We start from the raw sequence: 142,760 nt of genomic DNA, 5'->3' as shown, positions 1-142,760 counted from the left end.
GTGGAATCCTTCAGTATTACGTCATGCTGTTATAACAGCGAGGAGCGAGGAGCGAGGAGGACCCACATTGTCTTTGTTGGGGAAATATGTCTCTTGATGAAAGGGATGTGGTGCGGTGCAGGGTAATACACGTGTAGAGCTCAGTTTGACATTCATGTAGGTAGGTAGGTAGGTAGGTATGTACATAGGTATGTAGGTAGATAGATATATAGATAGATAGATAGATAGATAGATAGATAGATAGGTAGATAGGTAGATAGGTAGTTGGGTGGATAGTTAGTTAATTAGTTCACCTCAGTAGAAATTTGTCTTTGGCTTCTCCAAATCCAGCAAAGGTACATATAATACACACTTCCTGCCACTGAGAAACATGGTCACACCAATGAAAGCAGAAAAAAAAGCTTGCATTGTCATTGAGAAGAAGTAATCAGAAGAGTTTCCAGTGTTGCTAATGATGTCAGCTACTGTGTTGTGTTTTTTATAGCAGCGACCGAGGGGGGAAATGACTGAAAGAGAATGGAAACTGATGAGAAGCCAAGCTGCTCCAAAAGTGGACCGCCTGAGCCAAAAGAGAGAAGGACGGTCGACTTCAAATACATGGTGAGTGATGGAACTTGCTTCATATGCTGTACCTTTGCTTCCACGCTGCTGCTTATCAGCATCATCTACTGGTTGGATAGAGCAACAGCAGCAATGTAGGCTGCTGTGAGATACAGGGTTTATTGTTTGGCATCAAATATACGCTCAAGGCATGGATGAAACATTTAACAAAATAAATCACCTGAGACTAAGAGAGCTAGAGAGCATCGAGAAGCTTTTACTGACGTGCCTCTAGAAATAGACAAAAAGCAGGTGATGTGCTGTGATGAATATGTGATCATATAAACACATGCATGCAAATCAATAATGTTCCTGATGTAAGCCAGTCCACTGTAACTTCACCCTCAGGTTGTGATCTGTCACAAGCTCTCCAACTCACTTCCCCACAGTTTATGGCTTATAGTTTATGAAAAGTGCAAAATCATGGTGTGTGTGTGTGTGCAGAAAGTAGGATTTTGCTATTACAGTAATAATAGATAAATAATAGAAATTAAAACCGCATATATTTTACCATATTTTGCATTCAAACTACAGGAATATAAGAAATATAAAAATTTAAATAAATTAAATAAAAGAAAAGAAAAAGTCATGCAGGCTTAAATTAAAGTTGCATACACACATTTAAATAACAAAAACAATACACATGCAGGCGCACACACACAGTGCAGAGTCAGCCAGCGTCCACGTTCTCATGACTCTGGTTTATAAGTAGCTGTGCCTTTGTATGTGTGTAAATATGTGTCTGTGTACCGGATATTCAGTCAGGTCTAACAAGCTGCACGGTGTTTATCCTAATTGGGGAAAATGTCAGTGTGACCTTTTTGGTTTACTCATCAATCCATGTGCTCAAACTAATAGAGTGAAACAAAAACACGTTGAAGAATAACAGAAGACTTTTTATTAGGAAGTGGTGATGAAGACTGCTTTTAGATTTCTTTATTGTTTATGATATGTGTCTGAAAAAAGTATGTCGGTTTACTTTAAAGCTCTATAACATCGTTTGCACTTAAAGCTGCAGTGGGTAGATATGGAGCAAATATGACTTTAAAAAGTTATTTTTATAAAACGGTCACTATATCCTGACAGTTGTGCATGAGACAGGTAATATGAAATCTCCGGTGCTCCTAACGGCATCTGTAAGATTTCACAGACCGGAGGAAAACAAGCAGTAAGAGCTGATCTGAGGTCTGCTGTCCAGTTTCCGTCTATGAGAGCCGGCTGTTCAAATATGAGTCAATATTATGTTACGTTAATGCCTATTTCTCGTCTCAAATGCTTTTAGAAACATCTTGTAGTGTACTGTTTAGCTGTAAAGTGAGAAAGTTAGTGAACCTTATTTTCATAATATTACGACTTTTTTCTCTTAAACTTATGACTTTATTCTCATAATATTACTTTTTTTTCTCTTAAACTTATGACCTATGACCTTGAACCTTAATATTTGTACATATTGTACAAAACAAGACACTCTATCAACTGTTAACTTGCATATCATCATCATCATCATCATCATCATCATCATTATCATCATCATCATCATCCTCATCATCATCATCATCATCATCATCATTATCATCATCATCATCATCCTCATCATCCTCCTGTAGAAGGTAACCCACGCGTTGGGAAACTCTCGCGAGAGGTTGAAGGTTAGGTACTTTTGCAAGATTCGCAATTTACGGGTTACCTTCTGGACACCACTCCCCCTCAGAGTGTGAGCATCGTGTTTTCCTGCAGTGGGAGGAGGCTCCAGCTCCTCTTCACAGAGGGACCTATTGGTTCTCCAATAACCAGTCCGACAGCCGAAACTTTCCACAGCAGACAAACTGGGAGAGACACGGAGGAGAACCACGCGCCCACCAGGTGAGTCTCACCTGAGATTAAATCCTATTAAACATCACCATAGACCTTCAAAAAGGGCGTCACGTGCTGTAATTGATTAATTGAATTTAAAGAGTTGTGTCTGTGCATGTTTGTGTAACTCTTGTCACTGCTAATGCCCACAGATATTAACATGTCATTTGAATATTGTGGTAACACAGAAAGGAACATGAATGTCACTGATAAAGGAATATTGTAAGAATATCATGAGGCTGGAAAAAATGCAATGAAAATGCATACACTGTATGATAGATAATTCCAAATTAGAGATAACAATGTAAAGCCAGCAAACACTTTTTAATATTATAGGAAACTGTTCATTATAATATCAATTAGTTCCAAAAAGGGTCCCTTATTACAGTAATTTTAGATAAATAATAATAATATAAATAATCATTAATACTTTCAGTACTGCAAAATGTCCCTTTTGAAGTATTACAATAATATTAGATAAATAATAGAAATTAAAACAGCATATATTTTACCATGTTTTGTATAAAAACTACAGGAATATAAGAAATATCGAACTTTTATTACTATTTATCTTTATTTATTATACTTTTAGTACCACAAAATTTCCCTTTTTGAAGTATTAAAGTAATATTAGATAAATAATAGAAATTAAAACTGCATATATTTGACCATATTTTGTATAGAAACTACAAGAATATAAGAAATATCAAACTTTTATTACTAGTTATTTTTATTTATTATACTTTCAGTACCACAAAATGTCCCTTTTGAAGTATTACAATAATAATAGATAAATAATAGAAATTAAAACAGCATATATTTTACCATATTTTGGATAAAAAATACAGGAATGTAAGAAATATCAAGCTTTTAAACCCTACGTGGTCCATCCACATATGTGTCTTCATTTATTTGCATATTTAGATGCCTTATCAGAAGTTCATCTTCATCATTTTTAGTTTGGTGACCTTGTGCCTTTCCAACGTATCTCCTCTGAACTCGAACCTGAGCAGAAGTCTAATTGGCAGGTGGAAAGGTGTTAGATTCCCTCAGAAGACAAAACGTGTACAAACGTGATAAAAATTTATGCAAATTTCATAGTTTGAATTGAAGCCATATTATTGAGAGAGCAGCAGTGAATCCCTTTGTTCAATGAAGTGAGGTGTCATGTAAAAAGCTGTAGGTTATGATTAAACGGCTATGAAAACTTCCTGCAGGTGCAAATCTTGTTTGACAGAGACTCTACGAGGGGGGAATGGCCTCAGTTGCCTTGTTGAAACTTGAAAGGACAAAACCACTATTTACCCATCATTCGCCTCCAGAAGTCTAACATAGAAATACACATTTTTTTAAATCAATATTGACTTTACTGCAAGTAGCATCAGGGTTAAAACCCTGCACATGGCAACCGTTTACACTAGTTCAACATTTTCATGCTGCCAGCGCAGAGCTAAAATAAAGCCTGTGTGGAGTGATTTTCCAAAGACTTGTACGCATTCATACAGTCAACCCCAGCTGTCCGAACACGAACACACAGCAAAAAGAGACAACTGGGGAAACTATGGGAAATATGAGCCGTCACTACAATAGTACAATCAGTAAGAAGCCTCGTTATGATCCACTTATATTACAATTATATTAATTATATTATAGTTATGAAGAAATCAGTCAGACTGTTAGATTAATGTGTTGTTTAACTCCCTGTTTACTGGATCTCGGCACCTGTCTGTGTGTGCATTTTGACCCTGGCACGAGCAAGACGCAGGGCCTGCCTGAGGACTTATGTCTGTAGCCTCCAGTACCTTCTCATTTCACTACTGAGGTGTTAAATCTGTAGCCTCCAGTACCTCCTCATTTCACTACTGAGGTGTTACATCTGTAGCCTCCAGTACCTCCTCATTTCACTACTGAGGTGTTACATCTGTAGCCTCCAGTACCTCCTCATTTCACTACTGAGGTGTTACATCTGTAGCCTCCAGTACCTCCTCATTTCACTACTGAGGAGTTAAATCTGTAGCCTCCAGTACCTCCTCATTTCACTACTGAGGAGTTAAATCTGTAGCCTCCAGTACCTCCTCATTTCACTACTGAGGTGTTACATCTGTAGCCTCCAGTACCTCCTCATTTCACTACTGAGGAGTTAAATCTGTAGCCTCCAGTACCTCCTCATTTCACTACTGAGGAGTTACATCTGTAGCCTCCAGTACCTCCTCATTTCACTACTGAGGTGTTACATCTGTAGCCTCCAGTACCTCCTCATTTCACTACTGAGGTGTTATATCTGTAGCCTCCAGTACCTCCTCATTTCACTACTGAGGTGTTACATCTGTAGCCTCCAGTACCTCCTCATTTCACTACTGAGGAGTTACATCTGTAGCCTCCAGTACCTCCTCATTTCACTACTGAGGAGTTACATCTGTAGCCTCCAGTACCTCCTCATTTCACTACTGAGGTGTTATATCTGTAGCCTCCAGTACCTCCTCATTTCACTACTGAGGAGTTATATCTGTAGCCTCCAGTACCTCCTCATTTCACTACTTAGGTGTTACATCTGTAGCCTCCAGTACCTCCTCATTTCACTACAGAAACCATAATAAGGTGGCAGCCGGCTGGAGAAGATCACTAGATAACAACCTACTTGCTGTTGGCTATATCGTACGTTATTTCCAGTAAATATCACAATATAAAACGTGTGTTTTCTGTTTAAAAAGTAGGTTTATAACCTGTTTTTGCGGACATAACAGCATGTGTATGCGTCCGTGCGAGCCTGTGTGCATCAGTGACAGTATGTATACACCTCTCTGTCAGTTTATTACTTTCATGAAACATGGTAATGTTAAATATACACTTCATAAAGCCCGGTTGCCCGTCCGCCCCTAACACTCTGGCGCCGACCCTGCCAGCAACAAACAGCCTGCAGCCTGCAGGGTTTACCAGCCCTGATGCAAGACCACCATACTACGGTACAGTTTCAAGGCGAGTGATAGCATTGCTAACAGAAAATACAGCCAGTTATTACTAGAGAGCAGCTGAGATGTGACTTTGACAAATACCAGTACACAAGCTTGTATTTTGAAAATTCGACTTCAGGTCGACGGCGGCAGCGAAGCCAGAGTCTGTCTGTGGTGGACCGCTTGCTGCCGGAGGCCCCGCTGGAGTCTGAGCTGAAGGAGTCTGAGCTGAACCTACGTGCCGTAAATTGTTTTGTCTGATTTTATGGGGAATCGGACCCGATTACAAGCATTCGTTTGGAAAATTCAGGTACTTCACTTGAAATTTGCTTATGAAGACTTGACTTGATTTGATACTAATCAGTGGTCAAACCAGCCCAGCCTGTACACTGGAGGAGTCAGTCTGAATGATACCATCGCACTGAGCTGTGGGGCTCTTATATTATCTGTTCCCCTTCGTGGTGACATCAAAGCTGCTCTGTCACTCTTAAAGGACAGCCTGGCAGAAAGGGTTAACCACTGACTGCTCCACTTCTCTTAGACTCCGCACAGACAGCTGTTTGTCATTCCCATATCTCCTCCACCCTCTGAAAAGGCCACGGAGAGATGAGGAAACATGGGATTTATGAAAGGCTCCTCTGTGCAGGTGCATCGGAAAAGACAAGACGGGAAAGAAAAGAAACATGTTTTCTGTGTTTACACAGCTTGCAGGGGTCTTGACATAACCAGGGGGTTGCATTAATCAAGACGTTTCCTCTGTGTACCTAACTGTATAAGCCTTAATGGATATTTGTTGAATATTTGAATAATTTTGTTTGTACATTTGTGTTTTTTGCAGGATCCAGATGACAATGCACCGCCATTCAGCAAGCTGCAACCTGCATTGATTCCCAAAGCTGAGGTTAACTACAGAGGAAAAAGGAACATTTATCTCAGATATATATGATGATTTTGTCGCCCAGCTGAATACCACACTCTAAAATCAGATTAAAACTGGACTTAAATTAGTAGTTTCAGTGTATCTGCACTTGTGTTTTATATCTAGGGTCATAACTAGATATAAAGTGCAAAGTTATCTCCAATAAACGCAGCACAAAAGTGCTCAAACATGACCGCCACTATGGAAGCGGCAGACATCTCCGTCGTAGCAGTCTACTTCATCCTGGTGTTGGCGATCGGTTTCTTTGCCATGAGGAAAGCCAATAAGAACACAGTGAGCGGCTACTTCCTCGCCGGTCGCTCCATGAATTGGGCGGCTGTGGGAGCGTCTTTATTCGTCAGCAACATAGGAAGCGAGCATTTCATTGGACTAGCTGGATCAGGTGCTGCTAGCGGGCTCAGCGTGGCCGCGTGGGAGTTAAACGCTCTCTTGTTGCTCCAGTTGTTGGGCTGGATATTCATCCCGGTGTATATCCACTCCGGAGTCTACACCATGCCGGAGTACCTGTCCAAGCGGTTCGGCGGGAACCGACTGAAAGTGTATTTTGCAGCGTTATCCCTCATCCTGTACATCTTCACCAAGCTGTCCGTTGATCTCTACTCCGGGGCTTTGTTCATTCAGGAGTCCTTAGGGTGGAATATGTATTTGTCAATCATCCTCCTCATCGCCATGACAGCTTTGCTGACAGTCACTGGAGGTCTGGTCACTGTCATCTACACGGATACGGTCCAGGCGTTCCTCATGATCGCCGGAGCACTCTGCCTCTCGGGCATCAGCATCTACAAAGTGGGAGGATTTGAAGGTCTTTATCGATCTCCTTTATGCATGAACCATTAATCAATTAAACCGCTATTTGATCTGCATACTGTGCTAAACCATGTCCTGCCATGTCATTTTAAGGGGTGTGGACCAAGTACATGCAGGCTTCTCCAAACATCACCGCCATCTTGCTGTCTTCACCCAACCTGACGTATTCTGAGTCCTGCCACCTCCACCTCCACCCGAAGCCAGATGCTCTGAAGATGCTCCGAGGCCCGAGGGATCCAGACCTGCCTTGGCCCGGTTTCTTACTGGGCCAGACTCCTGCCTCGATTTGGTACTTTGACTTCCTAACTGGTTCCATGTAGTGCTCATATACGTCTGTGTGTGTCCAAAAGAATCTGAACCCACCAGTGTCCTTGCTATAGACGAATCCAAGGAAGTACTGGGAGTAATGAAGTCGCAATTACTGCGGCGGCGGCGTCTCCCTACAATACCTGCATGTTAGAATGCAAGCTGCTAAGAAGTGTACAAATTTCTACTTTTACTTTCTATGTAATGTCACTTTTGACAACGATGTGTAGGAGTTCGGGAAGAACCTGAGCAGTTCTCAGCTGCCTAGCCTGAAGCGTGTTTTATGATTGCTGCATCTGCGAGGGTCGCAAGTAGCCAAAGTGATGTCACGCCATCAGACACAGCCCTTCGCCAGGGTTCCGTGCACCGGGTTTTCACTTCTCCGTGCACATCCAAATTTTTCTAACTACGCGGACGCGGATGAACGAAGAAAATGGAGAACCTTGAGGAGCTTTGAGGATGCTGGTTTGCTGCGAGGAGAAACCTGCACGGAGAATAAAAGATTCAAACGTTTCCTCATCGCGATGCCATGTCAGCTCATGTCTGTGCGACTAACCTTGTGGAAAGTATAACCAAGGCTTAAGATGCTGAAACAAGTAATACCAGTTAACACTGCTTAGGTAACAATAGCTAACAAAGTTAAGTCTCGCGGATACATTTAGTAAATTATGGTCCCATTTAGAGTCAAACAGACCATAAAGTAGGGAATGCTTTAGGGCGTGGCTACCTTGTGATTGACAGGTCGTAATCACGGCGTTGTCCGTGTTTTCGACTTAGATCTGAAACCCTTTCACAGTGTGTTTTCAGTTCATGAAAGTTAATTGCATTTTGGTTGCCTAATATTCAGCGTTCGGTTGTACTTAGCTCCACCCTCTCGTGTCACTTCTGGTTGCAAAAAAACAAAATTCCGAATTCGAGGCTTCAAAACGGCAGCCCACAAACCAATGGGTGACGTGACGGTGACTCCGTCCACTTCTTATATACAGTCAATGAGCGGAACATGTCAATGTCGCCACATTCGTCTATAACATTCGTCTTTGTAGAGAACTATTTGTTAACTCTACGGTTCCTCTCTGTGTGTTCCAGGTACTGGTGTGCAGATCAAGTGATTGTACAGCGGGTTCTGGCAGCGAAGAACATCGCCCACGCCAAAGGTTCTACTATCATGGCTGGCTCTCTGAAAATCCTCCCCATGTTTATCATCGTCATCCCAGGTAGAATCATTCATTGCTTTTTGAGTACACCCTAAAATCATGACTGTGAGCTCACTAAATAACTGATTTATTGATCGTCATGATTTCCAGGGATGATTTCCAGGATCTTCTTCGCTGATGAGTTGGCGTGCATCAGCCCGGAGCACTGCGTGGAAGTGTGCGGTTCCGCGTCCGGCTGTAGCAACGTGGCTTACCCGCGGCTCGTCATGGCGGTGATGCCCGTCGGTCTCCGCGGCCTAATGATGGCCGTCATGATCGCGGCTCTGATGAGCGACTTGGACTCCATCTTCAACTCCGCGAGCACCATATTCACGTTGGACATTTACAAGATGTTTCGGAAGCAGGTGTCGTCCAGGGAGCTGGTGATAGTCGGCAGGTTGTTTGTGGTCTTCATGGTGATCGTCAGCATCGCGTGGGTGCCGGTCATCATCGAGATGCAGGGCGGCCAGATGTTCTATTACATCCAAGAAGTAACAGATTACCTGACTCCACCCATAGCTGCTCTCTTCTTGCTCGGCGTCCTGTGGCGTCGCTGCAACGAGACGGGCGCCTTCTGGGGCGGGGTGGTGGGGTTCGTCCTCGGAGCGGCGCGTCTGATTTTGGCGCTCGTTTACCGCGAGCCCCGCTGCGACCAGCCTGACGAGCGGCCGTCTTTCATCAAAGATGTTCATTTCATGTATGTGGCGGCCGTCTTGTTTTGGGTGTCGGCTTTGGTGACTGTGGTCGTGAGTCTCTGCACTCCTCCGCCCACAAAAGAACAAATCAGAACCACGACCCTGTGGGGGTTAAACGAGAGAAAGAGACTAAAAGAGCAGGAAAAAGAGAAAGCTGGAGAGGAGATAAATGCTTTGAAGCCTCTAAACCACGCGATCCTGAATGGAAACAGTTTGCTCGGTAAAGAAAAGTGTCAAGAGCAGTCAGACAATGGTGGTGCTATCCCAACCAGTGACAAAGAATCACACCCGATTGCTGATCCTAAAATGGTAGAAGAGGAAGAGGAAGGCTTCCTTGGAGGAGGAGGAGTGGAGGGTGGGAGGTGTATGAAGGCTTTAGAGTGTTTCTGTGGCTTCCGGGGGAAGCCGTCCGAAGCTCAGGTCATCACAGTCCAGCAGCAGGAGAAGATCGTGGACGAGCTTCTCCACGAACCTCGACGAGCCAGAATCCTCCTGAATACAGCGCTTGTGACGATTTGCTCCGTTGGGATCTTTCTCTATATCTATTTCTCCGTATAGGCTCGTTTAATTCCAAGCAGTTGGACACGTCCGTCCACAAACTACAAGCAGGAATGGTCTGCAGGTAAGCTACTTTCTCTTAATTAAAAAAGAGCACGGTGAACAGGAAAACTGCGGAGGTTTGTTTTTCTAATAGAACGAATTGGTACTTTGTTGTATGATATAAAATGTATTTTCTACACTATAAATTTCTATATATGGTGATAACTGTTAGGGGTTCAGTATGCTTCAAACAAACTAATTCGTACGTGTGTCGACTTGTGATATTTGCACATCAGTTTATTAATACGGAAGCCCTAAACGGACATGATTCAAACTTTTTTTTTTTTCTTGTCTCGAGTAAACAAGCTTTTTTATCTTGACATAACAAGATAATGAACTCGTTATCATGAGAAAACCAAATGTTGTTTTCTCTTATTACTTATAATATTTGTGTCAAATCAGCCTATGGTGAAAGTATTCAAAGGGCTTTTATAAATTACAAAGGAAATACCACAAAATTGTGACCAAAAATTTTTGAATCATGTCTGTTTAGGGCTTCCTTGGATTAAAGCACATTAATTGGCATTTTCTTCAGCAAATTTTTCTTGAAAACTGCGCAACGTAAGGGATAATGTACAGCGAGACACACACTTTTTATGACGATGTCTTTTGATCAATTTCACTGTATCATAACTTCCACTGAAGGAAATAAAGTATCCCTCTTTTTATAGGGGACTATCGGGATTCCCCGATTTTTTTAATATTTTGTACTACACAACGTCACCTGTCGTATCTCCATTTGCTGTGTGGGATGTGTACATACACTAGGCGCTATATAACACCATTGTGTAACGCCTGTTTTAGAGTTTTCAGGAGAATGGGTCATTAATGGAAATGTATAAATGATCCCATTATGTTTTGCTTTTTCTTCTCAGTCTTTTATATTGAAAGGGTAGTAGAGTAAGGCCATGTTATTATAACATGATACATACTATATATACTCAATGTTTTTTTTATAAACGTAATTGGGAATTACGGTGTTATTGTGTTAATTTGTAAGAACTGATGTTGAGCCTGATTTCCAATGTGAAGGAGAGGGCTTGGGATGAGTTCCTCGCTCTCTCCTGGATGGATCCCGTGAATATATTGTTTAACACTGAATGAAGTTTATTCTATGAAAGACAAGCTGATTCAGTTCAGAGTGGTATTTCTCAATGTGGCTATTGTGAGGATTTTGATAAAGTTTCATTGGCTGTAACGTGCTTGTACAGGCGCATTGTGGGATAACTTGGCTACAAAAAGTCATTTTTGAGGAAATAAATAAAAAAATGCTCTTGCTAGCCTATTCTTGCATGGTACTGAACTTGATACCACTCATCGCTCGGCTATCTCTTAATCGAAAGAAAACATCAAACCGGTTGCTCTGATCTACAGACAATGGCTGTTCTCAGTTACACACTGTATAAACACACCCACCCTGTTCCGTAGGTTGATTCAGGCTGAAATTTCTCAACATCTATAAAATGGATCGGAACACATTTTGGCACAGACGTTGGCCCTTCCCAGCAGCCCGTTCTCATTCCCACCGACACTTTGTCACGGCCGTCGGCGTTCGATACCGCCACACAAGGCAGTCTTTAGTGCCGGTATTAAACGCAAGTGCTTGCATACTTACACGCTAAACTAAAATGGTGAATATGGTTAATTTTATACCTGCTAAACATCCACATGTTAGCATTATCATTGGGACCATTATGCCCTCAGTTTGTAATGCTGACTTTTCTTTTGTTAAACTTTTCCAAAATGCAAATGTCGGATCGTTATCGATGCCGTCTTATCTGTTTGTCTTTCAGGGAAGCGTCATGCCCTCTGGGGCTTCAGCTATTTACAAAAGGATGAGGCAGCATTGGGGGAACACGACTCATACATCAGAAAACATAAAAATGTCAGTCAGGTATTCTTTATTACCGTAGAGATTGCTTAATTCTGATAGGCCTTATTATTTATTTACTTATTATTTCCCATAGTATAGCTGCATGTATGTAGTTATTCCCTGGAAATGTACATATAAACTGTAAAACAATTAAATGTGAAAGTAGAACTTCTGCCTGAGGGCAGGGACGTATAATGACCCAGCAGGTTATACGTGGTATGTGGTATGTGAAGCACACGTCTTATCCTCCAGTAAAAAGACATAACAAGGAAACATGCCTCCAGTCAGAGAGTTAAGATGACATTAAAAACAGACTCTGCCGCAGTGGAAAGTTACAGACTGGAAGTGGAAAGTTACTGGGTAGACACACACCGCACTGTTTTTTTTTTCTTTTCTTTCTTTCTTCTGGTGTCTTCAAGTTCATAATCCTCAATACAGGCTGCTGAAGAAAGTGATAGGAAAAGTGAATACAGGTGCCAAAGTAATGGAAGCACTTTTTTACGATAAGTAATGAGAAAGTAAGTTAAAATATTTGGAAAATATGATGTGCAAAAGTATGTAAAATCAGAGCACAAAGTTTGTAGAAGCTGAAACAGTGTGCCAACATTTTGTTACTAACATCATTAACACTGGCACACATTCACAATATCAGGACCCTCATACTGACGTGGTGCTTTTGGATGTCAGCGAATAGACAGTCCTGAGGGAGTTCATTAATTTGAGAATTTTTTATGGAACTGTGTAAGCTGCATTGTGTCTCCAAACCCCCCAAAGACTGGCACCACATAAACAAGTTGCACAACCGCAGTTTGACAATGGGACATTCTGTCCCACCCATGAAATTTCAAATAATCCATGCACAAAATACTAAAACACGCACTTGTTTTGTACTTTTCCTGAGACAAAATGTATATGTAGTTTAGAAAAATTGGATCCAAAATATTATTTAAAACACCAAATAGCTCTCGAGAGCATTTTCCTCGTCCCACCTTCTTGATGACCAAATTGCATGTCAATTTGTACAGTTAAAATAAGTTTTAAATCTACTTTTTTGGTATGATTTTGTTGATATATGTCTCTTGTATTTGTTAAAACAATATGTTTAATCATTAACATGTTTTAAATAACAGTAATTATGCATTGAAGTTGTGTACTGAAACCTATTTAGGCTGGCACAGGAAGAGAAAAAACAGTGAGTCACATGACACACAGGAAATGACATCATCGAGCCATGTGCTAATACCATGGGTAAGTCCTCTCTTCTATTATTCAGATTTTTCCAATCTCTTCAGCCTTGATGATGTGTGTCACTCTAACCAACTCATATTATCAGAATAAGAAAAAAATATTCTTTCTTTATTTATATATCTGAGTTTGTCCATAACCTTGACAGTAACATTACGTTAAACTTTTGAATTATTCATAATTGAATTAAATGAGTATTCAATGTGAATGTGACTTTTTTTACTTGATTGTAAAGGATTTATTAAACAATATTAATCTAAAATATACTTTTCAGGTTCAGTAGAGTATTGGTAACAGGGTTGCACCAAGCATAGCACACAACAAATAAAACATCTCATGAAAAGTGCACCTTTGATGCCTGAGCTGCAGAAATCAAATTATTTGATGGTTTATTAGCTATTTTTCTTAAATACATAACAGAAAATGATAAATTAAATGCCTAAATTGTCCTCCAATTCTGGAGTGACCCCAATATTGTATTACAACATTGAATTTCCAAAGGCACGTCCCCGTACTGTGCTAAAATATCACACCAGCACAGGCAAGCAACCATACAGGATGTAGAGAATGATGAGCTGCATAAATACTAACCTGCTATTCAACAGCAGCTACAATTTGACCACTGAATTAACTTCCTGTGTGTGTGTGAGGGAGGGAGAGAGTATAAAATTAGCGACCCAATCGGAGCTGACAATAAACCACAGAAAACACATATATGTGTTTGTGGGTCGCAGTTTAAAACCTACGACATGCATTCATAGAATGTTTAATATTGGTGGACCACCGACCCCCAAACAATATGGTAAACCAGTCGTTGGCATCAAAAAACATCTTGGCAAACAGTGTGAGTTGTGGGAAGTGCATCAGAAAAAAACGCCAGCACAACTTCCACTGGTGGAGTTCCCCTTTAATATGCACTTCTTATGAATTCATGGGAAAATAATGATGTTAAGGAAATAATAGAAAGCGAAGAGGTGGTTTAGTTCGCAGTTCAGTTCCTGCTTGAAGCCTTTGTTGCATGACATCACCCCCTCTCTCCATGTGTTTACAGGCTGTCGATACTATCAAGTTGCATCTTCCATCTGCTGTGCATATTATTTACAGAGATGATACTGTTCAGCGGTGCAATGGCCCTATGCCAAACACATATGATTGCAAAAACAACACGTGTCACGTATTCTTTGAACTGGTTCTGAGAATATATCAAACACAACACTGAGGGCAAAGGAAAGCAACACTGTGGAAACTGTTGTTATTCATTTCCACCACAAGTGGGAAGCCTTTCTCCAAACCCACGCCGCAACCAGTTGACATGTGGAGAGAGATCCTGACATGAACAGGGAGTTCCCATTCATAAACTGCACTGTGCTGAGCTATAGATAGCTGTTTGCATGCTATAAAGGGCTGAGGAGTGTGAGGTTAGAAAGTTCCCCCACATGACACATTCAATATTTGTTAAAAATCTATGACGAGAGCAATGAGTTAAAAAAGAAACACACACTGACGTGGTTTACTTCAGGGCCAAGAATGGAGGATGCAACCGTCTTTCAGTGTCCTTTATGAAAAATCACGTAAAACTTTCAGAATAAAATGAGTCAAAATGCATGCAGTTTTTACAAATGACTGAGATAGCCAGCATGCACCAACCACAGAAACAACAATGGAATATAAGGGAACAAATAACAACAACTTAAAGGACCCATATCATGCTCCTTTTCAGGTTCACACTTGTGTTTTATGTTTCTACTAGAACATGTTAACATGCTGTAATGTTAAAAAAAACAGTATATTTTCTTCATACCGTCTGCCTGAATATGCCTGTATTTTCCCTCCGTCTGAAACGCTCGCATTTTAACAAAATTTCAAAGGAACTGCATTGCTAGGCAACAGTTTGGGTCCATGTTTACTTCCTGTCAGCTCATGTCATTCACACAGGCTTCGTCCGAAATCACATATGCACTACAATATGTGTACTATTGTTCAACATATACTTTTGTGTGAATAAAGAGTAGTTTTGTATATTTTCGGAGGCACTGAGCTTTATTTTACGTCGTCACTTCCTGAGAGCCTCCTTGTCGGTCGGAGACATGTAACTATGGTAACCCGTGCCAACCTCATGACCAAAACGATGATTTGTGAGAATCAAAGTCTGAGTTCATTTAAAAATATATTGTATATCACTGTACAAATATATATGACACAAAGATGTTCACTGTACAAAGATAGATGACACAAAGATATTCACTGTACAAAGATAGATGACACAAAGATATTCACTGTACAAAGATAGATGACACAAAGATACTCACTGTACAAAGATATCCCAGGTCGTATCTAGCCATGTATTGATTTTAAATTAAACTATTTATTAAATAAACTTATGGCAAAAAGAACTCTGAAATAACAAAACACGTCAATCACTTGACTCAAATCATGTGAATCTAGTTAATCAACTCAACTTCTGTCATCTTCACTATCATCATATTTTATCATATAGGGGCCTACTGCAGGAAGGTCCACTACATCATATTTATATTTATATTTATGATTTGGGACATCTGAATCCGTGTATGAGTCCGACCCTCTGGAGGTAACGTCATATCTCATCGCCACAGTTTCATAATGAACTGATAATATTTCGACATTTCTCCGGGTGGGGTCGGTCGGCAGCCGCCCAGTCTGTCCGGAAGATTCAACTCGGCGGGTGGAAGGATCCTCATTGGACCGCTCTTGCTGCATTTCCTCCGTGCGGTGCGCGGACCTCGCCACTTTCCAGAGGGGGTATGAGATGATAAGTTGAAAAGGTGTTTTAATGATACCAGTATATTTATTTATCATGTAAATATATTTAACTTGCACTGTCAGTGATATAGGTCAGTAAGTTAAGTGTTGTTCTTGATCCCATTTAAGGGTCAACCATAGACCTTTGCATGACCCAGGCTTTGGGCCCCCCTGGCCTTGGGCCCGGGGACAGCTGTACCCTTTGCCCCCGCCTGACGGTGGTCATGCCTGCACTGCCTGCAACCACCTCTCCTAACCACTGGTGAACTTTAAACTTTAAACTTACTTTACACTACATCCCATATACCATTTTATAGACTGCACATATTACATCTATTTATTGTGCACTACATTTTTTTATTGACGGACGATACACGCTATGTCAATTCACTATGTCCATTCACTATGTATATTCTGTATATCTATTTATTGTTTTATAATCTTTTTGTACACCTGTACCTCTGTATCTGTGCTTTGCTGCTTTGACACCTGAATTTCCCCCCGGTGATTAATAAAGGTTCATCTTATCTTATCTTATTTTATGAAATAGCTTGAATATAAAGTATTTTGAATGGAGTTTGGAGTACAATGTATAGTGTGCAGACTGATACAGGAATATCATATAAAATATTTATATTTATATGAAAAATTGATGAAACTTTCAAGAGGCAAGTGAAAATGGAAAAGAGACAACTGAGAATCTATACTCGTGGCGATATCGCGAGAAACTGCAAGTCTCGCGGTTTTTGGATTAATAACATTTGGTCAAGGTAGGCAGTGTTAGCCAGAGGCGAACCGGAAGTAAGGAAATTATTATTATTATTATTTATTTTTTTATTATTTTTATTGAAGATAATTAATTTACAAGCATTAAGGCATTATAATCTAAACACAATACTTCTAACATACAAGGCACAATTGGATAGGAAAGATAACTTAAATTATAAAAAATAATAATATAATAAAAATAAAAGAGGGGGTAGAAAATAATTAAAGGAACAAAGAAGAAATGCATAAATAAATAATATTAAGACTGCACTCTTCCATAGTAGGTCTAGGGGTCATCATCATATATGTTCAGTTCTTCATAAGCTCTGAGGAGACACTTTAAGTTGATATTGAAATATTTATTTTATTTTTATATAAAGGACTGTGAAATTTTAAGCATATGGTAAAAGACTACATGCACCAGATATCAGTTCAAATTGACTAGTCTTTGAGTTTTGAACGCTTGTGGAGTCACATTTGCACAGATGCAGAGAAGGCGATCGGCTGCAACCTTCCCTCCCTCCAGGAGCTGTACACTTCAAGGACCTTGAGGAGGGCAGGAGAGATTGTGGCTGACCCCTCCCATCCCGGACACCATCTCTTCCAGACTCTGCCATCTGGCAGGAGGATAAGGTCCATCAGGACCAAAACCTCACGCCATAGAGACAGTTTTTTCCCATGGCAGTGGGGCTCTCCAACAGCCCCTCCGCCCACATGTGACTGTCTCTCCCTCCCTCACTCACACACACACACACACACACTCTAAGCACTGGATCTGCTCCAAAGGACCTACGTTACTCTTACAACAAATGGCTCTAAAGAGGGCCTTTCACGTTTTCGCGTCGACCACAGTAGCTCTTCAACTAATTGGAGATGCTTCAGTTGGTTGCATACTCCTCACCTCACCGCTAGATACTGCCAGATCCTACACATTGGACCTTTTAAACGCCTATTTCGTCTATACACACACACACACACACACACACACACACACACACACACACACACACACACACACTACCATCCCCCTACGGTATCCCTCTCTCTCTCCCTCTGGTACCTGATTGTTTGCACTATCTGTTTATATCATGTTTATTTTTGTTTATAGCTTATTTTGTATATTGTATATTGGTATATTGTATACTTTTATTCTAACGTTTTTATCTATTCTTTTGTTATTACACTGCTTATTAGCATCAACAAAACCAAAACAAATTCCTAGTGTATACCTCTTACACCTGGCAATAAACACGACACTGATTCTGATTTAATTGCATTGTTTTGCACATATAGGAAACATAATATAGCATGAATTTATTGAATTAATCCAAATATTAATCATATCATACATATGTAATTATATGTGGCACACATACAGCAACATGTTACTCATGGTTGTTGACTTTTATTTTATTTTATTTTATTTTAAGAAGAGTATGTGTATTTCAGTTTGTGGGGTGGATTTGTGGAATGGGTTAGGTGATGGGTTGAAGGGGAGCACAAATATAAATCAATTTAAAAAGCTATACAAGAAAGATATTTTTGGGAGGTATATGGTTGAAGAAGAGTTGTGTTAAAGGTTGGTTATATACTTTTTAACTCCGGATGTATTTGTGTGTTGGATTAAATACGATTATACTTCTTCTCACTCCTTTTCAATTTTCAAGTGTTGACAATTTATTTTTCTTATGCTTTTCATTGTATGTAAATACTACTTGTTTCTGACTGTCCACTTGTTGGTATGATCATTCTTTGTCTTTATTTGTTTACTTATTTTTTATTTTATTTTATTTTTGTATCTTACATGTTCGAAATACATTTTGAAATGAAAAAAAAAATGTTATTCTCTCCATTGACTGTATGTAAATACTACTTGTTTCTGACTGTTCACTTGTTGGTATGATCATTCTCTTTTTCTTTATTTTTTATTTTCTTTATTTCTTTATTTTAAATTTTGAAATGAAAAAAACATTTTTTATTCTCTCCATTGACATACATTGTGCCATATTTTTTTTTTAATGTTTTAAAAGTTCTTAAATTATTTATGGACAATTTATGCTTTTCATTGTAAACTTGGGATGCTGTTCATATATTCAACTTGGGATGTAAATAAATCTGGGATAGTTTTTATATTATATTATATTATCTATGATATATGAGTTAATAGAGGAGAAGTGAGAAAGGGGTAGGGTAATATAAGTTTTTCTTCTACCTACTCCTTTTCGGACACTATAACTCTTGTTTTGTTTGTTATTATTTTGTATCTGTTTTTATTTATTATATGTTCGAAATAAAGTCATTCATTCATTTCGGACTTTTATTTTGGCGCTTACCGGATGTTGTTCTCGGCTGCATCCGGTCTGACTTAACTAAGTGCATGACGAGCTTCATCTCAGCTCCAGCTAAACCTCGACACACATCAGCTGAGTTTGCATCCTCGTAGCTAAAAATACAGGAATTTATCATCACGTAAAATTCAAGATTAGCATCTTACAAAGCTACATTTCGCTGTTAAAACCACTCAAACAGCTGTCATCTGAGCCGGTAACCACGGAAACGAGAGGAGAAGATAACACATCAGAAACCCGGCTAACAAAGAGGTCCTTCTTTCAACGACAACATTTTTCCTCCATATTCAATAGTTATGAGTCATGTGGCCGTCGAAAATGTCCACGGTCTAGAGCAGCAGGTAAGCGTGAAGCTTCACTTCCATGTGTCTAACAGCGTGTGTTGATGTAAAGTGTTATAATGGTGAGGATACGTGTTAGCTTGCCGGCTAGCCGCTAACGCTAACGAGATGCTATCGAGCTAGTAGCTAGCAGCGTTGGGTGCGCATCATTTATACACCCGCGTGTGAGCAGAGAGTGGCTGCGGAGGGCGGAGCGATGTGGACACAATATTGGTTCTTTAACTGGATTATAGCTATATGTGTGCTACATTATTAAAGAGATGTCCAAAAATGATTTGTTAAAACATTAAAAAATAGGGCACAATGTATGTCAATGGAGAGAATAACATTTTTATTATTTTATTATTTATAAAATAATATATTTTTAAATTTATATTTTGTTATTTTAATTTTGTTTTATTCAAAATGTATTTTGAACATGTAGAATACAAAAATAAAATAAAGAAAAAGAGAATGATCATACCAACAAGTGGACAGTCAGAAACAAGTAGTATTTACATACAATGAAAAGCATAAATTGTCCAAAAATGATTTAAGAACTGTTAAAACATAAATAAATAAAAAATATGACACAATGTATGTCAATGGAGAGAATAAAACATGTTTTTTTCATTTCAAAATTTAAAATAAAGAAATAAAGAAAATAAAGAAAAAGAGAAAGATCATACCAACAAGTGAACAGTCAGAAACAAGTAGTATTTACATACAGTCAATGGAGAGAATAACATTTTTTTTTTCATTTCAAAATGTATTTCGAACATGTAAGATACAAAAATAAAATAAAAAATAAGTAAACAAATAAAGAAAAAAATAAAGACAAAGAATGATCATACCAACAAGTGGACAGTCAGAAACAAGTAGTATTTACATACAATGAAAAGCATAAGAAAAATAAATTGTCAACACTTGAAAATTGAAAAGGAGTGAGAAGAAGTATAAACTTATTTAATCCCACCCCTTCTCCATAAGTTAATTATTAACCAGCTTCCTTATTGAGCCATAGATATACTCTAATTCAATTTTCCTAACAATAATTATTTATAATTATTCTAACTATAATTATTACCTTTAATCTGTGTCACACAGAAATATAAATAAATAACATATACCTTGCAAAACAAACTGGGTGTTTATGAGGAAATACGGAAATCATTTAATGATTTCATAAAAAAAGTAGTGATATTGGTGAGCTTCTACAGGAGGAATAATTAAGATAAAAATTCACAATAGTGGTATAAACCCTCAGAAGGGAATGGATTATTGTTTTCTGAAAATATTTTCTATTTAATTTATTATTTATTTTCTATATATTTATTTTCTGTTTATGTGGGTGTGTGGGGTATGTTATGTTTGTTAAAGTAAAATCCTGTATTGAATATATTGCATAATAATGCTGATGTTTGTAAAACAAAAAAAAACAATAAAGACATTGTTAAAAAAAGAAAGAAAAAAATGTTAAAACTAGTAGTTAGCTTAGAAAAGGGGTCGAGCTAAATGAGCAATTGGTGTCCGTCGGCTCCTCCGTGTGAACACATGCAACGCACCCATGAACTATTATCTTCACTGCGTTTGTCTTGCAGGCTTGATACAATAATAAAATGGAGGTATGCAGAGATGGTAGCTGACACACACAAACAATGCGGGTGTTTGACAGTTCACTGGCTTTCTCTCACATCATACGCAGCATTGCATAGTTTGCTTTAAAAAAAACAAAATGCTCATTTCTTCTGCGTCACTAGCAACGTAGTGTAGCTGTGTGTCTGACTGGTCAGACACTTTGGATGGCAACAGTAAAAGTACTGTATGTCCTCTGTTGTTGGTCTAATTTGCAAAATGTCTAATAGATCGTTGGATGCACATCATTTAAATTAATTATGTATCATTTTTTGTGCAGGAAGGATGCAAAAAAAAGCTGCACTGGGAAGGTTTTTTTATGGAGTAATCAATTAGTTCACTAAATGTTGCTGCAGAAGTGCATCAAGACAGAGATTCTGTTCCTAGATAGAAAACATCCAAAGCTGCACATCACATCTATTGCCTCTCATCACTTTGCTATCATTTGTTGTTGCAACCATTATTGTAACACCAACAAATTACAGACAAAACAACAGGTTGCAGATTACATATTGAACATTTTCACTCAGTTCTAAACCTTTATTCAACCAGGTTAATCCCATTGAGATTAAGAACCTTTTTTCCCAAGGGAGACCTGGCCAAGACGGTCAGCAGCAAGAACACAAAGTTGCAGACACAAATAGAGATAAAATACAATTCAAAAGCACTAAAATTTGCATTAAAAGACAACTATCTAAAGCCACAACAAGGGGGCTAAAAACATTGGCATGCCATAGTCTGCTTCTAAAGCCTTTATTTAAGATTTAAAAATATTGAATGATACTAGCTCCTTGATTTTTAGGTCATTTTGGAGCAAATTCCAGGCTGAGGGTGCAGAATATGCAAAAGCCCTTTCCCCATTGGTAGTTGTACCCCTGTTGGGGTACCAATAACATTCCCCCAAAAATCTAAACCTCCTGGACATTCCCATACAACGTGTAGAATTCGCTATCATTTGTTGTGATCTCAGACCAGCTGTGTGCAGACATCACCATTATAGTCAAATATTTTTTTTTAACTAGTGTGCAGAGTTGTCTAGTGCTGAAATGGAAAAAAAAGTTATAACCATTTCTGTGTCATCTTCCTTTGAATCTGAACAGTTCAGCATGTCTAGTGTGTGTAAAGCAAAGCTTTCACATCGCTTACTCTGATGGATGAACAAAAAATGCATTGCTTGCTTTAGTTTTCACGTAGACAGCAGGTTTTGGTGTTACCTGCTGCAAGAAGAAGTGTTTTCTGGACTCAAACATGTAGAACAAGGCTAGATAGTTTGTTCTGCTGAAAATGTTTTTCTGACTATTTGTGTCTGTTTCTCCAGCTCGCTGTCCTAGACTTGAGTGCAGCAGATGGACAAGGTGGAGGCCCTAACCGTAAGCAGCCGTTGCAACTTCTCATTTTCTTTTACTCATGTGCATAGACACTCACAAACCTGAACGTTTTTACCTCCAAACGTAGTAAACTATGGTAATAAGGGCGCAAACAAGGAGGTACTCCACAGAGAATAAATTGGGAAGGATAGGGAATATTCACTATGTGATAGAGATACTACAACATAAAACTCCTTTAAAAATTAAAACTAATCTGTTCACTGATAACAGCAATTTAGTACGGTTTAAAGGTGTCATAGAGGCACGAAAAACTGGAAATATATATTGGCTTTCCATAGTTTCTAGTTTCAGATATGCACCATAGTTCAGTGGATGTTGGGGGTGCTTCAAAAGGTTTTGATCATTTAAAATCAAGTCCTTAAAGTCTAATCATTCATTGAATGATGTTGGACACTTCTCTCTCTGTCTGCAGGGCGATACATTCCTCCACATTTACGGAACAAAGACGCTTCTAAAAATGGTGTGTAGCATCAAGTTAAAGCTGTCCTGTGGAGTTTTCTAGTAAACAAACCAAAGTTATGTTTACATTTAGTCTTACTCACCAAAAATACATTGTGTGAATCCTCGAGAGTATTTCCTTCCTCATAAAACAATTTATTTATTCTGAATATTTAGCGTTGTTAGATAGCTAGCTATCAGCCGCCTTCTTCCGTGCCTTTGCTGGTGCATCGCTACGTGTCTTTGCACAAATACATTACTGCTGTTGATCAGTGGATTAGTGTGAAACCGGCGCCCGCAAACTTGTGTGCTGAAGTATGCATGCACGATACGAACAAAATGGGGACCCACTTGGAAAAACATGGCTCCATAATGCTACAAGGGGTCAGAAACTCCACAGGGTACCTTTTATCAAGTGCATTTGGTACAGATAAAAACCACAACTGAAACACTGTCCTCCTGTCCAGCAGGAAATGCCTTTGCTGCTGGTCGACCGGGTGGCTACACCATAGCGCCCGCAGCCAACTGTAAGTTCCTCTCTGAACTTCTGCTAAACTCTATTTTTGCTCCCATCCACTGCTGTTCATTTTGTTGTTATTACATATTCCATAACATCACTCATCCGTATGTTACCAGTATGTCTCAGTAGCGCTTTCCCAGCAGTGATGAGTAATAATCCTGCACACATGGTGTTCTTGGATACTAATTGTTATTGTTTGATTATTGTCCTTCTCTCCCTCTGCAGATGGTTGGGACGGGGGGCGCAACAACTTTGTTAACGGCTACCATGACAACCGCATGGGCGGCGGCAACACTTTCAACCGCGGCCCGCCTCGCATGGAGAGGGGTCGAGGTGGCGTCGGAGGAGGTTACCGCGGCAACAGGGGCGGAGCTTTCAACCCCATCAACCCAGCACAGCCAATGGCCTTCGGTGGCTACGAAACTAAAGGTGAGATTTGATTTTACGGCACGAAACTTAAAGGACCGTTGTGTAACAATTAGGGGGATCTATTGGCAGAAATGGAATACGATATTTCTTTAGTGTATATTCACCTGATAATAAGAATCGTTGTGTTTTCATTAATTTAGAAATAGCCGTTTGTATCTACATAGGGAGTGTGTCCTCTCCACGGAGTACGCCATGTTGCACCGCCACGTTTCTACAGTAGACCAGAACAGGCAAACCAAACTCTGTTAACTTTTCCTGCTTGGGCCGGAGTCGATAACGTTACTCGCTCCCGACGCCACTGCTCTCTCTCTCTCTTGCTTCTCCACTTCACTTCCCTCGTACACACACACACACACTCTAAGCACTGGCTCTGCTCCAAAGGACCTACGTTACTCTTACAACAAATGGCTCTAAAGAGGGCCTTTCACGTTTTCGCGTCGACCACAGTAGCTCTCCAACTAATAGGAGATGCTTCAGTTGGTTGCATACTCCTCACCTCACCGCTAGATACTGCCAGATCCTACACATTGGACCTTTTAAAAGCCTATTTTGTCTATAGTGTAAGATCTCCAGATAACATAAAACTACTCAACTACATTTGTGTTTATTCTCCTGTCAGACGCAGGCGGCTGGAACACTGCCAAAGACGCCTATGGCAGTTTTGGGAACAACCGAGGGAAGTCAGCATTCTTCAATGACAGAGGCAATGCTAACAGAGGAAGGTAAGGAAATGAGACACAGAGATAGACTGAATTACTGCTGTCACTGTCTTTGTTTTTCTTTTGTCACTGTACTGAAACAACTTCATGCTAAAGAGCCAAGTTCTACATGAAAACAAAAGGTTAACATCATGTGATCGTTTCGTGTGTGTTAAGCTGTCTTGCTGTTGGATAAAAATAAACGTGTAGTGTTACTTCATATATCATAGTTGATTAATGGCTGTTGCCTGCCGGCTGCCAACAGAGGGAGCTAGAAGCAATAGTGTGAGGCAAAGTGGCCATTCCAAAAATGCAAAAATGCATAGTATACAATTAAAAACTACAGTCATCTAGAGTAGTGTGATTTGTAGACTTCGTAAACCATTGTAGCAGCATCTCTCATCTTGTATCATTGTCTTTGTGTCGTGCTCAGGTTTGATCATGGTGGATTCGGTGGCGGAGGAGGAGGAGGAGGAGGAAACAGCCGCTGGGTGGAGGAGCCCAGAGAAGAAGGAGACTGGTCCAAACCAACGCCACGTAACGAACGCCTTGAACAGTGAGTCTGTGCCTTTACTTTTACTACAGGAAATGTCAGATGGTAACAATTATCTGGTTTGTACTGGAAGCAGGCATCATGATTGAAGGGTTGTAAAATCAACATTAGACAATTTATGCCTTATTTTTGAGGTTCTATTGGGTCATAGAATAACATAATGACTAGTTGGATTTTTGGAACACACTCTTAAAAATGTCAATTGTTCATTTCAGCTAGAAACTTTGTCACTTTATCCTTCAAAGCTTGTAATGTATTGTACAGTAACAAGACTCCAGTCTTACATCACAGTATTGACAGTATACCAGAAAGGAAGCGTCACTCAAACTATGTCTGTTATTGTCCTGAAAGTCAAGTGAGAATTACCAAAATCACAGGAGCTGAAACTATTCATCAATTAGTTGATCGACAGAAAATTGATTGGCAACTCTTCCCAATTTTGAGGACTTCCTGCTTTTCTCTGTGTTAGATGTTGTATTTGTTTATATAGACTGTTTTACAGTTGACCGGCGTGATTACATCACGGGGTTAGCTTGAGGCAAAACAAAGGAACGATTGGAGGCAAACACAACGCACCGAAGAGTAGCAGGCTAAAGTTACACATCGAAAATGTCATCTTGATGTGTTGCTGGGTGCCAGAATCGATATCACATCTATTTGAGATCTACAATATCGGTGAAGCGTTGTTGATTTTTCACCAATTTTTTTATATTTCATGGACCAAATGATTAATCAAGAAAATAATTGGCAAATTCGTTGATGGTGAAAATAATCACTGGTTTAAAAATCTGCCAAACAATTGAATAGCAGTGAGTGACATTCATTTAAGATCACAATAATTATACCAAGACATATTGTTTTTATTATTGTAAATCATTGTTAAAGTGCCTGTCTGTTCTCCTGCTCTGTTCCTCTGCAGTGAGCTGTTCTCCGGCAGTAACACTGGGATTAACTTTGAGAAATACGATGACATTCCTGTTGAGGCCACAGGACAGAACTGCCCTCACCACATTGACAGTGTAAGCTGCTGTTCTTCACTACAATGTTATATGATAAATCAGCTGCATCATTTAATACATGTGTTTGATTGTGTGTTTGATTGTGTGTGTGCTGTGTAGTTCACAGATGTGGACATGGGTGAGATTGTCATAGGTAACATTGCTCTGAGTCGCTACACCAGACCGACGCCTGTCCAGAAATACGCCATTCCTATTGTGAAGTCGAAGCGAGACCTCATGGCCTGCGCACAGACAGGTAGGACACACACAGTACACCATATCTCTAGAAACCTCTTGAGATAATACTATGAAATGATGCTGAATGCACGTGGAGATGGACAAGGTTGGCTTTGTGTCTGTAGGTTCTGGGAAGACCGCGGCGTTCCTGTTGCCCATTCTCAGCCAGATCTACACTGATGGACCAGGAGAAGCTCTTAACGCAGCTAAAGCATCTGGACAGGTAAGAAAAAAATAATGGCACTTTATTTCCTCAAGGTTCTAAAATGAACTAAGGCTACATCCACAGTAAAAAGTTTTTGTTTTAAAGCAGATAACCTTTGCTACATTTATGTTTAGACATGCAGAATTTTTTGTCAGCTGAAACCATGCACTCCCTGCTGTGAATCCTTGACTTCACTGTGCTGAAAAAACAAAAACAAACATCGACTATTGTTAGTGAAATGTTGTGTTGTCATTGTATTACAGGATAATGGAAAGTATGGGCGTCGTAAGCACTTCCCCATCTCACTGGTGTTGGCTCCAACCAGAGAACTGGCACTGCAGATATATGATGAAGCCAGGAAGGTATAAACACACACAAACACATAAGCATAGCATGGAATCTGGACAAACATGTATCCATGTATTTCTTCAACCTTGTCGCTCTTGTCTGTAGTTTTCCTACCGCTCCAGAGTGCGTCCCTGTGTTGTGTATGGAGGAGCAGACATCGGCCAGCAGATCAGAGATCTGGAGAGAGGATGCCACCTGCTGGTGGCCACACCCGGGAGACTGGTGGACATGATGGAGAGGGGCAAGATTGGACTGGACTACTGCACGTAAGACAGGGATAAAATTAGGGATTTCTTTCAAGGACCGGCTCAATTTAATATCACTGGTCTTTTAGAATGAGATATATTGTATAAATATTGGGTTTTAGTTTTATTTTAAAGGCTATAACCTCTTCGTCTGTGTCCTCTTCACTTCAGCTACCTGGTCCTGGATGAGGCAGATCGCATGTTGGACATGGGATTTGAACCACAGATAAGACGCATTGTTGAACAAGACACCATGCCGCACAAAGGCATCCGACAAACCATGATGTTCAGCGCAACCTTTCCTAAAGAGATCCAGGTACATTTGCAGTACTCCAAATGATTTGAATAAGCTTTTGTTTTGCACTGACGTAGCATTGAAATAAAGTTTTTTGGGTGGCTAACGCACATGAATGAAGTATTACTGAAAGGGAAAAGCAAAGCAAGGGCTATAAGCATTAATGTCAGTGTAAACGGCACCTCAAATGCTAAAAATGTATTATTTCTGCTCCGCCTCCAGATCCTGGCCCGGGATTTCCTAGAGGAGTACATCTTCCTGGCGGTGGGCAGAGTGGGTTCCACCTCAGAGAACATCACTCAGAAAGTTGTGTGGGTGGAGGAGAGCGATAAGAGGTCTTTCCTCCTGGACCTGCTCAGTGCTACAGGTGAGACTGTCGCACAAAAATAGCCGCTCATTGCCTTCATATGTGTCCTAACACTGCAGGTTTAGAGCTACTGCTAACACACATATACACACAATGCGGTTTTATTTCCCCCAGTCCTTTTGCCATTATCATACTGTTGTCCTCCCATCTCAGCCAATACATTCCTGTGTCTCATGTTATAGGATAACTTTGGTATTTTTCAACCGTAGTTTCCCATGATTTTGTGTCTAAGTGAGTAATGTGGACAACACTTTGCGTTCTCACTCAATACTGGACCAATTTCAAAAAGTGTTGTCCCCATTAGTTACTTAGACACAAAATATATGTTGAAAAATACCAAATTTATCCTTTAAGTTCCAATAGTTAGTCACATAGTTATTTTCAGCACTTACTTTAGTGAAAAATATCTGAAATGTGATTCCAGGTAGCATGGGAAAGGGTTCAGAAAATCAGTTTTCGCTTTCTGTAACATGCTCAGAGTCCAGAAAAAGTCTGTCGGCATTAACAAGAGTCCCTGAGCAAAACAACTCAAGGATGTTTCATCCAATTACATATTCTTTTTTTGGCCTCAAGAAGGCAATAGTGAGGATGTTCCATTAAAAAAAAAAAATGTCATTCCCACTCCGCAACTTTCAACAAATATTTTATGTTCCTTCCATTTAAAGCGACACGTTTGTTGTTGGGGGAAAACAAGCCATTTTCTTCTGGTAGTAAAACACATTTTGTGAGCTGAGGCAAACGTTGGGTACATCAGGATCATCAAACATATAGAGTTGGTTTTTCTACTGCTGATTGAGCGCAGTTGACATGTTGGTGGTTTGGTGTGGTTTTATCCAAAGTCATCCCCAGCGAGGTACAGGACAATACTGGAGACAACATAGAGAAACCTGGTAAGGTCCTCAATGGGGAAACTTATCGTATCTGTCATTTCATATTTTAAATAATTTTGCTTGCCCTTTGATGTTCTTCTCTGTGGATAGAGACTCCTTTGTTTATTCGGTTATTTTTGGTTACGTGTACCATTTCATGGGTCCGGATTGCTGAGCTTAAATCAAACATGCCTGTTGTATTTTTTTTTTATTTTTGTTAGTTTTTCGTGGCATCTTTTCTGTACAGTATGTTGCTGTGGTGTCTTCATGTCAGAGCCTTGATGGAGAGAGTCTGGTTACGTTTGGAGTCTCAACAGCTAAATACTAACGTGGGCAAATGTTCACTTCATAATCAGGTAGTAATGTTCATGGAGGGAAGAACTATGACCAAACTCTTTCCATCAGTGGCTCCAGTCACAACAACACAGTGCTGCTGGTACTGTTAGCTATTGTTTCTTATAATTATTATTATTTTTTTTCCCACACTGCACTCCCTGCTGCCTGTTGCACTATTATGTTCATAGAAAAATGTAATGTGATGTGAACAATGCAAACTAATTAAGGTGCATCTTATTAAGATGTATGTATCACACCGGGGGCTGAAACAGCATCACCAGTAGACTTTTAACCTGCCAGTACCTGAAAGAGTAACTGACATGATTTAATTATACACTGAAGGAATTACATCTCTAGATTGTCAGTGTGATGCAACATATTTTGCACCTACAGCTTCTTCTTTTTTTTAAATGGTTAATGAGTGAATAAGATGCAGTAAGATGGTGAATTTCCAGTGTTACATTTTGACAACAAGGATTTTTTGTGTTTGCCAGCTGCAGGAATCCAGATGTTATTATGTTCCCTGACAATAACACGAGTTTAAGCTCTCTGAAAGAATATTGAGACTTAAGGGCGTTACACACCAGCGGCATTTTTTTTCGTGCGATTAATTTGTACACCGACATATTTTTTCGAACAGTTTTTTGTCTTGAATACTTTCACACAGAACGTGAATATTACGTGGCTTTTGCACCGCAAATAAAGGCATCAACCGATGTCGCTGTGCGGAACGGGTTGAGTTGCACCTATATTTATGAAACAACAACATTACAATTCAAAATAAAAGCCCTAGATATATAATATTCACAGTCGAGTATTTTGCATCGTTGTTTATTTGTCACGCTCCCGGTGTGTAAAGGCCTTTTTGTGTCAAAAACTTAGGATTGTGTCACATTAAATTGTATCAAAATGTCACAAAGCTCCTTGCAAGCTGACATCAATGTTTAGTTCAGTATAAATATTGATCGATCAGGGCCTGAAAGAACAACCAGACAGTGCGTTTTTTGCAGTTTGCTGTGTCTTTTAATTTATATTTTGTTGGTGCTCCTGAAAAATGCGAGGCACACCGAGCGGATAAACGTGAGGCGCTTTGCAAAAGCAGCACGCAAAACGCTTCACTGTCGTTTAAAACGATTACAAAAAGCCGCCCCAGGCTGCTAAAATGCTCTGTCTGATCGAGGCCTAATTCATTAGTTACAAGTCAGATCCACAACATGACGTGAAATGGGAAGTCTGAAACTTTGCCATGTCATCCAGGTCATCAGATGTGTTTATCTCTTGGGTTCAGAGCAATGAAAGACCCGTGTGAAGTTTCATATGTGTTTTAATTTTGTATAGATAATAATCTTCACTAAGAGATTATTCCTCATGATTTGGTGACTTTTCTGTATTCAAAATCTGAGGTTTGAAAACAGAAAAACCCTGCCGTTACTATTTTCTCAGCGAGTTTAAATCAGCGCCTGTGTCATAAATTCAGCGACAACCGGGATTATCAGATCACCTTAATGATTAACCTCAGGTGTCTTTTCTGTTCCTTCACCAGGCAAGGACTCGTTGACTCTGGTTTTTGTGGAGACCAAGAAAGGCGCCGACGCCTTGGAGGACTTCCTGTATCGGGAGGGCTACGCCTGCACCAGTATCCACGGCGACCGCTCCCAGAGAGACCGAGAGGAGGCCCTGAGCCAGTTCAGATCAGGAAAATGCCCCATTCTGGTGGCCACAGCGGTCAGTAAAAATAAGATTACATTTCTTCTTCTTCTTCTTGGCATTCAAAAACTCATAGTAGTATCACTGCATGTGAACGTTTATGTGTGTGAGTGACCTTTTCTTTCTCTTTTGTGCATACTCAGGTAGCAGCTCGCGGTCTGGACATCTCCAATGTGAAACATGTTATTAACTTTGACCTGCCCAGCGACATAGAGGAGTATGTCCACCGTATCGGACGTACAGGACGAGTCGGAAACCTGGGTAAGACTACAACTAATGTCAGTAGATGGTATTCAGTTTGTGTCACGTGTGTTACATAATTCTAAAATGAGGACATGAAGACTCTAAGCTTTTTTGAGCCACACCCCACAAAAAGCTGTGACTATTACTAACTCCTTTTTTACCTGTAGGACTGGCCACATCGTTTTTCAATGATAAAAATGGGAACATCACCAAGGACCTGCTGGACATCCTAGTAGAGGCCAAACAGGAAGTTCCCTCGTGGCTTGAGAGCCTGGCCTATGAACACCAGCACAAGAGCACCAACAGAGGACGCTCTAAGAGGTACACATCCACTCTGGCTCCTCCTAACTGGTAAATATTGTGTCCAAATGCAGTGAATTTCACTTTGTATTTGATGTAAACAATGTATTTGATTCTGCCGCCAGGTTCTCTGGTGGATTTGGAGCGCGTGATTATCGCCAGACGGCCGCCGGGGGCACCGCTGGAGGGTTTGGAGGACGTGGAGGTCGCAACCAGGGAGGACACGGAGCAACCCGCGGGTTCGGAGGAGGTGAGGATGTGGTCTTCGGATATAACTAGTGATGTCACGATACCAGAAATGTAGTAGTCGATACCAATACTAGTGAAATTTGAATGAATTGCAACACAACTTGAAGTTTCTTGTTACTTTTAATTCATTAGGAACACCTTTACATTGTTAACTCTTCTCTTCTGTTTCCTCCCTCTCAGGTGGATTCGGTAACTTCTACACCAGCGACGGCTACGGAGGGAACTACTCGCACTCTCAAGTCGACTGGTGGGGCAACTAGGTTCCTCCTTCCCTCCTTTACTCATCCCTCTTTCTTCCTCTTCCACTCATCCTCCTTCCTTTCTCCACACCGTTGTCTGCACCCCATCCATCTCCTCCCCTTCATTAACCCCAAGAACCCACGTGCATGTTATTAAACTATTTATACTCATTTATATAGCCCTCCCTCCATCCCCCACACACTCGGATCTTTTAATTCTTTTCTCGTTCTTCCCATCTCCACCTTCGTCTTTACGGTCCCTCATCTTTTTTCTTCTTTTGATTTCTTAATTTCTGGTAAATCTCACCTCTTACAATAGGCCACATTATAAAGGGATTCTTCAGTTTTAGTTGGTTATGTTTCAACACCAGCTAGCTACCAGCTGGCAACATCCTTTAGTTTCAGTGAGGACGTTTTGAACTATTTTCCCTCTGTGGCAAGTGCTTGAAGAAAATAACCAATTGAATGAAAGTTCTAGGTGTTCCTTTAACCCCCTAAGATTAGATGGACATTTAATATTTACAGTGAGTTAGTCCTACAAAAGTAGAAGAGCAGGGGTAAATCCAGTTATTTTTTCACTTTAGATTTGAGTTTTGGCTTCATTGTGTTTTTGTCTGCATTCACCCAAAGCCAGCCAGGCGTCCTGTGTACCCTCACATGTCATCTTTGTATGTAACGCATGGCCATGTTGTAAATCACCGGCCAAAAACTTTTCTAAAATATCGCGCAGAGATAGGCAAGATGTCAAATCTGAGCAAAATATGTCTGCATATAAATTCAAAAATGGGAACAGGCTGAAGTCTCCATTTACGTGATAGATAAAAGGCGGCCACAGAAACAGAAATATTTTTTTTTTTCACCTTTTTAAAAACGTATTGAAGTCTTGATTTCCAGAGATCTGAGAAAGATGTCTAACAGAGACAAAAGGGACAAGGGGCGGGACAAACTGAGACGCCCAGCCAGTGGGACGCCCATTAGCAATGATGCTAGCAAACAGCATTTTCTTTGTTTGAAACAAAACATACTGGAGGATCATTTGTTTCTGTACTGTGCCTTTTAAGAATTTGAACTTTGTCTCTTATTTCCGTTGTTTTAATTGCCATAATACGTACGTGGCTACAAGTATTGGCCAACTGTGACTAAAAAAAATGTGTATTTAATGTCATGTATGGGTTTAAACATGTTTTTCTTTATTTATATTTGGAAGGAAACAAACTAGGCTTGAACTAAATCAAACCTTGGCAAAAAAAAAAAAAAAAAAAACTGCAATGAGGAAACTCAAAGCAATTCCTTATCTGTCTATTGGAGTTCAAATTCGTCAGAAGGTCTCTGATGAGCTGATTCCCAAAAGCATATTACCACTGCAACCATATTTATATATTCCTTTGATATACTCTCATCCTGAGTGACTGAAATGGGTCAAGAAACAACAAAAGAAGTTGTGTTAATAACAAAAACAAAAGCTTATGAGCTGAGATAACAAGTGGTTTTATGCTTTTGAGAACCCGAGTCCTACTAATCGACCTATATGTCACAGCTACAGCTCTGGTTTGAGCTTGAGTTTGAGTTTCTCAAAGGCATCTTGTCACTAATTATTGAGTCACTAAATGAAAGAGCCACTGCAGCAGCAGTCATGTTACTTCTCTGGTGGTTATGAATATAGATTATGTTCCTCATAACGTACTATATAGTGGAAACAGCTTATAGCGATCTGTCCGGGTCAAATTGATCACTATAAAGTGGATGATTATTATAACAGATGTGTTGTTGTTGTGCAGCATTTCTCATGCAGATTACCATGTAATTAACGTGTATATTTATTACATGAATACAAAGTAATGAAACGGTCCGCTTTCGCTATTTACTGGCTCGCTGCCAATTGTTCAGGCGTTGCCGTTTTTGGCCGGCTCTGCAGCTCCAGCGTGCACGCAGATGAATCTTGCTGGAAATCAGACGGTCCGCGAGGCAAAATATAACGGGAGTAAAGCAAAAAACAAAACAAAAATTTGATTAATCTCAGTCTAACGTAGTTTTAAAATGTTTTTCCAAATGTATGAAAAGACCCAAAATGAACACCGTAAGCGGACTACTTGATTACTATAAGCGACCTATTTAAACAGCGTTTGTATAGGAAGGATTCTTGCTTTTCGATCCATATGATCACTGTACTGAGAAGTCTGATGCCACTCTGAAATCCATATTAGATTTACAATAACTAGTAAAACGTATCACTCTTTAACCTTCTAAGACGCACTCTAGACGCCCAGTGAGCTTCACTTAAATGTTTCCAAGCGTAGCAATAATTTCAATGTCAGTGAAAAAAGCAAAACCACTGCATGTCTGCTGCTGAAAAACAACAAATGTGATCAGTGTCTGTATCTGTCGAGCTGACTCTTTTAGTGGCACCATGCTTCTCTGGGAAACCGGGCTCCGCTTCCACCACAAACATTGAACCCCTTGTTTGCCAAAAGCTTCTTTCAAGGGGGAATACACAACTAACAAAAAAAAAAAAGGCTTAAAGAGTTCAAAAAGTTTTCTCGCTCACTCTATCCTGGAGAGTTACATGAAGAGTCTTCTCTAAAATAAGTCATTCCAGTTTATTCGTTAGGTCTTTTTAAGATCAGGGATAAAAAGTAAAGAGCCTAACCCATGCCACAGCGGGGACAGCCAGGGCTTTCCACAGGATGTAATGCCTCAACTCCGTAGCACATTTTAACCATGTCCTGTCTGCCTGTAATATGTGATCTCCAAACACCTCTTGATCACTTGTGATGCCATCTCCTTAAGTCCAATTTTAGCATTTCTCTCACACAGCAAATAGAGCTTCTAAGCTTGCATACGCTCGTATTCTTACTATTCATTCAACAGATCATCGTTCCTCTACGCTACTTCTGTCTGTGTAGTTAAAATAGGACAGGATAAAATGTGCTAGTGGAAAAAGTGGCCAAACCAAATTGAACATCTTTGTACATGTAAGAAGATCACATTTTTGTGATGCGTTCAATGCCCGATCCGTGGTTAGCCCCGCTCGATCCCCGCTGTGGAACCAGACGTCCATGTTTCACCCCTGATTGAACGTCTAAAAAGGAAACTCCACTGTACGTTTGGACGGTCCAGTGGTTAGATGTCCAATAGCTCCACTGCGGCAGAATAATAAAGATGCTCTGTTGCTACCTGGTGGGGACAATTACTTGTCATCAGGGTCTTAATTTGTTTTGTTTACATGAACAACTTAAGTGAAAATATAGATTAAATGTAAATAGTTCTTAAAAAAACAAAAAGAGAAGAATCTCCAGTGAGAAAGAATGTGAATTACAAGTGAAACAACACTTGTTGTGCAGAAAATCCCGTTTGATCACTCGACGTTGGACCAGGCAGTGTCTGGCGAGCTTAGCTCAGTGGGCAATTTGAACACATTTATTCTTTAGAGGTATTATTTACGTGTGTTTACACATGCCTAAACCGATAATTGATTTACCAATTAATGCTCTCGAGGCAGATTTCCCCTCAAATTGCCCACTGGCTTTGACAGATGACAAGGCTGGACCAAGACAATAAAACATATGCAAGTGTTGTTGTTTTTTGGTCAAGGAGTTAAAAATGCCAAGCAAATAGATTCAATTCTACAGCAGGCTTTAGTTATGTTACAACTCTGATTTTTACCCGTCATTTATGATTTTTAGACCACTTTTTAATCCAAGGTCAATCTATTTCTCTCGAGTACAGTTTAGCAAGGGAGGTTTTCGGGAAACTAGTAGGCTTTAATATCATTTTTTTTTTAAGAGTTTCAGGCTGAGTAATGCTGGAGGACTCAAGCAGACAGTGCTAGTATACTATATCTCTCTAAACCCTGGTTCACCTTCTAGTGGGTAAAAACAGGGGGCCAGTTTAAAGCAAGGCTGCGTTCAAGGACGGATGTTAGAAACAAAAAAACTCCACCGTGTCCAACTGCTCCCCCACGACCACAGCAAAACAAACCAAAAAGTAGTGAATAAGTTTGCATTATCTTTCGGCTACGTGTCTTTTGTAGCATCGTGTTGTCGCTATTGTCAGATTCAGGCTAAACTACTATGAGCACCAGTTAAAAAAACAAATTGAATTATTGACCAGAACTGTGTTTTAAGGTGTCCCAATAGTTTTAGCACCAATCGGTTTAATTTCTCCTGCAGCGATGGTCAGAGCGAGCTGTATGAAGGAATAACCAGCAGGAAGATAAAATGAAAATCAGCAACAGGACAATAAGTTGAAGACAACATTGCAAATGACAATCAAATATGAAGGATTTGCTTAGTTTAAAAACTCACTTTTCACATCGACACAACTCTTTAAGTTGCACCTTTTTTTTTTAAATAGTCTTGGGGACACCTTTATATGTAGACGTTTTCTTAAGCAGCTGTCTTGGTGGCAGTTGTTTCTTAACTGTCAAATTTTAAACTTCCATCACGGAGGAGACAGATCCGAAACGCCAAACTGAAAGCTCATTACCTTACAGCTGAATATACACTCTCGGATTATGTTAGAAGTCCACCTTTAAATATTGACTGAATAGCACCGTTTTAACGCCTGACTGAACTGTCGACGGACACTGTCATATATTCCCTGTGTCGGAGAGGAGATGTCAGTTACTTGAATTCTTAGTACGCAGCTAGCGCAGCCTCTTGTGTTTTTTCGTAATAATGCAAAGCAAGGATGCTCAAATGCTGTTCTTGCTGCCTAAATTCAACGGCGAGTGAGAGGCAAAGCCACTCGAACGAATCGGGGTTCAGTGCGTAGACGTTGCTGTGCCTTCTAACAGCCACTAGGGGGCAGATAGAATAGACTGAGCAGCGTGTGATACAGATGTTAGCTGATATAATACAAGATTAGGAGCTAATTGTTGACTGCTGATAGGAAATTTATACAGCAGGGAGTCACGGAAGGTTCAGTTTACCTCACTTTTCATCTTGTTTATAGAGCAATCTTGTCAAGTAGTGTTGTTCACATATATATATGCAATGTATTTAGGTGTTTTTCTAGCATTACCATTGAACTGTGTTGGAGCAACATGTACCACTGTGCCCCAAAACACCCCCCCAAGTCCCACCTCGTCATAAATGAACACTGAACTTCTGCAGCTAAGTGCGAGAGAGATCAGTTACTTGTGGCTTGCTTTCACTTTGCTGTCACCCAAGATTCTCTGCGTGACTTTTGTTCGGGCCGTTTCCTGTCTGTTTGGATTAGAGCAGGCACAGCGCACGGTGCCTTTGAAGTGACTGAATCACTGATTTAAGACTGAAACGTGTTAGGGTTAGGGCTGGGTACTTTTTCAACGCAGATCCAAAAGAATCCAAACAGTTAACACAATTTCTTTTTGATAGTAGAAAACGGACACAGTGGTGGGTGTGCATGTGGCGTCACTGAAGTCAATCCATGGCACGAGAAGATTCAGAAACGAGTCAGGAAGGGACTCAGCATGCTGATGTTAGCATTTACAGCCTCCACAGAGCAGCGGTTATTCAAGTTAGTTGTTTGTTTGCCACTCAGTCGTGGGAAGGTTGCATCATGTGAATAAATCCATAGCAGTAAAATGTAACATGTGTTTGTACCACCAGCTTTACTAATCGAAACGTAGACCTGCTTATTTCCTCTGAAAAAAAGAAACTTTCTCATTAGCACTTTAGTTTTTGAATATTTTAAAAACCTTTTTGATGCCTTAAATTCAAGGGGGTGATACCCAGCCCTAATGGAGAAGACATAGTAAAGTTGGTTGCACTGTATACAGCATTACCATGGCGACAGAGACACTTGACGGTGTCACCGTGGCGAATGATGCGTCGCTACGATAACTAGCTTCCCAGCAGGAGTGCTTGGATTGTCGGTAAAACAATTAATGGTGCTATGCTCCCATTGCTGCGGCCTGCAGGCCCCTCTGTTGTAGAAATCCCATCACAGAAAAAAATACTTCAGTTACTCAGTTTAATGTTCAACTAAAGTCTTCTGTAGTACATTTCCTTCAAAGCCTCAGAGAGGTGCGAGGGAGTGAGTGAGAGTGTGTGAAGTGTAGCGCAGCCAAGAGAGGTTTCTCCACAGTTTAGCCTGTGTGTGTGTGTGCGTGCGTGTGTGCGTGTGTGTGTTGTATGGAAAGGTTCTTCCAGATATGAAAACCGATTTTTGTTTTTTTGTTTTTTTTTGGGACCAGGTGGAGTTGTAGTCAACAGCAACCGTAGGAATCCGCTGTTTGCACACAAGAGTTCTCGAGTCTACTTTTCGCTGCTAGTTTGTGTAATTTATCAAGCATTTTTGAGAAATATTTATTTTTATAAGCCTAATACAAAAGTTGATATTTTACAAAGTGACTTGACCAAAAGACAGTAAACAAAAACACTGGCACTTGAATGTTGAATGTCATTGGTATGAGTGAAAATTTCTATTTTTCTGGGGTAGTGTGAGCTTTTTAAATGTTAAAGATGCGACGCGTAGGGATTTCTCTTTGAATATGTCACCGCAAACAACTTGTAAAAAAAAAAAGGTTTTAAACATCTGTCACTGGTGCCAAAAGTCCAAACATCTGTTTGTCAGAAAAAAAACACCAAGTTTCCGTTTAAAAGCCTTACAAAGAAACCCATGCTGCTTGCACATCTTTTTCGTGTTTAACCAGACTTTTTCTGCTGATCCAGAACAGCGCGGTGGTTTAAACTGGCTTTTTGTTCAAGCAAAATTGGACCCTGAATATCTCTGAAAGACAAGAGTTCATATTCCTTCTGTATCAGTATAAATATTGTTTAAAAGTCACAGCCAAACTTGTACGTCCCACTTAGGGCTCTTCTTTTTTCTGAAAAGACGTGGAGTCACACGAGGCCACAGCGAAAGCAGTTGTGTTCCAGTTGATGCGACTGTGACATATCAAGAGAAACCTCCTACACGGGTTACCTTTAAAGTCACATTGGACTCAGTATCAGATCCATAAACCTGTTGGTGCGACAGGTTCCATCGCCAATAAATGATAATCAACCGCAAACAGCCATTTTTTGAATTGGCAGACAAAATTTGAGACAATACCACCATAATATGCCAAGGTTTGGATTAAAAAAAAATAATAACAAAGACCATTTTGTAGAAAAAAACAAACATGCAGTACAAAAAACAAGTGTCCAGATTCTCTCCAAGTCAGATTTTGTTTTTTTTCATTTGAGTCTTTACACTTTTCCTTCCCGTTAATACCCTTGTTGTGAATGTCTGGCAAGTGGTGATCTTTAAAGTCTTCATAACACAGAATTAACTGTGGTTCTATTGCTATGTTGTTGTGATTTGCATATTTTCAGGCGTCGGTGTGTTGATGCTCATGTGGGGGGGAGCTTCTGGCCAATCAGAAATGAAAGATGACCTGATGACCATTCAGGTGTCTTTTACTTGAGTTTTTTTTATTGTAGCTGATCTATGAGTCAGAATATTACAGCTGCAGACATTCTGTAGTTCTAACGGGACAAAATCAAACAGTAGCCTCAATGGACCAGAATGCAATGCGGCCCCAGTAAAGCCAGATCAAAGATGCGGTACGTAGGTGAACGATCACACTTTACCGCCTTTGTATGCACAAACATTTTCACAACACTAGTTGTTGACAAAAAGGCATTCTGGGAAACAAATGCAGCTTTATTTTACTTTCAATTCAACAAACTTTAGAGAGTTATTACAAAAACAAATAACAGTGTGTAGTTGTATTTAGGAATGATTGCCGTTTAGTGAGTGAATTGAAATGAGATAAAGCCCAACGTTTATCACCATTGCTGACTGGCCAGACCCCTCGACGTGGACACGCAGCACCTCCGGCCTGGTAGTTAGTATTTGCTTTATGTATTAGTTTAGCAGTTGTGCACGAAGAGGAGCACTGCACGAAGAAAAAAAAAAACTGTGCATCTATTCTGATTTTACCACAAATAAAGGTTTGGATTTGCAAATGTAAACCGTGTTTTGATCCATTTCTTCTTCTTGTTCATCTTCTTCTGTGTCTTTACAAGTGGCGGGCTTTAGATGTTTGAAAAAAAGCATGTCAAATACCTTTTGAAGTTATTAAATAATCAAGTTTATTAGCAGTTAAATACAGCATTATGTGAAAAACACATCTCTTTAACAAATGACTGAGATGATTTGACTTCAAGTTCCCTTCTCATCCGTTTTATTATAAGGCTACTGCTATAACAAAGTATCTTTAAATTAATAAAATAATGCTTGTGCTGTAAAAGATTAAACACATTTGACTTGTAAAGCTTGCTGAATGTCAGCAGGAGCTGCTGCGTTTACGTGCACTTAAGCAACTGACTTAGTCGCCTTACTCATTTCTGGGTAACCTCGGTACTTGAGTGCATGTAAATGTAACACCGCTACAGTATTTGCTCGTTGGATTTCTGAGCTACCGGCTCAATTTGAACATTAAATGACAGGCAGCAAAGGAAATGAGAATAGATTATTTAAAAAAATATCTGTCACAATTCTAATTTCATGTAATCGATATCAAAATAAAGTGCATTGATTATCCAGGTGTGCTTTGGTTGAAGGGAGGCTCTGCCTTCCTGTTGGTCCCACAATCATTTAGAGACAACAATAATAAACTCTTCATTTGTTAGTTGAGACATAAATCAGTCCTGTTGTGTGAAATCATTTGTAGAAAAAAAGTCTCTTATTTGTCCGTGGCTTCTTGAAGAAGCCGGCTTCTGATTTGTTCTTCTTGGTCCTCGCTTGCGTCCGGCCAGAAGTCTGGGTTGTCTTGGTACCATTTGACTAAAAGAAACACAGGAATTAACTACTTCAAAACACCTGAACTATCCCTTTAATGTACTGGCTTTAACTCCTCACTTTAAATCTCTAGAGGTGTGTGTGTTACTGTACCGGTCTGTCTGATGCCTTCAGCCCAGCACACCTCCGCTCTCCAGCCCAGCTGCTGCAGCTTCTCACATGTGATGGGGTAGCGCAGGTCAACTCGCGGCCTATAGAGCAGAGGTCAAAAGGTCACTTAGCTCACTGTCCTGTCAGGTAATATTTTAGATGAATGTGAAGCTGTTTTTCTAATAGATTTGATTTGTTTGTAGACGTTACAGTCTAAATATATCATTGATTTTACTCACCTGTCGGGCACAAACTTGAGCCAGTCGTTCACCTCGGAGTCCGGCACGTTCTTCACCTAAAAAACACAGCGTTTTATGAACATCTGCGAATTCTGTTTAAAAATTAGGAGGACAGTTCCTGAACCCACCATCTTAACAAGTTCCCTGGCCAGCTGCATGATGGGAATCTCACAGCTTGTTCCCATATTGTAGATTTCTCCCACAACCCCTTTCTCCAGAACCAGCTGGAAGGCGCTGACGGCGTCGTCGACGAACAGGAAATGGCGGGATATGGGGAGGGTTCCCTGGATGGTGCTGCGGAGAAGGAGAAACTAAGGTTAGAAATTTTTGTTCTTCTCTTAATGTCAAAATAGTGAAGCTGGTTTCTCAGTGAGACCTTTTCAAAATAAAGCGCCAAACAAGCCTACCATTTCTTGTTCATTTGCAAGAGGGTGAGAAACCTGGGAATGACCTGAAGGATCAAGAAGATGATTGTCGGTTATAAACGTCAATTAGAGAGCTTAAATAAAGTGACGGATCACAACGCCAACTCTTTAAGTGGTGCGTTTAAAACCAGCAAAATCTGCAGTTGCAATTGAAGATCAACTGATTCAACACTGTAAAAGATGCATTTTGAAATTGCACATTTGCAGTATGTTGATTCTTTTGTATTGCAGATTAGTTACAAACACAAAGGCTCAGTGATTGTTCAACCTCTTTTTTAACTCAATGTACCAATCCGTGATCAAGATCTTCTAGGAAAGTCAGGGTTCTGTACCTTCTCAGTGTACTGCCTGGGCCCGTAGATGTTGTTGCTCCTGGTGATGATGATGGGAAACTGGTAATATATACACAGAGCAGCATTTAACATAGAAAGAACTGTGAGGAAATAAACCAGGATTATTGTATCTGTTGCTTCAACGATTAATTTATTATCACGAGGAAACATGCTATAACAATCGAGCACTAAAACTTAACGATAAATGTCTTGTTCATTCATGTCATTTAGAAGCTACTTCCTGCCTGTTTGAGTGTGTGCGTACCTTATATTTGTCCCAGTAGGATGTGACCAGGTACTCTGCAGCTGCTTTAGTGGCAGAATATGGGTTAGAGGGCCTCACTGGGCTGCTCTCATCAAACACCTGCAGACACCCGATATCCAAAATCACTACATAACTCAAAAACAAACCACCCAACAATCTGAATCAGTGTCCACTGACCTGGTCCAGACTGGCTCCGTACACTTCATCAGTGCTGACGTAGATGAAGCGCTGAGGCTGGTGTCGGGCCTGATGGGCGGCTCCCAGTAAAACTCTGGTCCCGTCGATGTTAACGCGCTGGAAAGTCAACGGAGTTTCAAACGACGACTCTGAGCGAGAGGAGAAATTGATTATTGATATAACAGTAAAATCAGCCTGTTAAGACGAGTGTAACCTCAGTGTGCTGCTCACCGACGTGCGTTTTGGCCGCCAGGTGAAAGATCACATCGATGTTTTCAGTGTTGAAAATGTGATTTATCAGCTGTGAGTTGCACACATCTCCCTGTTGAAGAGAAGAGGAGTTATTGTAATAGTACGAACGTCACTGTTTCCCTGAATGGACCTAAATTAAACCTTTTGTTGTTTTGCAGTTGGAGCGGGGGATGGATAAAAGGCCGAGATTAGAGGAACGAAGTGTTCGACAGGTCGAATACGGAACAAGGAGATCAGCAATGTAACTGGGGGCGAGGTCATGCAGTGCCTTAAATGTAATTAGCAAGATCTTAAAGTTGATTCTGAATTTTACAGGGAGCCAATGGAGGGATGCCAGAACAGGGGTGATGTGAGACCGACGGCTAGTTCTGGTTAATAACCTGCATTTTGAACCACCTGTAGGCGATTTAAAGCAGATTGACTGAGGCAGGCGTAGAGGGAATTACAATAGTCTAGACGGGAGAATATGAAAGTATATCGGACTGAAGCGGGCCAATAAACTGATTAACTGCTGTAGCAAAATTGTCTGTTCCTATTAAAAGAATGGCTATTTTATCAGGGTTTCGGTGGAGAAAGTTGAGAGACATCCAGTCTTTGGTTGCTGATAAGCAGCTCTCACCCTGATAAAGGTGTAGTTGGCTCTGTCTTCAACGCTCTCCAGACTCCTGGGGCTGCAGCAGTAATCCAGCTGGAAAGAGATCAGACAATGAGAATTATTACTACACTATATATACAACATGTTTCAGTATGTGTCATCCCTACCACACACACACACCAGTGAAGACTTACATTATCCAGGTTGATAATCCTCCAGTCAGGGTGTCTGTTGACCAGGGAACACACAAGGTGGGAGCCACTGGAGAGAGAGAGAGAGACGGGGGAGGTGGAGATAAAGCAAACAAGTACTGTACTGAAGTTTAATAATAAATATTATGTATAAAAAAGAAATAAAAACACATAAGTAAATATGAGAATATAAGACATAAAATAGTGCAGAAGCTAAAATTATGGGATCAAATATAACATTATTTTATGTTATATTTTATCACTGTTTTTTTTTTCATTGACTGCATTTTGTACAGTTTTATATAAGTGCAAATAAATAAAATAAAAAAATTAAAAAAATTGTTTTGAGGTACTTGTACTGTACTTGAGTACTTTAATGTCCTGCTACTTTATATTTACACTTGGGAAATGTAGTTTGGAGTAACTGAAGGGTGAGAGAGGTCAAGATTTGTTGTAGTACTCATTAATATCTAGCTAAAATATGTATAATAAGTGAATTAATGACATAAACTCACATGAATCCACAGCCTCCAGTCACCAGAACAGTCCTGTTAAAGTCCATCTTCTGCTCATCACAACAATGAACACAAGCTACAGCTATCTATTCATATGAATGTATCATATTAACACATAATAACAACATATTAATAGCTTTTATATCCCCTCTTGGAGCCTGCTAGATAACTAACAGGAAGTTCCCTCTTTGCTTCAGTACACTAGATACAGTGTGTGATTTGCGACAGTCACTGGGTGGTTTTACGGCAGTGTTGACACGTTGAAAAGGGGCGGGATATTTATCACTTCTGCTCTCTGATTGGTTGTTGTGTCTGACAGAAGGAAATAGGTGTTGTGTGATTGGGCGAATCAGACATCAATCAAAATTTAACAGAAAGGGAATAGTGTCAAGTGAGCCACAGTTAACATGCAACATCCGGTATATATTTTCAAAATAAATGTTTTGTTTACATATTTTTGGTTAAAATGTATTCATTATCTTTAATAACAGGTGTTTTTTAAGAAGGTTTTTATGTTTATTATTATAGTCAAGTAGCGTATTACTGTTTAAAACCTCACATCTAAGCCAGGTTAGGTGGAAAAGAATACACCGACCAAAAGGGAGTATATTCCATTATAGAAGAATCACTGAGAGTATGGAATGAAATGGTTAAAACATATAAACTATAGGGAGATAGTAGGCTTTTGATTTGGCCTACTCAAACTCCCAGGTTTAGACATGGAGAGATAGATAACACATTCATAAGGTGGACAGAAAAAGGGATAACAGCAGTTTGTACACTCAAATTAAAAAGGTAACGTCAGCAGAAGGTAATGAAGTGATTGAAGTGATGACAGGTGCATACAAACAAACCCCCTCAAAGATTGTTTCTAAACTGTACAGTGGTTTACACAAATGAAATGGAAGAAATTCACTATACATAAAATTGAAATGGGAACTAGAATTGAACATTAAGCTGTCAAAAAGTGAGTGTCATTCCATGTGTATTACGCAGCAAACCTCCACCAGGTCTAAAAGATGGAGAGAATTCGGATGGAATAATTTAATTTGCTTTTTTATTACACCCCACATTAAAAATAAACAATTGGGTAAACAACAGCAATGCTGGAGACAGTGTGGACATATGAATGCCAATCACTCACATGTTTTCTGGCCATGTATGAAAATACAAACCTGAGATTGATACCCAGTGACATAATTCAAAAAGAAGGACATCTATTTCTTTAAAATCCTCATACTTGCATGTAAAAAGGCCATCACAGGGAGCTGGTTGAAATGTGATCCTCCAAGACCAGGTCAGTGGCTGGACATTGTAGAGGAAATATACGCTATGGAAAAGCTGACTCATTATCTAAGGACTAAAGCAAGGACCCATGAACAACGCTGGGGAAAATGGATTGCATACAAGAGAAACGATGGCTCATGTTCACAGATGATCTGAAAAGAACAAATCAAATCAAATCAAATTTTTTGTGTGTTTTTGTTTTTTGAGTTTATCTTTTTTTTTTTATGTTTGATGTGAAATGTGTTCAGTGTAATGACAACTGAAAAATAAATAAATAAAAAGTAAAAAAACAACAACTCACATTTACCCTTTTATTCCCCAAAGTGACACATACAGAGCTTTTATTTTGAGTATAGAAACACTTAACTTCCTGTCTCATCCTGGGTGACTTTGACTAACTTGACTCAGCTGGTTTACTTCTGGCTTCGTGGCTCATTGAATTCACCAGCTAACCTTTATTTGTAAACTACAGAAGGATAATAATGTATTTATTAGCCACACTTGTGGCTGTAATGCTGCTCAGCTCGGAGGTTTGGGGTAAAAAGGTAACAGGACTTTTTAAGAGTGAAGCAGCGAGACAGCAGAATGGCCAGTTCATCACTACATTCATGTACCAAGGTAATGATGCTAATGATGCTCATCTCTGCAGGGTTAGAGCTCAGATCATCTTTTTTTATTATTTTATTTGCTATTTCCTGTTTATTTCTTTGAGACCATTTATTTCCAGCATTATTAGATTTATTATTATATTTTTATTTATTTTTTTTATTATTATTATTATTTTATTTTTTATTTTATTTTGATATTATATTATAATCTTATTTAGGTTGACTTTCAGTGAGTGGTTCAATAACTTGTTGCAGGACACTTAAGGTGTTTTTTGTTTTTTTAACTTAGTTTTTATTGCAGTTTCAGCAACTTATACAATCATCACATTCTTTACCACTGTATTTTCATTTTACAGCTGTTTCTTTGTTTTAACACACAATTTCACAACCTAAAACAAGAGGGAGAGAGAGAAAACACAAAAAAACAAAACAAGATTTCATCTTTTTTCTTTTTTTTTTACAATGTCTTTATTGTTTTTTGTTAAACTAACTTGTCTAACTAGTTTTGTTATGTCATCTGTAGTTAATAAGTGTCTGCTGTGAGTCTTTCTTATGAAATCTAACAACTGAATACATTCCTCTGACCCTTGTCCTGTCTCTGTCTTCCAGCAGGTGAAAATGGTCTGTTGGTGTACCGGCTGGACAACTCTGCTCTGGCCACAGAGAAGGAGTCCAGGTTGCTGCTGTATCAGGTCATGAACTCAGACCTGGACAACCTCAGCTGCTCTGAGAGGCTCTCTAAAGCCTCAATCACCAGTAAGAAGCAGCAGCAGCGTTCACTAACACAGAGAGCTGATCTCTGATATCATGGTTGCGATGCAGCTGTATTGATTTTATTCTTCATATTCGTCACCTTGCCTCACTGTGTTTGTCCTCCTGTGTCAGTTTCTCTCAGTGATGATGAACACAACCAGACGATCCCACGCCAGTCCTCTCCGACAGCCTGGCGGGCCGTGTATGTTGACAGATACACATGTCAGGTAACAGCATCTTAACCCCGCCTTAATAAACACATACATGGATGTTAAATCTGAGTTGAAAGTTTCTTCTTCTCTCTGTTTCCTCTCAAGGAAAGTGCAGTGATTCCTTCTCACCCTGATGTCAGTTTTACCATTTTGCTGTTCAACGCCGACTCGGCTGGAAATCCTCTGGAGCACTTCAGTGCAGAGGAGGCAGGTCAGACATCCCGAATACTCCCATCACTACAGCTGTCAGATATCAGGACATTTTCTATGAAATTATTAAAGAGGACCTATTATGCTTTTATGCTTTTTACCTCTTCTTTATCATGCCAAAGAGAGAAATACTGCCTGAAACAACTTTCTTAAAGTCCCGCCTTTTCTTCTGTAACGTTGTGATGTCACCAAGTAACACAGGAGCTCAAACGGAGCGTTTCAGAGTAAAGTGTTTTTTGAACTTTAAAGCATGTAAATATGTTCTAGTAGAAATCTTAAATACAAGTATGAACCTGAAAATAAATGGATAATAATAATAAATAATAGGTCCTCTTTAATAGTTGAAAGTAGGGACCACTTTTTCACAAATCTGCTTGAATTGAGGGTCCTATCAACCTGTTTCCTGTCTCAATATCCACATCCACTGTGCTTGCGTGGTGCTATAAAAAAGATGTTTGTGTTAAATATTTAAATGGTAGAAAGTGCATAATGGTTTATGTCAAATCTTTGATACTCGGAGGAAGATGTAGGGATTGGTCCTGCATGATTCATGTTGGACAAAATGTTTCCTCCTGACTCATTTTTATTCTCTCTCTCCCTCCCAGGCCTCCATAGTTTTTACTTCCTGCTGCTGCTGGCCTACTTCATAGCCTGCTGTATCTACGTCCAGCCTCTGTACCAGGCTCTGAGGAAAGGAGGTCCCATGCACACTGTCCTCAAAGTGCTGACCACGGCGCTGGCGTTACAGGGCTGCTCCTCCCTCTGCAACTACATCCACCTGGCCAGGTAGGATCTGACAAACCTCCCAAATGACATGCAATTTAAATATTAGCACACCGGTTTCCAAATTTTTTAGTGTGTGAGAAAAGAGTAATGTTTCCATCTCAATTTTATTTCAATTTAATCGTTTTTAGTCCCAAAGAGGAAAAAACTCTGCGGCATTTCACAAGAAAAAGCAACACATTTAGACAGTCTGACAAAGTAAACATACTTTTGTGTGCATGACGAGATGATGTAATAATTAACAAAATTTTCCTCATCCTCCTCTTATTATGTTTATTTACGTATTTATTACCAATTCCACATATAGTTTTTCAGAGGAGACACAACAGGTGAATAGGGTAAAAAGCTTAAACTAATAGTTATCACCATGAAACTTCCCCAGTTGATTACTTACATTAAGACAATTATTTTTTGTATTTCAAGTTTTCTGAAAGTGTATGTTTAAATATGCAAAGGAATGCATTATCTTATTAAATATGCGCTAATATGGAAACATTTCCAGAACAGAAATCTGATCATTCTGGTTTCATTTTGTTGAGATATTAGAGTCAAAGCCTTTTACAGAGGAGATTTTGAATATCTCTTTTTATCGCTCCATAAATCATAAAATACTGTCTGTAGGAGCTATTTATTTTTTTGTTAGTATGTAGTTGTTTTACTAATCATATGTAGTATTGTCTGATTTATTATTCTATATGTTTACTTTATTTAGACTCGATTTTTGATGGTGTTTTATTTTGCTAGATATTTGTTTAGTATATTTAGTTTTTTGCGTAATTCGTATTTTGTTTTCTTTTGTTCATGAATTAGGTAAAAACTGTGGGCATCCACGGTTATAGACCTACCTAGCAGGTGGCCTTCTTTTCATTATGTCTTTAACTAATGTACTCTAATGTATTCTGCAGGTATTCCAGAGATGGTATTGGTATTCCTCTGATGGGCAACCTGGCAGAGTGTATGTTTCTCTTTCTTAAATAAGAAGCTTGGCTCAGTTAATTTAACTCATTATTTCAAATTAATTTGTAAACAAATAAGAAATAAATTACATTGTGTGCCTTTTTCTTTTCCACTTCCTGTTCCCTGTGCAGTCTGGGATATGGTGTCCCAGGTGTCCATGCTGTACATGTTGCTGAGCCTGTGTGTGAGCTGGACTCTGAGCCGCGGCAGGAAGCCTCAGTCCAGACCTCTGCAGTGGGAACAGTCTCGGACGTCAACGGCCGTCGCTGTCGGTGGAGTCGTTGTGCAGGTACGCAGGATTACACTGAAATCTTATTAAACTAATATTTCAGGTTGATGATGAATGTTAGAGAGAGAAACTGTGATTTTTCAGGGAGCGTTGCTGCTGTGGGAGCAGTACTCTGAATCAAATAGACAACATCACAACTACCACTCCCAGCTGAGTCTGGCAGGTCTCCTGCTCATGGCTCTGAGGGTGAGCCTGGCCCTCCTGCTGGCCTCTGTCCTCTACCAGATCACCTCCACCGAGAGGAGCACCCTGAAGAGAGACTTCTACCTCTGCTTCTCCAAGGTCAAATACACCAATGTACCCTGCAGACACACAAATATGTACCTACAGTTCCTCAGGTGGTCATGTGGTTTTTCCTCTTGTTCTATGCAGGGATGCTTCCTGTGGTTCCTCTGTCATCCCGTCCTCTACCTCGTGTCGGCTATCTTCAACGTGCACCAGAGGGAGAAGGTTTGAACACACAAACAAACCACATTTTAGCAAAGCATCACCATGAAGTAACATGTATGACTGATCAATTAAGCGTACATGTTGTCTTTACGTCTCTGTAGGTGGTGACTATCGGCGTGATCCTCTGCCAGTCCATCTCCATGGTGATCCTCTACCAGCTCTTCCTGTCTCGTTCTCTCTACTGGGAGGTCTCCTCCCTCTCCTCCGTGTCCCTGCCACTCACCATGTCCAGGACAAACCAGAGGGGGCGCTACTGAGCACGGCCACTCTCACGCCGACGAGCGAGGGAGAACATGCCACGACACCGCCCGGCTTCACCTCGGGAGAACTCCTGAGCATGAAGACAGGAAGTGATGAAACGCTGCGGGGACTGTTACTGTTTCCTGGGAGAATAGTAACGGCCACTAGTAAGCAAGTTACCAGGGTACTATAGCACGGGTCACAAAATGACCAGAGGGAGACATTTACAGCAACACCCTACCTCTAGGTACTGGATCCAACATCAACATTACTGAGCAGGGGGGGAAGATATTTAACGCAACACCACCCAGAGAAGGGGCACCAGGCTTTCCATGACATGCTGGAGGTCATAACTAACAGTCAAAGTACAATTTCAAAACAGACCAAGCATGATGAAGGCGGATCGCCAGCATCACGATTTGATGACGAAAAGACTCGTGATGGAACACAAATGCAACCTTCGTGCTCTTGGCTTTGATAATCACTATTACTATAACGGAAAATACAAAGCACAGTAGTGTTACACCACTGCTCAGCTGTGGTGTTAGATTTAGGGATGCAGGGATGTAGTGGTACTTGGAACAAGTCACCAAAGAGAAAGCTTTTAAAATAGGTGAGGTAAGGCTGGTGTTTTTCTTATTGTCAACAAATCCCACGAAAAGACAAAACCAACAATCAATCTGTCCGTATTTACTGACTTTTCAGACCCGTCTGTGGCCATTGGTCCCTCCTGAAGATTATCAAAACGTCTCTAAAATATAGAGTTTCATTGTACTGTAGTTTTTAGCAAATGTCACTCAAACAGGAGAAAACGGACCATTTTTGGGGGGACTATTTTCAGCTGCAGATGAATCCATGCTCTAGTGAGCGTGTCCGGCAGCAGGCCCATGTATGGTGTGATTAAGTCAAATTAAACTACGGTGTGTGCGTTCATGTCTCAACATGTCACCTATGCAGCGATGTGGCTAATTAATGTGTTTTTAATAGTTTTTGGACAAGCTCTATGGTACATTGTAGGTTTGGGTCTTTTCATGGGATTCATTTGCAGTAAGAGAACCGATAAATACATGTAGGTCAATGGATCAGTATGTGGTAAGATTGATATGTTACTCTGTGTAAACACATGGAGGATGAGAGACAACTGGTTGCATTTAAAGTATTGAAGATTTGACTAGTGGAACGATGGTTTAAAGATTGGAGAGATGGTCACAGTATGTAGACAGGTAAAGAAAATAGATTTTCAGTCGCCTAAATAAAAAGGATTAGTTTACTTTTGTCTTTGCACATCTAAAGAGAGCCAAAAGATCAGTGTGTGTGCTCCCTGTACATCACAGATCAAGCTGTACTTTTAAGTTATTTCTTCACTCTTGACATGAATTTCTGAGCTGACAGCATGTGAACCTTTTAGAAATGATGAAATATGTAGCTGGAGACACACTGCATGACTTATCGGGGGTTTTTTTATCTGTCGTTTTCCGTTTCCATTCCATGCACACTACCTGGCCAAATGATATTGCCATTCCACTTTCACTCTCATCTTTTCAGATTATTCAGCTAGCCCGTTGTGACTTCATAGGAGTGAGGCTCATTCAATAGTTTCATTTAAAGACTTGGAAAACTGGAAAATTACATTCCACTTAAACTGACAGCTGCAGTGGAGCGTTGACATATTTATTCATTGTGTGCTTATTTTGTGAAGTGAATATTTGGAAAGTGAATGTCGGTGTGCACAAACGCAGCAGTAAGTGTGTTATCTGGGCGGTGTGTACATGGTATGCTACTGTATATTTTGTTTCGTCCACTGACGACAATCTTATTCTAATTAGAAAACAACAAAATATGAGGCCTCTGTTTGTATTGTGTACTAAACATTTACTCCTCAGATTGTTAGATATTCATTTAAAAACAGAGAGTCATTCCCTTTTTTCAGTATTCACGCTCCAGTTTCCATATATTGCATGTATTTATTTTCTATACAAACCAACCTGTGGAAATATGAGATCTGTGCTTATTACAACTGTAATAAAGTAAACTGTAATATATGAATAAAATACATTTTAATGTAAGCTTCAAGGAATTTCTCAATCCGTGTCTGAAACATATATGGTTGCTCTGCTGTCAGCCACAGCAATACTATCTACATCATTTGGTGAGGACAGTTGACTTTACCTCATCCCTAAACCTTCCTTTTTGAAATAACTTGAATATGGTCGATACAATCTTTTAGTGCAGAAAAAAACAAAAGTTACTGGAGTTAACATCCATCAAATTTCTCTAACAAGTTTGTGCAGTATAATCAAGTTATTTTGTTGTTAAATGGCTGCAGTTTTGTATGGAGGATGGAAACTGCCAAAACGACAGTCCCCCTCACGAGGTAGAAATGCATTACGAAATTTAAAATAAAGGAATACAGAAATAAAGAAGTTGGAAAGGAAGGAAATAAGTAAGGGGGGAAATGCAAAGGGAAAAATCATGCCGAAATAAATAAATACATACATGCAATTTAATAATGAATAAATTATTTTAAATATATACAAAAAAAATATTAAAAAAATAAATGCTTTTAAAAGTTCATAAAAATAAATAAATAAAAGGGAAAATGAAATAGAAGAGTAGATAGATAGGGGAAGTAATACAGAGGTGAATAAATAAAAAAGCAAATTAAAACAGAAATATCAATTTATGTCACATTTTATCAATTAATTAATGCCTATATTTATTTTTAATATTGTTTTTGGTACATTTAATTGCATATTTATGTAGATATTGAGTCATTTATTTATTTTTATTTCGGCAGGTTCCGTCCCCCACAGTTTTGATCCAATTGTCTTGCATTATTCTTGCATTATAGCACCAGTTGGAGAAATTTAAATTTCTTTATTTATATTTTCTAGAGCTGTTAATAGATAGCTTCAATAACGGAAAATACAAAGAACACAGAGGTCAAATAAAAATATTAAATTTCGTCACGAACAGGATTCGAACCTGTGCGGGGAAACCCCATTGGATTTCGAGTCCAACGCCTTAACCTCTCGGCCACCGTGACTACGCATGCCTAGATGTAGTAGACTTACTATTTAACCCTTTATATGCCAAAGATGTTATCATGGCTTTACATTTTTGTTGGCATTATATTTTTAATTTTGTGCTAGCGACGTAAACGTTTTACCACGTTTGTGAATAAAAAAAAGGTTAGAATTAGCAACCTTCTACACACGACCAGAAATTTATTTTTCCAAATCCGTATGTGATATATGACACAAAGATATTCACTGTACAAAGATATATATCACACAAAGATATTCACTGTAGAAAAGATATGTGACACAAAGAAATTCACTGTACAAACACATATGACACAAAGATATTCACTGAAAAAAAGATATGTGACACAAAGATATCCACTGTACAAAGATATATGACAACAAAGATATTCACTGAAGAAAAGATATGTGACACAAAAGAACCTGTGGGTGGCTATCTCCACAAATCACTGTTAATGCTACGTTTGCTGACATCATGTAAACCTGACTAACTACAGAAACAGAACTTGTAACTTAATAGTTGATCCCACATCTCCCAGTCGTTACAATATTATGACTTTATTCTCTTAAACTTATGACTTTATTCTCATAATATTACGACTTTATTCTCTTAAACTTATGACTTTATTCTCATAATATTATGACTTTATTATCATAATAATATGACATTATTCTCTTAAACTTATGACTTTATTCTCATAATATTATGACTTTATTATCATAATAATATGACATTATTCTCTTAAACTTATGACTTTATTCTCATAATATTATGACTTTATTATCATAATATTACGACTTTATTCTCTTAAACTTATGACTTTATTCTCATAATATTATGACTTTATTATCATAATAATATGACATTATTCTCTTAAACTTATGACTTTATTCTCATAATATTATGACTTTATTATCATAATAATATGACTTTATTCTCTTAAACTTATGACTTTATTCTCATAATATTATGACTTTATTATCATAATAATATGACATTATTCTCTTAAACTTATGACTTTATTCTCATAATATTATGACTTTATTATCATAATATTATGACTTTATTCTCTTAAACTTATGACTTTATTATCATAATATTACGACTTTATTCTCTTAAACTTATGACTTTATTCTCATAATATTATGACTTTATTATCATAATAATATGACATTATTCTCTTAAACTTAGGACTTTATTCTCATAATATTATGACTTTATTATCATAATAAAACGACTTTTTTCTCTTAAACGTCTGACTTTATTGTCATAATATTATGACTTTATTCTCATAATATTACAACTTTTTTTTCATTAAGTTATGGCTTTATTCTCGTAATATTATGACTTTATTCTCATAATAATACAACTTTTCTCTCTTAAACTTCTGACTTTATTCACATAATATTACAACTTTTTTCTCTTAAACTAGTGACTTTATTCTCATAATAATATGACTTTATTCTCTTAAACGTCTGGCTTTATTCTCATAATATTATGACTCTATTCTCATAATATTACAACTTTTTTTCATAAAGTTATGACTTTATTCTCGTAATATTATGACTTTATTCTCATAATAATACAACTTTTCTCTCTTAAACTTCTGACTTTATTCACATAATGTTACAACTTTTTTCTCTTAAACTAGTGACTTTATTCTCGTAATATTATGACTTTATTCTCATAATAAGATGACTTTATTCTCTTAAACTTCTGACTTTATTCTCATAATATTACGACTTTTTTCTCTTAAACTAGTGACTTTATTCTTGTAATATTATGACTTTATTCTCATAATAAGATGACTTTATTCTCTTAAACTTCTGACTTTATTCTCATAATATTGTGACTTTATTTTCATAATAAAACGACTTTTTTCTCTTAAACGTCTGACTTTATTCTCATAATATTATGACTTTATTCGCATAATATAACAACTTTTTTTTCATAAAGTTATGACTTTATTCTCGTAATATTATGACTTTATTCTCATAATAATACAACTTTTCTCTCTTAAGCTTCTGACTTTATTCACATAATATTACAACTTTTTTCTCTTAAACTAGTGACTTTATTCTCGTAATATTATGACTTTATTCTCATAATAAGATGACTTTATTCTCTTAAACTTCTGACTTTATTCTCATAATATTATGACTTTATTATCATAATAAAACGACTTTTTTTCTCTTAAACGTCTGACTTTATTGTCATAATATTATGACTTTATTCTCATATTACAACTTTTTTTTCATTAAGTTATGACTTTATTCTCGTAATATTATGACTTTGTTCTCATAATAATACAACTTTTCTCTCTTAAACTTCTGACTTTATTCACATAATATTACAACTTTTTTTCTCTTAAACTAGTGACTTTATTCTCGTAATATTATGACTTTATTCTCATAATAAGATGACTTTATTCTTTTAAACTTCTGACTTTATTCACATAATATTACAACTTTTTTCTCTTAAACTAGTGACTTTATTCTCGTAATATAATGACTTTATTCTCATAATAATATGACTTTTTTCTCTTAAACTTCTGACTTTATTCTCATAATATTATGACTTTATTATCATAATAAAACGACTTTTATTCTCTTAAACTTCTGACTTTATTGTCATAATATTATGACTTTATTCTCATAATATTACAACTTTTTTTCATTAAGTTATGACTTTATTCTCGTAATATTATGACTTTATTCTCATAATAATGACTTTATTCTCTTAAACTTCTGACTTTATTCACATAATATTACAACTTTTTTCTCTTAAACTAGTGACTTTATTCTCGTAATATTATGACTTTATTCTCATAATAAGATGACTTTATTCTCTTAAACTTCTGACTTTATTCACATAATATTACAACTTTTTTCTCTTAAACTATTGACTTTATTCTCGTAATATAATGACTTTATTCTCATAATAATATGACTTTATTCTCTTAAACTTCTGACTTTATTCTCATAATATTATGACTTTATTATCATAATAAAACGACTTTTTTTCTCTTAAACGTTTGACTTTACTGTCATAATATTATGACTTTATTCTCATAATATTACAACTTTTTTTTCATTAAGTTATGACTTTATTCTCGTAATATTATGACTTTATTCTCATAATAATGACTTTATTCTCTTAAACTTCTGACTTTATTCACATAATATTACAACTTTTTTCTCTTAAATTAGTGACTTTATTCTCGTAATATTATGACTTTATTCTCATAATAATATGACTTTATTCTCTTAAACTTCTGACTTTATTCTCATAATATTACGACTTTTATTGTGAACTAAACCTGGAAACTCCTAGAGTCCCCGTGTTGCGAGAACGCAGCACAGCTGACGTCACAGAGACTGCATTTCTATTGGCCTGTCCCTACAAGCCCCGCCTCCTGCAGAGCACCATTAGCAAAACAGCTCCATGACTGTCACGTTGAACCAGAAACTTCAACACGACAGACGCAAAAATGATCAATTGGAAGGTAAATAAACTCACTTTGTTTTCTTTTATGGATATCTAACGCATGTTTTTTCATTACTGTAACAGCTGTTTCGTATTTGGTTCTTTTGTGATAAGGCTTAGGTCATTTGTTGTCATTGTTGTCTTTTTGCGACACTCCCATTGGAAATACGTTAAATTTAACCCTATGAATAGGTTGAGAATAACAGGTAAAGCAGTTGTAACAGTTAAAAAATAACTAAAATAAAAGCCACTTGATGGATTGTATGTATGCCGAATTAAAGAGTGTACTCTGGTGATTAGGACATGTCCTTAAATTTATCATGTGGTGTTTAAAATTGTCACATTTTTGGAAAAAAGTCTGAGATACGAAAAATGTGTATGGGACCTGGTACAACTACAAGCCCATGGCGCACATGATTTTGCAGCTGCTTCTCCATTTCAGCACCTCCCCTTTCTGTCTGACTAAATGAACTCCCACTTCCAAGTTGGACAGCTGGTGGATAAGAGAGGAGGAGGGGGAGACACATCTCCAGGATTCCTGAATGATCCAGAGCCTTCTTTTCCTTCTTTCATTTCCTATTGAGTTGTCACCTTGGCCAGGTCTCCCTTGGAAAAGAGGTTCTTAATCTCAATGGGACTAACCTGGTTAAATAAAGGTTAAAATAAAAGTAGTCAGTGGTAATGTTATGTCTGGAAGAAAAACAAATAATTAAAAGGAAACAGTTATGAAATCAGAGCAGCTGTTTAGGCAAAACAAATTCAAAGCTCTCCTCAAACATAAACTCTGTCTATCAGGGAATGAAATTAGCACCTGCCAAATAACAGGGTCAATGTTGGCTGTGGCAGGTAAAAATTTCAGGCCACGATGGCAGATTCCTTATATTAAGAAATATTATTTTTAAAAAGCAATTCCTAAATTAAAAATAGTAAAGGATTAAGGTTACATGATCCATATTTTTACAGTCTGTTACCACTGACTCAGTGTTTACTAGAGTGGACGAAAATATGGAGTATTGCAATATTATGTTTTGTGATACTGTATGTATCAATTCTCAAAAACTCTGTATTGAATTCTAATTAATAGTTTACATGCAAAGATTAACTCAGTCAATACTTTTTTATTTGTAAAGATATGCGCCGTCTGTGATAAATGCAAATGTAGATCCTACAATTCTGATAGCATAAAAAAGTAAACTTTTTTTTGCTCAGATTTTATGCATATGGCGGTGTGTTTTTATACTATGACAGTTTTCCTAAAATTAGATTTTTGTGTGGCTAGTAGAATTGTTCAGTGACCTGCCACAGTGGCACCAGAGGAAAAAACTTAATTTTAGACCCTGCTGTCTATCCTCAGGCTTTGGACAACGTCCCCGTCCTCCTGTACATCCTTGCCCTGAAGACGCTGCTGCTGTGTTTGGCGTTCGCCGGGGTGAAGATCTACCAGAGTAAGAAAGTAGAAAAGGCCCTGAAGAAGGAGCAGGATGAGAAGAGGAGGCTCGCCCAGCTGACCCAGGAGCTCATAGACAACAAGAAGGACGACTGATCTGAGGAGAGAGGCTGCTGTACACAGGTACTGCACTGTACATAGCCATACACTATTTGTTTAACAGGGATGCTTAAAGGTGCTATTGATAACATTGATACAATTCAGCCACTAGATGTCACATTCTCCCACCTCTGTTCCAATGCATTTACTTCACAACAAGTTGTTGCCAGGCACTTACCGTCAATCTCAGCCATTTATCCGGGTTTTTTTCACGCTAATTGATGACACAGAGATACCACGTGATACTAACGTCGTTTTACTATTGGCTCACACACCTTATTAGAAGTGGGGGAACCAAACCAGAGATAAACAAAACATTAATTATGATTAATTCACAATCATAATATTCTTTTTTTACAGGAAAAGCCATACTATTATTCAGCACCTTTCCAAAGGCTCTGTAAATGTATTATTATTTTTTTTTAAATATTCGTCTACATAAAAATGTTATCAATAAGACTTTTAAAACTGTTTTACAGGTAGTGGTGATTTCATTCATTATATTCCACATCCTTCAAATCTGCACCGAGGGGACACCAACACTTTGTAGAATATTCATGAGCTGCTAGTACTGCTACTTGCAGGAATATGAACATATATAATAATACTATGTGTGGATAGATGAGACTCATCTTTTCGATCAGAGTGGTAATTTTCAAAGAACATACGAGGTAAATCGTATGGACAGGTTATTGATTGTGATCCATCTCACTAACTTTCCTTCTCTCTTCTCCAGTGAAACATGTTACTGACCTGAGGAACAAGCCACTCTCTCCACATAATGGCCAGATGTCTGACTGTCGGCAACAGGAGGACCTTCCTGAGCTTGTTTGTGGTTCTGATACCAGTTTTATTTATATTATGTAAATGTTTCAGACGATTATAAAATGAACTTACAGTAGGGACTGTTTTGTCTTTTTTAAACAGTGATGAACTCTGTAAAAGAACCACAGCGGGCTCAGCACCGTATTGTCATTTCCCAAACATCCACTCCTCTTCTGCCTTGTTTATACATGCATCTGTGTATATCAACACTTGAAATAGCTTCACTTCCTACACCGGAATAGCGGTAGGGTCAGAGCTTGTCAAATCTGCTTATTTTTAAGAATACAGCATGGTATTTGTACTGTATTATTCATTGTACATTGTGAGCCAGCTTTGTGCCAATCTTTTGTAACTATATTAAATTGTTTGTTCGACACTACTATGTTGTTTTGCCTTCATTTCCCAGAATTCCTGGGGGGGAAAAAAGTCCAAATGGGTGCTCTTTATCTCTCATTAGTTTGTGTCCAGTGAAGTGCTTCTTTGGTTTTAAGCCAGAAGTGTCACCCTGAGTGCTTTTATTAGTCATAAACTCAGCTATAATAATGTGTTCCAGCATTACGGTCTATTTTATGTATTTATTGGTGAATAAAATATTTTTTTATTATACTATATATACAGTATATACTATATATACAGTATATACTCTTCTGCTTTGACATGTTTGCTCTGTTTTCAAAGCTCCGTCTCCATTGAATAAGCAGCAGTGCCCTCTGCTGTTTGTAAAAGAGAAGTGAAAAAGCTTACAGGTACTTGGCCTGACCCTGCTCAGCGTCCGAGATCAAACAATATCAGGTGTTTTTTTGTCTTTTTTATATACATACAAAATGTGTATATATCTTATATCAAAACAATATACAATATGTACAGGTATATATTACAAAATGATAACCCAAATAGTGCTGAACAATCAAAACTCAAATGTCTCGTAACAATCTTTTCAACACGATTAACAACCAAGGTGAAGTGAAACAAAATGTGACTTTTGACTTCATTTTGGTGTGTTAAATAAGATTTTTCTCTACCTGCCCTGACCCAACAGTTCTTTGTCTTTCTCCAGAGTTCATACCTGTTTGAACCAGCTGGACACCTGTTATCTCACCTATTCACCTGGATGCTGTATGAGAAGATGCTGTGGAGGATGTTTTTGGTGTAAGTTGTGGAATGCAACTACCGGTAAGTATATACTCCAGTACTGTACTTTTGTTACTTCTATGTGACATCTACTGTTGACCTGCTATCTCCCCCTAAAGACCCCCTGTACCCCCTCTACAAAAAGACAAGGGTCCTTAGCCTCAGCACCTTTACATTCACTGCTCATCAATATGAAGCGTTTGTGAGCTGCGTCAGTGCAGTGTCTATAATCTATGTCCTTGTCCTGAACAGAGGCCTGGTTCCTGTTGCTGACCACCTCTCGCTGGTTCGCTGTCCGTCTCCACGGCATCTGCTCCATCTTTGTTACCGTCACCACCTTTGGCCGCCTGCTGCTCAGAGACCGTAAGGAAGAATTTTAATCTTTTAATATTAAAGTGATAGTTTGGGTGTTTTGAAGTGGGGTTGTATGAGGTTCTTCTCCATAGTCAGTGTGTTATCTACAGTAGATGGAGTTTGGAGAGAAGCAGACAGGAGTACCAGCACAGGAGCAAAGCAATGTACTGCTGTGGACGGGGCCGGCAGCAAAACGCATTTTAGAAACATGAACAAAATCTCAATCAGTTTAAGTGTATGCTATATTTAGAATATAAGGAAGGCTCTGGAGGAGATCAGTATCCAATCAGCACACTCCAACAGTTGATCTTCTAGCTCTCATTGTGGTGTGCGTCAGGCAATCACTCACTCGGTGTTCCCTGCAGGTGCAGCTGAAGTCCGCGGTGGAGGAGCTGCCCGGGCAGTTGGAGACGGTTCTGGCCGAGTCGGGCTCCACCTTCAGCGTGGGCCAGAGGCAGCTGGAGTGTCTGGCCAGAGCCATCCTGAGGAAGAACTGCATCCTGGTCATCCACAAGGCCACGGCCAACGTGGACCCCAGGTACTGCTGACACAACTCACCTCATTGGCAAAAAATGCATGCAGTAGTACTGTGTACTCCGTTTTTATTCTTCCTATTAGTTTGTCTTCAAAGCTTCCTGCTGTAGCTGCTGGTCCTGCTGTAGCAAACGTGCAGTGAAAGCAAGTATGTTGGTGCTTTTAGATGTAGCTCTGATCTGCATGTTAGAAAAGGGAGGCATTTTTCATCTGGTAATTAGAACTGTATCAAAACATAGAACACCAAACCACATCGAACCACTAGTGCAGCAGATACAAACTCAAAAGATTACACCAACAAAAGCTTATTGTTCTTATCAAAGACTTTATTCATTTTACTCGTGGCTCAGGTAGTAAAATGCATTTCTTTAACATCTCTACCGTGTCTCTGCAGGACAGATGAGCTGATCCCTCATCGTCTCAACACCATCATAGACAGCGACAGGATACCGGTGAGTCCTCTTACTCATAGATTCTAGAAAAGACTACTTGTTTATCATCATAAAGGTCATAGTATGTCATGAAGTCATGTAGCGTTATTGCATAGAGCAGATTAGTAATCAATCATTACTTAATATCAAAATATGGATCTAGAATTTATAACTCAAAATTAGGAATCATAAACCCATGAATTGTCGTAAAATGTGAAGGAGAGTGATGACAGTCAGCAATCACAATTCACCCTTATATTCAATTCAATTATTTCATTTAGGATGGCACCCAATTTTGAAAAAAAACAAAACAGGGAAAACTTCAAAATTTCATATTAATCAATTGAGTCTCATAACCTCAGGGTTGCTATGGAGTTCTTGCGCATGGTGAACAGTGATTTTAGTTGTCCATATACACACAAATCAAGTAACCAAGTTCTTAATAAAATTAAATGTTTATTTGACTAACTACTTGACCGTACTACAAACAGAAAATAATTCAATAAATGATAAAACAAAAGGAATAAAATGAATAAAGGATAATTGAAGGAACACAGTTAATACAAAGACTACTCTTATAAAAAGTCATAGTAAAGTATGCCATAAAAAAGACATAGTTTATTATACATATAAAAATGTCATAAAAAGTCATAGTGTAGTATGTCAAAAAAATAGTCATATAGTATGTCAAAAAAATCATTAAAAAGTCATAGTGTAGTATGTTGAAAAAAAATTAATAGTATAGTATGTCAAAAAAATAATCATAGTATGGTATGTTGAAATAATTCATAAAAAAGTCATGGTGTAGTGTGTCGAAAAATAATCATAGTATAGTATGTCAAAAAAGTCATAGTATAGTATTTTAAGAAAATAATCCTACTACAGTATGTCCAAAAAAAGTTTTTAAAAAATAGCCATAATTTATTATGTCAAAAAATGTCATAAATACTCATAGTATAGTATGTCATAGTAACGAATTCCATAAAAAAAGTCCCAGTATAGTATGTCATAAAAATGTCATATACAAAAGTATACCATATAAAAAGTCATGGTATAATATGTCATAAAAAGACATGGTATAATATGCCATAAAATGTCATAAGTTTTATAAAATATAAAAATTTTAATTTATTGTTAAGTCTTGATGGTTGAGTCCCGTCCGGGAGTCCCGTCTGGGTCATAAAAAAATCATAATATAGTATGTAATAAAAAGTCATAGTACAGTATGTGTAAAAAAGTCATAGTATAGTATGTCAAAAAAAGGAATAATATAATATGTCGCAAAAATAAAAAACAGTCATAGTTGAAATAATTCATAAAAAAGTCATAGTATAGTGTGTCAAAAAAATCATAAAAAGTCATAGAATGTATTTAAAAAAATAGTCCTACAACAGTATGTCAAAAATAATTATAAAAAAAACATAGTATAATATGTCGCAAAAAAAAGTAAAAGAATAGTATGAAAAAAAAAAAATAGCCACAATATAGTATGTAAAAACAATCATTAAAAAGTCATTGTATAATATGTTGAAAAAAAGTCATGGTATAATATGTCGAAAAAAAGTTAATAGTACTGTATGTCGAAAAATAGTCGTAGTAGAGTATGTCAAAGAAATCATAAAAAAGTCATAGTATAGTATTTAAAAAAAATAGTCCTACTAGAGTATGTCCAAAAAAGAGAAAAAAACCAAAAAGTTATAGTATAGTATTTAAAAAAAAATATATTAAAAACAAAATAGTATAGTATGTCACAAAAAAAACATGTTAAGTGATAAGTATTATGTAACAATCATAAAAATGTCATAGTATAGTATGTAAACAAAGTCATTAAAGTCAGAGTATAGTACGCTTTTCCTGTGCGAGTATTTGTAGAAGTTACTCTGTGAATGTGATCATGGTTGTTGTTGTAGAAGCTTTTTTATAACTGTAATCATAGTTAGTGTTTTAGGCTCTGATGTTTGTGAATGTGATGCAATTCTCATGTCTTCCTTCTCTTCTTTTCTCCCCAGATGAGAGCAGAGTCTTCTGACCACGACTGAGGATGACTTTCTTCATCCACGTCTTCGTCGTCTTCTTCTTCTGCTGAATGAATGCAGACGGTGTACCCAGAAGGGTCGGAGGGGGTCATGCAGGAGAAATGCAGGGGTTTTTCAGGGATTTTTCACTAAATAAACACAAAAAAAAAAAAAAATACGCATTTTTGTGTTTCATAACATCTCCGTTCTATGTCTCCGAAAGCCCAGGAGGAGACGCACGTCTCATACTCCCTTCGGTACCTGACACTTACGCCCCCACTACCCCAGGGATTCGAACTCTAGTTCTTGTGTAACCACACAACCATCCAAACCGAATGTTCCGCCACCAACCCATCAATGCCAAGCACACTTGGACTGTTCTCCTGGTAACTTTGTCTTCGTCATTGTGGAAGTTAGATCTCAAAACTCACCACATAAGGATCGAACCCACAACCTCCTGTCTTCTAACCCAGCTTCTATCACTCTGAGCTATTGGTCTTAACACTCTTATGTATTGTTTTTGATCGTGTTTGACTTCTACATTTAGGATGTTGGTCCTTAAAACTCACCAGTGCACCACATAAGGATTGAACCCACAACCTTCAGTATTCCAACCTGGTATCCATCACTCTGAGCTATATGACCTCACTGGTCTCACTGGAGTAGTGTTTCTTTGTATATTTGACTTCTTTTTTGTGGAAGTTAGACCTCAAAACTCACTGCTCCTCATAAGAATCGAACCCATAAACTCCAGTATTCTAACTCATCTTCTATCACCCTGAGCTATCTGTCATAACACAAGTGATGCGTTTCTTGATGTGTTTGACTTCTTCATTTAGGATGTTGGACCTTAAAAGTCACTGCACTTCATAAGGATTGAACCCGCAACCTCCTGTTTTCAAACCAGTCTTCTATCACACTGAGCTATCTGCTCAGATACACTTCATCATTGTTTCGTCACATGTTTGACTTCATTTTGGATGTTAGACCTCAAAATTCACTGCACCACATAAGGGTTGAACCTATAACCTCAGGTCTTCAGACCAGCTCACCTGAGGTTATCAAGTAGCAGTCATATCAGCTCCTTATCCTGGTGAGCTATTCCTGAGTTGAACTTTTTTTTTTTCGTTCTCATATTTGTTGTTCACACTACCGAGGAGAAAACTTGGAGAATCTCAGGACTGGTGAGCTGGACAGGGGAGCCGGGATTGATCCTTTCGCTTGAGACTTTTAGACATCAGCATATCATCAGCATCGCTGTTGTTAGAGCCCACACACCGTGGAACGCTCTACCTGTTCAGATCAGACTGTTGTTTGCATTTTATTCTATTGTTGTTGTTGGTTTTATCTGCTGTATTTTCTGAAAAGCACTTTGTAACCTTACATTGTATTGTATTATTGTGTATTATTGTATTATATTGTAACATAATATAGATAAAATTCATTTTTATTGTTATTGACAGCAGAAACTCAACACATCTTACTAAAAACGCATCTGTTCTGACTGCACCTTGGCTCATAAAATAAAATAATTTAGAACAAAACACATCTTTCTCTGTCACTTATCGATTGTTGCTAAATGTGAAGCATTTCAGCGTATTTGCTGTACTTGATGAACTTGCATGATTCTTGCAATTTGCAATAATGGTAGTAGAAAAACTTTCATCCTCAAAACTTTGGATTTAGAAGACACTTGTTACGTCCCCCCCCGTTTAGGGTCCAGGGGATGGAGGGAGTAACAAAATACATTTTAAACCCATGAATGAGAGAGACTGGCCACAGGATCATGTGCAAAACAATTATACAATTTATTAAAAAAATGATCACAAGTTTACAAACACCAACGGAAAACTACTTTCTAACGGAAAGTGTGATGTAATTATACAATAAAATAAATAATAAAAAAAAATACTTTCAGCTTGGGCACTTCTCCGTTTTCCTGCTGTTTCATACTCCGCCCTGATTGCTGATCAGCTGTAGCCACGCACACTCATTCAATTCAATTCAATTTATTTTTTTATAGCGTCAAATCATAACAGAAGGTATCTCGAGACGCTTTATATATAGAGCAGGTCTTAGACCGTACTCTATAGTTTAGAGACCCAACAAGAGATCCCACCAAGAGCATTGCACCGGAGTGCGCTGTGGCCAGGAAAACCTCCCCGTTTAGCGGGTAGAAACAGAGAGCAGAACCGGGCTCTGGGTCGGTGGCCATCTGCCTCGACCGATCGTCCCTCACAGCTGCACAAGGAGAGAAAAAAAACAACACAACCTACCACTGCACGTAACAACACTTTAGAAAGTAACTTTACTTCACAATTGTGAAAAAAAGTCATAGTATAGTAGGTCGAAAAATTACATATTTTAGTAGATCTTGAAGATATTGTCACCGACCCGGGTGATTTATACGTGTAAGAAGTTACAAACAGTCCCTTTAAGTTGAGTACTCCCTGATTTTTCGCTGCCTCTATTGAGCAGGAGCTTTAATTTGAGTGCTTGCAGATTGGTTATTGCCTTATTTGTTTTATTGTATAATTACATCACACTTTCTGTTAGAAAGTAGTTTTCCCATGGTGTTTGTACACTTTTCATCATTTTTTGTTAATAAATTGTATAATTGTTTTGCACATAATCCTGTGGCCAGTCTCTCTCATTCCTGGGTTTAAAATGTATTTTGTTACTCCCTCCATCACCTGGACCCTAAACGGGGGGGACGTAACAAGTGTCTTCTAAATACAAAGTTTTGAGGATGTAAGTTTTTCTAGTACCATTATTGCAAATTGCAAGAATCATGCAAGAACATCAACTGCAGCAAATATGCTGAATTGCTTCACATTTAGCAACAATCAATAAGAGACAGAGAAAGATGTGTTTTGTTCTAAATTATTTTATTTTATGAGCCAAGGTGCAGTCAGAACACATGCGTTTTCAGTCAGATGTGTTGAGTTTCTGCTGTCAGTAACAATAAAAATGAGTTTTATGTATATTCGGTTACAATATAATACAATAATACACAATAATACAATACAATGTAAGGTTACAAAGTGCTTTTCAGAAAATACAGCAGATAAAACCAACAACAACAATAGAATAAAATGCAAACAACAGTCTGATCTGAACAGGTAGAGCGTTCCACGGTGTGTGGGCTCTAACAACAGCTATGCTGATGATATGCTGATGTCTAAACGTCTGAAGTGAAGGGATCAATCCCGGCTCCCCTGTCCAGCTCACCAGTCCTGAGATTCTCCAAGTTTTCTCCTCAGTAGTGTGAAGGACAAATATATGAGAACGAAAAAAAAAATGTTCAACTCAGGAATAGCTCACCAGGATAAGGAGCTGATATGACTGCTACTCAATAACCTCAGGTGAGCTGGTCTGAAGACCTGAGGTTATAGATTCGATCCTTATGTGGTTCAATGAATTTTGAGATCTAACATCCAAAATGAAGTCAAACATGCGACGAAACAATGATGAAGTGTATCTGAGCAGATAGCTCAGAGTGATAGAAGACTGGTTTGAAAACAGGAGGTTTTGGGTTCAATCCTTATGAAGTGCAGTGACTTTTAAGGTCGAACATCCTAAATGAAGAAGTCCAATACACCAAGAAATGCATCACTTGTGTTATGACAGATAGCTCAGTGTGATAGAAGACTGGTTTGAAAACAGGAGGTTGTGGGTTCAATCCTTATGAAGTGCAGTAAGTTTTAAGGTCCAACATCCTAAATGAAGAAGTCAAACACATCAAGAAACACACCACTTGTGTTATGACAGATAGCTCAGGGTGATAGAAGCTGAGTTAGAATGCTGGAGGTTATGGGTTTGATTCTTATGAGGAGCAGTGAGTTTTGAGGTCTAACTTCCACAAAAAAGAAGTCAAATATAGAAAGAAACACTATTCCAGTGTATCAGGTCATATAGCTCGGAGTGATGGATACCAGGTTTGAATACTGAAGGTTGTGGGTTCGATTCTTATAAGGTTCAGTAAGTTTTGAGGTCTAACGTCCACACTCCCAAAAAATTATATATATAATATATGTATATATATATATATATATATACATATGTTATATATATATATATATATATTTTATTTATTTATTATTTTCTTACATAGTACATATTTTATATAAAAATTGTGCAAATAAATAAAACTAAACAAACAAACACCCCTGTGCTCCACTCCACTTAGTACAGTCTGGCTCCCTCTTGTATTAATTCAATTGGATTCTTCTGCTTCCTGTTTGTCAGTCGGACCTTTGATTGGGAGGCACCGGAGCGCGTGCTTCAAACAGGTGAGACTAAAACAATTACAAACAATCCCACAACAACAACAATCACTAACCAGGGATGCAAACAACTCAACATGTTTAAACGAGGAGCGTCTTCACTGTTTGACAAATATTAGTAAAATAACTGATAACAGAACTCAGTAAGAGTTGCATTGATTGATTAATTGATTGATTGCATAGACCGGAAACAGCTGTGGGAACTTGGTGATTGTGCAACAGGCACTTTGAAATTTGACCTATTTTATATGAATGCAGTATAAATGTGTTTTTATTCTAAAATGGTGTATTTGAATATTTCATCATACTGGGGTCCCTAAACTGTCTTGAATTACATACATTGGGTATCACTGTGAAGCTGAGACTCTTGTGGATCCAATGAGTCCAACTGTATTCATGTGTGATGATGTTAGTCCCCATAGGAGACATTTCATTGTAGTGAGACCATTTTTTTTAAACTTGACCTCACTGTATAAAATGACCTGTGGTGACCTCTAGGATAATCACAGCCTCGTGAAACTTTACAACAACAAACTACAGACCTAGAGCATTCAAGCTTTCCTAGCTAGATTGACAATAAGGGGCTTTCTGAGCAGTTTACACATTAGAAGTGCTCGCCATCCAGTAGCCAAAAAATGCAATTCTTGCAGAAAAGATATTCACTGTACAAAGATAGATGACACAAAGATATTCACTGTAAAAAAGATATGTGACACAAATATATTCACTGTAAAAAAGATATGTGACACAAAGATATTCACTGTACAAAGATAGATGACACAAAGATATTCACTGTACAAAGATAGATGACACAAAGATATTCACTGTACAAAGATAGATGACAAAGATATTCACTGTAAAAAAGATATGTGACACAAAGATATTCACTGTACAAAGATGGATGACACAAAGATATTCACTGTAAAAAAGATATGTGACACAAAGATATTCACTGTACAAAGATGGCAAAGGGGGTTGGGGGGGTATGAGATGATAAGTTGAAAGGTGTTTTAATGATACCAGTATATTTATTTATCATGTAAATATATTTAACTTGCACTGTCAGTGATATAGGTCAGTAAGTTAAGTGTTGTTCTTGATCCCATTTAAGGGTCAACCATAGACCTTTGCACCCCCCCCCCCCCCCCCCCCCCCCCAACCCCCCCCCCCCCCACCCTGGCCTTGGGCGCAGGAACAGCTTTACCCTTCGCCCCCCCCCCTGACGGCGGTCCTGAGTCCCTCATGTGGCTCACAGGTGGACTGCAGATATAAATATTAAAAGCTTATGGAAGAAATTCTGCAAATGTATTTGGTGATCCTAATAAAATGTCCTGTCTTTGGGATTGACTGATGTACAGTATGCAGGCTGGACACTTGTGAAATGTGTTGAATCAGATGACAACAACCATAATGTGTGTGATAATAGTGATTTGAAATGGCTTTTTTTTTTCATGTGTCCTGCAGCTCGGAGTCCAGTGTTCTCCCACCTGTCGTCGTCTCTTCAGGGCCTGTGGACCATCCGAGCCTTTGGAGCAGAGGAGAGGTTCCAGAAAGCCTTTGATGCCCAGCAGGACCTGCACTCAGGTTCTCCTCAGCCTCAGCACCTTTACATTCGCTGCTCATCAATATCAAGTGTTTGTGAGCTGCGTCAGTGCAGTGTCTATAATCTATGTCCTTGTCCTTACAGAGGCCTGGTTCCTGTTGCTGACCACCTCTCGCTGGTTCGCTGTCCGTCTCCAGGCCATCTGCTCCATCTTTGTTACCGTCACCACCTTTGGCTGCCTGCTGCTCAGAGACCGTAAGGAAGAATTTTAATCTTTTAATATTAAAGGGATAGTTTGGGTGTTTTGAAGTGGGAGTACCAGCACAGGAGCAAAGCAATGCACTGCTGTGGACGGGGCCGGCAGCAAAACGGATTTTACAAACATGAACAAAATCTCTATCAGTTTAAGTTTATGCTATATTTAGAATATAAGGAAGGCTCTGGAGGAGGTCAGTATCCAATCAGCACACTCCAACAGTTGATCTTCTAGCTCTCATTGTTGTGTGCGTCAGGCAATCACTCACTCGGTGTTCCCTGCAGGTGCAGCTGAAGTCCGCGGAGGAGGAGCTGCCCGGGCAGTTGGAGACGGTTCTGGCCGAGTCGGGCTCCAACTTCAGTGTGGGCCAGAGGCAGCTGGTGTGTCTGGCCAGAGCCATCCTGAGGAAGAACCGCATCCTGGTCATCCACGAGGCCACGGCCAACGTGGACCCCAGGTACTGCTGACACAACTCACCTCATTGGCAAAAAATGCATGCAGTAATACTGTGTACTCCGTTTTTATTCTTCCTATTAGTTTGTCTTCAAAGCTTCCTGCTATAGCTGCTGGTCCTGCTGTAGCAAACGTGCAGTGAAAGCAAGTATGTTGGTGCTTTTAGATGTAGCTCTGATCTGCATGTTAGAAAAGGGAGGCATTTTTCATCTGGTAATTAAAACTGTATCAAAACATAGAACATCAAACCACATCGAACCACTAGTGCAGCAGATACAAACTCAAAAGATCACACCAACAAAAGCTTATTGTTCTTATCAAAGACTTTATTCATTTTACTCGTGGCTCAGGTAGTAAAATGCATTTCTTTAACATCTCTACCGTGTCTCTGCAGGACAGATGAGCTGATCCCTCATCGTCTCAACACCATCATAGACAGCGACAGGATACCGGTGAGTCCTCTTACTCATAGATTCTAGAAAAGACTACTTGTTTATCATCATAGTATGTCATCAAGTCATGTAGCGTTATTGCATAGAGCAGATTAGTAATCAATCATTACTTAATATCAAAATATGGATCTAGAATTTATAACTCAAAATTAGGAATCATAAACCCATGAATTGTTGTAAAATGTGAAGGAGAGTGATGACAGTCAGCAATCACAATTCACCCTTATATTCAATTCAATTATTTCATTTAGGACGGCACCCAATTTTGAAAAAAAAAAAACAGGGAAAACTTCAAAATTTCATATTAATCAATTGAGTCTCATAACCTCAGGGTTGCTATGGAGTTCTTGCGCATGGTGAACAGTGATTTTAGTTGTTTATACACACACAAATCAAGTAACCAAGTTCTTTATAAAATGAAATGGTTATTTGACTAACTACTTTACCGTACTACTAACAGAAAATAATTCAATAAATGATAAAGTCATAGTATAATATGTCAAAAATATCATAAAAAAGTCATGATTTAGTATGCATATAAAAATGTCATAAATAGTAATCGTATAGTATGTCATAGTACAGAATTCCATAAAAAAGTCACAGTAGAGTACGCTATAGTATAGTTTGTCATTAAATGTCACAAAAATGTCATACTATAGTATGCTATATTATAGTATGCCATAAAAATGTCATGGTATGTCACAATAAAGTCATACCCTTACCCTTCGCCCCCGCCTGACGGCGGTCCTGAGTCCCTCATGTGGCTCACAGGTGGACTGCAGATATAAATATTAAAAGCTTATGGAAGAAATTCTGCAAATTGATTTGGTGATCCTATTAAAATGTCTTTGGGATTGACTGATGTACAGTATGCAGGCTGGACACTTGTGAAATGTGTTGAATCAGATGACAACAACCATAATGTGTGTGATATTAGTGATTTGAAATGGCTTTTTTTTCATGTGTCCTGCAGCTCGGAGTCCAGTGTTGTCCCACCTGTCGTCGTCTCTTCAGGGCCTGTGGACCATCCGAGCCTTTGGAGCAGAGGAGAGGTTCCAGAAAGCCTTCGATGCCCAGCAGGACCTGCACTCAGGTTCTCCTCAGCCTCAGCACCTTTACATTCACTGCTCATCAATATGAAGCGTTTGTGAGCTGCGTCAGTGCAGTGTCTATAATCTATGTCCTTGTCCTGAACAGAGGCCTGGTTCCTGTTGCTGACCACCTCTCGCTGGTTCGCTGTCCGTCTCCACGGCATCTGCTCCATCTTTGTTACCGTCACCACCTTTGGCTGCCTGCTGCTCAGAGACCGTAAGGAACACTTTTAATCTTTTAATATTAAAGGGATAGTTTGGGTGTTTTGAAGTGGGGTTGTATGAGGTTCTTCTCCATAGTCAGTGTATTATCTACAGTAGATGGAGTTTGGAGAGAAGCAGACAGGAGTACCATCACAGGAGCAAAGCAATGCACTGCTGTGGACGGGGCCGGCAGCAAAACGCATTTTAGAAACATGAACAAAATCTCTATCAGTTTAAGTGTATGCTATATTTAGAATATAAGGAAGGCTCTGGAGGAGGTCAGTATCCAATCAGCACACTCCAACAGTTGAGCTTCTAGCTCTCATTGTGGTGTGCGTCAGGCAATCACTCACTCGGTGTTCCCTGCAGGTGCAGCTGAAGTCCGCGGAGGAGGAGCTGCCCGGGCAGTTGGAGACGGTTCTGGCCGAGTCGGGCTCCAACTTCAGCGTGGGCCAGAGGCAGCTGGTGTGTCTGGCCAGAGCCATCCTGAGGAAGAACCGCATCCTGGTCATCCACGAGGCCACGGCCAACGTGGACCCCAGGTACTGCTGACACAACTCACCTCATTGGCAAAAAATGCATGCAGTAGTACTGTGTACTCCGTTTTTATTCTTCCTATTAGTTTGTCTTCAAAGCTTCCTGCTGTAGCTGCTGGTCCTGCTGTAGCAAACGTGCAGTGAAAGCAAGTATGTTGGTGCTTTTAGATGTAGCTCTGATCTGCATGTTAGAAAAGGGAGGCATTTTTCATCTGGTAACTAAAACTGTATCAAAACATAGAACATCAAACCACATCGAACCACTAGTGCAGCAGATACAAACTCAAAAGATTACACCAACAAAAGTCTATTGTTCTTATCAAAGACTTTATTCATTTTACTCGTGGCTCAGGTAGTAAAATGCATTTCTTTAACATCTCTACCGTGTCTCTGCAGGACAGATGAGCTGATCCCTCATCGTCTCAACACCATCATAGACAGCGACAGGATACCGGTGAGTCCTCTTACTCATAGATTCTAGAAAACTGTACTTGTTTTTCATCATTAAGGTCATAGTATGTCATCAAGTCATGTAGCGTTATTGCATAGAGCAGATTAGTAATCAATCATTACTTTATATCAAAATATGGATCTATAACTAATAATTCAAAATTAGGAATCATAAACCCATGAATTGTCGTAAAATGTGAAGGAGAGTGATGACAGTCAGCAATCACAATTCACCCTTATATTCAATTCAGTTATTTCATTTAGGACGGCACCCAATTTTGAAAAAAAACAAAACAGGGAAAACTTCAAAATTTCATATTAATCAATTGAGTCTCATAACCTCAGGGTTGCTATGGAGTTCTTGCGCATGGTGAACAGTGATTTTAGTTGTTTATATACACACAAATCAAGTAACCAAGTTCTTAATAAAATTAAATGTTTATTTGACTAACTACTTTACCGTACTACTAACAGAAAATAATTCAATAAATGATAAAACAAAAGGAATAAAATGAATAAAGGATAATTGAAGGAACACAGTTAATACAAAGACTACTCATATAAAAAGTCATAGTAAAGTATGCCATAAAAAAGTCATAGTTTATTATACATATAAAAATGTCATAAAAGTCATAGTGTAGTATGTCAAAAAAATAGTCATATAGTATGTCAAAAAATCATTAAAAAGTCATAGTGTAGTATGTTGAAAAAAAATTAATAGTATAGTATGTCAAAAAAATAATCATAGTATGGTATGTTGAAATAATTCATAAAAAAGTCATGGTGTAGTGTGTCGAAAAATAATCATAGTATAGTATGTCAAAAAAGTCATAGTATAGTATTTTAAGAAAATAATCCTACTACAGTATGTCCAAAAAAAGTTTAAAAAAAATAGCCATAATTTATTATGTCAAAAAATGTCATAAATAGTCATAGTATAGTATGTCATAGTACCGAATTCCATAAAAAAGTCCCAGTATAGTATGTCATAAAAATGTCATATACAAAAGTATACCATATAAAAAGTCATGGTATAATATGTCATAAAAAGACATGGTATAATATGCCATAAAATGTCATAAGTTTTATAAAATATACAAATTTTAATTTATTGTTAAGTCTTGATGGTTGAGTCCCGTCCGGGAGTCCCGTCTGGGTCATAAAAAATCATAATATAGTATGTAATAAAAAGTCATAGTACAGTATGTGTAAAAAAGTCATAGTACAGTATGTCAAAAAAAGGAATAATATAATATGTCGCAAAAATAAAAAACAGTCATAGTATAGTATGTTGAAATAATTCATAAAAAAGTCATAGTATAGTATGTCAAAAAAATCATAAAAAGTCATAGAATGTATTTAAAAAAATAGTCCTACAACAGTATGTCAAAAATAATTATAAAAAAAACATAGTATAATATGTCGCAAAAAAAAGTAAAAGAATAGTATGAAAAAAAAAAAAATAGCCATAATATAGTATGTAAAAACAATCATTAAAAAGTCATAGTATAGTATGTCGAAAAAATAGTCATAGTACAGTATGTGGAAAAAAATCCTTAAAAAGTCATAGTATAGCATGTCAAAAAATATAGTCATATAGTATGTCAAAAAAATCATAAAAAGTCATAGTATAGTATGTCAAAGAAATAGGGATAGTATAGTATTTAAAAAAAATAGTCCTACAACAGTATGTCAAAAATAATTATAAAAAAAACATAGTATAGTATGTCGCAAAAAAAATCATTAAAAAAAAGAATAGTAAGTAAAACAAAATAGCCATAATATAGTATGTAAAAACAATCATTAAAAAGTCATAGTATAGTATGTCAAAAAATATAGTCATAAAGTATGTAAAAAAAATCATTAAAAGTCATTGTATAATATGTTGAAAAAAAGTCATGGTATAATATGTCGAAAAAAAGTTAATAGTACTGTATGTCGAAAAATAGTCGTAGTAGAGTATGTCAAAGAAATCATAAAAAAGTCATAGTATAGTATTTTAAAAAAAATAGTCCTACTAGAGTATGTCCAAAAAAGAGAAAAAAAACAAAAAGTTATAGTATAGTATTTAAAAAAAAATATATTAAAAACAAAATAGTATAGTATGTCACAAAAAAAACATGTTAAGTAATAAATATTATGTAAAAAAAAAAAAAGCCGTAGTATAGTATTTTCTTTGTATAGTATGTAAACAAAGTCATTAAAGTCAGAGTATAGTACGCTTTTCCTGTGCGAGTATTTGTAGAAGTTACTCTATGAATGTGATCATGGTTGTTGTTGTCGTAGTATTTATAGAAGTTACTCTATGAATGTGATCATGGTTGTTGTTGTTGTAGTATTTGTAGAAGTTATTCTATAACTGTTGTTTTAGGCTCTGATGTTTGTGAATGTGATGCAATTCTCATGTCTTCCTTCTCTTCTTTTCTCCCCAGATGAGTGCAGAGTCTTCTGACCACAACTGAGGATGACGGACTTTCTTCATCCACGTCTTCGTCGTCTTCTTCTTCTGCTGAATGAATGCAGACGGTGTACCCAGAAGGGTCGGAGGGGGTCATGCAGGAGAAATGCAGGGGTTTTTCAGGGGTTTTTCACTAAATAAACACGAAGAAGGAAAAAAAACGCGTTTTTGTGTTGCATAACATCTCCGTTCTATGTCTCCGAAAGCCCAGGAGGAGACGCACGTCTCATACTCCCTTCGGTACCTGACACTTACGCAACCCCACTACCCCGGGGATTCGAACTCTAGTTCTTGTGTAACCACACAACCATCCAAACCGAATGTTCCGCCACCAACCCATCAATGCCAAGCACACTTGGACTGTTCTCCTGGTAACTTTGTCTTCGTCATTGTGGAAGTTAGATCTCAAAACTCACCACATAAGGATCGAACCCACAACCTCCAGTCTTCTAACCCAGCTTCTATCACTCTGAGCTATTGGTCTTAACACTCTTATCTAATGTTTTTGGTCTTATTTGACTTCTACATTTAGGATGTTGGTCCTTAAAACTCACCAGTGCACCACATAAGGATTGAACCCACAACCTCCAGTCTTCTAACCCAGCTTCTATCACTCTGAGCTATCGGTCTTAACACTCTTATGTATTGTTTTTTGGTCTTATTTGACTTCTACATTTAGGATGTTGGTCCTTAAAACTCACCAGTGCACCACATAAGGATTGAACCCACAACCTCCAGTCTTCTAACCCAGCTTCTATCACTCTGAGCTATCGGTCTTAACACTCTTATGTATTGTTTTTGGTCTTATTTGACTTCTACATTTAGGATGTTGGTCCTTAAAACTCACCAGTGCACCACATAAGGATTGAACCCACAACCTCCAGTCTTCTAACCCAGCTTCTATCACTCTGAGCTATTGGTCTCAACACTCTTATGTATTGTTTTTGGTCTTATTTGACTTCTTCATTTAGGATGTTGGACCTTAAAACTTACCAGTGCAATACATAAGGATTGAACCCACAACCTTCAGTATCCCAACCCAGTATCCATCACTCTGAACTATATGACCTGATACACTGGAATAGTGTTTCTTTGTATATTTGACTTCTTTTTTGTGTAAGTTAGACCTCAAAACTCACTGCTCCTCATAAGAATCGAACCCATAAACTCCAGTATTCTAACTCATCTTCTATCACCCTGAGCTATCTGTCATAACACAAGTGATGTGTTTCTTGATGTGTTTGACTTCTTCATTTAGGATGTTGGCCCTTAAAACTTACTTTACTGCGTTTCATAAGGATCAAACCCACAACCTCCAGTCTTCTAACCCAGCTTCTATCACTCTGAGCTATCGGTCTTAACATGCTTACATATATTGTTTTTGGTCTTATTTGACTTCTTCATTTAGGATGTTGGTCCTTAAAACTCACCAGTGCACCACATAAGGATTGAACCCACAACCTTCAGTATTCCAACCTGGTATCCATCACTCTGAGCTATATGACCTCACTGATCTCACTGGAATAGTGTTTCTTTGTATATTTGACTTCTTTTTTGTGGAAGTTAAACCTCAAAAGTCACTGCTCCTCATAAGAATCAAACCCATAAACTCCAGTATTCTAACTCATTTTCTATCACCCTGAGCTATCTGTCATAACACAAGTGATGTGTTTCTTGATGTGTTTGACTTCTTCATTTAGGATGTTGGACCTTAAAAGTCACTGCACTTCATAAGGATTGAACCCGCAACCTCCTGTTTTCAAACCAGTCTTCTATCACACTGAGCTATCTGCTCAGATACACTTCATCATTGTTTCGTCACATGTTTGACTTCATTTTGGATGTTAGACCTCAAAATTCACTGCACCACATAAGGGTTGAACCTATAACCTCAGGTCTTCAGACCAGCTCACCTGAGATTATCAAATAGCAGTCATATCAGCTCCTTATCCTGGTGAGCTATTCCTGAGCTGAACATTTTTTTTTTCGTTCTCATATTTGTTGTTCACACTACCGAGGAGAAAACTTGGAGAATCTCAGGACTGGCGAGCTGGACAGGGGAGCCGGGATTGATCCTTTCGCTTGAGACTTTTAGACATCAGCATATCATCAGCATCGCTGTTGTTAGAGCCCACACACTGTGAAACACTCTACCTGTTCAGATCAGACTGTTGTTTGCATTTTATTCTGTTGTTGTTGTTGTTGTTGTTGTTGGTTTTATCTGCTGTATATTCTGAAAAGCACTTTGTAACCTTACATTGTATTGTATTATTGTGTATTATTGTATTACATTGTAACATAATATACATAAAATTCATTTTTATTGTTACTGACAGCAGAAACTCAACACATCTTACTAAAAACGCATCTGTTCTGACTGCACCTTGGCTCATAAAATAAAATAATTGTGTGCAAAACAATTGTACAATTTATTAAAAAAATGATCACAAGTTTACAAACACCAACGGAAAACTACTTTCTAACAGAAAGTGTGATGTAATTATACAATAAAATAAATAATAAAAAAAACTACTTTCAGCTTGGGCACTTCTCCGTTTTCCTGCTGTTTCATACTCCGCCCTGATTGCTGTTTAGCTGCAGCCACGCACACTCATTCAATTCAATTCAATTTATTTTTTTATAGTGTCAAATCATAACAGAAGGTATCTCGAGACGCTTTATATATAGAGCAGGTCTTAGACCGTACTCTATAGTTTAGAGACCCAACAAGAGATCCCACCAAGAGCATTGCACCGGAGTGCGCTGTGGCCAGGAAAACCTCCCCGTTTAGCGGGTAGAAACCTAGAGCAGAACCAGGCTCTGGGTCGGCGGCCATCTGCCTCGACCGGTCGTCCCTCACAGCTGCACAAGGAGAGAAAAAAACAACACAACCTACCACTGCACGTAACAACACTTTAGAAAGTAACTTTACTTCACAATTGTGAAAAAAGGTCATAGTATAGTAGGTCGAAAAATTACATATTTTAGTAGATCTTGAAGATATTGTGCTTATTTTCTCTCCAAGCAAATAAGAGAAAGAGAAACCATAATCCCAACCCGAACCCTAACCCTAACCCAAGAAAATAAGGGTTAGGGTTTCTCTGTCTCTTATTTGCTTGGGTTAGGGTTAGATTAAAGCGCAGCACTGTAATTGAGTGCTACGAGGTGCACAGGCACACGGGAACCAGCTGAATAAAATTCTTTAAAATGCCATAAAAAAGGAATCATAAAATATTTCTTAAAATCGTTAAAATACACCGGGGCCAACTAACTCAAGGAGGACAACGGAGAGATTGCTAAAAAGAAGGGAGAGGAATAAAAGGCAGGGTTACCATAAAAAGCAATCTAATAAAAACCCTTTGGGTTGAAGGTTATGGTTTCTCTGTCGCTTATTTGCTTGCGTTGGGGTTAGGGCTAGACAATATCTTCAAGATCTATTAAAATATGTAATTCTTTGGCACAATTGCGAAGTAAAGTTACTTTCTAAAGTGTTGTTTCCTGCAGTGACGTGCAGGTGGTCTTGTTTTTTTTCTCTCCTGTGTCTCTCAGGTGCTGCCCTTCCCCCCTGTGCAGCTGGGATGAGTGTGCGTGGCTGCAGCTGATCAGCAATCAGCGCTGCCTCTGTGAACCAGTAGTGTTAAAGGGACTGTCTGTAAGAATCAGAAATGCTTGTTAACAGCGACACCTGTGGCTGTTAAGCAAACGAAAGTCAGCGTCGGGCTCGTGCTTTCGCTCGCTCTACATAGACATGAACGAGCATCGCTTAAAACAGTGAGGCGACACACGTCAGCTAAAACCACAATATCACTCTATATTTCAGCTGCTTGGCAGTAATGTTAGCTGACCAGACGAAGGTCTCTCCATGAATCACTGCTGATCCTAGTGTTGGCTTTTCCTGCTTCAGAAGTTACAAACAGTCCCTTTAAGTTGAATACTCCCTGATTTTTTGCTGCCTCTATTGAGCAGTAGCTTTAATTTGAGTGCTTGCAGATTGGTTATTGCCTTATTTGTTTTATTGTATAATTACATCACACTTTCTGTTAGAAAGTAGTTTTCCGTTGGTGTTTGTACACTTTTCATCATTTTTTGTTAATAAATTGTATAATTGTTTTGCACATAATCCTGTGGACAGTCTCTCTCATTCCTGGGTTTAAAATGTATTTTGTTACTCCCTCCATCCCCTGGATCCTAAACGGGGAGGACGTAACAAGTGTCTTCTTACTCCAAAGTTTTGAGGATGTAAGTTTTTCTAGTACCATTATTGCAAATTGCAAGAATCATGCAAGTTCATCAACTGCAGCAAATATGCTGAATTGCTTCACATTTAGCAACAATCAATAAGAGACAGAGAAAGATGTGTTTTGTTATAAATTATTTTATTTTATGAGCCAAGGTGCAGTCAGAACACATGCGTTTTCAGTCAGATGTGTTGCGTTTCTGCTGTCAGTAACAATAAAAATGAATTTTATGTATATTAGGTTACAATATAATACAATAATACACAATAATACAATACAATGTAAGGTTACAAAGTGCTTTTCAGAAAATACAGCAGAAAAAACCAACAACAATAGAATAAAATGCAAACAACAGTCTGATCTGAACAGGTAGAGCGTTCCACGGTGTGTGGGCTCTCACAACAGCTATGCTGATGATATGCTGATGTCTAAAAGTCTCAAGCGAAAGGATCAATCCCGGCTCCCCTGTCCAGCTCGCCAGTTCTGAGATTCTCCAAGTTTTCTCCTCGGTAGTGTGAACAACAAATATGAGAACGAAAAAAATGTTCAGCTCAGGAATAGCTCACCAGGATAAGGAGCTGATATGACTGCTACTCAATAACCTCCGGTGAGCTGGTCTGAAGACCTGAGGTTATAGGTTCGATCCTTATGTGGTGCACTGAATTTTGAGGTCTAACATCCAAAATGAAGTCAAACATCCGACAAAACAATGATGAAGTGTATCTGAGCAGATAGCTCAGTGTGATAGAAGACTGGTTTGAAAATAGGAGGTTGTAGGTTCAATCCTTATAAGGTGCAGTAATTTTTAAGGTCCAACATCCTAAATGAAGAAGTCAAACACACCAAGAAATGCATCACTTGTGTTATGACAGATAGCTCAGGGTGATAGAAGATGAGTTGGAATACTGGAGGTTATGGGTTCGATTCTTATGAGGAGCAGTGAGTTTTGAGGTCTAACTTACACAAAAAAGAAGTCAAATATACAAAGAAACACTATTCCAGTGTATCAGGTCATATAGTTCAGAGTGATGGATACCGGGTTGGGATACTGAAGGTTGTGGGTTCGATCCTTATGTATTGCACTGGTAAGTTTTAAGGTCCAACATCCTAAATGAAGAAGTCAAATAAGACCAAAAACAATACATAAGAGTGTTGAGACCGATAGCTCAGAGTGATAGAAGCTGGGTTAGAAGACTGAAGGTTGTGGGTTCGATCCTTATGTATTGCACTAGTAAGTTTTAAGGTCCAACATCCTAAATGAAGAAGTCAAATAAGACCAAAAACAATACATAAGAGTGTTGAGACCGATAGCTCAGAGTGATAGAAGCTGGGTTAGAAGACTGAAGGTTGTGGGTTCAATCCTTATGTATTGCACTAGTAAGTTTTAAGGTCCAACATCCTAAATGAAGAAGTCAAATAAGACCAAAAACAATACATAAGAGTGTTAAGACCAATAGCTCAGAGTGATAGAAGCTGGGTTAGAAGACTGGAGGTTGTGGGTTCGATCCTTATGTATTGCACTGGTAAGTTTTAAGGGCCAACATCCTAAATGAAGAAGTCAAATAAGACCAAAAACAATACATAAGAGTGTTAAGACCAATAGCTCAGAGTGATAGAAGCTGGGTTAGAAGACTGGAGGTTGTGGGTTCGATCCTTATGTGGTGCACTGGTGAGTTTTAAGGACCAACATCCTAAATGAAGAAGTCAAATACGACCAAAAACATTAGATAAGAGTGTTAAGACCGATAGCTCAGAGTGATAGAAGCTGGGTTAGAAGACTGGAGGTTGTGGGTTCGATCCTTATGTGGTGAGTTTTGAGATCTAACTTCCACAATGACGAAGACAAAGTTACCAGGAGAACAGTCCAAGTGTGCTTGGCATTGATGGGTTGGTGGCGGAACATTCGGTTTGGATGGTTGTGTGGTTACACAAGAACTAGAGTTCGAATCCCCGGGGTAGTGGGGTTGCGTAAGTGTCAGGTACCGAAGGGAGTATGAGACGTGCGTCTCCTCCTGGGCTTTCGGAGACATAGAACGGAGATGTTATGAAACACAAAAATGCGTATTTTTTTTTTTTCGTGTTTATTTAGTGAAAAATCCCTGAAAAACCCCTGCATTTCTCCTGCATGACCCCCTCCGACCCTTCTGGGTACACCGTCTGCATTCATTCAGCAGAAGAAGAAGAAGACGATGAAGACGATGAAGACGATGAAGACGATGAAGACGATGAAGACGATGAAGACGTGGATGAAGAAAGTCCGTCATCCTCAGTTGTGGTCAGAAGACTGCACTCATCTGGGGAGAAAAGAAGAGAAGGAAGACATGAGATTTGCATCACATTCACAAACATCAGAGCCTAAAACAACAGTTATAGAATAACTTCTATAAATACTACGACAACAACAACCATGATCACATTCACAGAGTAACTTCTACAAATACTCGCACAGGAAAAGCGTACTATACTCTGACTTTAATGACTTTGTTTACATACTATACTATGACATTTTTATGATTGTTTTTTACATACTACATTATGACTATTTTTCGACAGACTATACTACGGCTTTTTTTTTTTTTACATAATATTTATTACTTAACATGTTTTTTTTGTGACATACTATACTATTTTGTTTTTAATATATTTTTTTTTAAATACTATACTATAACTTTTTGTTTTTTTTCTCTTTTTTGGACATACTCTAGTAGGACTATTTTTTTAAAATACTATACTATGACTTTTTTATGATTTCTTTGACATACTCTACTACGACTATTTTTTTTTACAGTACTATTAACTTTTTTTCGACATATTATACCATGACTTTTTTTCAACATATTATACAATGACTTTTAATGATTTTTTTTTACATACTTTATGACTATATTTTTTGACATACTATACTATGACTTTTTAATGATTGTTTTTACATACTATATTATGGCTGTTTTATTTTACTTACTATTCTTTTTTTTAATGATTTTTTTTGCGACATACTATACTATGTTTTTTTTATAATTATTTTTGACATACTGTTGTAGGACTATTTTTTTTAAATACCATACTATCCCTATTTCTTTGACATACTATACTATGACTTTTTATGATTTTTTTGACATACTATATGACTATATTTTTTGACATGCTATACTATGACTTTTTAAGGATTTTTTTCCACATACTGTACTATGACTATTTTTTCGACATACTATACTATGACTTTTTAATGATTGTTTTTACATACTATATTATGGCTATTTTTTTTTTTTTCATACTATTCTTTTACTTTTTTTTGCGACATAATATACTATGTTTTTTTTATAATTATTTTTGACATACTGTTGTAGGACTATTTTTTTAAATACATTCTATGACTTTTTATGATTTTTTTGACATAATATACTATGACTTTTTTTTCTCCGACACACTATACTATGACTTCTTTATGAATTATTTCAACATACTATACTATGACTGTTTTTTATTTTTGCGACATATTATATTATTCCTTTTTTTGACATACTATACTATGACTTTTTTACACATACTGTACTATGACTTTTTATTACATACTATATTATGATTTTTTATGACCCAGACAGGACTCCCGGACGGGACTCAACCATCAAGACTTAACAATAAATTAAAATTTGTATATTTTATAAAACTTATGACATTTTATGGCATATTATACCATGTCTTTTTATGACATATTATACCATGACTTTTTATATGGTATACTTTTGTATATGACATTTTTATGACATACTATACAATGATTTTATTATGACATACCATGACATTTTTATGGCATACTATACTGGGACTTTTTTTATGGAATTCGGTACTATAACATACTATACTATGAGTATTTATGACATTTTTTGACATAATAAATTATGGCTATTTTTTTTAAACTTTTTTTGGACATACTGTAGTAGGATTATTTTCTTAAAATACTATACTCTGACTTTTTTGACATACTATACTATGATTATTTTTCGACACACTACACCATGACTTTTTTATGAATTATTTCAACATACCATACTATGATTATTTTTTTGACATACTATACTATTAATTTTTTTCAACATACTACACTATGACTTTTTAATGATTTTTTTGACATACTATATGACTATTTTTTTGACATACTACACTATGACTTTTTATGACATTTTTATATGTATAATAAACTATGACTTTTTTATGGCATACTTTACTATGACTTTTTATATGAGTAGTCTTTGTATTAACTGTGTTCCTTCAATTATCCTTTATTCATTTTATTCCTTTTGTTTTATCATTTATTGAATTATTTTCTGTTAGTAGTACGGTCAAGTAGTTAGTCAAATAAACATTTAATTTTATTAAGAACTTGGTTACTTGATTTGTGTGTTTATAAACAACTAAAATCAATGTTCACCATGCGCAAGAACTCCGTAGCAACCCTGAGGTTATGAGACTCAATTGATTAATATGAAATTTTGAAGTTTTCCCTGTTTTGTTTTTTTTCAAAATTGGGTGCCGTCCTAAATGAAATAATTGAATTGAATATAAGGGTGAATTGTGATTGCTGACTGTCATCACTCTCCTTCACATTTTACGACAATTCATGGGTTTATGATTCCTAATTTTGAGTTATTAGTTATAGATCCATTTTTTGATATTAAGTAATGATTGATTACTAATCTGCTCTATGCAATAACGCTACATGACTTCATGACATATTATGACCTTTATGATGATAAACAAGTAGTCTTTTCTAGAATCTATGAGTAAGAGGACTCACCGGTATCCTGTCGCTGTCTATGATGGTGTTGAGATGATGAGGGATCAGCTCATCTGTCCTGCAGAGACACGGTAGAGATGTTAAAGAAATGCATTTTACTACCTGAGCCACGAGTAAAATGAATAAAGTCTTTGATAAGAACAATAAGCTTTTGTTGGTGTAATCTTTTGAGTTTGTATCTGCTGCACTAGTGGTTCGATGTGGTTTGGTGTTCTATGTTTTGATACAGTTTTAGTTACCAGATGAAAAATGCCTCCCTTTTCTAACATGCAGATCAGAGCTACATCTAAAAGCACCAACATACTTGCTTTCACTGCACGTTTGCTACAGCAGGACCAGCAGCTACAGCAGGAAGCTTTGAAGACAAACTAATAGGAGGAATAAAAACGGAGTACACAGTACTACTGCATGCATTTTATGCCAATGAGGTGAGTTGTGTCAGCAGTACCTGGGGTCCACGTTGGCCGTGGCCTTGTGGATGACCAGGATGCGGTTCTTCCTCAGGATGGCTCTGGCCAGACACACCAGCTGCCTCTGGCCCACGCTGAAGGTGGAGCCCGACTCGGCCAGAACCGTCTCCAACTGCCCGGGCAGCTCCTCCTCCGCGGACTTCAGCTGCACCTGCAGGGAACACCGAGTGAGAGATTGCCTGACGCACACCACAATGAGAGCTAGAAGATCAACTGCTGGAGTGTGCTGATTGGATACTGACCTCCTCCAGAGCCTTCCTTATATTCTAAATATAGCATACACTTAAACTGATTGAGATTTTGTTCATGTTTCTAAAATGCGTTTTGCTGCCGGCCCCGTCCACAGCAGTACATTGCTTTGCTCCCGTGATGGTACTCCTGTCTGCTTCTCTCCAAACTCCATCTACTGTAGATAACACACTGACTATGGAGAAGAACCTCATACAACCCCACTTCAAAACACCCAAACTATCACTTTAATATTAAAAGATTAAAATTGTTCCTTACGGTCTCTGAGCAGCAGGCAGCCAAAGGTGGTGACGGTGACAAAGATGGAGCAGATGCCGTGGAGACGGACAGCGAACCAGCGAGAGGTGGTCAGCAACAGGAACCAGGCCTCTGTTCCCAAAGACATTTTAATAGGATCACCAAATACATTTGCAGAATTTCTTCCATAAGCTTTTAATATTTATATCTGCAGTCCACCTGTGAGCCACATGAGGGACTCAGGACCGCCGTCAGGCGGGGGCGAAGGGTAAGGGTATGACTTTATTATGACATACCATGACATTTTTATGGCATACTATAATATAGCATACTATAGTATGACATTTTTGTGACATACTATATTATGACATTTAATGACAAACTATACTATAGCGTACTCTACTGTGACTTTTTTATGGAATTCTGTACTATGACATACTATACGATTACTATTTATGACATTTTTATATGCATACTAAATCATGACTTTTTTATGATATTTTTGACATATTATACTATGACTTTATCATTTATTGAATTATTTTCTGTTAGTAGTACGGTAAAGTAGTTAGTCAAATAACCATTTAAATTTATTAAGAACTTGGTTACTTGATTTGTGTGTTTATAAACAACTAAAATCACTGTTCACCATGCGCAAGAACTCCGTAGCAACCCTGAGGTTATGAGACTCAATTGATTAATATGAAATTTTGAGGTTTTCCCTGTTTTGTTTTTTTTCAAAATTGGGTGCCGTCCTAAATGAAATAATTGAATTGAATATAAGGGTGAATTGTGATTGCTGACTGTCATCACTCTCCTTCACATTTTACGACAATTCATGGGTTTATAATTCCTAATTTTGAGTTATAAATTCTAGATCCATTTTTTGATATTAAGTAATGATTGATTACTAATCTGCTCTATGCAATAACGCTACATGACTTGATGACATACTATGATGATAAACAAGTAGTCTTTTCTAGAATCTATGAGTAAGAGGACTCACCGGTATCCTGTCACTGTCTATGATGGTGTTGAGACGATGAGGGATCAGCTCATCTGTCCTGCAGAGACACGGTAGAGATGTTAAAGAAATGCATTTTACTACCTGAGCCACGAGTAAAATGAATAAAGTCTTTGATAAGAACAATAAGCTTTTGTTGGTGTAATCTTTTGAGTTTGTATCTGCTGCACTAGTGGTTCGATGTGGTTTGATGTTCTATGTTTTGATACAGTTCTAATTACCAGATGAAAAATGCCTCCCTTTTCTAACATGCAGATCAGAGCTACGTCTAAAAGCACCAACATACTTGCTTTCACTGCACGTTTGCTACAGCAGGACCAGCAGCTACAGCAGGAAGCTTTGAAGACAAACTAATAGGAGGAATAAAAACGGAGTACACAGTATTACTGCATGCATTTTTTGCCAATGAGGTGAGTTGTGTCAGCAGTACCTGGGGTCCACGTTGGCCGTGGCCTTGTGAATGACCAGGATGCGGTTCTTCCTCAGGATGGCTCTGGCCAGACACTCCAGCTGCCTCTGGCCCACGCTGAAGGTGGAGCCTGACTCGGCCAGAACCGTCTCCAACTGCCCGGGCAGCTTCTCCACCGCGGACTTCAGCTGCACCTGCAGGGAACACCGAGTGAGAGATTGCCTGACGCACACCACAATGAGAGCAAGAAGCTCAACTGTTGGAGTGTGCTGATTGGATACTGACCTCCTCCAGAGCCTTCCTTATATTCTAAATATAGCATACACTTAAACTGATAGAGATTTTGTTCATGTTTCTAAAATGCGTTTTGCTGCCGGCCCCGTCCACAGCAGTACATTGCTTTGCTCCTGTGATGGTACTCCTGTCTGCTTCTCTCCAAACTCCATCTACTGTAGGTAATACACTGACTATGGAGAAGAACCTCATACAACCCCACTTCAAAACACCCAAACTATCACTTTAATATTAAAAGATTAAAATTGTTCCTTACGGTCTCTGAGCAGCAGGCAGCCAAAGGTGGTGACGGTAACAAAGATGGAGCAGATGCCGTGGAGACGGACAGCAAACCAGCGAGAGGTGGTCAGCAACAGGAACCAGGCCTCTGTAAGGACATGGACATAGATTATAGACACTGCACTGACGCAGCTCACAAACGCTTCATATTGATGAGCAGTGAATGTAAAGGTGCTGAGGCTGAGGAGAACCTGAGTGCAGGTCCTGCTGGGCATCGAAGGCTTTCTGGAACCTCTCCTCTGCTCCAAAGGCTCGGATGGTCCACAGGCCCTGAAGAGACGACGACAGGTGGGACAACACTGGACTCCGAGCTGCAGGACACATGAAAAAAAAAAAGCCATTTCAAATCACTAACATCACACACATTATGGTTGTTGTCATCTGATTCAACACATTTCACAAGTGTCCAGCCTGCATACTGTACATCAGTCAATCCCAAAGACATTTTAATAGGATCACCAAATCAATTTGCAGAATTTCTTCCATAAGCTTTTAATATTTATATCTGCAGTCCACCTGTGAGCCACATGAGGGACTCAGGACCGCCGTCAGGCGGGGGCGAAGGGTAAGGGTATGACTTTATTGTGACATACCATGACATTTTTATGGCATACTATAATATAGCATACTATAGTATGACATTTTTGTGACATACTATATTATGACATTTAATGACAAACTATACTATAGCGTACTCTACTGTGACTTTTTTATGGAATTCTGTACTATGTCATACTATACGATTACTATTTATGACATTTTTATATGCATACTAAATCATGACTTTTTTATGATATTTTTGACATATTATACTATGACTTTATCATTTATTGAATTATTTTCTGTTAGTAGTACGGTAAAGTAGTTAGTCAAATAACCATTTAATTTTATTAAGAACTTGGTTACTAGATTTGTGTGTTTATAAACAACTAAAATCAATGTTCACCATGCGCAAGAACTCCGTAGCAACCCTGAGGTTATGAGACTCAATTGATTAATATGAAATTTTGAAGTTTTCCCTGTTTGTTTTTTTTCAAAATTGGGTGCCGTCCTAAATGAAATAATTGAATTGAATATAAGGGTGAATTGTGATTGCTGACTGTCATCACTCTCCTTCACATTTTACGACAATTCATGGGTTTATGATTCCTAATTTTGAGTTATAAATTCTAGATCCATATTTTGATATTAAGTAATGATTGATTACTAATCTGCTCTATGCAATAACGCTACATGACTTGATGACATACTATGACCTTTATGATGATAAACAAGTAGTCTTTTCTAGAATCTATGAGTAAGAGGACTCACCGGTATCCTGTCGCTGTCTATGATGGTGTTGAGACGATGAGGGATCAGCTCATCTGTCCTGCAGAGACACGGTAGAGATGTTAAAGAAATGCATTTTACTACCTGAGCCACGAGTAAAATGAATAAAGTCTTTGATAAGAACAATAAGCTTTTGTTGGCGTGATCTTTTGAGTTTGTAACTGGTGCAAAAATGCCTCCCTTTTCTAACATGCAGATCAGAGCTACGTCTAAAAGCACCAACATACTTGCTTTCACTGCACGATTGCTACAGCAGGACCAGCAGCTACAGCAGGAAGCTTTGAAGACAAACTAATAGGAGGAATAAAAACGGACTACACAGTACTACTGCATGCATTTTATGCCAATGAGGTGAGTTGTGTCAGCAGTACCTGGGGGTCCACGTTGGCCGTGGCCTTGTGGATGACCAGGATGCGGTTCTTCCTCAGGATGGCTCTGGCCAGACACACCAGCTGCCTCTGGCCCACGCTGAAGGTGGAGCCCGACTCGGCCAGAACCGTCTCCAACTGCCCGGGCAGCTCCTCCTCCGCGGACTTCAGCTGCACCTGCAGTGAACACCGAGTGAGTGATTGCCTGACGCACACAACAATGAGAGCTAGAAGATCAACTGTTGGAGTGTGCTGATTGGATACCGATCTCCTCCAGAGCCTTCCTTATATTCTAAATATAGCATACACTTAAACTGATAGAGATTTTGTTCATGTTTCTAAAATGCGTTTTGCTGCCGGCCCCGTCCACAGCAGTGCATTGCTTTGCTCCTGTGATGGTACTCCTGTCTGCTTCTCTCCAAACTCCATCTACTGTAGATAACACACTGACTATGGAGAAGAACCTCATACAACCCCACTTCAAAACACCCAAACTATCACTTTAATATTAAAAGATTAAAATTGTTCCTCACGGTCTCTGAGCAGCAGGCAGCCAAAGGTGGTGACAGTAACAAAGATGGAGCAGATGCCGTGGAGACGGACAGCAAACTAGCGAGAGGTGGTCAGCAACAGGAACCAGGCCTCTGTTCAGGACAAGGACATAGATTATAGACACTGCACTGACGCAGCTCACAAACGCTTCATATTGATGAGCAGTGAATGTAAAGGTGCTGAGGCTGAGGAGAACCTGAGTGCAGGTCCTGCTGGGCATCGAAGGCTTTCTGGAACCTCTCCTCTGCTCCAAAGGCTCGGATGGTCCACAGGCCCTGAAGAGACGACGACAGGTGGGACAACACTGGACTCCGAGCTGCAGGACAGATGAAAAAAAAAAGCCATTTCAAATCACTAATATCACACACATTATGGTTGTTGTCATCTGATTCAACACATTTCACAAGTGTCCAGCCTGCATACTGTACATCAGTCAATCCCAAAGACATTTTAATAGGATCACCAAATACATTTGCAGAATTTCTTCCATAAGCTTTTAATATTTATATCTGCAGTCCACCTGTGAGCCACATGAGGGACTCAGGACCAGGGGGGCGAAGGGTAAAGCTGTCCCCGGGACCAAGGTCAGGGGGGGGGGGGGGGGGCCATGCAAAGGTCTATCTTTTTACAGTGAACATCTTTGTGTCACATATCTTTGTACAGTGAATATATTTGTGTCGTCTATCATTGTACAGTAAATATCTTTGTGTCACATATCTTTGTACAGTGAATATATTTGTGTCGTCTATCATTGTACAGTAAATATCTTTGTGTCACATATCTTTGTACAGTGAATATCTTTGTAAATATGCCGCCCACCCCACACTGTAGAAAGATATATGACACAAAGATATTCACTTTGAATGGGTTGATTTATGTAATTCAAGACTATATGCAAATTTAATAATAAACTAAAACCAAATACAATAAGCACAGTAACAAATAAATGTACAGAACACAATAAACTGAAATCATTTTAGTGAACTTAAAACATTGTTATGTAATACTATACTTTGTCTATTTCTGTTTTTTTAACATACTATACTATGATATTTTTAACATATTGTACTATGATATAATTTATGTAATTCAAGACTGTTTAGGGACCCCATTATGCAGAAATATTCAAATATACCATTTTAGAATAAAAACACATTTATACTGCATTCAAATAAAGTAGGTCGGATTTCAAAGTGCCTGTTGCACAATCACCAAGTTCCCACAGCTGTTTCCTGTCTATGCAATCAATCAATCAATCAATGCAACTCTTACTGAGTTCTGTTATCAGTTATTTTACTAATATTTGTCAAACAGTGAAGACGCTCGTCGTTTAAACATGTTAAGTTGAGTTGTTTGCATCCCTGGTTAGTGATTATTGTTGTTGTTGTTGGTTTGTTTGTAATTGTTTTAGTCTCACCTGTTTGAAGCACGCGCTCCGGTGCCTCCCAATCAAAGGTCCGACTGACAAACAGGAAGCAGAAGAATCCAATTGAATTAATACAAGAGGGAGCCAGACTGTACTAAGTGGAGTGGAGCACAGGGGTGTTTGTTTGTTTAATTTTATTTATTTGCACAATTTGGATATAAAATATGTACTATTTAATAAAATAATATGCTGAATTGCTTCACATTTAGCAACAATCAATAAGAGAGAGAAAGATGTGTTTTGTTCTAAATTATTTTATTTTATGAGCCAAGGTTCAGTCAGAACAGATGCGTTTTGAGTCAGATGTGTTGAGTTTCTGCTGTCAGTAACAATAAAAATGAGTTTTATGTATATTAGGTTACAATATAATACAATAATACACAATAATACAATACAATGTAAGGTTACAAAGTGCTTTTCAGAAAATACAGCAGATAAAACCAACAACAACAATAGAATAAAATGCAAACAACAGTCTGATCTGAACAGGTAGAGCGTTCCACGGTGTGTGGGCTCTAACAACAGCTATGCTGATGATATGCTGATGTCTAAACGTCTGAAGTGAAGGGATCAATCCCGGCTCCCCTTTTCCAGCTCACCAGTCCTGAGATTCTCCAAGTTTTCTCCTCGTAGTGTGAAGGACAAATATAACAAAAAAACAAATTTTCAACTCAGGAATAGCTCACCAGGATAAGGAGCTGATATGACTGCTACTCGATAACCTCAGGTGAGCTGGTCTGAAGACCTGAGGTTATAGCTTCCTTATGTGGTTCAATGAATTTTGAGATCTAACATCCAAAATGAAGTCAAACATGCGACGAAACAATGATGAAGTGTATCTGAGCAGATAGCTCAGTGTGATAGAAGACTGGTTTGAAAACAGGAGGTTTTGGGTTCAATCCTTATGAAGTGCAGTGACTTTTAAGGTCGCACATCCTAAATGAAGAAGTCAAACACATCAAGAAATGCATCACTTGTGTTAAGACAGATAGCTCAGAGTGATAGAAGCTGAGTTAGAATACTGGAGGTTATGGGTTCGATGCTTATGAGGAGCAGTGAGTTTTGAGGTCTAACTTACACAAAAAAGAAGTCAAATATACAAAGAAACACTACTCCAGTGAGATCAGTGAGGTCATATAGCTCAGAGTGATGGATACCGGGTTTGAATACTGAAGGTTGTGGGTTTGATTCTTATAAGGTTCAGTAAGTTTTGAGGTCTAACTTCCACACTCCCAAAAAATTATATATATAATATATGTATATATATATATATATATATATACATATGTTATATATATATATATATATATATATATTATTTATTATTTTCCTACATAGTACATATTTTATATAAAAATTGTGCAAATAAATAAAATTAAACAAACAAACACCCCTGTGCTCCACTCCACTTAGTACAGTCTGGCTCCCTCTTGTATTAATTCAATTGGATTCTTCTGCTTCCTGTTTGTCAGTCGGACCTTCGATTGGGAGGCACCGGAGCGCGTGCTTCAAACAGGTGAGACTAAAACAATTACAAACAATCCAACAACAACAACAATCACTAACCAGGGATGCAAACTACTCAACTTAACATGTTTAAACGACGAGCGTCTTCATTGTTTGACAAATATTAGTAAAATAACTGATAACAGAACTCAGTAAGAGTTGCATTGATTGATTGATTGATTGAATGATTGATTGATTGATTGCACAGACCGGAAACAGCTGTGGGAACTTGGTGATTGTGCAACAGGCACTTTGAAATCCGACCTACTTTATTTGAATGCAGTATAAATGTGTTTTTATTCTAAAATGGTGTATTTGAATATTTCTGCATACTGGGGTCCCTAAACTGTCTTGAATTACATAAATTGGGTATCACTGTGAAGCTGAGACTCTTGTGGATCCAATGAGTCCAACTGTATTCATGTGTGATGATGTTAGTCCCCATAGGAGACATTTCATTGTAGTGAGACCATTTTTTTAAACTTGACCTCACTGTATAAAATGACCTGTGGTGACCTCTAGGATAATCACAGCCTCATGAAACTTTACAGCCACAAACTAGAGACCTAGAGCATTCAAGCTTTCCTAGCTAGATTGACAATAAGGGGCTTTCTGAGCAGTTTACACATTAGAAGTGCTCGCCATCCAGTCGCCAAAAAATGCAATTCTTGCAGAAAAGATATTCACTGTACAAAGATAGATGACACAAAGATATTCACTGTAAAAAAGATATGTGACACAAATATATTCACTGTAAAAAAGATATGTGACACAAATATATTCACTGTAAAAAAGATATGTGACACAAAGATATTCACTGTACAAAGATAGATGACACAAAGATATTCACTGTACAAAGATAGATGACACAAAGATATTCACTGTAAAAAAGATATGTGACACAAAGATATTCACTGTACAAAGATGGATGACACAAAGATATTCACTGTAAAAAAGATATATGACACAAAGATATTCACTGTAAAAAAGATATGTGACACAAAGATATTCACTGTACAAAGATAGATGACACAAAGATATTCACTGTACAAAGATATATGACACAAAGATATTCACTGTAAAAAAGATATGTGACACAAAGATATTCACTGTACAAAGATGGCAAAGGGGGGTGGGGGGGGTATGAGATGATAAGTTGAAAGGTGTTTTAATGATACCAGTATATTTATTTATCATGTAAATATATTTAACTTGCACTGTCAGTGATATAGGTCAGTAAGTTAAGTGTTGTTCTTGATCCCATTTAAGGGTCAACCATAGACCTTTGCATCCCCCCCCCCCCCCTAAACCCCTCCCCCACCCTGGCCTTGGGCGCGGGAACAGCTTTACCCTTCGCCCCCCCCCCTGACGGCGGTCCTGAGTCCTTCATGTGGCTCACAGGTGGACTGCAGATATAAATATTAAAAGCTTATGGAAGAAATTCTGCAAATGTATTTGGTGATCCTATTAAAATGTCTTTGGGATTGACTGATGTACAGTATGCAGGCTGGACACTTGTGAAATGTGTTGAATCAGATGACAACAACCGTAATGTGTGTGATATTAGTGATTTGAAATGGCTTTTTTTTTTCATCTGTCCTGCAGCTCGGAGTCCAGTGTTCTCCCACCTGTCGTCGTCTCTTCAGGGCCTGTGGACCATCCGAGCCTTTGGAGCAGAGGAGAGGTTCCAGAAAGCCTTCAATGCCCAGCAGGACCTGCACTCAGGTTCTCCTCAGCCTCAGCACCTTTACATTCACTGCTCATCAATATGAAGTGTTTGTGAGCTGCGTCAGTGCAGTGTCTATAATCTATGTCCTTGTCCTTACAGAGGCCTGGTTCCTGTTGCTGACCACCTCTCGCTGGTTCGCTGTCCGTCTCCAGGCCATCTGCTCCATCTTTGTTACCGTCACCACCTTTGGCTGCCTGCTGCTCAGAGACCGTAAGGAACAATTTTAATCTTTTAATATTAAAGGGATAGTTTGGGTGTTTTGAAGTGGGAGTACCAGCACAGGAGCAAAGCAATGCACTGCTGTGGACGGGGCCGGCAGCAAAACGGATTTTACAAACATGAACAAAATCTCTATCAGTTTAAGTGTATGCTATATTTAGAATATAAGGAAGGCTCTGGAGGAGGTCAGTATCCAATCAGCACACTCCAGCAGTTGATCTTCTAGCTCTCATTGTGGTGTGCGTCAGGCAATCACTCACTCGGTGTTCCCTGCAGGTGCAGCTGAAGTCCGCGGAGGAGGAGCTGCCCGGGCAGTTCGAGACGGTTCTGGCCGAGTCGGGCTCCAACTTCAGTGTGGGCCAGAGGCAGCTGGTGTGTCTGGCCAGAGCCATCCTGAGGAAGAACCGCATCCTGGTCATCCACGAGGCCACGGCCAACGTGGACCCCAGGTACTGCTGACACAACTCACCTCATTGGCATAAAATGCATGCAGTAGTACTGTGTACTCCGTTTTTATTCCTCCTATTAGTTTGTCTTCAAAGCTTCCTGCTGTAGCTGCTGGTCCTGCTGTAGCAAACGTGCAGTGAAAGCAAGTATGTTGGTGCTTTTAGATGTAGCTATGATCTGCATGTTAGAAAAGGGAGGCATTTTTGCACCAGTTACAAACTCAAAAGATCACGCCAACAAAAGCTTATTGTTCTTATCAAAGACTTTATTCATTTTACTCGTGGCTCAGGTAGTAAAATGCATTTCTTTAACATCTACACCGTGTCTCTGCAGGACAGATGAGCTGATCCCTCATCGTCTCAACACCATCATAGACAGCGACAGGATACCGGTGAGTCCTCTTACTCATAGATTCTAGAAAAGACTACTTGTTTATCATCATAAAGGTCATAGTATGTCATCAAGTCATGTAGCGTTATTGCATAGAGCAGATTAGTAATCAATCATTACTTTATATCAAAATATGGATCTATAACTAATAACTCAAAATTAGGAATCATAAACCCATGAATTGTCGTAAAATGTGAAGGAGAGTGATGACAGTCAGCAATCACAATTCACCCTTATATTCAATTCAATTATTTCATTTAGGACGGCACCCAATTTTGAAAAAAAACAAACAGGGAAAACTTCAAAATTTCATATTAATCAATTGAGTCTCATAACCTCAGGGTTGCTACGGAGTTCTTGCGCATGGTGAACAGTGATTTTAGTTGTTTATAAACACACAAATCTAGTAACCAAGTTCTTAATAAATTTAAATGGTTATTTGACTAACTACTTTACCGTACTACTAACAGAAAATAATTCAATAAATGATAAAGTCATAGTATAGTATGTCAAAAATATCATAAAAAAGTCATGATTTAGTATGCATATAAAAATGTCATAAATAGTAATCGTATAGTATGTCATAGTACAGAATTCCATAAAAAAGTCACAGTATAGTACGCTATAGTATAGTTTGTCATTAAATGTCATAATATAGTATGTCACAAAAATGTCATACTATAGTATGCTATATTATAGTATGCCATAAAAATGTCATGGTATGTCATAATAAAGTCATACCCTTACCCTTCGCCCCCGCCTGACGGCGGTCCTGAGTCCCTCATGTGGCTCACAGGTGGACTGCAGATATAAATATTAAAAGCTTATGGAAGAAATTCTGCAAATGTATTTGGTGATCCTATTAAAATGTCTTTGGGATTGACTGATGTACAGTATGCAGGCTGGACACTTGTGAAATGTGTTGAATCAGATGACAACAACCATAATGTGTGTGATATTAGTGATTTGAAATGGCTTTTTTTTTCATGTGTCCTGCAGCTCGGAGTCCAGTGTTGTCCCACCTGTCGTCGTCTCTTCAGGGCCTGTGGACCATCCGAGCCTTTGGAGCAGAGGAGAGGTTCCAGAAAGCCTTCAATGCCCAGCAGGACCTGCACTCAGGTTCTCCTCAGCCTCAGCACCTTTACATTCACTGCTCATCAATATGAAGTGTTTGTGAGCTGCGTCAGTGCAGTGTCTATAATCTATGTCCATGTCCTTACAGAGGCCTGGTTCCTGTTGCTGACCACCTCTCGCTGGTTCGCTGTCCGTCTCCACGGCATCTGCTCCATCTTTGTTACCGTCACCACCTTTGGCCGCCTGCTGCTCAGAGACCGTAAGGAACAATTTTAATCTTTTAATATTAAAGTGATAGTTTGGGTGTTTTGAAGTGGGGTTGTATGAGGTTCTTCTCCATAGTCAGTGTATTACCTACAGTAGATGGAGTTTGGAGAAGCAGACAGGAGTACCATCACAGGAGCAAAGCAATGTACTGCTGTGGACGGGGCCGGCAGCAAAACGCATTTTAGAAACATGAACAAAATCTCTATCAGTTTAAGTGTATGCTATATTTAGAATATAAGGAAGGCTCTGGAGGAGGTCAGTATCCAATCAGCACACTCCAACAGTTGATCTTCTAGCTCTCATTGTGGTGTGCGTCAGGCAATCTCTCACTCGGTGTTCCCTGCAGGTGCAGCTGAAGTCCGCGGAGGAGGAGCTGCCCGGGCAGTTGGAGACGGTTCTGGCCGAGTCGGGCTCCAACTTCAGCGTGGGCCAGAGGCAGCTGGTGTGTCTGGCCAGAGCCATCCTGAGGATGAACCGCATCCTGGTCATCCACAAGGCCACGGCCAACGTGGACCCCAGGTACTGCTGACACAACTCATCTCATTGGCAAAAAATGCATGCAGTAATACTGTGTACTCCGTTTTTATTCTTCCTATTAGTTTGTCTTCAAAGCTTCCTGCTGTAGCTGCTGGTCCTGCTGTAGCAAACGTGCAGTGAAAGCAAGTATGTTGGTGCTTTTAGATGTAGCTCTGATCTGCATGTTAGAAAAGGGAGGCATTTTTCATCTGGTAATTAGAACTGTATCAAAACATAGAACATCAAACCACATCGAACCACTAGTGCAGCAGATACAAACTCAAAAGATTACACCAACAAAAGCTTATTGTTCTTATCAAAGACTTTATTCATTTTACTCGTGGCTCAGGTAGTAAAATGCATTTCTTTAACATCTCTACCGTGTCTCTGCAGGACAGATGAGCTGATCCCTCATCGTCTCAACACCATCATAGACAGCGACAGGATACCGGTGAGTCCTCTTACTCATAGATTCTAGAAAAGACTACTTGTTTATCATCATAAAGGTCATAGTATGTCATCAAGTCATGTAGCGTTATTGCATAGAGCAGATTAGTAATCAATCATTACTTAATATCAAAATATGGATCTAGAATTTATAACTCAAAATTAGGAATTATAAACCCATGAATTGTCGTAAAATGTGAAGGAGAGTGATGACAGTCAGCAATCACAATTCACCCTTATATTCAATTCAATTATTTCATTTAGGACGGCACCCAATTTTGAAAAAAAACAAAACAGGGAAAACCTCAAAATTTCATATTAATCAATTGAGTCTCATAACCTCAGGGTTGCTACGGAGTTCTTGCGCATGGTGAACAGTGATTTTAGTTGTTTATAAACACACAAATCAAGTAACCAAGTTCTTTATAAAATGAAATGGTTATTTGACTAACTACTTTACCGTACTACTAACAGAAAATAATTCAATAAATGATAAAGTCATAGTATAATATGTCAAAAATATCATAAAAAAGTCATGATTTAGTATGCATATAAAAATGTCATAAATAGTAATCGTATAGTATGTCATAGTACAGAATTCCATAAAAAAGTCACAGTAGAGTACGCTATAGTATAGTTTGTCATTAAATGTCACAAAAATGTCATACTATAGTATGCTATATTATAGTATGCCATAAAAATGTCATGGTATGTCACAATAAAGTCATACCCTTACCCTTCGCCCCCGCCTGACGGCGGTCCTGAGTCCCTCATGTGGCTCACAGGTGGACTGCAGATATAAATATTAAAAGCTTATGGAAGAAATTCTGCAAATGTATTTGGTGATCCTATTAAAATGTCTTTGGGATTGACTGATGTACAGTATGCAGGCTGGACACTTGTGAAATGTGTTGAATCAGATGACAACAACCATAATGTGTGTGATATTAGTGATTTGAAATGGCTTTTTTTTTTCATGTGTCCTGCAGCTCGGAGTCCAGTGTTGTCCCACCTGTCGTCGTCTCTTCAGGGCCTGTGGACCATCCGAGCCTTTGGAGCAGAGGAGAGGTTCCAGAAAGCCTTCGATGCCCAGCAGGACCTGCACTCAGGTTCTCCTCAGCCTCAGCACCTTTACATTCACTGCTCATCAATATGAAGCGTTTGTGAGCTGCGTCAGTGCAGTGTCTATAATCTATGTCCTTGTCCTGAACAGAGGCCTGGTTCCTGTTGCTGACCACCTCTCGCTGGTTCGCTGTCTGTCTCCACGGCATCTGCTCCATCTTTGTTACCGTCACCACCTTTGGCCGCCTGCTGCTCAGAGACCGTAAGGAACAATTTTAATCTTTTAATATTAAAGTGATAGTTTGGGTGTTTTGAAGTGGGGTTGTATGAGGTTCTTCTCCATAGTCAGTGTGTTATCTACAGTAGATGGAGTTTGGAGAGAAGCAGACAGGAGTACCATCACAGGAGCAAAGCAATGTACTGCTGTGGACGGGGCCGGCAGCAAAACGCATTTTAGAAACATGAACAAAATCTCAATCAGTTTAAGTGTATGCTATATTTAGAATATAAGGAAGGCTCTGGAGGAGGTCAGTATCCAATCAGCACACTCCAACAGTTGAGCTTCTAGCTCTCATTGTGGTGTGCGTCAGGCAATCTCTCACTCGGTGTTCCCTGCAGGTGCAGCTGAAGTCCGCGGAGGAGGAGCTGCCCGGGCAGTTGGAGACGGTTCTGGCCGAGTCGGGCTCCAACTTCAGCGTGGGCCAGAGGCAGCTGGTGTGTCTGGCCAGAGCCATCCTGAGGAAGAACCGCATCCTGGTCATCCACAAGGCCACGGCCAACGTGGACCCCAGGTACTGCTGACACAACTCACCTCATTGGCAAAAAATGCATGCAGTAGTACTGTGTACTCCGTTTTTATTCCTCCTATTAGTTTGTCTTCAAAGCTTCCTGCTGTAGCTGCTGGTCCTGCTGTAGCAAACGTGCAGTGAAAGCAAGTATGTTGGTGCTTTTAGATGTAGCTCTGATCTGCATGTTAGAAAAGGGAGGCATTTTTCATCTGGTAATTAAAACTGTATCAAAACATAGAACATCAAACCACATCGAACCACTAGTGCAGCAGATACAAACTCAAAAGATCACGCCAACAAAAGCTTATTGTTCTTATCAAAGACTTTATTCATTTTACTCGTGTCTCAGGTAGTAAAATGCATTTCTTTAACATCTCTACCGTGTCTCTGCAGGACAGATGAGCTGATCCCTCATCGTCTCAATACCATCATAGACAGCGACAGGATACCGGTGAGTCCTCTTACTCATAGATTCTAGAAAAGAGTTCTTGTTTATCATCATAAAGGTCATAGTATGTCATCAAGTCATGTAGCGTTATTGCATAGAGCAGATTAGTAATCAATCATTACTTTATATCAAAATATGGATCTATAACTAATAATTCAAAATTAGGAATCATAAACCCATGAATTGTCGTAAAATGTGAAGGAGAGTGATGACAGTCAGCAATCACAATTCACCCTTATATTCAATTCAGTTATTTCATTTAGGACGGCACCCAATTTTGAAAAAAAACAAAACAGGGAAAACTTCAAAATTTCATATTAATCAATTGAGTCTCATAACCTCAGGGTTGCTACGGAGTTCTTGCGCATGGTGAACAGTGATTTTAGTTGTTTATATACACACAAATCAAGTAACCAAGTTCTTAATAAAATTAAATGTTTATTTGACTAACTACTTTACCGTACTACTAACAGAAAATAATTCAATAAATGATAAAACAAAAGGAATAAAATGAATAAAGGATAATTGAAGGAACACAGTTAATACAAAGACTACTCATATAAAAAGTCATAGTAAAGTATGCCATAAAAAAGTCATAGTTTATTATACATATAAAAATGTCATAAAAAGTCATAGTGTAGTATGTCAAAAAAATAGTCATATAGTATGTCAAAAAAATCATTAAAAAGTCATAGTGTAGTATGTTGAAAAAAAATTAATAGTATAGTATGTCAAAAAAATAATCATAGTATGGTATGTTGAAATAATTCATAAAAAAGTCATGGTGTAGTGTGTCGAAAAATAATCATAGTATAGTATGTCAAAAAAGTCATAGTATAGTATTTTAAGAAAATAATCCTACTACAGTATGTCCAAAAAAAGTTTAAAAAAAATAGCCATAATTTATTATGTCAAAAAATGTCATAAATAGTCATAGTATAGTATGTCATAGTACCGAATTCCATAAAAAAAGTCCCAGTATAGTATGTCATAAAAATGTCATATACAAAAGTATACCATATAAAAAGTCATGGTATAATATGTCATAAAAAGACATGGTATAATATGCCATAAAATGTCATAAGTTTTATAAAATATACAAATTTTAATTTATTGTTAAGTCTTGATGGTTGAGTCCCGTCCGGGAGTCCTGTCTGGGTCATAAAAAATCATAATATAGTATGTAATAAAAAGTCATAGTACAGTATGTGTAAAAAAGTCATAGTATAGTATGTCAAAAAAAGGAATAATATAATATGTCGCAAAAATAAAAAACAGTCATAGTATAGTATGTTGAAATAATTCATAAAGAAGTCATAGTATAGTGTGTCGGAGAAAAAAAAGTCATAGTATATTATGTCAAAAAAATCATAAAAAGTCATAGAATGTATTTAAAAAAATAGTCCTACAACAGTATGTCAAAAATAATTATAAAAAAAACATAGTATATTATGTCGCAAAAAAAAGTAAAAGAATAGTATGAAAAAAAAAAAAAATAGCCATAATATAGTATGTAAAAACAATCATTAAAAAGTCATAGTATAGTATGTCGAAAAAATAGTCATAGTACAGTATGTGGAAAAAAATCCTTAAAAAGTCATAGTATAGCATGTCAAAAAATATAGTCATATAGTATGTCAAAAAAATCATAAAAAGTCATAGTATAGTATGTCAAAGAAATAGGGATAGTATGGTATTTAAAAAAAATAGTCCTACAACAGTATGTCAAAAATAATTATAAAAAAAACATAGTATAGTATGTCGCAAAAAAAATCATTAAAAAAAAGAATAGTAAGTAAAATAAAACAGCCATAATATAGTATGTAAAAACAATCATTAAAAAGTCATAGTATAGTATGTCAAAAAATATAGTCATAAAGTATGTAAAAAAAATCATTAAAAGTCATTGTATAATATGTTGAAAAAAAGTCATGGTATAATATGTCGAAAAAAAGTTAATAGTACTGTAAAAAAAAATAGTCGTAGTAGAGTATGTCAAAGAAATCATAAAAAAGTCATAGTATAGTATTTTAAAAAAATAGTCCTACTAGAGTATGTCCAAAAAAGAGAAAAAAAACAAAAAGTTATAGTATAGTATTTAAAAAAAAATATATTAAAAACAAAATAGTATAGTATGTCACAAAAAAAAACATGTTAAGTAATAAATATTATGTAAAAAAAAAAAAAGCCGTAGTATAGTCTGTCGAAAAATAGTCATAATGTAGTATGTAAAAAACAATCATAAAAATGTCATAGTATAGTATGTAAACAAAGTCATTAAAGTCAGAGTATAGTACGCTTTTCCTGTGCGAGTATTTGTAGAAGTTACTCTATGAATGTGATCATGGTTGTTGTTGTCGTAGTATTTATAGAAGTTATTCTATAACTGTTGTTTTAGGCTCTGATGTTTGTGAATGTGATGCAAATCTCATGTCTTCCTTCTCTTCTTTTCTCCCCAGATGAGTGCAGTCTTCTGACCACAACTGAGGATGACGGACTTTCTTCATCCACGTCTTCATCGTCTTCTTCTTCTTCTGCTGAATGAATGCAGACGGTGTACCCAGAAGGGTCGGAGGGGGTCATGCAGGAGAAATGCAGGGGTTTTTCAGGGGTTTTTCACTAAATAAACACGAAAAAAAAAAAAATACGCATTTTTGTGTTTCATAACCTCTCCGTGCTATGTCTCCGAAAGCCCAGGAGGAGACGCACGTCTCATACTCCCTTCGGTACCTGACACTTACGCAACCCCACTACCCCGGGGATTCGAACTCTAGTTCTTGTGTAACCACACAACCATCCAAACCGAATGTTCCGCCACCAACCCATCAATGCCAAGCACACTTGGACTGTTCTCCTGGTAACTTTGTCTTCGTCATTGTGGAAGTTAGATCTCAAAACTCACCACATAAGGATCGAACCCACAACCTCCAGTCTTCTAACCCAGCTTCTATCACTCTGAGCTATCGGTCTTAACACTCTTATCTAATGTTTTTGGTCGTATTTGACTTCTTCATTTAGGATGTTGGTCCTTAAAACTCACCAGTGCACCACATAAGGATCGAACCCACAACCTCCAGTCTTCTAACCCAGCTTCTATCACTCTGAGCTATTGGTCTTAACACTCTTATGTATTGTTTTTGGTCTTATTTGACTTCTTCATTTAGGATGTTGGACCTTAAAACTTACCAGTGCAATACATAAGGATCGAACCCACAACCTTCAGTCTTCTAACCCAGCTTCTATCACTCTGAGCTATCGGTCTCAACACCCTTATGTATTGTTTTTGGTCTTATTTGACTTCTTCATTTAGGATGTTGGTCCTTAAAACTTACTAGTGCAATACATAAGGATCGAACCCACAACCTTCAGTCTTCTAACCCAGCTTCTATCACTCTGAGCTATCGGTCTCAACACTCTTATGTATTGTTTTTGGTCTTATTTGACTTCTTCATTTAGGATGTTGGACCTTAAAACTTACCAGTGCAATACATAAGGATCGAACCCACAACCTTCAGTATCCCAACCCGGTATCCATCACTCTGAACTATATGACCTGATACACTGGAGTAGTGTTTCTTTGTATATTTGACTTCTTTTTTGTGTAAGTTAGACCTCAAAACTCACTGCTCCTCATAAGAATCGAACCCATAACCTCCAGTATTCCAACTCATCTTCTATCACCCTGAGCTATCTGTCATAACACAAGTGATGCATTTCTTGGTGTGTTTGACTTCTTCATTTAGGATGTTGGACCTTAAAAATTACTGCACCTTATAAGGATTGAACCTACAACCTCCTATTTTCAAACCAGTCTTCTATCACACTGAGCTATCTGCTCAGATACACTTCATCATTGTTTTGTCGGATGTTTGATTTCATTTTGGATGTTAGACCTCAAAATTCAGTGCACCACATAAGGATCGAACCTATAACCTCAGGTCTTCAGACCAGCTCACCGGAGGTTATTGAGTAGCAGTCATATCAGCTCCTTATCCTGGTGAGCTATTCCTGAGCTGAACATTTTTTTTTCGTTCTCATATTTGTTGTTCACACTACCGAGGAGAAAACTTGGAGAATCTCAGAACTGGCGAGCTGGACAGGGGAGCCGGGATTGATCCTTTCGCTTGAGACTTTTAGACATCAGCATATCATCAGCATAGCTGTTGTGAGAGCCCACACACCGTGGAACGCTCTACCTGTTCAGATCAGACTGTTGTTTGCATTTTATTCTATTGTTGTTGTTGTTGGTTTTATCTGCTGTATTTTCTGAAAAGCACTTTGTAACCTTACATTGTATTGTATTATTGTGTATTATTGTATTATATTGTAACCTAATATACATAAAATTCATTTTTATTGTTACTGACAGCAGAAACTCAACACATCTGACTGAAAACGCATCTGTTCTGACTGCACCTTGGCTCATAAAATAAAATAATTTATAACAAAACACATCTTTCTCTGTCTCTTATTGATTGTTGCTAAATGTGAAGCAATTCAGCATATTTGCTGCAGTTGATGAACTTGCATGATTCTTGCAATTTGCAATAATGGTACTAGAAAAACTTACATCCTCAAAACTTTGGAGTAAGAAGACACTTGTTACGTCCCCCCCGTTTAGGGTCCAGGGGATGGAGGGAGTAACAAAATACATTTTAAACCCAGGAATGAGAGAGACTGTCCACAGGATTATATGCAAAACAATTATACAATTTATTAACAAAAAATGATGAAAAGTGTACAAACACCAACGGAAAACTACTTTCTAACAGAAAGTGTGATGTAATTATACAATAAAACAAATAAGGCAATAACCAATCTGCAAGCACTCAAATTAAAGCTACTGCTCAATAGAGGCAGCAAAAAATCAGGGAGTATTCAACTTAAAGGGACTGTTTGTAACTTCTGAAGCAGGAAAAGCCAACACTAGGATCAGCAGTGATTCATGGAGAGACCTTCGTCTGGTCAGCTAACATTACTGCCAAGCAGCTGAAATATAGAGTGATATTGTGGTTTTAGCTGACGTGTGTCGCCTCACTGTTTTAAGCGATGCTCGTTCATGTCTATGTAGAGCGAGCGAAAGCACGAGCCCGACGCTGACTTTCGTTTGCTTAACAGCCACAGGTGTCGCTGTTAACAAGCATTTCTGATTCTTACAGACAGTCCCTTTAACACTACTGGTTCACAGAGGCAGCGCTGATTGCTGATCAGCTGCAGCCACGCACACTCATCCCAGCTGCACAGGGGGGAAGGGCAGCACCTGAGAGACACAGGAGAGAAAAAAAACAAGACCACCTGCACGTCACTGCAGGAAACAACACTTTAGAAAGTAACTTTACTTCGCAATTGTGCCAAAGAATTACATATTTTAATAGATCTTGAAGATATTGTCTAGCCCTAACCCCAACGCAAGCAAATAAGCGACAGAGAAACCATAACCTTCAACCCAAAGGGTTTTTATTAGATTGCTTTTTATGGTAACCCTGCCTTTTATTCCTCTCCCTTCTTTTTAGCAATCTCTCCGTTGTCCTCGTTGAGTTAGTTGGCCCCGGTGTATTTTAACGATTTTAAGAAATATTTTATGATTCCTTTTTTATGGCATTTTAAAGAATTTTATTCAGCTGGTTCCCGTGTGCCTGTGCACCTCGTAGCACTCAATTACAGTGCTGCGCTTTAATCTAACCCTAACCCAAGCAAATAAGAGACAGAGAAACCCTAACCCTTATTTTCTTGGGTTAGGGTTAGGATTCGGGTTAGGATTATGGTTTCTCTGTCTCTTATTTGCTTGGAGAGAAAATAAGCACAATATCTTCAAGATCTACTAAAATATGTAATTTTTCGACATACTATACTATGACTTTTTTTCACAATTGTGAAGTAAAGTTACTTTCTAAAGTGTTGTTACGTGCAGTGGTAGGTTGTGTTGTTTTTTTCTCTCCTTGTGCAGCTGTGAGGGACGACCGGTCGAGGCAGATGGCCGCCGACCCAGAGCCCGGTTCTGCTCTAGGTTTCTACCCGCTAAACGGGGAGGTTTTCCTGGCCACAGCGCACTCCGGTGCAATGCTCTTGATGGGATCTCTTGTTGGGTCTCTAAACTATAGAGTACGGTCTAAGACCTGCTCTATATATAAAGCGTCTCGAGATACCTTCTGTTATGATTTGACACTATAAAAAAATAAATTGAATTGAATTGAATGAGTGTGCGTGGCTGCAGCTAAACAGCAATCAGGGCGGAGTATGAAACAGCAGGAAAACGGAGAAGTGCCCAAGCTGAAAGTAGTTTTTTTTATTATTTATTTTATTGTATAATTACATCACACTTTCTGTTAGAAAGTAGTTTTCCGTTGGTGTTTGTAAACTTGTGATCATTTTTTTAATAAATTGTATAATTGTTTTGCACACAATTATTTTATTTTATGAGCCAAGGTGCAGTCAGAACAGATGCGTTTTTAGTAAGATGTGTTGAGTTTCTGCTGTCAGTAACAATAAAAATGAATTTTATGTATATTATGTTACAATGTAATACAATAATACACAATAATACAATACAATGTAAGGTTACAAAGTGCTTTTCAGAATATACAGCAGATAAAACCAACAACAACAACAACAACAGAATAAAATGCAAACAACAGTCTGATCTGAACAGGTAGAGCGTTCCACGGTGTGTGGGCTCTAACAACAGCTATGATGATGATATGCTGATGTCTAAAAGTCTCAAGCGAAAGGATCAATCCCGGCTCCCCTGTCCAGCTCGCCAGTCCTGAGATTCTCCAAGTTTTTTCCTCGGTAGTGTGAACAACAAATATGAGAACGAAAAAAAAAAATGTTCAGCTCAGGAATAGCTCACCAGGATAAAGAGCTGATATGACTGCTACTCGATAACCTCAGGTGAGCTGGTCTGAAGACCTGAGGTTATAGGTTCAACCCTTATGTGGTGCAGTGAATTTTGAGGTCTAACATCCAAAATGAAGTCAAACATGTGACGAAACAATGATGAAGTGTATCTGAGCAGATAGCTCAGTGTGATAAAAGACTGGTTTGAAAACAGGAGGTTGCGGGTTCAATCCTTATGAAGTGCAGTGACTTTTAAGGTCCAACATCCTAAATGAAGAAGTCAAACACATCAAGAAACACATCACTTGTGTTATGACAGATAGCTCAGGGTGATAGAAGATGAGTTAGAATACTGGAGTTTATGTGTTCGATTCTTATGAGGAGCAGTGACTTTTGAGGTTTAACTTCCACAAAAAAGAAGTCAAATATACAAAGAAACACTACTCCAGTGAGATCAGTGAGGTCATATAGCTCAGAGTGATGGATACAGGTTGGAATACAGAAGGTTGTGGGTTCAATCCTTATGTGGTGCACTGGTGAGTTTTAAGGACCAACATCCTAAATAAAGAAGTCAAATAAGACCAAAAACAATATATGTAAGCATGTTAAGACCGATAGCTCAGAGTGATAGAAGCTGCGTTAGAAGACTGGAGGTTGTGGGTTCGATCCTTATGAAACGCAGTAAAGTAAGTTTTAAGGGCCAACATCCTAAATGAAGAAGTCAAACACATCAAGAAACGCATCACTTGTGTTATGACAGATAGCTCAGGGTGATAGAAGATGAGTTAGAATACTGGAGTTTATGGGTTCGATTCTTATGAGGAGCAGTGAGTTTTGAGGTCTAACTTACACAAAAAAGAAGTCAAATATACAAAGAAACACTATTCCAGTGTATCAGGTCATATAGTTCAGAGTGATGGATACCGGGTTGGGATACTGAAGGTTGTGGGTTCAATCCTTATGTATTGCACTGGTAAGTTTTAAGGTCCAACATCCTAAATGAAGAAGTCAAACACATCAAGAAACGCATCACTTGTGTTATGACAGATAGCTCAGGGTGATAGAAGATGAGTTAGAATACTGGAGTTTATGGGTTCGATTCTTATGAGGAGCAGTGAGTTTTGAGGTCTAACTTACACAAAAAAGAAGTCAAATATACAAAGAAACACTATTCCAATGTATCAGGTCATATAGTTCAGAGTGATGGATACCGGGTTGGGATACTGAAGGTTGTGGGTTCAATCCTTATGTATTGCACTGGTAAGTTTTAAGGTCCAACATCCTAAATGAAGAAGTCAAATAAGACCAAAAACAATACATAAGAGTGTTAAGACCAATAGCTCAGAGTGATAGAAGCTGGATTAGAAGACTGGAGGTTGTGGGTTCGATCCTTATGTGGTGCACTGGTGAGTTTTAAGGACCAACATCCTAAATGAAGAAGTCAAATACGACCAAAAACATTAGATAAGAGTGTTAAGACCGATAGCTCAGAGTGATAGAAGCTGGGTTAGAAGACTGGAGGTTGTGGGTTCGATCCTTATGTGGTGAGTTTTGAGATCTAACTTCCACAATGACGAAGACAAAGTTACCAGGAGAACAGTCCAAGTGTGCTTGGCATTGATGGGTTGGTGGCGGAACATTCGGTTTGGATGGTTGTGTGGTTACACAAGAACTAGAGTTCGAATCCCCGGGGTAGTGGGGTTGCGTAAGTGTCAGGTACCGAAGGGAGTATGAGACGTGCGTCTCCTCCTGGGCTTTCGGAGACATAGAACGGAGATGTTATGCAACACAAAAATGCGTATTTTTTTTTTTTTTTTTTTTTTTTTTTTTTATAATTTAGTGAAAAATCCCTGAAAAACCCCTGCATTTCTCCTGCATGACCCCCTCCGACCCTTCTGGGTACACCATCTGCATTCATTCAGCAGAAGAAGACGATGAAGACGATGAAGACGATGAAGACGTGGATGAAGAAAGTCCGTCATCCTCAGTCGTGGTCAGAAGACTGCACTCATCTGGGGAGAAAAGAAGAGAAGGAAGACATGAGATTTGCATCACATTCACAAACATCAGAGCCTAAAACAACAGTTATAGAATAACTTCTACAAATACTACAACAACAACAACCATGATCACATTCATAGAGTAACTTCTATAAATACTACGACAACAACAACCATGATCACATTCATAGAGTAACTTCTATAAATACTACGACAACAACAACCATGATCACATTCATAGAGTAACTTCTACAAATACTCGCACAGGAAAAGCGTACTATACTCTGACTTTAATGACTTTGTTTACATACTATACAAAGAAAATACTATACTACGGCTTTTTTTTTTTTTACATAATATTTATTACTTAACATGTTTTTTTTGTGACATACTATACTATTTTGTTTTTAATATATATTTTTTTAAATACTATACTATAACTTTTTGTTTTTTTTCTCTTTTTTGGACATACTCTAGTAGGACTATTTTTTTAAAATACTCTACTACGACTATTTTTCGACATATTATACCATGACTTTTTTTCAACATATTATACAATGACTTTTAATGATTTTTTTTACATACTTTATGACTATATTTTTTGACATACTATACTATGACTTTTTAATGATTGTTTTTACATACTATATTATGGCTATTTTGTTTTACTTACTATTCTTTTTTTAATGATTTTTTTTGCGACATACTATACTATGTTTTTTTTATAATTATTTTTGACATACTGTTGTAGGACTATTTTTTTAAATACTATACTATCCCTATTTCTTTGACATACTATACTATGACTTTTTATGATTTTTTTGACATACTATATGACTATATTTTTTGACATGCTATACTATGACTTTTTAAGGATTTTTTTCCACATACTGTACTATGACTATTTTTTCGACATACTATACTATGACTTTTTAATGATTGTTTTTACATACTATATTATGGCTATTTTTTTTTTTTCATACTATTCTTTTACTTTTTTTTGCGACATATTATACTATGTTATTTTTATAATTATTTTTGACATACTGTTGTAGGATTATTTTTTAAATACATTCTATGACTTTTTATGATTTTTTTGACATAATATACTATGACTTTTTTTTCTCCGACACACTATACTATGACTTTTTTATGAATTATTTCAACATACTATACTATGACTGTATTTTATTTTTGCGACATATTATATTATTCCTTTTTTTGACATACTATACTATGACTTTTTTACACATACTGTACTATGACTTTTTATTACATACTATATTATGATTTTTTATGACCCAGACAGGACTCCCGGACGGGATTCAACCATCAAGACTTAACAATAAATTAAAATTTGTATATTTTATAAAACTTATGACATTTTATGGCATATTATACCATGTCTTTTTATGACATATTATACCATGACTTTTTATATGGTATACTTTTGTATATGACATTTTTATGACATACTGTACTAATGATTTTATTATGACATACCATGACATTTTTATGGCATACTATACTGGGACTTTTTTTATGGAATTCGGTACTATGACATACTATACTATGAGTATTTATGACATTTTTTGACATAATAAATTATGGCTATTTTTTTTAAACTTTTTTTGGACATACTTTAGTAGGATTATTTTCTTAAAATACTATACTATGACTTTTTTGACATACTATACTATGATTATTTTTCGACACACTACACCATGACTTTTTTATGAATTATTTCAACATACCATACTATGATTATTTTTTGACATACTATACTATTAATTTTTTTTCAACATACTACACTATGACTTTTTAATGATTTTTTTGACATACTATATGACTATTTTTTTGACATACTACACTATGTCTTTTTATGACATTTTTATATGTATAATAAACTATGTCTTTTTTATGGCATACTTTACTATGACTTTTTATATGAGTAGTCTTTGTATTAACTGTGTTCCTTCAATTATCCTTTATTCATTTTATTCCTTTTGTTTTATCATTTATTCAATTATTTTCTGTTAGTAGTACGGTAAAGTAGTTAGTCAAATAAACATTTAATTTTATTAAGAACTTGGTTACTTGATTTGTGTGTATATGAACAACTAAAATCACTGTTCACCATGCGCAAGAACTCCATAGCAACCCTGAGGTTATGAGACTCAATTGATTAATATGAAATTTTGAAGTTTTCCCTGTTTGTTTTTTTTCAAAATTGGGTGCCGTCCTAAATGAAATAATTGAATTGAATATAAGGGTGAATTGTGATTGCTGACTGTCATCACTCTCCTTCACATTTTACAACAATTCATGGGTTTATGAATTCCTAATTTTGAGTTATTAAGTTATAGATCCATATTTTGATATAAAGTAATGATTGATTACTAATCTGCTCTATGCAATAACGCTACATGACTTGATGACATATACCTTATGATGATAAACAAGTAGTCTTTTCTAGAATCTATGAGTAAGAGGACTCACCGGTATCCTGTCGCTGTCTATGATGGTGTTGAGACGATGAGGGATCAGCTCATCTGTCCTGCAGAGACACGGTAGATATGTTAAAGAAATGCATTTTACTACCTGAGCCACGAGTAAAATGAATAAAGTCTTTGATAAGAACAATAGGCTTTTGTTGGCATGTAATCTTTTGAGTTTGTATCTGCTGCACTAGTGGTTCGATGTGGTTTGATGTTCTATGTTTTGATACAGTTTTAATTACCAGATGAAAAATGCCTCCCTTTTCTAACATGCAGATCAGAGCTACGTCTAAAAGCACCAACATACTTGCTTTCACTGCACGTTTGCTACAACAGGACCAGCAGCTACAGCAGGAAGCTTTGAAGACAAACTAATAGGAAGAATAAAAACGGAGTACACAGTACTACTGCATGCATTTTATGCCAATGAGGTGAGTTGTGTCAGCAGTACCTGGGGTCCACGTTGGCCGTGGCCTCGTGGATGACCAGGATGCGGTTCTTCCTCAGGATGGCTCTGGCCAGACACACCAGCTGCCTCTGGCCCACGACTGAAGTTGGAAGCCCGACTCGGCCAGAACCGTCTCCGAACTGCCCGGGCAGCTCCTCCTCCGCGGACTTCAGCTGCACCTGCAGGGAACACCGAGTGAGAGATTGCCTGACGCACACCACAATGAGAAGCTAAGAAGCTCAACTGTTGGAGTGTGCTGATTGGATACTGACCTCCTCCAGAGCCTTCCTTATATTCTAAATATAGCATACACTTAAACTGATGCAGATTTTGTTCATGTTTCTAAAATGCGTTTTGCTGCCGGCCCCGTCCACAGCAGTACATTGCTTTGCTCCCGTGCTGGTACTCCTGTCTGCTTCTCCAAACTCCATCTACTGTAGATAACACACTGACTATGGAGAAGAACCTCATACAACCCCACTTCAAAACACCCAAACTATCACTTTAATATTAAAAGATTAAAAGTCTTCCTCACGGTCTCTGAGCAGCAGGCAGCCAAAGGTGGTGACAGTAACAAAGATGGAGCAGATGCCGTGGAGACGGACAGCGAACCAGCGAGAGGTGGTCAGCAACAGGAACCAGGCCTCTGTTCAGGACAAGGACATAGATTATAGACACTGCACTGACGCAGCTCACAAACACTTGATATTGATGAGCAGTGAATGTAAAGGTGCTGAGGCTGAGGAGAACCTGAGTGCAGGTCCTGCTGGGCATTGAAGGCTTTCTGGAACCTCTCCTCTGCTCCAAAGGCTCGGATGGTCCACAGGCCCTGAAGAGACGACGACAGGTGGGAGAACACTGGACTCCGAGCTGCAGGACAGATGAAAAAAAAAAGCCATTTCAAATCACTAATGTCACACACATTATGGTTGTTGTCATCTGATTCAACACATTTCACAAGTGTCCAGCCTGCATACTGTACATCAGTCAATCCCAAAGACATTTTAATAGGATCACCAAATACATTTGCAGAATTTCTTCCATAAGCTTTTAATATTTATATCTGCAGTCCACCTGTGAGCCACATGAGGGACTCAGGACCGCCGTCAGGCGGGGGCGAAGGGTAAGGGTATGACTTTATTATGACATACCATGACATTTTTATGGCATACTATAATATAGCATACTATAGTATGACATTTTTGTGACATACTATATTATGACATTTAATGACAAACTATACTATAGCGTACTATACTGTGACTTTTTTATTGAATTCTGTACTATGACATACTATACGATTACTATTTATGACATTTTTATATGCATACTAAATCATGACTTTTTTATGATATTTTTGACATATTATACTATGACTTTATCATTTATTGAATTATTTTCTGTTAGTAGTACGGTCAAGTAGTTAGTCAAATAACCATTTCATTTTATAAAGAACTTGGTTACTTGATTTGTGTGTATATAAACAACTAAAATCACTGTTCACCATGCGCAAGAACTCCATAGCAACCCTGAGGTTATGAGACTCAATTGATTAATATGAAATTTTGAAGTTTTCCCTGTTTTTTTTTTTTTCAAAATTGGGTGCCGTCCTAAATGAAATAATTGAATTGAATATAAGGGTGAATTGTGATTGCTGACTGTCATCACTCTCCTTCACATTTTACGACAATTCATGGGTTTATGATTCCTAATTTTGAGTTATAAATTCTAGATCCATATTTTGATATTAAGTAATGATTGATTACTAATCTGCTCTATGCAATAACGCTACATGACTTGATGACATACTATGATGATAAACAAGTAGTCTTTTCTAGAATCTATGAGTAAGAGGACTCACCGGTATCCTGTCGCTGTCTATGATGGTGTTGAGACGATGAGGGATCAGCTCATCTGTCCTGCAGAGACACGGTAGAGATGTTAAAGAAATGCATTTTACTACCTGAGCCACGAGTAAAATGAATAAAGTCTTTGATAAGAACAATAGACTTTTGTTGGCGTGATCTTTTGAGTTTGTAACTGGTGCAAAAATGCTTCCCTTTTCTTACATGCAGATCAGAGCTACGTCTAAAAGCACCAACATACTTGCTTTCACTGCACGTTTGCTACAGCAGGACCAGCAGCTACAGCAGGAAGCTTTGAAGACAAACTAATAGGAAGAATAAAAACGGAGTACACAGTATTACTGCATGCATTTTATGCCAATGAGGTGAGTTGTGTCAGCAGTACCTGGGGTCCACATTGGCCGTGGCCTTGTGGATGACCAGGATGCGGTTCTTCCTCAGGATGGCTCTGGCCAGACACACCAGCTGCCTCTGGCCCACACTGAAGTTGGAGCCCGACTCGGCCAGAACCGTCTCCAACTGCCCGGGCAGCTCCTCCTCCGCGGACTTCAGCTGCACCTGCAGGGAACACCGAGTGAGAGATTGCCTGACGCACACCACAATGAGAGCTAGAAGCTCAACTGCTGGAGTGTGCTGATTGGATACTGACCTCCTCCAGAGCCTTCCTTATATTCTAGATATAGCATACACTTAAACTGATAGAGATTTTGTTCATGTTTCTAAAATGCGTTTTGCTGCCGGCCCCGTCCACAGCAGTACATTGCTTTGCTCCCGTGATGGTACTCCTGTTTGCTTCTCTCCAAACTCCATCTACTGTAGGTAATACACTGACTATGGAGAAGAACATCATACAACCCCACTTCAAAACACCCAAACTATCCCTTTAATATTAAAAGATTAAAAGTCTTCCTTACGGTCTCTGAGCAGCAGGCGGCCAAAGGTGGTGACGGTGACAAAGATGGAGCAGATGCCGTGGAGACGGACAGCGAACCAGCGAGAGGTGGTCAGCAACAGGAACCAGGCCTCTGTAAGGACAAGGACATAGATTATAGACACTGCACTGACGCAGCTCACAAACGCTTCATATTGATGAGCAGTGAATGTAAAGGTGCTGAGGCTGAGGAGAACCTGAGTGCAGGTCCTGCTGGGCATTGAAGGCTTTCTGGAACCTCTCCTCTGCTCCAAAGGCTCGGATGGTCCACAGGCCCTGAAGAGACGACGACAGGTGGGAGAACACTGGACTCCGAGCTGCAGGACAGATGAAAAAAAAAGCCATTTCAAATCACTATTATCACACACATTATGGTTGTTGTCATCTGCAAGTGTCCAGCCTGCATACTGTACATCAGTCATTCCCAAAGACATTTTATTAGGATCACCAAATACATTTGCAGAATTTCTTCCATTGTCTTTTAATATTTATATCTGCAGTCCACCTGTGAGCCACATGAGGGACTCAGGACCGCCGTCAGGGGGGGGGGGCGAAGGGTAAAGCTGTTCCCGCGCCCAAGGCCAGGGTGGGGGGCATGCAAAGGTTGACCCTTAAATGGGATCAAGAACAACACTTAACTTACTGACCTATATCACTGACAGTGCAAGTTAAATATATTTACATGATAAATAAATATACTGGTATCATTAAAACACCTTTCAACTTATCATCTCATACCCCCCCACCCCCTTTGCCATCTTTGTACAGTGAATATCTTTGTGTCACATATCTTTTTTACAGTGAATATCTTTGTGTCATATATCTTTGTATAGTGAATATCTTTGTGTCACATATCTTTTTTACAGTGAATATCTTTGTGTCACATATCTTTTTTACAGTGAATATCTTTGTGTCATCTATCTTTGTACAGTGAATATCTTTGTGTCATATATCTTTGTATAGTGAATATCTTTGTGTCACATATCTTTTTTACAGTGAATATCTTTGTGTCACATATCTTTTTTACAGTGAATATCTTTGTGTCATCTATCTTTGTACAGTGAATATCTTTGTGTCATCTATCTTTGTACAGTGAATATATTTGTGTCACATATCTTTTTTACAGTGAATATCTTTGTGTCATCTATCTTTGTACAGTGAATATCTTTTCTGCAAGAATTGCATTTTTTGGCGACTGGATGGCGAGCACTTCTAATGTGTAAACTGCTCAGAAAGCCCCTTATTGTCAATCTAGCTAGGAAAGCTTGAATGCTCTAGGTCTCTAGTTTGTTGTTGTAAAGTTTCATGAGGCTGTGATTATCCTAGAGGTCACCACAGGTCATTTTATACAGTGAGGTCAAGTTTAAAAAAATGGTCTCACTACAATGAAATGTCTCCTATGGGGACTAACATCATCACACATGAATACAGTTGGACTCATTGGATCCACAAGAGTCTCAGCTTCACAGTGATACACAATTTATGTAATTCAAGACAGTTTAGGGACCCCAGTATGCAGAAATATTCAAATACACCATTTTAGAATAAAAACACATTTATACTGCATTCATATAAAGTAGGTCGGATTTCAAAGTGCCTGTTGCACAATCACCAAGTTCCAACAGCTGTTTCCGGTCTGTGCAATCAATCAATCAATTAATTAATCAATGCAACTCTTACTGAGTTCTGTTATCAGTTATTTTACTAATATTTGTCAAACAGTGAAGACGCTCGTCGTTTAAACATGTTGAGTTGTTTGCATCCCTGGTTAGTGATTATTATTGTTGTTGGATTGTTTGTAATTGTTTTAGTCTCACCTGTTTGAAGCACGCGCTCCGGTGCCTCCCAATCAAAGGTCCGACTGACAAACAGGAAGCAGAAGAATCCAAGTTAATTTATACAAGAGGGAGCCAGACTGTACTAAGTGGAGTGGAGCACAGGGGTGTTTGTTTGTTTAGTTTTATTTATTTGCACAATTTTTATATAAAATATGTACTATGTAAGAAAATAATAAAGAAATAAAATATATTTATATATATAACATATGTATATATATATATATATATATATATATACATATATTATATATATAATTTTTTGGGAGTGTGGAAGTTAGACCTCAAAACTTACAGAACCTTATAAGAATCGAACCCACAACCTTCAGTATTCAAACCTGGTATCCATCACTCCGAGCTATATGACCTGATACACTAGAATAGTGTTTCTTTCTATATTTGACTTCTTTTTTGTGGAAGTTAGACCTCAAAACTCACTGCTCCTCATAAGAATCGAACCCGTAACCTCCAGCATTCTAACTCAGCTTCTATCACCCTGAGCTATCTGTCATAACACAAGTGGTGTGTTTCTTGATGTGCTTCTTGATGTGCTTGACTTCTTCATTTAGGATGTTGGACCTTAAAACTTACTGCACTTCATAAGGATTGAACCCACAACCTCCTGTTTTCAAACCAGTCTTCTATCACACTGAGCTATCTGTCATAACACAAGTGATGCATTTCTTGGTGTATTGGACTTCTTCATTTAGGATGTTCGACCTTAAAAGTCACTGCACTTCATAAGGATTGAACCCAAAACCTCCTGTTTTCAAACCAGTCTTCTATCACACTGAGCTATCTGCTCAGATACACTTCATCATTGTTTCGTCGCATGTTTGACTTCATTTTGGATGTTAGATCTCAAAATTCATTGAACCACATAAGGATCGAATCTATAACCTCAGGTCTTCAGACCAGCTCACCTGAGGTTATTGAGTAGCAGTCATATCAGCTCCTTATCCTGGTGAGCTATTCCTGAGTTGAACATTTTTTTTTCGTTCTCATATTTGTCCTTCACACTACTGAGGAGAAAACTTGGAGAATCTCAGGACTGGTGAGCTGGACAGGGGAGCCGGGATTGATCCCTTCACTTCAGACGTTTAGACATCAGCATATCATCAGCATAGCTGTTGTTAGAGCCCACACACCGTGGAACGCTCTACCTGTTCAGATCAGACTGTTGTTTGCATTTTATTCTATTGTTGTTGTTGGTTTTATCTGCTGTATTTTCTGAAAAGCACTTTGTAACCTTACATTGTATTGTATTATTGTGTATTATTGTATTATATTGTAACCGAATATACATAAAACTCATTTTTATTGTTACTGACAGCAGAAACTCAACACATCTGACTCAAAACGCATCTGTTCTGACTGCACCTTGGCTCATAAAATAAAATAATTTAGAACAAAACACATCTTTCTCTGTCTCTTATTGATTGTTGCTAAATGTGAAGCAATTCAGCATATTTGCTGCAGTTGATGTTCTTGCATGATTCTTGCAATTTGCAATAATGGTACTAGAAAAACTTACATCCTCAAAACTTTGTATTTAGAAGACACTTGTTACGTCCCCCCCGTTTAGGGTCCAGGTGATGGAGGGAGTAACAAAATACATTTTAAACCCAGGAATGAGAGAGACTGGCCACAGGATTATGTGCAAAACAATTATACAATTTATTAACAAAAAATGATGAAAAGTGTACAAACACCATGGGAAAACTACTTTCTAACAGAAAGTGTGATGTAATTATACAATAAAACAAATAAGGCAATAACCAATCTGCAAGCACTCAAATTAAAGCTACTGCTCAATAGAGGCAGCGAAAAATCAGGGAGTACTCAACTTAAAGGGACTGTTTGTAACTTCTTACACGTATAAATCACCCGGGTCGGTGACAATATCTTCAAGATCTACTAAAATATGTAATTTTTCGACCTACTATACTATGACTTTTTTTCACAATTGTGAAGTAAAGTTACTTTCTAAAGTGTTGTTACGTGCAGTGGTAGGTTGTGTTGTTTTTTTTCTCTCCTTGTGCAGCTGTGAGGGACGATCGGTCGAGGCAGATGGCCACCGACCCACAGCCCGGTTCTGCTCTCTGTTTCTACCCGCTAAACGGGGAGGTTTTCCTGGCCACAGCGCACTCCGGTGCAATGCTCTTGGTGGGATCTCTTGTTGGGTCTCTAAACTATAGAGTACGGTCTAAGACCTGCTCTATATATAAAGCGTCTCGAGATACCTTCTGTTATGATTTGACACTATAAAAAAATAAATTGAATTGAATTGAATGAGTGTGCGTGGCTGCAGCTAAACAGCAATCAGGGCGGAGTATGAAACAGCAGGAAAACGGAGAAGTGCCCAAGCTGAAAGTAGTTTTTTTTATTATTTATTTTATTGTATAATTACATCACACTTTCTGTTAGAAAGTAGTTTTCCGTTGGTGTTTGTAAACTTGTGATCATTTTTTTAATAAATTGTACAATTGTTTTGCACACAATTATTTTATTTTATGAGCCAAGGTGCAGTCAGAACAGATGCGTTTTTAGTAAGATGTGTTGAGTTTCTGCTGTCAGTAACAATAAAAATGAATTTTATGTATATTATGTTACAATGTAATACAATAATACACAATAATACAATACAATGTAAGGTTACAAAGTGCTTTTCAGAAAATACAGCAGATAAAACCAACAACAACAATAGAATAAAATGCAAACAACAGTCTGATCTGAACAGGTAGAGCGTTCCACGGTGTGTGGGCTCTAACAACAGCGATGCTGATGATATGCTGATGTCTAAAAGTCTCAAGCGAAAGGATCAATCCCGGCTCCCCTGTCCAGCTCGCCAGTCCTGAGATTCTCCAAGTTTTCTCCTCGGTAGTGTGAACAACAAATATGAGAACGAAAAAAAAAAGTTCAACTCAGGAATAGCTCACCAGGATAAAGAGCTGATATGACTGCTACTCAATAACCTCAGGTGAGCTGGTCTGAAGACCTGAGGTTATAGGTTCAACCCTTATGTGGTGCAGTGAATTTTGAGGTCTAACATCCAAAATGAAGTCAAATGTGACGAAACAATGATGAAGTGTATCTGAGCAGATAGCTCAGTGTGATAGAAGACTGGTTTGAAAACAGGAGGTTGTGGGTTCAATCCTTATGAAGTGCAGTGACTTTTAAGGTCCAACATCCTAAATGAAGAAGTCAAACACATCAAGAAACGCATCACTTGTGTTATGACAGATAGCTCAGGGTGATAGAAGATGAGTTAGAATACTGGAGTTTATGGGTTCAATCCTTATGTGGAGCAGTGACTTTTGAGGTTTAACTTACACAAAAAAGAAGTCAAATATACAAAGAAACACTATTCCAGTGAGATCAGTGAGGTCATATAGCTCAGAGTGATGGATACCAGGTTGGAATACTGAAGGTTGTGGGTTCAATCCTTATGTGGTGCACTGGTGAGTTTTAAGGACCAACATCCTAAATGAAGAAGTCAAATAAGACCAAAAACAATATATGTAAGCATGTTAAGACCGATAGCTCAGAGTGATAGAAGCTGGGTTAGAAGACTGGAGGTTGTGGGTTTGATCCTTATGAAACGCAGTAAAGTAAGTTTTAAGGGCCAACATCCTAAATGAAGAAGTCAAACACATCAAGAAACGCATCACTTGTGTTATGACAGATAGCTCAGGGTGATAGAAGATGAGTTAGAATACTGGAGTTTATGGGTTCGATTCTTATGAGGAGCAGTGAGTTTTGAGGTCTAACTTACACAAAAAAGAAGTCAAATATACAAAGAAACACTACTCCAGCGTATCAGGTCATATAGTTCAGAGTGATGGATACCGGGTTGGGATACTGAAGGTTGTGGGTTCAATACTTATGTATTGCACTGGTAAGTTTTAAGGTCCAACATCCTAAATGAAGAAGTCAAATAAGACCAAAAACAATACATAAGAGTGTCAAGACCGATAGCTCAGAGTGATAGAAGCTGGGTTAGAAGACTGGAGGTTGTGGGTTCGATCCTTATGTATTGCACTGGTAAGTTTTAAGGTCCAACATCCTAAATGAAGAAGTCAAATAAGACCAAAAACAATACATAACAGTGTTGAGACCGATAGCTCAGAGTGATAGAAGCTGGGTTAGAAGACTGAAGGTTGTGGGTTCGATCCTTATGTATTGCACTAGTAAGTTTTAAGGTCCAACATCCTAAATGAAGAAGTCAAATAAGACCAAAAACAATACATAAGAGTGTTAAGACCAATAGCTCAGAGTGATAGAAGCTGGGTTAGAAGACTGGAGGTTGTGGGTTTGATCCTTATGTGGTGCACTGGTGAGTTTTAAGGACCAACATCCTAAATGAAGAAGTCAAATACGACCAAAAACATTAGATAAGAGTGTTAAGACCGATAGCTCAGAGTGATAGAAGCTGGGTTAGAAGACTGGAGGTTGTGGGTTCGATCCTTATGTGGTGAGTTTTGAGATCTAACTTCCACAATGACGAAGACAAAGTTACCAGGAGAACAGTCCAAGTGTGCTTGGCATTGATGGGTTGGTGGCGGAACATTTGGTTTGGATGGTTGTGTGGTTACACAAGAACTAGAGTTCGAATCCCCGGGGTAGTGGGGTTGCGTAAGTGTCAGGTACCGAAGGGAGTATGAGACGTGCGTCTCCTCCTGGGCTTTCGGAGACATAGCACGGAGAGGTTATGAAACACAAAAATGCGTATTTTTTTTTTTTTTTTTTTTTCTCGTGTTTATTTAGTGAAAAATCCCTGAAAAACCCCTGAAAAACCCCTGCATTTCTCCTGCATGACCCCCTCCGACCCTTCTGGGTACACCGTCTGCATTCATTCAGCAGAAGAAGAAGAAGACGATGAAGACGATGAAGACGAAGAAGACGATGAAGACGATGAAGACGATGAAGACGATGAAGACGATGAAGACGTGGATGAAGAAAGTCCGTCATCCTCAGTTGTGGTCAGAAGACTGCACTCATCTGGGGAGAAAAGAAGAGAAGGAAGACATGAGATTTGCATCACATTCACAAACATCAGAGCCTAAAACAACAGTTATAGAATAACTTCTATAAATACTACGACAACAACAACCATGATCACATTCATAGAGTAACTTCTACAAATACTCGCACAGGAAAAGCGTACTATACTCTGACTTTAATGACTTTGTTTACATACTATACTATGACATTTTTATGATTGTTTTTTACATACTACATTATGACTATTTTTCGACAGACTATACTACGGCTTTTTTTTTTTTTACATAATATTTATTACTTAACATGTTTTTTTTGTGACATACTATACTATTTTGTTTTTAATATATTTTTTTTTAAATACTATACTATAACTTTTTGTTTTTTTTCTCTTTTTTGGACATACTCTAGTAGGACTATTTTTTTAAAATACTCTACTACGACTATTTTTCGACATACAGTACTATTAACTTTTTTTCAACATATTATACAATGACTTTTAATGATTTTTTTTACATAATTTATGACTATATTTTTTGACATACTATACTATGACTTTTTAATGATTGTTTTTACATACTATATTATGGCTATTTTGTTTTACTTACTATTCTTTTTTTTAATGATTTTTTTTGCGACATACTATACTATGTTTTTTTTATAATTATTTTTGACATACTGTTGTAGGACTATTTTTTTTAAATACTATACTATCCCTATTTCTTTGACATACTATACTATGACTTTTTATGATTTTTTTGACATACTATATGACTATATTTTTTGACATGCTATACTATGACTTTTTAAGGATTTTTTTCCACATACTGTACTATGACTATTTTTTCGACATACTATACTATGACTTTTTAATGATTGTTTTTACATACTATATTATGGCTATTTTTTTTTTTTTCATACTATTCTTTTACTTTTTTTTGCGACATATTATACTATGTTATTTTTATAATTATTTTTGACATACTGTTGTAGGATTATTTTTTAAATACATTCTATGACTTTTTATGATTTTTTTGACATAATATACTATGACTTTTTTTTCTCCGACACACTATACTATGACTTTTTTATGAATTATTTCAACATACTATACTATGACTGTATTTTATTTTTGCGACATATTATATTATTCCTTTTTTTGACATACTATACTATGACTTTTTTACACATACTGTACTATGACTTTTTATTACATACTATATTATGATTTTTTATGACCCAGACGGGACTCCCGGACGGGATTCAACCATCAAGACTTAACAATAAATTAAAATTTGTATATTTTATAAAACTTATGACATTTTATGGCATATTATACCATGTCTTTTTATGACATATTATACCATGACTTTTTATATGGTATACTTTTGTATATGACATTTTTATGACATACTATACAATGATTTTATTATGACATACCATGACATTTTTATGGCATACTATACTGGGACTTTTTTTATGGAATTCGGTACTATGACATACTATACTATGAGTATTTATGACATTTTTTGACATAATAAATTATGGCTATTTTTTTTAAACTTTTTTTGGACATACTGTAGTAGGATTATTTTCTTAAAATACTATACTATGACTTTTTTGACATACTATACTATGATTATTTTTCGACACACTACACCATGACTTTTTTATGAATTATTTCAACATACCATACTATGATTATTTTTTTGACATACTATACTATTAATTTTTTTTCAACATACTACACTATGACTTTTTAATGATTTTTTTGACATACTATATGACTATTTTTTTGACATACTACACTATGACTTTTTATGACATTTTTATATGTATAATAAACTATGACTTTTTTATGGCATACTTTACTATGACTTTTCATATGAGTAGTCTTTGTATTAACTGTGTTCCTTCAATTATCCTTTATTCATTTTATTCCTTTTGTTTTATCATTTATTCAATTATTTTCTGTTAGTAGTACGGTAAAGTAGTTAGTCAAATAAACATTTAATTTTATTAAGAACTTGGTTACTTGATTTGTGTGTATATGAACAACTAAAATCACTGTTCACCATGCGCAAGAACTCCGTAGCAACCCTGAGGTTATGAGACTCAATTGATTAATATGAAATTTTGAAGTTTTCCCTGTTTTGTTTTTTTTCAAAATTGGGTGCCGTCCTAAATGAAATAATTGAATTGAATATAAGGGTGAATTGTGATTGCTGACTGTCATCACTCTCCTTCACATTTTACGACAATTCATGGGTTTATGATTCCTAATTTTGAGTTATTAGTTATAGATCCATATTTTGATATTAAGTAATGATTGATTACTAATCTGCTCTATGCAATAACGCTACATGACTTGATGACATACTATGACCTTTATGATGATAAACAAGTACAGTTTTCTAGAATCTATGAGTAAGAGGACTCACCGGTATCCTGTCGCTGTCTATGATGGTGTTGAGACGATGAGGGATCAGCTCATCTGTCCTGCAGAGACACGGTAGAGATGTTAAAGAAATCCATTTTACTACCTGAGCCACGAGTAAAATGAATAATGTCTTTGATAAGAACAATAAGCTTTTGTTGGCGTGATCTTTTGAGTTTGTATCTGCTGCACTAGTGGTTCGATGTGGTTTGATGTTCTATGTTTTGATACAGTTTTAATTACCAGATGAAAAATGCCTCCCTTTTCTAACATGCAGATCAGAGCTACGTCTAAAAACACCAACATACTTGCTTTCACTGCACGTTTGCTACAGCAGGACCAGCAGCTACAGCAGGAAGCTTTGAAGACAAACTAATAGGAGGAATAAAAACGGAGTACACAGTACTACTGCATGCATTTTTTGCCAATGAGGTGAGTTGTGTCAGCAGTACCTGGGGTCCACGTTGGCCGTGGCCTCGTGGATGACCAGGATGCGGTTCTTCCTCAGGATGGCTCTGGCCAGACACACCAGCTGCCTCTGGCCCACGCTGAAGGTGGAGCCCGACTCGGCCAGAACCGTCTCGAACTGCCCGGGCAGCTCCTCCTCCGCGGACTTCAGCTGCACCTGCAGGGAACACCGAGTGAGAGATTGCCTGACGCACACCACAATGAGAGCAAGAAGCTCAACTGTTGGAGTGTGCTGATTGGATACTGACCTTCTCCAGAGCCTTCCTTATATTCTAAATATAGCATACACTTAAACTGATAGAGATTTTGTTCATGTTTCTAAAATGCGTTTTGCTGCCGGCCCCGTCCACAGCAGTACATTGCTTTGCTCCTGTGATGGTACTCCTGTCTGCTTCTCTCCAAACTCCATCTACTGTAGGTAATACACTGATTATGGAGAAGAACCTCATACAACCCCACTTCAAAACACCCAAACTATCACTTTAATATTAAAAGATTAAAAGTCTTCCTTACGGTCTCTGAGCAGCAGGCAGCCAAAGGTGGTGACGGTAACAAAGATGGAGCAGATGCCGTGGAGACGGACAGCGAACCAGCGAGAGGTGGTCAGCAACAGGAACCAGGCCTCTGTAAGGACAAGGACATAGATTATAGACACTGCACTGACGCAGCTCACAAACACTTCATATTGATGAGCAGTGAATGTAAAGGTGCTGAGGCTGAGGAGAACCTGAGTGCAGGTCCTGCTGGGCATCGAAGGCTTTCTGGAACCTCTCCTCTGCTCCAAAGGCTCGGATGGTCCACAGGCCCTGAAGAGACGACGACAGGTGGGACAACACTGGACTCCGAGCTGCAGGACAGATGAAAAAAAAAGCCATTTCAAATCACTAATATCACACACATTATGGTTGTTGTCATCTGATTCAACACATTTCACAAGTGTCCAGCCTGCATACTGTACATCAGTCAATCCCAAAGACATTTTAATAGGATCACCAAATACATTTGCAGAATTTCTTCCATAAGCTTTTAATATTTATATCTGCAGTCCACCTGTGAGCCACATGAGGGACTCAGGACCAGGGGGGCGAAGGGTAAAGCTGTCCCCGGCCCAAGGCCAGGGGGGGGGGGGGTCTATCTTTTTACAGTGAATATCTTTGTGTCACATATCTTTATACAGTGAATATCTTTGTAAATATGCCGCCCACCCCACACTGTACAAAGATATATGACACAAAGATATTCACTTTGAATGGGTTGATTTATGTAATTCAAGACTATATGCAAATTTAATAATAAACTAAAACCAAATACAATAAGCACAATAACAAATAAATGTACAGAACACAATAAACTGAAATCATTTTAGTGAATTTAAAACATTGTTATGTAATACTATACTTTGTATATTTCAGTTTTTTTAACATACTATACTATGATATTTTTAACATATTGTACTATGATATAATTTATGTAATTCAAGACAGTTTAGGGACCCCATTATGCAGAAATATTCAAATACACCATTTTAGAATAAAAACACATTTATACTGCATTCAAATAAAGTAGGTCGGATTTCAAAGTGCCTGTTGCACAATCACCAAGTTCCCACAGCTGTTTCCGGTCTATGCAATCAATCAATCAATCAATCAATCAAGCAATGCAACTCTTACTGAGTTCTGTTATCAGTTATTTTACTAATATTTGTCAAACAATGAAGACGCTCGTCGTTTAAACATGTTAAGTTGAGTTGTTTGCATCCCTGGTTAGTGATTGTTGTTGTTGTTGTTGGATTGTTTGTAATTGTTTTAGTCTCACCTGTTTGAAGCACGCGCTCCGGTGCCTCCCAATCAAAGGTCCGACTGACAAACAGGAAGTGGAAGAATCCAATTGAATTAATACAAGAGGGAGCCAGACTGTACTAAGTGGAGTGGAGCACAGGGGTGTTTGTTTGTTTAATTTTATTTATTTGCACAATTTGGATATAAAATATGTACTATTTAATAAAATAATAAATAAATAAGAAATGAAATTGTGACTCAGTAATGTGTGTGTGTATATATATATATATATATATATATGTATGTATGTTTTCTGGTCGTTCATTTGTTATGTGTTTGATGTATATATGTATTTTTTTTTTTAAATCAATATTTTGGTTTGAATTATGTATTTATTTTTAATAATTCTTAAATGTTTGTTGTTCATTTCCAAATCTTTAAAACCATAAATACATTTAATTTAAATTATTTAATTTATTTGTCTGCAGTTGTCTGTAATTTTAAATGTGCAATAAATGTACAATTTATGTAAATGAAGGAGTGAATTCATAAATGTATGAATAAATAAGACATTTATTTATTTACATATTCAATTAAAAAAAATATTTATTTGAGTATTTACACATTGTGTTTTATCAATAAAGTTATGTATTTATTTACGTGCTATTTTTTCAGCATTTATTTATAGATTTATTTATTCCCTTTATTTATTTATTATCATCCTTCAGGCATTAAATGGACGTATAAATCAATCCGGGTCGGTGTCTTGCAGATGCCACTAAGAGTACCGGAGGACACCGGAGGACACAGAGGCTCATGATTTTTTTTCAGATTACTTGTCTCATACACTACTGTCAGGATATATAGTGACCGCTTTATAAAAATAACTTTTTGTAATCATATTTGCTCTAATTCTACCCACTGCAGCTTTAACTGTTTAAGACATGTCTCAAGAAAACTACTTTTATTACTCAAAATAATACTAAGTAATCTATTACCGTTACAGGGAAATAATACGACACAGGGCTTACTATATAAAACATTCAAAATGATTTTCTTTTTAGATTGTAATACATGGAATTAAATAGTGTAAACTCAAATTGGGATAGTCACTTAAACAAGTCTTTCTTAACCACAACAATGCCAGTGAATATCACAATGTTTTGTAGCAGTACTCTCTTTAATGAACAAACACAGTTACAGTTGAGAATGTTACAATAATCAATTAGTTACACCGTTATTCTACTGGAAAAAATGTAAATATAATTCGAAACGGAGGATTCTCATTGGATTAGTGTCGTGGCCTGTAAGGCATTGTAATATCTACAGCACAGAATGGTTTCCATTATCGCTATCTAGTGCACTTCCAAAGCAAACAATGTTGGAGAAAAGTGGGATGCATTCAAAAAACATGCTTCCTGATCCTTTGGAGTAAATGTCAAGCCTTATAGAAAAACGAATAACATTCCCTATTGACTTTATACGTCAAAGGAGGGTGTTGTGCTGAAATCAATACTAACTGATATATGAAATAAAACATCAACGAGCAGAAAAACAAGCCAGTCTTGTGTATACGTAAGCCTAGAGGCGTCTCAACAGCTACAATCATGTCACAGAAAACACGGCTATGTACACAAATCAAACATGCAGAAAATCAAAACAAATCAAAACATGCGTAACAGTTAGCTGAACATAGTTCAGAGTATTGGATGTGTCATAAGCACAATGCCATGAAGAGGCATTACTTTGGGCCCACGCTCAGGTGCCACACTGACACACAGTGCCAGGAGGCCGGAGAGAAGGCGCTTCTTCAATACACACAGAGGTTCTCTCTCGTCAACAGCAACGTGTTATTGTACAATTTCTTTTCATTATTTGTACAATGTGACACGTCGGACAGGAAAGAAACCAGTGGGCTTTATGTAGCTGGCTTGTGATGAACTGTATGACGAGCTCACTGCGGACTTTAATTCCCACCAAGGGATATGGGACTGACCCAAATATAAAACTTGACTTATTAAAACATGGTTGGGGTCTGTCCACTCAATTCATGATTTAATAGAAAACAATAGATAAGTTAATGATAAAACATCAATTCTCTATTATTTCAAGCATAACGTTTTATAATGTTACTTAAAGGATATCCTGACTTAATAAAGAGGCTTAAAAAAAAAAAAAAAAAATGAACTGACCCCAACCTCATTGTGAAAAAACTTGTTTTCAACTATGCATTTTAACCCGTAAACCATTTCTCACGTGATTTAATCGGAGCTCCTGTAGAAAATAAGCCAGCTTCAAAACCCAAAAGCGCAAAAAAAATTAAAGAAGTTGTGATACCTAAACATAGTAGGCAGACAACTCCTTTCATAACATATCTGAAATAATTGTCTCAAAGCAATTTTCCCACAAGATTAAAAGTTGGAACATCTCGATCGGAACGTAACTGTTGTCAATGCATTTCGTCATATAGCAATACATCAAGAGTGTTTTGATAGATACGGATCGACGAGTCCATGTACTGTGTATAACATCAGCGACTTAGTTAATGATACAATTTGTATCAAACAAGGTTGTTCTCTGTCTAGCGTGGATTCGGCTGGGATCTGCTTCAGACAAGAGTAGACGCTGTTCGCCGAAAAGCACAGCGCGGGGGAGTCTGTTAAATATATTTACAATACGTACATGTTGGATTTACTGATGTCCAGATGTTCTCTGTCTGTAGCAGATACCAGAGTTGACCCAAAATAAAAGGGCCAGAGAGAGAGAGAGAGAGAGATAGAGAGAGAAAGAGAGAGAGAGAGAGATGTCCCTTACTAAAACTAAGGTACACACGACAGGGTCACCCATCTCTACAGCTACAACTCTGACCAAAATACCGACGTCATCTCAAATAAGACGACCATCTTTCAGACACCCATTTTTTTTACCAACATGGAAAAAGCACCCCACAAATGGCCCCGCACAACAACACACAAAGAGATCAATATAATACACAGACCTTGGTGAAACAGTGGTTTGAAACCGTCATGTGACGATGTGAGAACCAGACGTGGATTTGCCACATAACAAATTAAGAATGATCGTCATGACTGAATCTGTGACACTTTTCCTTTACAGTTATGAAGCAAGAAAATCCATGTGGCGCTTCACACATGAAAGAAAAGAATATTTTTTTAAACACTGTTTGACTCTGAGAGCTAGCGCAGTGTATAATGCACATGATGTGTGATCGCAATCTGGTCAGGAAGGTGGTGGAAATGCTTAAATATTCCTTCATATCCGTCATATTTGATGTATGCGATACCAACTCACTATGAGACACATATGTTAAGCTACTTAATAAATAAAAAACGACTAAATGGAAAGGTCTGGAACAATCTCCACAAGTCACACTTTGTGTCAAAAGTCATAGATTTCATCAAATCGACTCCCTCTCGTTGGTTTAGTTGTCGCTGCGCAGTGACCAGAGCTGGATTTGGATTATCTTTAGCATTTTTATATCCTTGGAAACTTATGCATCGTCTCATTAATGTCATAAGAAAAGCAAAAAGCTCTCCTTGCAGACGATCCAAAAAGTATTTAAAATGCCACCATGCAAACCCAACGTGCTTTCAAGTGTTGCAAAAGGTGAACTCCAGTTTGCTCTGCTGATGCAAACCAACCACAGTTTATCCTATTTTTACTCATAGCTGTGATTGGAGATTATTTTCCTTCGTTCTTCAGTAGCCTGTTTGAGCCTTCTCTGACAGTATAGCGGCTGCCAGCTGCTGGGGGTCCGTGATGTGGGGGCTCCTGGCCATCACCCGGCTCACCAGCTCCGGGGGGAAGATGTTACACAGGTTGACGTACACTTTCTCCCTCATGTCCTCGTAGCGGCTGTGCGCAGGGGATTCTGGGTGCTGCGCCATATAGGAAGGAGGAGCGTGGGAGTGGACTGTAAGGTGAGCGCTGTGAGACGGGTACTGCGGGAGAGGAGTGCTGGATGGATGGGGCGGGTGAGGAGAGTGGGCTTGAGGTGGCGGGTGGTTTAAGTAATGCGTCGGGGATGGGTGGAGAGCTGGGTGGGAGGAGTGGTGCTGGGCGTAGCCGTCCTGTGCCCAGGGAGGGGCGTGCCAGGATGACTGGCGTGTGTCTGGCAAGCTCTGATAGGCAGATGGCTCGTACCTTGACGGCGGCAGCAGAGGCTGCCTGTAGTATGTGTCCCAGCTGGGCAAAGCTTTAGTCCGGTGGTGATGGTGCGACGTAGAGAGGTGTTCGTACAGATGCGAGTCGGACACGCTCTCTCCTCGCGTGGGGGCCAGGCAGCGGCCAAGAGGAGAGCCAGGGGGGTGAGGGTTGGACTGGGGCAGGGAGTGGTAGTCGCCTGGGCAACTGGAGCGTGCGGCCAGCGGCTGGTGCTGGAGATGAGGCGGCAATGGGTAGAGAGGGCGCTTTGGGGGAGCCTCTGGTGGAGGCTGATCGTGAGCACAGCCCTGCCCGCGTATATGGTAGCTGTGCACTCCTGTATTAGACGTGTGGCTGTGCTGGATATTTGTGTAATCGGCCGGATGAAGGCCACATAGTTCGTGGTTCGACGCGGCGTGGTGGGGATACAGCCGGCTGTGGGGATTCGCAAAATGCACGCTGTCTTCCAGTAAGGTGTCTTGGGGGCATCCCGGACACGGCCTCTCGCTGTACGAGTCGCAGCTGCTCCCGCAACTCGCGCTGCTTTCGCTGCCGCACTCGGAGCCCGCCGAGCCCATCGAGCCGAGCCGCAGGTCCGTGTCGTTGGGGAAGCGGCAGTCCGGGCTCCGTCTGGAGGAGAGGCTCAGGCCGGAGTAGGCACGCGTTACAGAGTAGTAGCTCAAGTCTGGAGACTCACAGTGAGGGTAAAGGTCGTGGCTGGGAGTCGGTAGACTATGAGGGGTCACTGCTCTGGACTGCTGGTCCTGGGGAAGGCTAAAACTAGCTGGAGGGCCTCCTGGGGCTGGAGACATGGTTTTACTCCCACTGCTACTGCTGTTGCCACACATACTGCTCTTCTGGCTGTCCGCCCTCCCTTTAGCCAGCTTGTCCTCAGCATCGCTGTACGACAGAGCTCGGATGCTCGGGTCTGACTGCCTTTTCTGGGCGCCTTTTCTCGCCTCGATGCTGCCAGCTGGAACACTGTGGCTCTTCACCAAACCGGCGTCCCCCTGGTTCTTTGTGGTGACACAAGTCTTGGCACTGGCCCGCAGCTCGTCTGCCACGGCACGCTGTGGCTGAGCACCTCTTTCTGGGTGGTAGTACTTACACTTGTGGCCGTAAGTGCACTTCTTTCCTGGAGACAAAAAGTTACATAGTAAATATACAAAAGCTCCAAACAAACATTATAATACAAGTTAATATGTAACCTGCACTATACATAATGTTATCAGTCAGACAGGTGTTTGTTTAGCATTTGTTTGTTCTTATAGTACACAATAAAATGCCGTGCATTTGTATATGTGTGCCTATCTGTGTTCTCACCGTATGGACAAGGCTGTTTCTTCTGCTCAGGCATGACAGGTCTTTTCCTCAGGAAGTTGTCTAAGCTGGGGCCGTGACGACCAAGAGGGTCGTCTGGGGGCATGAATCTGAGAGACGGGAAGGGAGGATTAGAAAGGACAAGATACGAAACGTTTAAGGACAATGGTGTTTTTAAAAATAGGTGCATCTTCTTTAGGTTACATCTCTCATGTTTAGTGTAAATTGATTGGAGGAGCTGTAACGTGGAGGTAGAATACAAATCAGATAAAATCAGCTATAATTCTTCTTTTTAATCCCGGTGAAAATGTCAGCTGTCGTGGCATTTGTTAAACTAAATGTCAGATGTGATGGAGTAATAGCTGGGAATGAGATATGAAAGCTGTAACTAAGACCTCTGAGTTCAATATTACAGACATAAATCATACATTTCCCAAATCTTTTGACATCAAGATCTATCATATTGACAGAACCGGTCCCTCGCTAATCCCCCCCTCTACTCACTTGTCGTTGACAAAGGAATACATGAGCAGCCGCTCGTCTATGAACTTCTTCCACTCCGGCTTCTCATTAGCCAGGTCTCGGTAGTTGTCATTGGAGACGATGATGCCGGCTGACTCATAGGCCAGCTTGACGATGAAGCGGTCGTCATAGCAGACCACGCGCCGGCCTTGGACACGCCGCGAAGGAGTGAACACCAGGATCTTTTCCTTTTCGAGGCGACGCAGGATTTCCTGATCTGTGTAGGAGGGAGGGGGGGGGGTTATGGTAAGGTTGAGGAAAACGCCGTGCCGGAATGATCTCACAACTTTGTCGAATGCATTCTGCAGCACTGACCTGTTATAGGGGCGTCAGGGCGCGACTGCTCTTTCCTCCACGCAGGCACAAACACTGTGATGTCATGATGGCCACGCTCTAGGAACCAGTCTACAGCCAGCTGGATGCCCTGGCAGGAAAACACTTCCTTGTTGCCATGGCTACAGGACATAGAGGAGGCAGGAGGTAATAGCAAACATTTGGGGTTTTAATGTAGGTTATTCAGCAATAAACACACGATGTAAAAGTCTGCTGAGTGGAATCAATAAAAGGACATTTATAGTAACTGCGTCTTTATTTAAAGTGCTCACCTCATGGCGACATTACTGCCGTCCACCACGATCGGCCGCAGGTTGTCCTGGTCGCCGAGAGAGTCTGACGGACACGGCGAGTCCGACCTCTGGCTGTCCAGCAAATCAGAACAGCCACAAGAGGAAGAGGAGGATGAAGAAGATGAGGTAGAGGCTAATGATCCAGCCGGCTGCTCGCTGTCTGACTTGGTGCCCAGTTTGACCAGCTCTCCCAGTATGTCGTTGATGAGGGTGTCGGGGCCGAGCTTGGTCAGCACCAGCCGCACCGTCTCCTCGGAGTAGCCCAGCTTCAGGGCGAACTCCAGCTTCGCCTGGTACTCCTTCCCGCCAGCCTCGGGCGACGGTTCTGATGTAGAGGGATTGGGCGGAGGCTCAGGTGGGTGCTTACATGGAGAGCTGGGTGACGACTCTGATGAGAGTTCAGGCTCAGGAGGACCTTCAGTGCCTAAATCCACACACTGGGTCCGACAAAGCGGCTGGTGCGCGTTCTTGCTGTGAGTTACCCCTCCCTCTCCTCCATCCGGGTCAGGCGCGGCGGCGAGGGCGGTGCCGGAAGGCGGCGCCGGCTCGCACTCTGCGTCGGATCCGGCGTTTTCCTCCACCACCGCGGCAGGTGGAGGGGTATCGGCGGTGCTGCCGTTGCCGGAGCTCTCCACCTGCTCCTCCATAGCAGGGGGCCCGTCAGAGCCGCCAGCCTGCCGGTCAGACCCCGCTACGTGGAGATACTCCAAATCCAGCCCCAGGTCGAGGATGTGGCCTGCTGCTGCCTCCACATGGTCCTTCTGGCCCATGGATCTGTCCCAGACATCCAGCACACGGGGTTGACTGCTGCCCTCTCACAAAGATCGACTCATCGGTGCCTAAAGAAGAGACAGAAAGGAGGACGGAGGGTGAGATACATTTAGGAAACGAGGTCCTGACTGACACAGTGTATACGAAACTTTAAAACCAGCTTAGCTCAGTGAGGGAAAGTGGTCAACATAATTAAGTTGATGATGACGATACCATTAAAGTAATGCAGCGTCTGACTATTTGATATTTTCAGCACTGATAATCAAATGAAAATCTGTTGTTTTACATATTGAGATGACACATGATGCCTTCAGGGACACTGGGCAGAGAGATACTTAAACAAATACCTGGTTGAAAACACAAGAGTCTGCTACAGAAGCAACCATTCCACTGAAACGCACGTTGGGGAATCATTTGCAAAGTGAGAATTTGCATTCAGACTGTATTGACACATGATAATTTAGTGTCATTTTAGGAAAATCTGACTTTCTCATCTCTATTTTTGTAGGAAAATTTCTCGCCTGAGCTCTCCTAACACTCTGAGCTACTGCTGCTGTTTACACTGGCTCTGACCGGTTGTCTCGGGCAGTTGGGGACTCCGCCGAGGCGCACACTGGCTGACACAAAGAGCCGATGGGGGCCTCTCACCCTAATTAATGGACTCCCGCGTTTTTTTTTTTCAGTCTGGCCCCAGTGTGTTTTTACAGGGCCACGCCACAGCACTAATCTGAGCGGGGGGAACAGAGGGTGAACTGTTTAAAAAGACAGCGAGCCGTTAGCGATGGGCCCGACGGACCCTTCCCCCTCACACGCTACCTGGTAATTAAGGCCCATATGGTTCTTCCCACCGGGGCGGCGGGGTCACTCATTAAAACACTGAGGGGCGCTCCGAGGCCACCGAGCCAATCAGCAAATTGCATTCAAGCGCCGAGGACATGGGATCTGGTTAGGCTAATCTGATTGGTGTCAAAGGTTTCGCTGCGCGCAAATTACAGGGAGCACTTTGTGAAAGTTAATCTGAGATCAGGACACTGATATGTTGATCTCTGGAATGGACAGTCATGAAGTTTAGGTTTGAATTTTTCAGTATTTTGGCTATTTCCAAAAAAAAAAAAAAAAATATTCAGGAGGAAATAATCATATAAAATTCTATAAATGTGCATTAAACATCACCTAAAGCGCTCCAACCTTCAAAATCAAGTCAAACCCGTGTTATCTGGACAAAACAGATGATGGAAGAGGAAGTGACTTAAAGATGGTGGGTGGGGGGGCGTTGGGGTGGGGGTGAGTGCGCATTTTATGAAAAAGGGCTGCCTAGCAACGCGCGCTGAGTTACTGTTGCTAAGCTACAGCTGTTGAAAGCATTCTCCCCTCCAAATGCCAAGACAGAGGCTGCGGCGTTCAGCCGGCGTCCCGCCTTTCCACACACACACACATTACAAAAAGATGTGGTGTGTGGGGGAGGGAGGGGCTTAAGTGTGCCTCACTGGCAGCCCACCCCGCCACCCAAGACAACAATAGACCTGCAGGAGTGATTAGGACTGGGACCTTGGCATCAACAGATGTGGGTGTTGATGGTGCCCAAGCACATACGAACACACACACACACACACACACAACGTCTACCTCACATAGTGACTCATGCTGCTGTGGAGAGAGCTATTGGGAACATTTCATGCGCACTCCACTCTGTTGATGGTCTACGTTCTCTGTGGCTCGCCATCATCCAGCCTGAGCACCAGCAGCACATCGACGCCGCCTGCGTAGACGTGACATTACACCAATGACCCTGGTCGAGGATGCAAACAGAAGAACACTCATACCTGAACGTCTTCAGGCATCAAAAAGATGCTGTTTGCGACAGAAAAAGTCTAATAAATGACTTTAAAGTTTGTCTACATTTTGTGTAAGAAGCAAACACAACAGATCTCTAGAATTAACTGCAAACATAGTTAACTGGGATGTAGTATTAGCAGTATGCTGATACTTAAATACAGTTTCTTCGTCAATGTCATTATCAAATTCAATGTTTCCACGATCAGTTAATTGCATTCAGTCACGGCTGGATGTCGGAATGGGTTTAAACTACGCTATGCAACGTCTGTGGCTTGCATATAAATGAGATCCACGCACTGAGGTGCAAAGAATTTAAATTAAAGAAAAAAGGCGAGCACCGGTACTGAATTAGATTTAGTAAAGGTTTGGGACTGTAGGTACTGGAAGAGAAAAAGATGGATCAGTGCATCCGAACTGTGTCAATAGCAATTCAATATTCGAGAAGTTTGGCTTTTTGTTAAACGGAAAAATATATATAGAAAAACATGTTCCTCAATGCAAGGTAACGGAAAAAGTATTGTTTTGTATTTACCAAAACTCAGGTGTCGTATCAGCACTAGATGATACCCAGATAGATGATCGTCAATGGTAAATAATACTACATATATAATATTGAACAATATACGATAGGATACATTCACAACAACGCAGAATAATGAAATGGTAATGGATTCTTCAGGGTTTCCCCCAAAGATGCTGTTGAGCCACACAGATCCTGACGCGTCTCATCTAGGGCTGCAACTAATGATTATTCATTATCGGTTATTCTGCTGGTGATTAATGGATGAATTGTTTGTCTATAAAACGTCAGAAAACAGAGGGGAAATGCCCGTCACAATTCCCTAGAGCCGCAGTTGACAAATTGGTCCTATAGTCATTATTAGTTCAAGTGATTGGCTATTAACGCTTTAAGTCCCGCGTGCAAACACTACATTTTGGAAAACTGCTTTTTGGTGTTTGAGCTGCACACACTCGGAACATATTACAACACATATTTAAACAATTTAAAACCATGATTACAAACTAGGCTACTCCGCTGAAAGATATAATCTACTAAACTAACTAAAAATGAGCACATATTCTCATAAAGTACTGATCTGTACAACATACGGCAGCTTATCTGCTACATCACGGCCACATTAACCTCAATTGATTTTTCACAATCTCTCCAAATCTGATAATAATCCCGTTGTTGTGGCTGCTTATCGGCAGAACTCTGAACAGTCTCTATTAAAGCCTGTTAAATGTGTGATGTGATTAAATGGGATTTTAAAAAGTCTTCTAGTGTGGTCCGCACAAATTATGCATTCAGCGCTTTTGTGGAATCAGTGTTAACGGACCAACGGCGGAGCCACCTCGTCATCACACCGTCTCCAGACCTCCAGGCTGAGTGGGTGCATCTTTCAAAACAGCAGCGGGTTCAGCTCCCACACACACACACACACACACACACACACACACACACACACACACACAGCAGCCCTGCTGGCTTTGATGGAGGCAGTAATGAATATGTAACACAGTCCTTACAGCGCTTTGTATGTGGGGGGCTTTGTGTAAAAAGTGTGTGTGCAGAAAGGGGGTGAAAGAGGAGAGGGGCTGTCTGGCGGTATATTGCTGCATGCCTGATACTGTGCAAAAAGTTATTGTATAAAAAAGGGGGCTGTTGCATCTAGATGGCGCGCTAAGGCTTTCCCCGCCAGCAGCAGGGCAACAGATGTCTGCTGAGCGGTACTCGCAACTGGTGTCTCCCCTTCACACACACACACACACACACACACCCCTGTCTCCACACAGCCAATAGAGCGGGGATAAAGACGCAGCAGGACAGACAGTCTCTGACACACACACACACACACACGGTCAGATGTGAAAGCTTGCACACACACTTTCCAAGGCTTTAACGTCTTTCTCTGTGTGCTTCCTCCAGCCTCATGTGACCCATATAAGAAGAAGCTTGTTGTTACCTCCTCTCCCAAAACCCCCCATCCATCCCCACCATCAAGTTTCATATCAACACAGGTCACACCGGTTGAAATTCAAGCGACTCCAGCCGCAGCTGCCAAGCAAAGTTGAAGCAGTTGTTGCTACAACTCTTACGACTCGAGGGTGCGCGTAAAGATTTCTTGTGATGTAGTGGTACGTACGGTTCAAACTTCATCTTTTGTCTGCAATGTTTCACATCCAAAAAGCATCATCAGGACCCAGAGCCGGGCCGCACCTTCTCCTCTTTTATTCTGAATTCATCAATATCCAGTAATTTATGTCATGTCAGTTCCGTTATCTAGGTAGGGTCAGCATAAAAGTGATTCATGATGCTGCAGCCCTGCAACCTGTCATGCAGGTCCTTTGCATCATCTCAATGGTCCTAGTGAGATGAGAGAGATCAGAACAGCCACAAAAAGAGATGATTTCAGTGCAAGAGTCTGGTTATACGCAGACATACTTACCAGGCTTTGAAAGATCAACAAACAATGAAGAAGGGGAAGTAGATAAAGCTCATTTCTGCATGTTCAAATCCTTGAAAGCCAGACTGGAAAACAGGTGAAGTCCCAAAGTTCCCACAGCAGCAGCTACATCCGATGCTCCAGCATCCGACTCCAGCCAAACGCCTCTGTCCTCTCTGTCTGAGTGTCTTCCAGCGCTTTTTTTTCCCCTACAGAAGCAAAGCAAGTTGGACAATGAGTGGCAGAACAGATGGAGCAACAATGTCTGCCATTGCCTCGGTTAGAGTGGCTGCCTTTCCACCAATCAGAGCCCTGAGCGGCCTCACAATGAGGCGCAGAGACAAGGGGAGGAGGAGGGGAGTGGCTGTGGGCGAATGCCTGCAACACCCAGTTTCCCCAAGGCACGCGTACTCAACGTGCACCAGCACACACACACACACACACACACACACACTCCTCTGCTCAGTCTGAAAGGGCTTCCCCTGTGTGGCCGATGAATCAACGAGGGGTGGGCGGCTGAACAATGGAGCTGCACAATGGGAGGCTGGGGAGGGCAGCTGCAGTGTGAGGGCTGGTGCTATTACGGCCCGGGGGCAGCAATGGAGAACACCTGGCTACGGAGCGCCACAGTCACTCTCCGCTCTTTGTCTCGGGGCTGGGGGGGGGCGGCGGAGAGGGGTTCGAAACAGAAAGAAAAGACCAAGGCTGGCTGAAAGACTGGCGTGGCCTTTAAGAGAGTGCAAGAGGAAAGAGGAGAGTGTGGCCTGGCTGAAAGGGGAAAAAGGACAAGTGTGGGGGGGCGAGGGACATCAAAAAGTTTTATGTCCCAATGAGTATGAGGAGGGGACCTGCTCCTCATTGTCGGAGCACACTTAAGGGCAGATGACTCGGAAGCACAAATCTTTGCCTTTCTGTCTTTTATGTGATTATGGAGCCCCCGTGCAAATAAGAGAATTTGAATGGATTTCAAAATAAAGTCACGTCAAAAGTGATATAATAGTATGTTTATTCATTTAGTCATTGACGCCCATTTTCAAATTGCATACGTCTTATTCCTATGGTCTAAGACAGTCCAAAAAATATGTTGAAAGTATGCTATAATAATGTATAAATCCCAAAATAGCCCATGAAATAAGGAATAATTCCACAACTCATTATTCATATTCAACATTGATTATTATTAGTTATTCTCAGATGGATATCACTGTTTGTTATGTGTAGAGGTGTGTACAGTAGTGTGGCAGCAGCACTGTCTCCAAGCTTCAAATGCCTTCGAATATTTCTCATTGAAGCTTCGAAACCCCAATATAAATGGTATTCGGAACAGCCCTAGTATAAAGTGTGGCGCTGATCCATAGACAATGAATTAGGAGAGATGTTCTAGATGACACTGAGAGCACCCGGGGGAATTATTGGGAGTATTGGGAACATTTTCTGTTTCACAACTGACAACACAACAATAGAATAATTTGGGTATAATAAAAGAAAAAGTCTCCCATTCATTGTCTATGGAGCAGCTCCAGACGTTACACCCTATGACATCACAAGTTTGATGTTTACTAATACTTTTTTGGACTGTTTTATACCAAACGCAGAGATACCATGGATAGGGGTTTAAAAAGGAGGAAGTTAAATGAAATGCACCAAGCAAGCCAAAGAAGATTATGTAAAAGCTTTGCATCAGACTAAATACTTCAATCTGAACTCTGGATCCAAGCCAAGTAGCAAAATATGTTCAAATAGGGCTGGGCGATATATTGATATTGTGATATGAGACTAGATATCATCTTAGATTTTGGATATGGTAATAAGTGTTGTCTTTTCCTGGTTTTAAAAGCTGCATTACAGTAAATTAGGTCTGCACAATTAATCAAAATGTTATCAAAATGGCAATATGGCCTACTACAATTTTCAAAGCGCAGGAGGCGCAATATTTTTTAAATGCAAAATATGTGTCAAAATAGTTTTTATTATACAATAAATGCACGTTAATGTTCTCATTATTGGTGCAAAGCTAATCAGCAAAGGGATCATGAGATCTGATTAGGTAGATCAGCTCTTATAATGTGGGCGCTGCATGGCACTGAACTAAAACCAGAAAACAAACCTGGAAATGCTGATGTGTTTTTCCACCCACAGCTTATAAGGTCACGAGCTTTCAGCGGTGACAGAAAAAAAAAAGGACACCATGGATACAAGCGACCAAGGTGACGCTCGTCTACGGGGTAGCTGGCCTCACTCTATGTGATCAGGTGAGAGGGAACATGAGGTGATCCACAATGCATGAGGACAGCTGAGGAGGTTTAAAGCACCTGATGTGGAAGAATAAGTGATTCATGTTTTAGTCTATAAAATGTAAGAATAAAATGAAACTGTTAATTCTTTCAGCTCTTAAACTGATCATTTAGGAAAGATTAAAGGCATATTTAAGATGATTATGATGTTATTGTTCAGAATTTGTATCCATGCCTGCTGATACACAGTGAGATATTGGGAAAATTAGCTGATTAGTTAATTAATTAATTAATTAATGCTTCAGTCATTTGTGGAGTAAAAATGCCAAACGCTCGCTGGTTCCACCTTCGCAAATGTGAGACTTTGTTGCTTTTCTGTATTTTTAAATGCAACTAACTGCTTATTTTAATCATGGATTCATCTGTCGATTATTTTCTCGATTATTCCATTTATTATTTTTTTCTATAAAATGTCCCACAGACCAAGGAGATGTATTCAAATTGACATAATATATGACAAAGAAAAGCATCAAATCCTCTCATTTGAGAAGCTGAAAGCAGAGAAAAATGTCAATTAATTATCAAAATAGTTGCAGATTAACTGATGTGACTAGTTACAGTACGATCCAGCCTCTAAGTTTTAAACAAGACTGGAAGGCAACGTGTCTGCCAACAGAAATATTAACTCAACTTGAGATCAGATTAAATATCAAGCACAATTTATCTTGGCAGCCAGACGTTAGTGTGTAAACTACAAAAACAAAAAGCAGTCTCCGCGGTGCCGGCGTGTTTTCGTGCGTGTTCTCAGTCGACTTGCCAAATAAAATAAGAGTCTTGTAGCTTAGTGGCTCAACAGGAAAGCAACTGCCTGATTAAATAAGAATGTGTTCGGAGTCAGCTCGCCCGGCGAGATAAGGCCGGCGAGGTTGAGATACAACAGCTGACCAACCGCACACACACGGAGACAGAAGAGCACTCTTGTCGACCATCTGTCGGAACAAACAGGTGTGTGTGCTGCTCCCCAACAACTGCAGCAGCAGCAGGATGATCGTTTTTCTCTTTGGAGACAGATGACAGTGAATGCACACAAAACAAACTTAAGCTGCGGAGATCAATAGCAGAGTAAGAGCAATTATGGGAGGGGAACCAGCAGAAACAGAGAAATAAATCCTCTGCTCTAGAGCTGCAACTAATGATTATTTCCACTATTGATTAATTGATTCATCTTTGGTCCGTTAAACAGAAAGAAAACTGTGAAAAACTCAAGGTGACTTTTGAAAAGCTTGCCAACAGTCCAAATATTCAGCTTATTATCACTTAAAACAAGAATAATACTCACTGTGTTTAGCTTTTTGCTTGAAAAACAATTAACTGTTGCAGATTAATTACTATTTGTGTAGGTTTTACAGCCTTAGAACCATCTGGCAGGTTAAAACAAACACCAAAATATGGTTTGCATGTACAATCCGACCCAGGTCTAAGCAACAGAAGGAGACCTCGTGCCCTTGTGACCTCTGTGACCTCTCCTCTGACCCCTGCTTTTCTACCAACCACGCACTGACAACACTTCAAAAACAGCCAGTATAGATTCAGTTAGGATATCATGGCAACGCTCACCATCTCGGTGTGAGTCTCCTGCAGGCATGTGTCGCTCGAATCAATACTCACAACGTGGAAACACTGAGCAGATGAGGCTGAAACACAGCTGCTGCAGCTCTCAAACCAATCAGATCTTTAAAACCACAATGAAATGATCAGGTTTTTATCTTTGCAAGTGAACTTTATGACTCATAACTATGTTGTTTTTTGTTAGAATATTTTATTTTCTAATTTTGTAGTTAACCAAATATACAAAACATGACCAGGTGCAATGCAAAAACGAGCCCTCTATAACAGCCCTATATACCACATCTAAAACACATATTTGATATCTCAGGTCTATATTTATAACCTGTGGTGGGAAATAGAGTTGGTGAAGAAAGTTATAATGGATCAATCTGTATCTAGCATTAATAACTACGGGGTTTTAAGACAGATCTTATGCATATATATATATATATATACGGTAGCCTATTTCAGCCCTGTAAAAAAATGCAAAGGGTCTCCAGTCCACTTTTAGAGTCAGGAAGGATGTACAGAAGTTGAAAGAGAGGATGAAATAAAAAAGACAGCTGCTGGGGCTCACACCACCTCCCCCCCCTAACCCATCAAAAGCTGTGAACCCAAGAAGCCCCGACTGCTACTTGTCTGATCCTCAGGGAGACACTATGTTTCAATTCAATTCAATTTGCTTTATTGGCATGACTGTCAGTAAAAAGAACAAAATAAAAACAAAAACATATATACATATATATATATATATATATACAATTCATTAAGCAAATTATAATATATAGATATTTGAAAAGAACATGCACGTAAATGGAAAGAAAACAATAAAGAATTGCCATTCACATTTTGTTGTATGTGTGTTGTGTAGTGCATGGCTTTACAAATAATGTATATAATAATAATAATAATATGTATAATGAAATTTAATTATTGACAATGAATTCAAATAGATGAATTCAAACTTTAATTGGTGTCATTTCATAAATTTCTTAAAATTGAGAAGTTGTGCAATTGGTCTTACTCTTAAAATAAGAAAATAAATGGGCTGTAATATCTTATTAAGAAAAAGATAGATATATTTTCTTAAAATGAGATTACTTTTCTAATGCAAAACTTGCTTGTCAAGATTATTTTTCTTTTTAGGCAAAAAATAAGAAACAATTCCTAGAAACAAGGCTTTTTTTTACTTTCTTAAAAATCCTTTTTTTGCAGTGAAGTAATTAATGTTTGTTGTGGCAATAAAACAAAGAAACAAATTAAAAAAAACAATTAATAACAATATATTGCAATATCAAAGGATAAATGTAAAAAAAAAAACATGAAGTAGAGCCATTGTGTGACAAAGACACAGCTGTCAGAGAGAGAGCAGATGAACACTAGACAGGTGGAGATAAAGACAGACTGAATCCATCAGAGTGGAAGCTTGTGTTTTTGCTCAGGCCTTATTCACTCCTCTCATTTAAAATCACCTGGATTTCTAAAGCCCTGCACCCATCAGCCTGTTGAAGAGGCAGGAACTATATTATGCATGTTGGGGGTGCGCGCAGGGGCGTGCACGGTCACTGCAAACCAACACCGTCACGACCTCCCTGCAGCTTTCACCCACCACCAACCTGCAGCTCCTCTAGCCGCTCTTCGAACGCTCTACTCGGCTACTCACCTGGTCAAGGTCCGCCGCTGGAGCTGGAGCCTCTGGAGCTTGGTTTTGTGATATAAAAAAAAAAGAAGAGCAAATGATCACATCACATACTGGCGACGCAAAAACATCCGGCTGGATTGCAGCGTGACCCAGCCGAGCTGCGTCAAGCTGCAGAGAGCAGCCAGGTGACTTCCGCTCTGATCGGTTTTTCAGAATAAAAGCATAAAATGCTTGGTAAAATGCATGTAATTCCAACATACAATTTATGGATTGAGAAGGTGTGGGAAATTTACCACATGGAACAAATAACCTATTCCATAAGACTCCAAAAAGATACATTTATTAAAAGGTGCCATGATTATACTAATACAGTGATCGGTGATCTGAATATTTTTATATATATCCTGGATCATACTTGTATCTCTGTCTTCCTGACCCAGGTCATCTCTCTAAGCACATCCACACACCCATACAACACATACCCTGACCTCTGCCCCTTCACCACATTTATTTTTATTTAAATTCATTCATTTATTTATTTATTTTACTTTATTTTATTCAAATTTCTTGGATTGTTTAAGTGTGTCCTCCTTTTCTCTCTGAATTCAATT

The 142,760-nt window shown here is 38.7% G+C and overlaps 11 protein-coding genes, 3 long non-coding RNA genes and 1 other non-coding gene across 28 annotated transcripts; 10 read left to right on the top strand and 5 right to left on the bottom strand.

Annotated features, from left to right (window-relative positions):
• Positions 1 to 2,262: 2,262 nt before the first annotated feature.
• On the top strand, positions 2,263 to 13,954 carry LOC119483336 (sodium/myo-inositol cotransporter-like). Of its 3 annotated transcripts, none has more exons than XR_005205650.1 (6): positions 2,263 to 2,463; positions 6,244 to 7,147; positions 7,246 to 7,441; positions 8,545 to 8,672; positions 8,763 to 9,968; positions 11,740 to 13,954. XR_005205650.1 is itself a non-coding variant. In XM_037761351.1 (5 exons), the coding sequence occupies exons 2-5, from the start codon at positions 6,514 to 6,516 to the stop codon at positions 9,902 to 9,904; spliced, it is 2,100 nt and encodes a 699-aa protein (XP_037617279.1). In that variant the 5' UTR covers positions 2,263 to 2,463; positions 6,244 to 6,513; the 3' UTR covers positions 9,905 to 10,314. The 3 variants fall into 3 exon arrangements, 1 of the variants encoding a protein (XP_037617279.1); XR_005205651.1 differs by lacking the exon at positions 11,740 to 13,954 and adding an exon at positions 11,375 to 11,730; XM_037761351.1 differs by lacking the exon at positions 11,740 to 13,954 and having other exon boundaries at positions 8,763 to 10,314.
• A 5,001-nt stretch (positions 13,955 to 18,955) lies between these two features.
• On the top strand, positions 18,956 to 33,003 carry LOC119483701 (ATP-dependent RNA helicase DDX3X-like). Of its 5 annotated transcripts, none has more exons than XM_037762078.1 (19): positions 18,956 to 19,302; positions 22,235 to 22,286; positions 23,210 to 23,269; positions 23,488 to 23,691; positions 24,311 to 24,413; positions 24,823 to 24,945; positions 25,862 to 25,961; positions 26,061 to 26,196; positions 26,303 to 26,400; positions 26,646 to 26,744; positions 26,836 to 26,996; positions 27,147 to 27,291; positions 27,493 to 27,637; positions 28,477 to 28,527; positions 30,386 to 30,567; positions 30,693 to 30,810; positions 30,960 to 31,113; positions 31,218 to 31,342; positions 31,522 to 33,003. In XM_037762078.1, the coding sequence occupies exons 1-19, from the start codon at positions 19,258 to 19,260 to the stop codon at positions 31,599 to 31,601; spliced, it is 2,181 nt and encodes a 726-aa protein (XP_037618006.1). In that variant the 5' UTR covers positions 18,956 to 19,257; the 3' UTR covers positions 31,602 to 33,003. The 5 variants fall into 5 exon arrangements, with proteins under 5 accessions (XP_037618006.1, XP_037618005.1, XP_037618003.1 ...); XM_037762077.1 differs by having other exon boundaries at positions 18,958 to 19,302; positions 23,213 to 23,269; positions 30,362 to 30,567; XM_037762075.1 differs by having other exon boundaries at positions 18,958 to 19,302; positions 30,362 to 30,567.
• A 6,615-nt stretch (positions 33,004 to 39,618) lies between these two features.
• Positions 39,619 to 43,649, bottom strand: LOC119483440 (dTDP-D-glucose 4,6-dehydratase-like). Its single transcript, XM_037761529.1, has 12 exons — positions 43,434 to 43,649; positions 42,922 to 42,988; positions 42,752 to 42,820; positions 42,112 to 42,202; positions 41,881 to 42,029; positions 41,704 to 41,802; positions 41,439 to 41,498; positions 41,089 to 41,132; positions 40,810 to 40,975; positions 40,682 to 40,737; positions 40,446 to 40,543; positions 39,619 to 40,337 (listed from the first exon to the last, which is right to left on the bottom strand). The coding sequence occupies exons 1-12, from the start codon at positions 43,478 to 43,480 to the stop codon at positions 40,237 to 40,239; spliced, it is 1,047 nt and encodes a 348-aa protein (XP_037617457.1). The 5' UTR covers positions 43,481 to 43,649; the 3' UTR covers positions 39,619 to 40,236.
• Positions 43,650 to 45,100: 1,451 nt separating this feature from the next.
• Positions 45,101 to 51,295, top strand: gpr180 (G protein-coupled receptor 180). Its single transcript, XM_037762544.1, has 10 exons — positions 45,101 to 45,338; positions 45,938 to 46,084; positions 46,214 to 46,308; positions 46,399 to 46,504; positions 47,109 to 47,289; positions 48,192 to 48,241; positions 48,375 to 48,532; positions 48,617 to 48,814; positions 48,905 to 48,982; positions 49,084 to 51,295. The coding sequence occupies exons 1-10, from the start codon at positions 45,203 to 45,205 to the stop codon at positions 49,237 to 49,239; spliced, it is 1,305 nt and encodes a 434-aa protein (XP_037618472.1). The 5' UTR covers positions 45,101 to 45,202; the 3' UTR covers positions 49,240 to 51,295.
• An 891-nt stretch (positions 51,296 to 52,186) lies between these two features.
• trnas-cga lies at positions 52,187 to 52,268 on the bottom strand. Its single transcript has one exon. It is a non-coding gene; the product is annotated as a tRNA-Ser (tRNA).
• Positions 52,269 to 55,632: 3,364 nt separating this feature from the next.
• Positions 55,633 to 58,503, top strand: LOC119483696 (small integral membrane protein 11A-like). The gene is made up of 3 exons (XM_037762073.1): positions 55,633 to 55,772; positions 57,108 to 57,323; positions 58,036 to 58,503. The coding sequence occupies exons 1-2, from the start codon at positions 55,758 to 55,760 to the stop codon at positions 57,294 to 57,296; spliced, it is 204 nt and encodes a 67-aa protein (XP_037618001.1). The 5' UTR covers positions 55,633 to 55,757; the 3' UTR covers positions 57,297 to 57,323; positions 58,036 to 58,503.
• Positions 58,504 to 70,536: 12,033 nt separating this feature from the next.
• On the top strand, positions 70,537 to 74,463 carry LOC119483693 (cystic fibrosis transmembrane conductance regulator-like). The gene is made up of 6 exons (XM_037762068.1): positions 70,537 to 70,672; positions 70,777 to 70,887; positions 71,244 to 71,416; positions 71,497 to 71,560; positions 71,807 to 71,864; positions 74,293 to 74,463. The coding sequence occupies exons 1-5, from the start codon at positions 70,540 to 70,542 to the stop codon at positions 71,818 to 71,820; spliced, it is 495 nt and encodes a 164-aa protein (XP_037617996.1). The 5' UTR covers positions 70,537 to 70,539; the 3' UTR covers positions 71,821 to 71,864; positions 74,293 to 74,463.
• An 8,877-nt stretch (positions 74,464 to 83,340) lies between these two features.
• LOC119483694 (multidrug resistance-associated protein 4-like) lies at positions 83,341 to 86,640 on the bottom strand. The gene is made up of 4 exons (XM_037762069.1): positions 86,505 to 86,640; positions 86,291 to 86,401; positions 83,800 to 83,972; positions 83,341 to 83,409 (listed from the first exon to the last, which is right to left on the bottom strand). The coding sequence occupies exons 1-4, from the start codon at positions 86,635 to 86,637 to the stop codon at positions 83,401 to 83,403; spliced, it is 426 nt and encodes a 141-aa protein (XP_037617997.1). The 5' UTR covers positions 86,638 to 86,640; the 3' UTR covers positions 83,341 to 83,400.
• A 1,963-nt stretch (positions 86,641 to 88,603) lies between these two features.
• LOC119483697 lies at positions 88,604 to 90,038 on the bottom strand. The gene is made up of 3 exons (XR_005205777.1): positions 89,980 to 90,038; positions 88,759 to 88,878; positions 88,604 to 88,654 (listed from the first exon to the last, which is right to left on the bottom strand). It is a non-coding gene; the product is annotated as an uncharacterized LOC119483697 (long non-coding RNA).
• A 1,402-nt stretch (positions 90,039 to 91,440) lies between these two features.
• LOC119483698 lies at positions 91,441 to 93,338 on the top strand. Its single transcript, XR_005205778.1, has 3 exons — positions 91,441 to 91,504; positions 93,100 to 93,219; positions 93,323 to 93,338. It is a non-coding gene; the product is annotated as an uncharacterized LOC119483698 (long non-coding RNA).
• A 287-nt stretch (positions 93,339 to 93,625) lies between these two features.
• On the top strand, positions 93,626 to 94,556 carry LOC119484025 (multidrug resistance-associated protein 4-like; the record flags this gene model as incomplete). Its single annotated transcript, XM_037762583.1, has 2 exons — positions 93,626 to 93,891; positions 94,223 to 94,556. Coding segments are annotated over 2 exons (351 nt in total), but the record flags the coding sequence as incomplete, so codon positions are not given.
• Positions 94,557 to 95,235: 679 nt separating this feature from the next.
• Positions 95,236 to 101,599, top strand: LOC119483692 (cystic fibrosis transmembrane conductance regulator-like). Its single transcript, XM_037762067.1, has 6 exons — positions 95,236 to 95,398; positions 95,502 to 95,612; positions 95,967 to 96,058; positions 96,117 to 96,139; positions 96,530 to 96,587; positions 101,346 to 101,599. Exons 1-6 carry the CDS (start codon positions 95,251 to 95,253, stop codon positions 101,424 to 101,426), a joined length of 513 nt encoding a protein of 170 aa, XP_037617995.1. The 5' UTR covers positions 95,236 to 95,250; the 3' UTR covers positions 101,427 to 101,599.
• Positions 97,532 to 98,855, top strand: LOC119483695 (multidrug resistance-associated protein 4-like). 2 transcript variants are annotated; one of them, XM_037762071.1, is made up of 4 exons: positions 97,532 to 97,692; positions 97,797 to 97,907; positions 98,264 to 98,355; positions 98,414 to 98,624. In XM_037762071.1, the coding sequence occupies exons 1-4, from the start codon at positions 97,560 to 97,562 to the stop codon at positions 98,444 to 98,446; spliced, it is 369 nt and encodes a 122-aa protein (XP_037617999.1). In that variant the 5' UTR covers positions 97,532 to 97,559; the 3' UTR covers positions 98,447 to 98,624. The 2 variants fall into 2 exon arrangements, with proteins under 2 accessions (XP_037617999.1, XP_037618000.1); XM_037762072.1 differs by lacking the exons at positions 98,264 to 98,355; positions 98,414 to 98,624 and adding an exon at positions 98,827 to 98,855.
• Positions 101,600 to 104,683: 3,084 nt separating the features above from the next.
• On the top strand, positions 104,684 to 105,283 carry LOC119483699. The gene is made up of 2 exons (XR_005205779.1): positions 104,684 to 104,794; positions 104,871 to 105,283. It is a non-coding gene; the product is annotated as an uncharacterized LOC119483699 (long non-coding RNA).
• Positions 105,284 to 126,140: 20,857 nt separating this feature from the next.
• On the bottom strand, positions 126,141 to 142,327 carry LOC119483930 (probable ribonuclease ZC3H12C). Of its 7 annotated transcripts, none has more exons than XM_037762428.1 (6): positions 142,171 to 142,327; positions 131,591 to 132,450; positions 131,301 to 131,440; positions 130,968 to 131,202; positions 130,467 to 130,573; positions 126,141 to 130,278 (listed from the first exon to the last, which is right to left on the bottom strand). In XM_037762428.1, the coding sequence occupies exons 2-6, from the start codon at positions 132,379 to 132,381 to the stop codon at positions 128,699 to 128,701; spliced, it is 2,853 nt and encodes a 950-aa protein (XP_037618356.1). In that variant the 5' UTR covers positions 132,382 to 132,450; positions 142,171 to 142,327; the 3' UTR covers positions 126,141 to 128,698. The 7 variants fall into 7 exon arrangements, with proteins under 7 accessions (XP_037618356.1, XP_037618360.1, XP_037618361.1 ...); XM_037762432.1 differs by lacking the exon at positions 142,171 to 142,327 and adding an exon at positions 140,920 to 141,087; XM_037762433.1 differs by lacking the exon at positions 142,171 to 142,327 and adding an exon at positions 140,517 to 140,617.
• Positions 142,328 to 142,760: the final 433 nt, after the last annotated feature.

This window comes from Sebastes umbrosus, chromosome 24, assembly GCF_015220745.1.
Source record: "Sebastes umbrosus isolate fSebUmb1 chromosome 24, fSebUmb1.pri, whole genome shotgun sequence".
Lineage (NCBI taxonomy): Eukaryota > Metazoa > Chordata > Actinopteri > Perciformes > Sebastidae > Sebastes > Sebastes umbrosus.
This window is presented reverse-complemented; position numbering and strand designations above follow the sequence as displayed.

Excerpts from the sequence above, each read along its gene's own strand:
- LOC119483336 (XM_037761351.1), top strand. The coding sequence starts at position 6,514 with ATGACCGCCACTATGGAAGCGGCAGACATCTCCGTCGTAGCAGTCTAC. Across the intron at positions 7,148-7,245 it reads CAAAGTGGGAGGATTTGAAG|GGGTGTGGACCAAGTACATG; the intron begins GTCTTTATCGAT and ends TGTCATTTTAAG. Across the intron at positions 8,673-8,762 it reads GTTTATCATCGTCATCCCAG|GGATGATTTCCAGGATCTTC; the intron begins GTAGAATCATTC and ends CATGATTTCCAG.
- LOC119483701 (XM_037762075.1), top strand. The coding sequence starts at position 19,258 with ATGAGTCATGTGGCCGTCGAAAATGTCCACGGTCTAGAGCAGCAG. Across the intron at positions 22,287-23,209 it reads ACAAGGTGGAGGCCCTAACC|CAGGAAATGCCTTTGCTGCT; the intron begins GTAAGCAGCCGT and ends CCTCCTGTCCAG. Across the intron at positions 26,997-27,146 it reads ATTGGACTGGACTACTGCAC|CTACCTGGTCCTGGATGAGG; the intron begins GTAAGACAGGGA and ends TCTTCACTTCAG.
- LOC119483440 (XM_037761529.1), bottom strand. The coding sequence starts at position 43,480 with ATGGACTTTAACAGGACTGTTCTGGTGACTGGAGGCTGTGGATTCAT. Across the intron at positions 42,030-42,111 it reads GGCGGCCAAAACGCACGTCG|AGTCGTCGTTTGAAACTCCG; the intron begins GTGAGCAGCACA and ends CCTCTCGCTCAG. Across the intron at positions 40,544-40,681 it reads CTCAAGTTTGTGCCCGACAG|GCCGCGAGTTGACCTGCGCT; the intron begins GTGAGTAAAATC and ends TCTGCTCTATAG.
- gpr180 (XM_037762544.1), top strand. The coding sequence starts at position 45,203 with ATGTATTTATTAGCCACACTTGTGGCTGTAATGCTGCTCAGCTCGGAG. Across the intron at positions 45,339-45,937 it reads CACTACATTCATGTACCAAG|CAGGTGAAAATGGTCTGTTG; the intron begins GTAATGATGCTA and ends TCTGTCTTCCAG. Across the intron at positions 48,533-48,616 it reads TCGGTGGAGTCGTTGTGCAG|GGAGCGTTGCTGCTGTGGGA; the intron begins GTACGCAGGATT and ends GTGATTTTTCAG.
- LOC119483693 (XM_037762068.1), top strand. The coding sequence starts at position 70,540 with ATGTGTCCTGCAGCTCGGAGTCCAGTGTTGTCCCACCTGTCGTCGTCT. Across the intron at positions 70,673-70,776 it reads CCAGCAGGACCTGCACTCAG|AGGCCTGGTTCCTGTTGCTG; the intron begins GTTCTCCTCAGC and ends TGTCCTGAACAG. Across the intron at positions 71,417-71,496 it reads ACGGCCAACGTGGACCCCAG|TTTGTCTTCAAAGCTTCCTG; the intron begins GTACTGCTGACA and ends TCTTCCTATTAG.
- LOC119483694 (XM_037762069.1), bottom strand. The coding sequence starts at position 86,637 with ATGTGTCCTGCAGCTCGGAGTCCAGTGTTGTCCCACCTGTCGTCGTCT. Across the intron at positions 86,402-86,504 it reads CCAGCAGGACCTGCACTCAG|AGGCCTGGTTCCTGTTGCTG; the intron begins GTTCTCCTCAGC and ends ATGTCCTTACAG. Across the intron at positions 83,973-86,290 it reads CTGCCTGCTGCTCAGAGACC|GTGCAGCTGAAGTCCGCGGA; the intron begins GTAAGGAACAAT and ends TGTTCCCTGCAG.
- LOC119483692 (XM_037762067.1), top strand. The coding sequence starts at position 95,251 with ATGGCTTTTTTTTTCATGTGTCCTGCAGCTCGGAGTCCAGTGTTGTCC. Across the intron at positions 95,399-95,501 it reads CCAGCAGGACCTGCACTCAG|AGGCCTGGTTCCTGTTGCTG; the intron begins GTTCTCCTCAGC and ends ATGTCCTTACAG. Across the intron at positions 96,140-96,529 it reads ACGGCCAACGTGGACCCCAG|GACAGATGAGCTGATCCCTC; the intron begins GTACTGCTGACA and ends GTGTCTCTGCAG.
- LOC119483695 (XM_037762071.1), top strand. The coding sequence starts at position 97,560 with ATGTGTCCTGCAGCTCGGAGTCCAGTGTTGTCCCACCTGTCGTCGTCT. Across the intron at positions 97,908-98,263 it reads CCGCCTGCTGCTCAGAGACC|GTGCAGCTGAAGTCCGCGGA; the intron begins GTAAGGAACAAT and ends TGTTCCCTGCAG. Across the intron at positions 98,356-98,413 it reads TTCAGCGTGGGCCAGAGGCA|GCCACGGCCAACGTGGACCC; the intron begins GCTGGTGTGTCT and ends GTCATCCACAAG.
- LOC119483930 (XM_037762428.1), bottom strand. The coding sequence starts at position 132,381 with ATGGGCCAGAAGGACCATGTGGAGGCAGCAGCAGGCCACATCCTCGAC. Across the intron at positions 131,441-131,590 it reads GGCAGTAATGTCGCCATGAG|CCATGGCAACAAGGAAGTGT; the intron begins GTGAGCACTTTA and ends TATGTCCTGTAG. Across the intron at positions 131,203-131,300 it reads CCCTGACGCCCCTATAACAG|ATCAGGAAATCCTGCGTCGC; the intron begins GTCAGTGCTGCA and ends CCTCCTACACAG.